Consider the following 144,179-nt stretch of genomic DNA (forward strand, 5'->3'; position numbering starts at 1 on the left):
ATCTGCCTGACTACCATTTGGAAACAGGATGCAGGATGGGTGTGATCTTGCATTGATTCAGTATGACAATTATAATGTTTTTAGGTGTTCAATACAGACTTTGTATGTATGTATTGTATGAAATATGTAAAATAACAAAGCAAGTATTAGACTTCACCCCAGAATTGGCCCTACTAAACATCTTCCAAGACAACAATGCCCATTTACACCACAAAGAACTCATAACCCACCTACTTTCAGCAGCCAGAAACACCATAACCAGACACTGGAGAGACCTGTCAGGAGTAAGCATGGACCAATGGTACCAAATAGTATGGGAAACAGCCCTACTAGAAAAATTAACTAATAAACTGAAACTGACATGGGGACAAACAGAAGAAGACACCTTCACCCCAATATGGCTCCCCTTTATCATATACACAGCCCAACAGGACAATGACAATAATCCACCAACAGCATACAAATCAATATGGCTAACTTGATCCAAAACACCCACCCACCTCACTCACACACGAAAACAAAGATCACCACAGCCAATCACAAACAAACAATCACATCCTAGGCCAACCCCAACCTCTCTCACCACCAAAGGAACACAAGTGAACAACACAAGCACGCTGACACCAAACTACATACATTAAGCATAATAGAAACACCGCTACCCGACCCCACCCCCACCCATCTCCCCTCCCTCCACCCTCCTTTCTTTTTTTTTCTTTTCTTTTTTCTTCTCCCCCTAATGCCTCAACAAATGAAATGGATTTGTAAAAATGTTACACGGGGGGGGGGGAGAGAAATATGAGGCATTACACTTACACTGTAAAATAAGAAAACCCTTAATAAAATATATTTATATATAAAAAAAAAAATTCCAGACTTTGAGGCTTCTCTCCTAAACCCACTGACTAGGCAGTAATCCCCAGTGAACTTAATGAAACTTACTTCTGAGTAAACATGTGTATGATTGTGCTGTTAATATTTATATTGTTCAGAAGGACTGAAAGCATAGGCCTCAGTGTAGAACTTAGATCTTGAATTGAAATATCTTTCATAAAATGGCAAAACAGAGCAAATGCATCCTTAAGTCTGAGGGCTCCTCAGTTTATTCAGCATTCATCCTGATTTGCACAAAGCTTACATGGCAATTATACAGTGTCTGCTCTTTACTGAGCATTTGTTCTGATTTGTTTGCAGAAAGGCTCTATGATGATGAGCATTCAACTAAGCTGTTCTGGTGCAAGAAACCCACTGTTTAAAATGATGTATTTTTGCGGTAAGGAAAGTGATGGGCAAATGCATTTATCATACATTTTGGTGCATTATCCCATCACTTTCTTAACTGCAAAAAGTACATTTTTAAAAAGCGGATTTGTTGTACCAGAGCCAAAATTTCATGCCTAAATTTCTAGTATGTCCCACAAAATACTGACTGTTCAGAGCTGACCAGAACCAAATCAGATAGCTGCATTGAAGAAAAGGGGATTGCGAGACTTCCGGGTTAGCGTCTCCGGCAATGGCGGAATTCCTCTGATCGGGAGGAATTTGCTCCGTGGAATTCAGGGTCTGGCCGCCACGGCGAAGGCGGAGACCCACTAAAAATCGCAGGCGGGAGAAGCCTGTGAACGTGGGATTTGGCTGGCACCTTTTGCGCCTCCCCTACTCGCGGGGAGACCCGGTTTCGGGGATCCGGAGCGATGTGGGGTGAGCGGCGCGGTGCTTCGAATTGACTGCTTCTTTCACGGAGTGAAGCCGCATTGCTGTTGCCGGAGAGCGCTGGCTTTTTCCTGTGGACAATTTGACTCTAAACAACTACCCGTGAGTAGAACGGAAAATTGGATTTTTAAACGTCTTAATTTGGCACCGAAACGGGGAGGTTTCAAACAGGAAGTCCGCCTTCCCCTTTTGTAAATAGATTGAAGCAAAGAATTTGCAAGCTAAAGTCTTGGAAAGTCCTATGTAAAGGAATAAACTTTCATCGGCTAAAATCATTAAACCCCCCCTTGGAGGCAGGAGAAGAGGGGGAAAATTTTGGATCGTATAAGCCTGCAGGAGAGAGTGAAGAAAGTTGGATCACCACCGATCTGAACCTGGAAACGGTCTGCTAGTAAGACTGACGTTTTTGGGAAAGTTCATTGACTGTGACAGTTAGTTAAATAAGAGAAATACATTGTTTCCATTGTCTCCTTCAGCGTTTAAAAATGAGTAAAAGTAGTTGAAAATTGAAACTAATCTTACTGCTTGAACTGTGCTTAAAAGGATTGATACAAACAGAAATTGTTTCCTCTAGAGGGAGCCTTTGAAATTGTTACAAGAGTTGGGCTGGTGGAATCTCCAGCTGCAAGAGAAAACCGTAAGATTGACCTTGGATCGCTTGAGAATGTTGACAGAAGAAGCCTTAGTGATTGCACTATGCAAGATAAGTGAGTCATTGTAACAGCTCCACAAGAAGACGGATGTGATGAATATTAAAACTGATATTTTGGGACAAAAAGCGACTAATTTGGGACAAAAAGTGAACATCTATACAGAAACTATTCAGGAACCGATACAGGAATCTACTTTGACATGCCAAATGGTGGAGAAAGCGAGGGAGAAAGTTGTGATTGTTGAACCTAAAGTAATACAAGTGGAGAGGGAGAGAGCCCCAGCCTTACAGAGGCAATTTGATGACTACAAGTTGTTGCCCTCTATGATTGAATTCAGAGAAAGTCAGCTTGGAACCCTGCTTGGACTGGAAAAGGAAAGTTGGATAGATCATCTCATGCAGGGATTTACTGACCTTTGGGATCTGGACTTGGGTCAGGAGGAAATTGGAGTTGTGGGGTCCTTCAGATTTGGAGGGATTTTGAAACACGTCCTGAAATATCTTTTGAATTTTAGTTTTAATCATGGAGATGTGGATGACATGTCGAGAAGGAATAAAAATATTGCTAGGTTGGAGCTCCCCCGAGACCTACTCTTCAGCATCAAAGGAAGGAAATTAAGAACAAGATCAGCAGAAGACAAAGTATACGAAGAAGACTTGCAGAAGGGACCTGGAAAAGAGTTAAGAGCCTTGGACAGAAGATCACCAGGTTGATGGACTATATGGAATTGACGGAAATGACTGGCAGAATCCGAGACCAGGGAGAAGAGACGGTGGAAGAAGATTGGAAAAAGTTTAAAGTTTATTTATAGAAATATGGTAAAATTAATGAGTGTTAGAAAAATGTTGGAATGAAATTATATGGCTTTAGTAGAAGTGTTATAAGGAGTTAAGTATAAATAAGTACTGTAGTATTAATGGAAAATAAGGTTAAAATGAGTTAAGATATTTACATGACAGAAAATAGTGAAAGATGGAAAGGAATTGCTGAAACAATTAATAGAAGTGGAATACAAAAAGGGAGGTGAGAGGAAGTCGATGAAACAAGGGAATAAAAGATAAGGCATTGAAATGGTATGATGTATGTTTTCAAATTGTTTTTGTTCTGTTTTGTTTAGTTTAATGCGTTAATGTTGTGTGGTGTATTGTTTATATATTGTATGGTATTGTTTTTTCTTTCTTTTGTTTTTTCTTCTTTTTTCTCTGTGTCTTTTTCTTCTTGTTTGTAAGGTTTAAAAGCAATAAATATTATTTAAAAAGAAGAAGAAGAAAAGGGGATTGCTAAATAGTTTGTGAATTGTGGAAGTGGTTGAATGAAAAATTAAGACTTGATAAGAACCTTCTCCTTTAAAATTTGCATGTTTTAAAAGACTGACATCTGAACATTACTTTTCCTTTTAAGAAATGTATGGAGATTTTAAAAAGGTATTAGGAGTAGTTACACTTTTTTTTTAACAGCAGATTTATAAAAGAAGCACCATCTCTCTAGCCTGCGCAGTCAAATCTAAAGCAACTGGTAGCACCACATGCCTGAATGGACATTAGCCTTAGGGTGAATCAGACCTTTGGTTTATCTTCGTTGGTACTGTGTATTTTGATGAGCAATGTCGCTCCAAGTCTTAAGCAGGTTATGGTCTTTCCCAACTCTTTCCACCTGATTAATGTTTATTTACTAGAGACAACGGGTATTAAACTTTTTATCATCTGCTTGCAAAACATATGCTGTGCTACTGAGCTGTGACTCTCCACCCCCCTGGGACATTTCCTTTGTCCTAGAAGGCTGTGCCCCTAACCCCAGATGGGTAGGGGATAATTGTAGAAATTAAGTGGCAAGGAAAATACACTGGGCATTCTCAGAGGCTGTAATTTCATTACTGTAATTTGTATGAAATACTGATTGGATTGGGCTGTTTCTCCTTTAACCTGTCAAGAGATGAACAATGTTACTGACATAAGCCACAATGAACTTCCATTTTTGCAAGCCCCTGTACTGTGTGGTACTTTTAGATGAATTGTGTCCTAGCCTTCAAGGAAAAATGCTTCTCACCTTCCATGGCACTGATGGCCACACATCCATAAGGCCAAAAAGGACCCCTGGACAGTTAATTCCAGTCAAAGGAGACTATGGGGTTGCAGTGCTCATCTCACTTTCAGGCTGAGGGAGCTGGCGTTTGTTCACAGACAGCTTTCCAGGTCATGTGGCCAGCATGACTAAACTGCTTCTGGCACAAAGGAACACCGTGATGAACCCAGAGCACACGGAAACGTCATTTACCTTCCTGCAACAGTGGCCCCTATTTATCTACGTGCACTGGTGTGCTTTCGAACTACTAGGTAGGCAGAAGCTGGGACAGAGCAACAGGAGCTTACCCCGTTGTGCAGATTCAAACCGCCAACCTTCTGATTGGCAAGCCAAAGAGGCTCAGTGGTTTAGACCACAGCACCACCCACATCCCTTATAAGGCCAGTAAGGTAAATGGAAATTATGAAACAATCCTGTGTGTTTTCTTGGAACTGTGTTTATTTCCATGTATATAGAATTGTAGCCCTAGTCACTAGATTGATACATCCTGTGGAATTTGATATCCCAGGGTTATGTGAGAATATACCTTAAGAGAGTGAGTACTACGGAATGGAGAGGATGATTATATATTTTACTTGGCCAGCAGCATTTGCTGAAGACAGTTTTCAATAGAGATGAAATTGTCTTTGAGGCAATAGTCATATTATAGAGGGAAAGGCCAGGAGCTCTTAATGAAATCCTTGAAGTCATTAACTCAAATTAAAGCCAAATCATGCCTACCCAAGAAGACTTCCAAAAACAACATTCAGATTTGCATCTAATCATCAGACCATCACAAAATAGCTCAGAAGGTAGAGCATGAAACTCTTAATCTCAGGGTCATAGGTTTGAGCTGCATATTGGGTGAAAGGTTCTTGCATTGCAGGGCGCTAGTCTAGATGATCCTTGTGGTCCCTTCCAACACTATGATTTTCTGTTGTTGTGGACTTGGTGCTGGTGAGTGTATGTCTGTGTGGTCTATATGTACGTCTGTGCACTATATATCTGTAGTGTGCATACATATGTATGTACGCATACATTGCCTATGCCCAGTTCTGACATGTGACCCATTCAAGGGTGGCTGACAGTCAATACGGTCCACTGGCCAAAAAAATGTTTTTTTTAAAAAAATCTTTTTGTCTTGCCCCTTCCCCCAAAGGAGCCCGGGGTTGCAAAAGGTTTGCTACCCTGTCGTTGAGCCTCATCTATTTAATTTTGCTGTCTCCTCTCAAACTCCATTTTGAGATTGGAACTAAATTCAAACTTCAACATCAAGCTAGCGTCCTATCCTCCAGCTTTGTTTAGTGTACAACTTGATAAAGGATTCTGGATTGTGTATTCTCCCTTAAACAAGGGAATGAAGTGAATAGACCTGAAAAACTTGCTCACAATTTTGTGGTTTTGCTTGGTATTAATAGAGGCTTGGCTTTCTGTGAATTTTTGTTCCATTGCCCCCAGTCCAACAATCTTTTAACCACTTCAGCAACTTGCAGGCAGCAAGTGATCCTATGGAAATTTCCCAGTCATTAACTGGTGGACCTTCCTCCTACCCAGCACGGGATGTACACAATGCATGCAAATTGCTTAAAATGTTTACAACGCTTCAAAAAGTGGATTGTTTTACTTGCATAGTTATCACTGCTATTATGTAGTAAAGGTAAAGGGTAAAGGGACCCCTGACCGTCAGGTCCAGTCGCGCACGACTCTGGAGTTGCGACGCTCATCTCGCTTTATTGGTTGAGGGAGCCAACGTACAGCTTCCAGGTCATGTGGCCAGCATGACTAAGCCGCTTCTGGTGAACCAGGGCAGTGCATGGAAAGGCTGTTTACCTTCCTGCCGGAGTGGTACCTATTTATCTACTTGCACTTTGATGTGCTTTCAAACTCCTAGGTTGGCAGGAGCAGGGACCGAACAACGGGAGCTCATCCCGTCACAGGGATTCGAACCCCCAACCTTCTGATTGTCAAGCCCTAGGCTCAGTGGATTAGACCATAGTGCCACCCGTGTCCCCCCCTTTTTTTTTGCAGAAAATGATGCTGCTGCTTTCTGGAAAAGGGTATCTTGAACCCAGTTGCTATTTGATCTGCACTACTAACCTATTTATTTTCAGGTTATGGCATCGGTTCTTGTTTTAATATCCCCAGCTGGTTTGAGACATAGGTACTTAAAGGACCACCTCTCCTTATATTTTCTTCTCCAAGCATTTTGTTCAACTTCCAAGCCTCTGATTTGGATTCATTTGAAAGTTGATGTAAGGATATGCGGTAGGCAGGCCCACCAAGCCACAACACTACATATGCTTTTTGATTCTACTTTAAAACCAGAATGAGCATAATACATTTTGTTTCCTGGGCAGAGCAGCTAATGGGATTCCCCATCCCATGTTGAGAAGCACAACATGGTCAAATTATTTTGGCACCTGAGGCAGAAAATCCCACAACTATAACTACTTCTCCTGCTCCCTAGTAATCCAGTAATAATAAATTAAATAACTAACAATTGTTGCCTTTTCATCCAAAACTAGCTGCCTCAGGTACCCACCTCACTCTCTCTAATGGAAGGGTACAAGGAGTAGCGGGGTATCAGAGTTGTCTTTGGCATGAGTCCTCATCTTTTTGGATCTTCTGTTTTGTTTGTTTTTATGCTATGATTATGTTGGTGCTTTTATGTTGCCGTTTGTTTATTTATTTAACAAAAATATATACTACTTGATTATGCTAACAAACCTTTAAGCAGTTTACAATATATTAAAATTCTCAGTAAAAACAGGTATCTAAAAGCATTCAAAAGATGATGAAAACCAACAAACTGATGCTAGCTACTAAAAAGAGATAAAACACTTGTAACTTCCTTACTGTTCTTATTTGTTGTAATCATGTTTTTATTGTTCAAGCATAATTTTTATTTTGTAAGCTGCTCTGGTTGCTTCTGAATAAGAGAGATTGGACACACACAAAATAAGCAATTACTATGAGGTATAAATGTGCTCTTAAAATACTGTTTTCTTGTAATTTAATCTTGATTGTATCAAAGTGTCGGCCTTTACACTTCACTGAGAATCTTTCCCCATTTCAGAGAAAACTCTTCTACCCACCCACCCAAATTTGAAATGGTATTCCAGTTCCTTCATCATCGATAGTCAATGTGATCATTTTGACATCTGAAATGTGCCTTGTGATCTTAGCTGTGCAGAGCAATTGAGATATCCATCAGTGGCAGTTCCTGCTGAAGCAATCCCGCAGGGTATGCATATGCCAGAGATCAATGCAAGCACTTGATAAAAGGCTATTACAAATATGACTGAATATGCATATATATATGAAAAGCAGAAAAATATGTTCATCTCATCCTAGTACTTTCGGAAAGATGAAAATGTAAAGGGTTGTGTAAAAAATGGTCCCTAAAAGTTTAGAAAATTGTCACTTGTTGCCTTAGCTGAGTTGAAAGGCAGTTTTCAATCAGCAAAAAAACTTTTTTCTGCCTTGAGATAGTGAGAGCCTGAGGCAAGTAGGGAAAATTGAAGCTACATGAGCTTCCTCTGTCAGAGATGCAGCTGAAAGAGATACACTAAGAATATGCTAAAACTGTAAGATGATAGATTTGATTGGATCAGCTTGTCCTGGTACAGAGGAGTATACTAGCTTTCAAATTACATGCTCAGACCAATCATGTGGAAAGTCTCTTGTTTACCTCTCTTGAACCATTTGTAGTGGATGCATGAATGAAAGCTAAAGCTCCAGAGGCTATCTCTGACCTCCTAACAAGAACAGTTAGTTACATCTTTAGCAGAATTACTGAAGTCCTTCCAGCTCTTTCACTCATATTTTATGCATGGCTATTTTCTTGAATTTCTAATTTCTGTTTCAGAATGCATCGATGATTTAGTTCGCTCATAGGATATAGATTAGAATGCCTTTTAAAAAGCAACAGTATTCATCTCAATATTGAGATGTTTATGTATCCTTGATGATATTCCAGAAGATGGGGCAGATTTTCAAGATCCCCTCTATTTAGTGAGGGACCTTGATGCCATGTGTCCTACTTTACAGAGGACAGCCCTTCAGAAGTACTCCCAAGCTGCGTGCTCCTTCAGGTGGAGTGTGCTCCTTCAGGGCATTGTAAACCTGCGAGATGTAAAACTACAGTGCCTAGAATTCTTTGAAGGGAAAGCACTATAAGCTAGTAACACTCGATCCAGTGAGCAAGTGCTGTGGGTAGGATTTCCAGCACTCAAACATGCGAATAAATGTCTAGTGCACACACCATACTGTCATGCCTGGCTATAAATAAAAACCAGGCAACCAGAAATGTAACGAGGCTGAACAAAGTAAACTAAAATAAGCTAAAGGATACCATTCAACTGCCCAGTTTTTCAAAAGAGGACAAGGACTTTTCTTTTTCATGATTTAGCAAGGGAAAAAGCCAGAAACGCTAAGCCTTACTGTTAATTGGTCTATTTATATAATGTTTGCAGCCACGTTGGACCATTATAATAATAAAAAAATAAAAGCAAACATTTATTGGGATTAAGCAAAATGTTAAAAAACAGTCAACAATCATTTTAGGTGTCTCTTTCAGGCTGTATGTTATATTAAACAAAAATAGCCAAGTGAGCATAATGACTTATATAACAATCATGCACTGTTTGAGAAGGCACCAAATTAAACAATGTGTGGGCTTATACATGGTGATCGTGTTAAGATATTAGGGCATGTGAGCATGCACAGGCAACTGAGCATGGTATAATATGCACAGTGACTCATATACTGTAACAATCTTATGCTTTTTTTAGCAGAGCCCCAAATTTACATTAAATGTAGACTAATATGTAGTGACCATTTGCAGATATCAGGGCATATGGTACTGCACATCTTTGTGCATGTGATGGAGCAAAGTATAATGCATTGTCTGAAGACCATTGTGTATGAGTCACTTTGTGTTATGCTATGCTTTGTCAACTGCACATGCACACACACCCTGCAATATCTGCAAAGGATCACCATATTTGGTGTGATTTTGGTGCTTTTGTGAAAAAGTACACGATTATTATATGACACACCAAGTATTATATTATGCTCAAATATTAAAATGGCCTTGCGTGCACACACGTGTGCAATAGCACATGCCTCAAATAGCATACCTCCACATGATCGCTACATATTATTCCACATTTGATGTAAACTTGGTGCCTTTGTTGCTTGTCTGCAAAAACTACATAATCTTTGTGAAAAGTTGTACTGTGCTACCACAGTTATACAGTGGTACCTTGGTTTACAACTATAATCCGTTCCGGAGGTCCATTCGTAAACCAAAACAGGTCGTAACCCAAGGCGCGCTTTTGCCAATGGGGCCTCCCCCCAAAAAAAAGGGTTGTAATCCCCCCCAAAATTGTTCGTGAACCAAAAAAAATTGTTCATAATAAAAAAGGGGGTTGTAATAAAAAAAAAAAGTTCGCAAACCGGGACACGCACTTCAAGGTTTGAATTGGTCGTAATCCAAAATGGTTGTAAACTCCCGTAGGCTGTTCGCAAACCAAGGTAAAAAAGGTAAAGGTAAAGGTACCCCTGCCCGTACGGGCCAGTCTTGACAGACTCTGGGGTTGTGCGCCCATCTCACTCAAGAGGCCGGGGGCCAGCGCTGTCCGGAGACACTTCCGGGTCACGTGGCCAGCGTGACAAGCTGCATCTGGCGAGCCAGAGCCGCACACGGAAACGCCGTTTACCTTCCCACCAGTAAGTGGTCCCTATTTATCTACTTGCACCCGGAGGTGCTTTCGAACTGCTAGGTTGGCAGGCGCTGGGACTGAGCAGCGGGAGCGCACCCCGCCGCAGGGATTCGAACCGCCGACCTTTCGATCGGCAAGCCCTAGGCGCTGAGGCTTTTACCCACAGCGCCACCCGCGTCCCTTAATGTTGGAAATGCTGCTGTAACGTATCTCCATATTATTTCCTTAGAATCATATAATCTTAGATTTGGAAGGAACCCCAAGGGCCATCTGGTCCAACCGCCTGCAATGCAGGAACCTCAGCTAAAGCATCCATGACAGGTGGCCATCCAACCTCTGTTTAAAAACCTCCAAGGGAGGAGAGTCCTTCAGAAAAGATAGATTATCTAGTAAAGGAAATGTTCCTTTAAAAAACCCCTCAAAATACTTTCCAGATTGTAGCATAATCTTTGCACCAACTTAATTAATAAAGCATTTTCTGAAATTTGCCTGTAGTCTAAGAATGCTGAAATACCACAAAGGGAGTCAGGTCTCTTCATCTCCAGTGCACAGATGCAGGTGCGAGGAATCTTTGAGTTTTGTTGCTGAACTGCAATTTCCATCAGCCCCAGCAAGGTTGCCAAAAACATCTGGAGGGCCAAAGGCCCCCTCCCATGGCATTGTTGGTTGGTTGACATCTGCTTGTCTCAGGAGACAATGGAGGGGTGTGCCTTTGGGGGTGAAAAACTGTCGGAGAGTTACAGCATCTGCTGTGGCTGTAGAGACCAATATGGGAGAGACATGTTTTGTTACAGCTGGGGCAGATGAAGGCACCTGGTTGTGCTGCTGCAGATGCACCATGGTGTTTTTTTCTTTCTGTGCTCCTCCCCCCATGTTGTGTCCCAGACCAGAGATACTGCCCCTCCTGATAACATGACATAGTCAATCCCAATAGTAGATCCCAAAGGGCATTTTTCACCTGTGTGTAATTTTAATAATTATTATTGTAATTTTTTATTCAATTTCTTCATCACCCTTCACCACAACATCCTAGGGCAGTTCACAATATTAAAACCAATTTAAAATAAATACAGTTAAAAGGATAGGGCAGTTATGGGGTATGTATGTATTGTGAATATACATGCAAATATATTGTACAGTGCCTGGCTATAAATACAAATCAAGCTGTCAGAAATGAAGCAGGGGGAGCTTAAAACAATGGGATTTAAATAAGCAATAGGCCACCAACCAGCCATCCAAGTGTTTTAAAATAGACAAGGCCTTTTGGTAGTGGGGAATTATGCCTGGGCTCTGGCTCGTTGCTTGATAAAAATAATCATCAGAACACAGACCTGGACTCCACTGAGTTTCTGACCTCTATGAATCTCTTTCTCATCTAGCACTTTAGACTGCAACCCTGTGCAGTGAGGGCCCCTAGAAGAGGGATCAGTCATGATTAATCTGACACTTTATTAATAGATGTTTTAATCATGTCCTTGAAGTGTTTTCCCCAAAAAGAAAAAAAGATACATAGCCAAAGAACAAAACAGATTACTCAAATATTTCATACATTTACACTCACAGTTGCGGTGTTTACTCAAAAGGAAGCATGCTGTGTCCAGCGAGGTTTGCATTTACCTGGGACTGCAGTTTCAGAGATTTTCATGCTGGCCGGAGGAACTGTTAAAAAAACAAACAAACAAACATTTAAGCTAACAAAAATGTAACTGCTTTCCTATTTTCCCAAAAATATTTTTTGTTACTTTGAATCCAGTTTTGGGGTTAGACTAAATGTGATGCTGTAAAGGGCAGAACAAACATTTAAGCTAGCAAAAATGTACCGGTAACTGCTTTCCTATTTTCCAAAAATATTTTTTGTTACTTCGAATCCAGTTTTGGGGTTAGCCTAAATGTGACGCTGTAAAAGGCAGCTCAGTTTCCGTATTTATTTACCGTATTTAAATATACTAATCTGCTTCCATCAGTTTTGTTTCTTACATTTAGTCAGCAGCTGTGGGGCTATGTGCTCTTCTGGGCACATTGCACAATAGACAGCGGAACCTCAGAGCATATGAAAATTTCATTATGTGCAATCCTTCAGAGCAGATATTTAAAGGAAGGTCTTGCAAAGTTGTCTTCTGCTTTCATGTCTATGCTTCCCTCTTAGCAATACTCCCTTAAGGAAATGTGCTATTATTGACGGAAAGCCGAGTGGCTGACAAGACAAAAAACAAAAGCTGAACAGTGTTCATGCAGGAATTGCAAATTCACGCAAGAACACATGCAAAGCAGGGTTTTTTCTTCTTTTTTCTTTTCACAAGACGACCTGCGATGGTGTGCAAATCTGTGTCTCTAAATCCCAATGTTCACATTAGTACTGTCGGAGTTTGCATTTTCCCCTCCCCTCAAGTTAGCCACAAAGCATATTGTTGGAACCAAGGTTGGAGGTTCCTTTGGGAAGGAGGGGAGAGCCACATATGCCATGATTTCAACGACCTTGGGAGGAAGGTGGGGTATCATGTATAATAAAGAATACACCAAACAATGGATGATCTGCCCATCTGTTGCACCCTGCTTGTGGTTAACGCTTAGCTGGAATGAAATATTCAACGCAGCAATAGAGAAATTAAAATAGTAATTTATTTGTCAGACAAATAAATATGAGGCACAGTGGTATATGGTTACCAAGCTCTGGCCTGGCCTCTTGCCATTCTGGCCAGCACTTATATTTCCTTAATCCAGCCCCCTTGCTCCTCCTGTGGCTGCCTCTGTCCAATCAGCCTGGTTAAAATTCCTATTGGCTGTTTGCTAGAACCAATCACAAAAGATACACCCATTTCCTCTTGCCTTTTATGGAAATCAAAAAGCTATATATTCTTCTATCTATAAATGACAAATAAGTAGTAATATATCTTACATGTGTCTCAACAAGGAATCTTAATTACCAGCTCACCTCTTGCCCTCCTTGCCCTATTGCCTTCCAAAACAGATAATTAATCTTGAATTTTTATTTTATGCATATGTCAAGGATTGAGTTCACATCAACATTGAGAGATCTCCTTCATTTGAAGGTTTCTAAACAAAAGGCCTGACAACCATATATCAGGAGTGCTCGATTGGCGTCTTCTGTCTGGCAAGGGGCTTGGCTGGTGGCTGACTTAATTTCAGGATAGTTACAACTCTTACAACTGTATGAAATAAGAATCTAGCATTTCTTAAATCCTTTGCATAATTATATTTAAGCTAATATATTTAATACATAAATAACCTTTTAAAAGGAAAAGAAATCTTAAAAGGATCTTAGTTTAAGAAAGAAACAGCTTTAGAAAAGTCTTCCCAAAAATGTTCTCTTTCTGCCAGCTAGATGCTTTTTCACTGCTCTTGACCTTCTTAACCTTAGGAAGAAGATATGGCTCATTTTACTATTTATCCACCCTTAATTTGTAGGGTCAGTGTAACCTTGGCTGTCAGCCTGTAATTCCCTTTTTACGACTTTGAGAATTGTTTTCTGCTATAAATCAGGGGGCCCCCTTGTCTAGGAGTAAAAACATTTTGCCACCAAGATTCTTAGGCAGCTGGTCTTCTGCCTGGCATGAAACAGAACATTTTTAAGCTCATTCTTAAAATACAAGCCCTGATTAAACATATAAGCTTTAATAAAAATGCAAGCTTATGATTAGATGCCTCACATCAACACCCACTCAAATTGGGACCTCAGTTGGTTAGGGCATGGTATGCTGATAATGCCAAAGTTTGACGCCCATGTGGGACAAATGCGCATTCCTGCATTGCAGGAGCTTGGACTAGAATATGATTCCAACTCTACAATTCTGTGAGGATTCAGAATGGAGTACCAGGCTCGAGAGTGTGGTTTTTTGTGTTTTTCTCTCAGGCGCTTGCCTTAGGCCTGAAGTGACTTATGGGGCTGCTGAGGCAGAATGAGGGCCAGGCTGAAGGGACTCTCCCCCTTTCTCCAACAAGGACTGACTGCTCCGAATAATGACAATTTTGAGGCGAGGTTCCCCAGTGACAAAGATTCTTCTCACCTGCCAGGCCCACCCAGCGCCATCATTTAATATCCTTTCGGCACCAGGTGAGGTAGAGGGGAAGTATTTCTTTCCCCCATTTGATGGGTGGCGATATTTTTGCTATGTTGGTGTTTTCTTTTATTGGGGTGTGTGTGTCTGTTTGGTGGGGTTACCGCACGGCTTTTATTGTGAGGTATTTTGTTTCTCATTTTCTCCGTTATGTTTCCCTGGATGGTTCTTTGCTCTTAAAACGAGTCGTTCGCAGGTCCCTTGCACTGGACGGATAATTTTATTTACTAAATTTCCACAGCATATTGTTCTCGCCAGGAGAGAGAATCCTTTTCCCGCGCTTTAAAATAACGGCATTTTCTGAGAGAGAGAGAGAGAGAGAGAGCGAGCGCGGTTGGGCAAACGAGGGTGACGCGCTAAACGAATTTTTAATTTTTTTTGGGGGGGGGGGTTGTTGGAGGGAAAAGATCCGCCAACCACGTGACGGGCGCTGGCGGGAGAAAACCGTTGGCGTCGAACGCGGCCTCGTGACGCCACAAGAGCCCCGCGTGCCTCCTAGGCGTTCGCCCGGCGCCGCACATGCGCGCGCGCATCCTCCTTCTCCTTTCGGGTCCCCCTCGCGCGTGGCGCGTGCCCCGCCCGCTGGCCTCCTCCTCGTTTGCCTCCGCCCTGTCCCCCCTCCCCTCCCCCAATTCCTTTTTTAACATTCACTTTCTCCCCACCTACCCCCCCACCCCGCTCCCCTTCGTCTGCGTGGACGGAGGGAAGGGGAGCGTCACTTTGGGGGGGCGCGGGGTGGGGTGGGGGCGTTTGCCTGGCGCCCCTCGGACCCCTGGCTGGCCCAGGGGCGGGGGGCGAAAACTATGCCGCGCCAGGAGCTGCTGGAAGCACCCGAGCAAGCCAGGAGCGAGGGCAACAGGCCATGAGGAGCGACCACCATGGAAGCCAGATATCCTTCCTCGGCTGTTTTCATTCCCCAGCACCACCGGGGGAGAGTTAACGACGTTGTATATGCATACACACACAGTCCTTGTGTTTGCACATACATATATACATGCACATATATATATATATATATATATATATATATATATATATATATATATATATATTGTTGTTTAGTCGTTTAGTCGTGTCCGACTCTTCGTGACCCCATGGACCAGAGAACGCCAGGCACTCCTGTCCTCCACTGCCCCCCGCAGCTTGGTCAGACTCATGCTGGTAACCTCGAAAACACTATCCAACCATCTCGTCCTCTGTCGCCCCCTTCTCCTTGTGCCCTCCATCTTTCCCAACATCAGGGTCTTCTCCAGGGAGTCTTCTCTTCTCATGAGGTGGCCAAAGTACTGGAGCCTCAGCTTCAGGATCTGTCCTTCCAGTGAGCACTCAGGGCTGATTTCCTTCAGAATGGAGAGGTTTGATCTTCTTGCAGTCCATGGGACTCTCAAGAGTCTCCTCCAGCACCATAATTCAAAAGCATCAATTCTTCGGCGATCAGCCTTCTTTATGGTCCAGCTCTCACTTCCCTACATCACTACTGGGAAAACCATAGCTTTAACTATACGGACCTTTGTTGGCAAGGTGATGTCTCTACTTCTCAAGATGCTGTCTAGTATATATGTATATGTATATGTATATGTATATGTATACACACACCCACACCCAATTGCAGAATTGCACACGGCAGGGGGCAGTCTCACCCACTGCTAAAAAGTGCATCAGTAACTCAATAATAATAATAATACAGTGGTACCTCGGGTTACATAACGCTTCAGGTTACATACGCTTCAGGTTACAGAGTCCACTAACCCAGAAATAGTACCTCAGGTTAAGAACTTTGCTTCAGGATGAGAACAGAAATCGTGCTCCGGCGGTGCAGCAGGAGGCCCCATTAGCTAAAGTGGTGCTTCAGGTTAAGAACAGACCTCCAGAACGAATTAACTACTTAACCCGAGGTACCACTGTAATAATAATTTTTTTATTTATACCCCGCCCTTCCCGGTTCAGAAAACCGGGCTCAGGGTGGCTAAGAGCAAATTTAAACCACTTAATTGAAGAAACAAAAAACAAAATAAAATACAGTATAAAACGTGAATAACAATAAATTTAGAATTCAAAAATCAGTTTAGGGGAGAAATCCATCCAATAAACATTAGATGACCACCAGGGCTAGCTGGCTAAATTAGTCCTATTTGGGACAGTGAGGAGACCAAGGGAGAATTAGCTGTGGGATCCCAGAGCTGCTAATGTTCATGAAAAGGGGAGGGGGGGGGGAAGGAAGGGGAATAAAAGATCAGGCTAAGTTCAAACTCAAGGCAAACCATTCCTGGGGAAATGGGATAGAGCTTTTCCCAAGTAAGGAGCATTGCACCTTGTTCAACATACCGGAAAACCCAGTGAACTGTTTTGTGCCCCCCCCCCAAATGAGACCACTCGTGCTCCCTGTTGGAGCAATGCTTCATTCACGGAAATACTGTTTTAAGTGGGTATCCACATATGCAGCCTGGAGCTGCTTTCCAAGGAAGCATGGGATACCTGTGTGGTGAAATTGTTAGGAAATTATGTGCTGTTGACATGTAGAATTTGCAAGCACCTTTCAGGATTTCCCTGCACCAAGAAGTTTGCAATATAAAGTCTGGAAGTGGATAGATCAATCGGGGAGTCCTTATACACTATAGTGCTAAAGTTCTCCAGAAGGAAATGCACCACCAATACAACCCCCAAAATGAATATCTGGGCACTTTGGAGGCAGTTTATCACTGTAGTACTATATGGCAGAAATCCCTCTTGAATGCAGTGGGTCGTACTTTCGGAAATGTTTCTGTAGGATTGCAGCCTATACAAATCTTTGTGTGTTGAGGTTTGGAAGTATATTGGACCCTTAATATAGTCCCAGTGGAAAAAAATTACATATATCACAGGAACCTTTTAATCTTTGCTTTTACTATTATTGCACCCTATCTTGTGTGTTACTATTAGCTCTCCATTTATTTAAATTGTATAGTTTTGCCCTACAGTTGCAGCAATTTTCACAGTGCCTTGGATTATTCATAGATAACAAAAATAGCAGAAAAATACATCTAAAACGGTGGTTTAAATAACAAAACAATATTCTTCAATGCTCCCACTGTTCACTTTTATAATCTAAGCGACTTGGTGCAGGAACCTGTGGGTTGTATCTAAGGTGTATTTAGTGTAGACTACTGAAGTTTTACCTTTTTTTTACTGAAGTTGATGATTGTGTGTTAGTCATGTCTATTAACCTCAATGGGTCTGCTATGAGTAGGACTAGCATTGGATAAAACTGTGTGTAATGGGAAGGATGGCATTAGGGATCCAGCACAATCTGGCTAAGGGAGAAAAATGATAAATGCTTAATAAAGATCGCTGATTTCCTTAACTAGCTTTCCATTTACGTGGTTTTTAAACGTTATCCATGACAAGTTTAGAAAAGGAAAGATTAATTTTGAAAGTACTTTGGAATTGCTTACTAAATTTGACATCCCCTTTGATTATGTTCATGTGAAATACATTTTTAAGGTGAGAAAACCTGTATAACTGAATAGGATTGGAAGTACTATTAATCTGCAAACTGTTACTTTAAAATAAGGTTTTAACGATGAATTTACTATATGTGAAATACCGAGCAGATTAGTTTGTCACTGAGTTCAATGATATTTGGATACATTATTCTTTGTTCAGTATTGTAAAGTCTCTGTCGGGGATTGTGCCATTACTGTGTTCTGTACAGTGCTTTCTAGCACATTGTTGGAGTTACGTCATTACATATTAAACAGTACTAGCAGCAGCAGAGCGGAGTAGAAAAACGCTTGTTGCAGAATCGACTTTTCCTCAAGCTAGCAATATTTGGTCATCAGCTTCTGGCACATTGTGGTCATGTTTTGCATTGGCCTTATACATTCAACATCTCAAAAGTCTAGCCTCTTTCATTCATATGGCATGTTATAAATGCCATAGCTTCCCTCCCCATCCCCTGCTGTGTCCTCAATTCTGAAGTTTGTAATACTGTATGGAGTTTCAATGGAACTTAAAGTTTGGCCCTCATATACAGCATTTCCCACACAATGCTTCTCTAGGACTTCCTGCTGGCCTGACATAGATCATTCTCACAACAAGGAACAATATATTTTCATCCTCATTTTATGTAAGATGTCAAGGAAATAAACAACTATTTGATTTTTTAGAAGACATCTGAAGGCAGCCCTGTTCAGGGAAGTTGATGTTTTATTGTGTTTTTAATATCCTGTTGGAAGCCCCCCAGATGGGTGGGGTATAAGTAATAAAGTATTATTATTATTATTATTATTATTATTATTATTATTATTATTATTTAAAGTCTCTGTCGGAGGTTCCCTTTTTCTCCTTTACGTTTTAAATTATAAGTTACTTTTGACACACTTATCTAATGTTACACAATTCCATATTTATCCTGTTTCAGTATCCAACAGACTGTTACAAAAGTAACTGGTGGGTTAGCTAAATATATAAATATATGTAACAATTATATGGCCATAATCAGTTATTTAAATACTGCTTTTAAAATATAAATATGTTTATATATATCATCTGCCTATTTTGTCACTTAAATGAAACAGTTAAAATAAACTGCATATAAAAGGAAAAACTATTAACCTTAATGTTCTCAAATGTATTTCCTCTTCTTAAACCAAAACTTTTTTAAAAAAAAAAAATTAAACATTTCCTCTCCAATAGTAAGGACTCTTTATTTGTTGTATGAAAAGTAACATTTCCTGTGTGAAAAATCAAAATAAGTTTGTATTCATTTTCTCTTGAGAGTTGGAAAGTTAAGATGCTTTTCAGCTGGATACATTTGTTGAAGAATTTAGTTATCTGATTTTAATTTTATGAGTGTTTAGCTTTTGTACAGAATGAAGATTCTGCTGCTGCTTAATGCAGTGGCAATGCAAACCTAATTTACTGTGCAAAACAAGCTTTTTAAGTTCTCATGCAGATGTCAAAAAAGCCATTAATTACATAGGAGAGAAACATGTTTTACAAATTTGAGGCACAATCAAGCCAATATTAGGTTGATAACAATAAATATTTAAGTATATTTTTATCGGTCCCCATTGACACATATGGAATTTTCATTTAAAATGCTCAATTTTTGCTGGATCATGCCCTTACATTTTTGCTCCATATGTTATTCCCTGAAAATATTTGTGTGTTTTTTCTGTTGCATTCCCCCAGCCAATATCCAGCCATCACTTATGCAGCCTTTACCACCACCTTCATAGTCCCTTCTGCTGCTTTTCTCTTCCAGGTGCTTTTTCTTTATACCTTCTTCAGTTACAGTGTTCACCTATTGGCACGGTCCAGTCAAAGTTAAGCACCCTTAAAACACATGTGCATGTCCATAAAACAAGCTCACTGTAATAACAACTTGAAAGTGCCTAACTATAAAATCAGAAATCACTTAAAGTGCCTGCTGAAATAAAAAGATATTTATTTGGCACTGAATCTCAGCAGGTAGGGAGTTCCAGAAAATTGACCCACAATATTGAATTAATATGAGCTGTGCATCCAAGCCCTGGGGATTGCTAACAGTTACTCCCCCAAAGACCTCAGTGACCGGGCAGGGCTATAAGGAAGCAAGCAGTCTGTAACTACCCCTCTGGAAGTTGTTCTAAATTAGATTTGGAAGGAGCAATCAGATAGCAAGTGTGCTACAAGCAATATGAAACAACAATGGCAATTAGGAGTAAATTAAACCTAATGCATACCATCTAAAAACGAAAACAGACAGCAGCCTTTCATGCCTTGGGCAATCAAATAGAAGGGAAAGGATAGGAGCACATGGGCCTAAGATATGCCTTAAGGTGCTTAGGAGAAAAAGTGTGTAGGAAGCAAATTAAACGAAATAAAATATGGGTCATTGCCCTCCAATGCTATTGTCAAATAGGAAACACTGCCTCTTAATTTATACAGGTTTTATGGGGCTACTCTCCTCTTGGTGTGATCAAAGCACGTCATGGGAAGTGAGGGCAGATCTCACTAAGAACTGTCTGAAAGGCTACTACTTCAAACTTCAATATAATATCTCTGACTTTAGTGGAAGTAGTCAAAAATATGTTGCTTAAAAACTATGACTGAAGTTTTATTTGTCAGAACCTTTATGAATTATGAGTAAGATCCAGACTTAGGCCATTTCGCTTAATTCCCATTGAAATCAGTGGAAGTTAGTTAATGACTTTCCCTCCCCATTTTAATATGAGAGGGACATAAGTGAAATTCAGTAGGGCTTGCACCCAAGTAAAGAGAATTAGGATTACAACCTGACAGGCCATTTTAAATACAGAAAGCTGGTGGAACCTACCTTTATTTGAAACTCTGTTCAATTGTTGGGCTATGGTTGGCTGTGTTGGCCTAAGCCTTGCAAGAAGGAAAGCAAGCATTCAAAATAGAATTTGATTTACACCACCCTTTTTGCTGACGCATATTCCGCTAGGTTGCCAGGTCATGTGGTTGAGCTGAACAGAGTTGGGACCCACCGTTAGTCCCCACCCACCACTGCCCCACCCCCAGAATGCCCATTTTATACAGGGCTTATACCAGCATACTATCTATTGGTTTCATTTTAGTTAGCTGAGCAAAGCTCTGACAGCATGAGAATGTTACACTGGGGTATCTCTGGCTGAGCAAGAGGATGTGGGGCTTATGCTGTGCTGGGCATCCCAGCAGATCTTGGCTTTAGATTGTCCCTTAAATCAGTTTCACTCATGTTAACCGACCTATATCTGAGTACTGTTGTTCAGAGGAATTATATTATCAATTAAACATGGCAAGATTGCAATTTTTGTAATAGTGTGTAGAATTAATGGTGTGTCTGTGCAAGAGCATGTAATATTCCCTGTGCTTAACTGCAAATGATAATTTTGCACAACAGTATGCAGATATGTTCATTGGCTGTATCCACAAGTTGTAAGAGGAACATTAATAATGCAGAACACCTGACGGAGCTTTAAAATTTATGAAACAGCTAATGGATAAAAGGGAGGCCTTTACTGCAACTTCACAAATGAAATTTACTAGCTCACAAGCATTTTTATTAGTCTACTTGTTATAGCTATATTAGTAATATGTGGCTCAGAAAAGAAACCATAGTCAAGGTGTTATGCCTGGGGTTCTTATATGCAACTTACAAATATGCTTTACTATGACCCAGAGCTGTGACAACCGCCACACTCAACCTTGCATTTGATTATATCAGAGAAAAGCCTTTCCATACAGAGAAATGCAAAGCATCCCTTTCCCTACACAGCCCTTTTCTCTGTCTGATCCTGGTGTCCCCAAAGTCCCATTCCACTGGTTCATAAGATTTGAAGAGCTCAACATGCAGGTTTTTTACGTGGACTGTGTACGTTTTGAAGACATCTCTCATCCTCAGTTGCTTTTATGTCCTCCTGCAAACGTTTTGGAGATACCTGGCTGGCCACTGTTGGAAACAGAATGCTATACTAGGTTGGCCTTTTGTCTAATACAGCAGTACTTTTTATGTTCATCTTTAACATTATTGCCATAAAAGAAATATATAGATAGTTTTTTAAAAAAACTAATTTTCTGTCTAAGAAGTACTGTATCTGATGGTTGCATGGAAGTGCCTGTCCTTATCTTTTTGCATTAATGATGTCATGCTGTGCATTTTGTTATGCATTATTCTTAACTTACCCCCTCCCCTTTAAACAGGCAAGTGATTCATTGAAGTCTGGAACTATTACTTTAGAAGATTTTAGAGGAATTTATCGTACTATAGCACACAGATGTGAAATCCACGATCTTTTCAAAACTCAGTCTCCGAACCACAAATTGCTCCCACTTTCAAATCTAGTCCAGTTTCTTAGAAATGAACAGTTTCAGCCTGAAGTTGATGAAATGGTTGCTGCTCAACTCATTGCAAAGTTTGAGCCCATCGAAGAAGGTACACTGGATTTTTAAATATCTAATTTCATAATTGTTCTTACAATATTTTCACTAGCATTAATCACTGGTAGCTATTTTTTATCTTTAAGTATGGTGCAATCTTATACATCTTTATTAGAAAATGAACAACTTAGTTCAGTGCCTCAGAATGCAACATTATGCTAAAGCTTGAAGTTGGACAGTGTCTGTTCTTGGGTACAATTACTGAAAGGTTCACAGAGTACCTTTGGAAAGTGGTGCCCAACACCCCCCCCTCCAGTCTTGTCCTGTGAGAAGAGACAAGGGTAAGAGAACTGTGTGCTACTGGGCTCTGTTACCAAAAGGTACATGTGGTGTCTTTGAGCAGTGATCCCCCATTGATTTCCCTCACCCTTTGATTTTTCCTGAGGAAAAGCCTGGGCCCAGTTTGAGGAGGAAATCTCTCATATACATAGGCTGGACCAAGTTTAATAAATCAAAACCAGCATATTGAATTATCTCAGGAGAGCAACAGGAAGCTAATGAAAGTGCTGGAACACTTGTATAATGTGATGTTAGCAACTCACCTATTGTAAGATGGGCTGCTATATTTAGTGCCAGTTGAAACTTCCAAATGGTTATTAAAGGGGGCCTGATGTAGTCCAGTCCTGACTACAAAGGAGCAAATGATGGTCACTGGATCAGATGAAAAGATAGTGGCCATCTCAAATATGCAGATAACGAGTGGCACGCCGGATGGGCCTGTATTACTATGGAAAGTTGGACTCCCTCAATGAGGGGAGTTAGTGCCCTCTTTTGAATATAACATTAATAGTCCTTTGATATTTCAATCTTGCCTTGATTCAACCTAACCAAGATCAATTGACAAGTCTAGTTTCTCAGCCTGTCAAAATACTGATAGGACAGGTTGAATGAAAAATAAATATGTATGGTCAGAAACCTGGTAACCTTCCAGATCCTATAGACCCACCAGCAGAAATTCATAAATGGCATAATAGGCCAGAGGCATATCTATTTAAATCACTGAAGTATAACTCTCCTTATCAGTCTCTGTGCAAAGATTTAGATCAACATCACAAGCTATGTAGCTTGGAGAAAAATAGCAACTAGATGTGCTTGAAGCTGTAGGCTTTAGAGAGTTAAGAGAATGCTTCAAGCAGGTAGGCAATGAAATAGTAGGTGTAATCCAACGCTGGTAAATCTGAAATGATGTAAACTAAAAAAAAGTATCAACAATTATGCTTACAAGGATTAGCAATCAAGAGAGTTGTTGGAAACAATGCATAAAATAGAATGCATGCATGTAAAATAATGGTGTGTTCACAGTTTGAGTACTCTACAAAACGTTGGTTGCTTGTGAAATAGTATTTAAAAGATAAATATTTTGTCTTCCTATTCCTGGAATGTACAAGGTACATTATAATAAACTTATAAAATAAAAAACAACAACAGTAAAGTAGTACACAATCTCAAATGACTATACAAATGCAAATATAAAACAGCAAAAAATAAACCCAACCCCCCAAAAATGGTATTACAAGGTGAGTTAAACATTTGGGAAGGTAGAACAGTCTTCCCTAGAAGAGGTATCCCAACCCTCGCTAACACACAGTACATTAGGAAGAGATACAGAAGGAAACAACAAATATGTTCATTTTTCCAATGAGAAAAGGCTAAAGGGATGTGACCCTTGCAGCAGCAGAAAAGCGCAGAGCCAGGCAAATATATCTTTGAAACAGGGTGCATATATTTACTTTCAGATACTGTGAGAACAAGAAGACAATTTGTGATTGTAATCTGAGAAGTAAGGAACAAAGTGATTTCAGAAAGGATTGTCTGGTTCACTGAGCCTATCCATCTTGAAACGTGGGTTCTTTGTAATAGCTTGAACAGCTAGAGGTAGAATGGGAAAGTATGGAAGTTATTGAAATATCAACCCTGTACTTTCCCATTCTTCCTCTTCCCATACTTTCCCATTCTACCTCTAGCTGTTCAAGCTATTACAGAGAGCCCACATTCTTCTGTTCAAACATTTTGTGTGAGAAGCACAGGAAAATTGGCCCAACCCTCTCAAAATATTATTTGTCAGTAATGTCAGTGACTTCATTAACCAAAGAAGAATTTTGGTCTTTTTATGTAGTTTTTTTTTGTTAGTTTCAGAGCTAGTTTACTATGCATTATGTGACAGTTGTGGACAGTGTATTTTAAAAACTCCAATTTGGATAAAGTTCAGAAGTGATCAAAAAAGGTTTTTTTTTAAGAAAAGAAGAAGATAGAAGGAACATGTTACGGAAACAGGTCAAATTAGCCCAAGGAAAAGACAGCAGGGGGAAAATGACTAGCAATATATTTTTGGATATTACATGGAAATATTGCAAAAATGACAGAAATGAATTATTCACACTAGTCAGGATGGAAAGAGAAATAATGGTTGTGGCCTCATTTCTTCGGCTGATGTAAAACATGAGAGAAGTGGAGTGGTGCACTTAAAGCAAAAAGCTTCTAAAGGGAGTGAGATTGTGCCATCTCAGTTGGCTGCTGTCTACACAAAAATTGTAACAGCGCAACCTCAAAACCTTAATCCCAGAACTGCACCTTTATAATTTTCTGATTCTCTGCCATTTGACCCCCACCCCTCAGCTGTCTGTTGATATGAGCCACTAAGAATTCTCAGTCTCTGGGCTGCATCTTATATTACGATTTGTACTCTAGTGCACATGCCGAAGTACAATATGTGATCATTCAGACTTCTTTTTGAAGTTACACATCAAGCATTGGACACTACTTAAACTCAAATGGATTTAGAAGTTAACTCACATTCTTTACTGGAGATTCAGTTCTCAAGGGGCAGATTTTACATCTTTTTGGGAACAGTCCAGTTATAGCACATTTCCCAAAATCATTAATAAGTATCAAATCAATAGGTTCTTATGTTGTACTTCAGGAACTGTTGGTGACTCTTCCGGTTATCAAGCCTTAAAAATTGCAGAATGAGATGCAGAGCCGATCATTTGCCTTTTAACTGCAGTCAGAATCGCAATTGCAAATTACTCAGAAGAAAACAGCAACGCAGCACCAACAATGTGGGAAGAAAGGGGAGGCTATTGTAAAGTGATAGTTTCATAGTGGATATCAACAGACAGCTGAGGGGTGGGGGTCAAATGGCAGAGAATCAGAAAATCAACCAGTGAAACTGTTTTATTTTATCAATTTGAGACGAGACTGTAGGCCTACCTACACTTACCTGTGAGTAAGGGCTTATCCAAACTTAACTTTCCTCCATGCTTTCCAGGCATGATTGACACTTTAAAGCTCTGTGTCTGAACACTTTCCCCCACCCCATAGCTTTCCGCACGAAAGCCTGTTCTTTACTGCTGAATTGGAGCAAACAGCGATCCGTGGAAAACCCGAATTGACATTCATTGAGCTCCAGCTTTAAAGAGAGTTTCTTTGTGGGGAAAGCTCAGACGAAAATAAGCTCACTCGGATTTGGAGTTTAAAAGCACGGACCTGTGCCTTGAAAGCTTGAGTCAAAAGATAAGTATGGCAGTGTGGATAAGCCCTAAGTCACATTGAACTCAGTGGGACTTACATCTGAGTAGACACGGCTACTATACTGCAGTGTAAGTAAATCAAGGCAATGGGATGATAACTTTGTACAAAAATGACGTTATATCCTGTAGTACAAAATGCTGGCCACATGACCCGGAAAAAACTGTCTGCGGAAGCGGACAAACACCGGCTCCCTTGGCCTTTAAAGCGAGATGAGCGTCGCAATCCCAGAGTCGTTTGTGATTGGACTTAATTGTCAGGGGTCCCTTTACCCTTTACTTTACAAAATGTATGGATAAAGTAGTTTGCTTTGTACATGTCAGGCAGCTGTGTGTGCTACTTTTACCGGACACCTTCATTGGCCCTACCTCCAATAAAACATGTCTCTCCCATAGAATCATAGAGTTGGAAGAGACCACAAGGGCCATCGAGTCCAACCCCCTGCCAAGCAGGAAACAATATCGGTGTCTAGAGCCACAGCCAGCACTGTAACTCTCCAATGGTTTGACTTTACCCCCCGTGGCGCTCTCTTCCATTGTCTCTCAAGACAGACACGCAGATTCTTACTAGGAAGGCTGTCCACAAGGAGGGGAGACATACCTCTTCATACCCCCACATTGTGACGTACGCCCCCCGTCCCCGGGCAAATAGGAGTCTTAGGAAAATAACCCCCTATTGGCACTGGTTGGGATTTCCCCCCCTCCCCATGTTTCAAGTTGTGTTAGGCAATAACCTCTGTCCCCAGTAAGACTTGGTCTTGCACTCATAATTATGCTAGGAAAAACAAGATACGTAGCTACATATTTGGTGAATATTAAATTTGCATCTGTCTTACTGGCCCCTGTGACCAGCAGTGCTGGAAAACAATACCGGGTTCCTAAAACACAGTGGTGCTGGGAAGGACATGTTCCTGAAAGTTTGGAACAGTTTAGATGCATGTTTTGCTTTCAGCACTGGCGCAAGGGGATGGCTTGCCTTCTTACACGGCTTCTAAGAGCCTAACAGCCCGATCCTATCCTCTCCCACTTTGTAGTAAAGCAAAGAATTTGGTTGTTATTTAATTAGCTACAGCCTGCCTCTCCCAGGGGCTCAGATGCAGAACAGTCTTTCTCCTTGAAAAATATGGTTTCTCTCTTCCCAAAGGGCTTGCAGTCTAAGAAAGAGAGGCTTGGAAGTAATTGGGATCAAAGGGAAGAACAGAAGTAAAGATAAAATGTACTTTATGTAGAAATAAAGATGGCTAAGCACTTCACAACTCTGTGAACACCAAGCTGTCTCCTCCCTTTTGCACCTCTTAAAAGGTTCAAACTCTCTCTCTCTCTCTCTCCCCCCCCCATTACAAACACCCCCCAGCCTCAAATGCAAATTTGAATACCAAACACAATAATGACAAAACTTTTTGCAACCCACAAAAAGTAGCTCAAATGTCCTTCTATGATCCATGAGAATGGAACTTTTTGTATGGTTTAAAAGTATGGTCATGAATTTTATTATTTATTTATTAAATTTGTATACTGCCCTTCACCTGAAGATCTCAGGGCAGTTTGCAACACAAAACATTTTTTCTCAATTTTATTGTTTTATCTTTTTGTTAGCCACTTTGAGGTCCCGTCCCCCCCACAATCAAGCTAATGCTATTCTAGGCTGCATCAACAGAAGTATTGTATCTAGATCAAGGGAAGTAATAGTACTACAGTACTCTATTCTGCCTTGGTCAGGCTACACTTGGAATACTGGTGTCTTTTTTTTGCTGCTGCATCACACTGAGTTGAGTCAATGAGTCAAATATAAGATAGAGGATGCCTACTTACTAGCAGTGCATATGAAAAGGATCCTGGGATCCTAGGGGACCATGAGCTTAACGTGAGTTAACAGATGTTGCTGTGGGATCCTGCTGAGACTTATATAGAGATTAAAATTTCCGCATGGTACCATCTCGATGTATAACTAACTTTTAGAGTATTATATTTTATAGAAAAACAAGATAGAAATAGGATTAAGCACTTAAAAGCCTCAGGATGCCACAGAGAGTTTCCAGGCATGTTTTGCCCCACCTTGAAATCACAGTGGTCTTCCACAATATTCCAGTATATACCTTTGCACTTTTAACAGAGCCACACTGACACCTTGGGTTGATTGCAAAGATCATGCGCCATGTTTATTTGTTACACATGCGCGCAGTGTATATGCATGGATTAATGGCATATGCAGGTGGCGCTGTGGGTTAAACCACAGAGCCTAGGACTTGCCGATCAAAAGGTTGGCGGTTCAAATCCCTGCGACGGGGTGAGCTCCTGTTGCTCGGTCCCTGCTCCTGCCAACCTAGCAGTTTGAAAGCACGTCAAAGTGCAAGTAGATAAATAGGTACCACTCTGGCAGGAAGGTAAACAGCCTTTCCATGCACTGCTCTGGTTCGCCAGAAGCAGCTTAGTCATGCTGGCCACATGACCCGGAAGCTGTACGCCGGCTCCCTCGGCCAATAAAGTGAGATGAGCGCTGCAACCCCAGAGTCGGCCACGGCTGGACCTAATGGTCAGGGTCCCTTTACCTTTACATTCTCTCAGTCAACCCTAAAACTGGCTTCTGCAATGTGTTCCAATTGGATTTACCAAGTGCTCTTCAAAAGCAACCACATTACAGTGGTTATCCCGGATAACAATGAGCAAAATCATATCTCTCCAATATTCTTTTGAGATAACTTGGGTGGACCCTTCATATGCTGGACTACTTTTCGTCAGCCCCAGCCAGCAAGTCTAGTAGTCTAGGATGGTGCAAGTTGGGAGTTCAACAACATCTGGTGGGCCACAGAGTCTTCATCCCTGAAATAAGAGCAAAAGCCTCTATATGTGATTTGACACCCACATGCTCCATGTTGCATTAGCATATTTAATCTGAAATGGTTTGAAATTTTGCTTAATTCTGTAAGGAATCATAGTAGAGATGTACAGTAATTATTTTCCCTGTAATATTCTGGCTTTCAGCAAAGAAAAATTCACAGATGACATTTGAAGGATTTCTAAGATACATGACATCTGAGGAATGCATGGTATTTAAATCTGAGCACAAAACTGTTTACCAGGATATGACCCGTCCACTGTGTGAATACTTTATTTCATCCTCGCACAACACCTACCTCATATCTGACCAGCTAATAGGGCCAAGTCACCTGTGGGGTTATGCAAGGTATTTGTGCCCATTTTAAAATAGTAGTTTATCAGGTAGAATAAGTAATTCAGAGAAGCAGTGCCTCATGTTTTCCCACCAGATTGCTGGTTGAGGATGTTTTTAAACTTTTATTTTTAAAGAATGTTTTAAAATAGCCTTTAGTTTTTTGGTTTGTTTTTTTTAAATCATTGCTGTGTTTGCTGCCCTGGGCTCTTTCAGGAAGAAAGGCATGATGGAAATCAGATCATACATACATACATACATAACATGTTCTTCCAACTAGACCTCTATGTGGGTATTGCCAGGAGGGCATGTTAGTTGTAGGAGATTAGGATCCCAGCCAGCTCCTTATGGAATGAATATCAGAAAATGGATTTAGGGGTGGGTAAATCTGCCAATTTTAGTTTCTCGATTTCTTATTTTGCCAATCTTAATATCAATTCTCCACATTTCCACATCAGTTTGTGTGTGTGTTTAAAAAGTCCTCATGAAAAATCACCAGCATTTTAGTGCATATCTCTCCTAAGACACACATTTTTATATGCAGTTTTGCCTAATAAACATTTTTTGCAGGCAATTTCCTCTTATACAACACATTTTAGTATGTTGCATTCACTAATATACTCACTATTGCCCACTTTCCCCTGGTATATGCATTTTTGCTTTCCATTTGATTGGAGAACTGCACCACAAGGGTTGGAGTGTGAATTTGGTAGATTCGACTTTAAATGCAAAGCGGTATAGAAATTTCTCCCTCATTCTTAACTGGATGCAAAGATGCCCAGAGCAGCAAACCAGGGATGTAGTTTCCACCATTGCCTGGCCCCACTTGTGAGCTTTCATAGTTGGGCAGCCTAACGGTTGCCTCTAGCTCTGCTTTCTCTGAAAAGCTGCTGTGAGTTAAATGGATCCATGTCTTATCCTTCAGGTGATGGTTCCTGTGGGGCTCTCCACTAGATGCCGAGCGGGAGTGGGAGTTGTGGGGTAGCTTTATTCATGGTGTAAGGTTCTTAGGAGGAGTCAAAGTCAGAGGAAGACAAAGAAGATACCAGCAATGTTGCGAAATATAGATGCTGTGAAAAAATTGCATGCATGAGGAGCGCCCATCGCCCATTTAGCAACTGTATGGAAGCACCCTTTGTCAGAGAGAAGGGTGTTAGCCAGATCATCTACCTGGGGTGCTATTTTGCATTTGCAGAGATTTGTTCCTTTATTTATTACATATATTCCACCTTTCCTCCAAGGAGCCCAGGATGAGGTACCTGGATCTCCCACTCTACATATTATCCTCACAGCAACCCTCTTTCTTTCTTTCTTTCTTTCTTTCTTTCTTTCTTTCTTTCTAGTGCTCTAATGAAAGGATGCCGCTGCTTAGAAATTGACTGCTGGGATGGACCAAACAATGATCCTGTTGTTTATCATGGACATACATTAACAAGCAAAATTAGCTTTAAGACCGTCATCCAGGTGATCAGCAAGTATGCCTTTTTGGTAGGTACATGTGTGACAAATTGGGGGTCGGTTAACAGAGCACAATGACCAAGGTGTGTTCAGAGTTTTGGCCATAGATAGTGTATGTGATGGTGTCCCTACTCATGGAACTTTCCCAAGAATGTTTGCCCGGCACTGACTGTGCAGAGCTATAGGTGAAAAGATTCATATTTGCCCAAGCTCTTTCTTATGGATATAGCTGGAAATTCCTTTATTCCGAAAAGAAAAGGGAAAAGTTGACAGCCATGCTTATGGATGGTAATTATTTATTGCTGCTTCTGATTGTTTTCTGAGTTTTATTTTATCTTTATGTTGTTCTCTTACTATTGTTAAAATTTTTTGTTTTGTTTTTTTAAAATTAAGCTGATAATTGCATCCACCACAGTTGGGGAACTAGATGCTGTTGAATTCCAGTTCCCATCATTCCTGACCATGGGCCATGCTGGCTAGGGCTAATGGGAGACAAGAGTCCAACAACATCTGGAGAGCTACTGGTTCCCCATCTCTGCAACACACTTTTGCATATGATTGAAGTCTCCCTGAGCTCAGTGGGACTTCCTTGTGAGTAGGCATCCATAGCATTGCACTGTAAATATGCTAATGATATTTGCTTTTTGAATCTTAGCTTCGGGCAAATGAAAAGTGGTGTAGAAATGTCTTAAAATTAATAATGTTAAGAAATAGTGCATTTCAGGTTTTGATGTTTTGACCATGTTAGCTATGGGTGGGTAGGTGAATGAAAATGAATTAGAGAATTCTAAGCATTGGAAAGGACCTAAAGGTAATTTGGCCCATTCCTTAACCATTCCCACAAGATGAAACAAGTTGCAACACTTAGAAAGCAGGGATGCAGTGCAGAGGTCACCAGAGGGCAAAAAGCCAGTACGTCAGCAGCCTTCTGGCATTTGTTGAACATGTGTGGACATAAACTGTGCAGAAGGTGTGGGGGGTGGGTTGTGTGTTTTTTGGCCAGATCTGCCCCCATCATCTGCACCACCTTTGCCACTCTTGACTTTCCCACTTAATGTAGTAAGGTCAGAAGAGGGATTTCCCACATGCTTAGCTGAGACAAGGTGGATAGAGAAAGGGCACTCTCTAATAAACACTAAAACTCAGGAATGTCCAATGAAGCTGAATGCTGAAAGACTCAGTACAGGAAGAATGAGGTACTTCTTAACTCTCATTGCTCATAATTAACCTATGAAATTCACTCCCACAACTAATAGTGCCAGTCAGTCAAATGTATTTGTGAAAAACTATTGGTCATTCAATAATAATAATAATAATAATAATAATAATAATAATATTCACTTTAATAGCACATGGGGCCCCATGTTGTACAATGAAATTTTGCTTGATCAGCTGGGCTTCTAATGTAAAAGTAGAAACCCTATTATGTCATGAATTTATCCTCATCCATCAACAAATGACAGGTTTTCTCCGTATTATCCAAAAAAGGAAACTGGAGAATTCTTTTAAAAAAAACTAACCCTAGGAGAATTTAACAGGGAGAAATACAGTACATAATGAACAATATTTCCAACTCTCCTTGGCCACAGTATACAAACATTAGATTTGCAGGTATCCTGGTATATCTCCCAACCAGATATGTTGTGGGTATAGTTTGAAATCTCAGAACTGTGCATACCTTCCTCAACGCATCAACCTGTAATTAAAAACAAAACAAAACTGGAAGACCATGATTGGATTTCCCTGAATAAATTGGTGAGAATTACATATTTGGATATGAGATTTACAGTAGCTAACAGAAGGCCCCACCCTTTAACTTCATTTATAATACTTTGCAAATATAGGGGTTGCAATCTTGCACACCATCAACAATCAGTCTATAATTGATTATATGGATTTCACATTGGCTGGCCCAGCTTTGCGCAGACCTATTAGAAATTTGCTTCAAATAATGGTCTTTTGGGGCAACCTTGAATCTGGCATATGCTGTAATTTCAACCAATATAGAAGCAAGGCAGTCTGAACTCTGGATAATATGGCCAGAAGAAAACCTAACCATGGGATTGTCATCTGGGGAAGTTAGGAGGTGCAGCCAGTGTGAGTGGCACTAATAATTCTGCAATCTTTCCATGGTTTATACCTGCACAGTCTTTTGAAGATGGCTTTGCTCTGCCAGGAAGCTTACTTTGTGGCCACAGGCAAGTTCTATTTCTCATCCGAGCTTACTTCACAGAATTCTCGTGAAGAGAAAATGGGATAATCCGGAGTATTTTCCCTTCAACAAAGGATAAGACGAAATGTGGCAGATAAACTATTTCCATCTGGTGCCAAGGACAAAAATGAAAGAGGCTTTCACCTGTCAGTCTTAAATCTTCAGCATTTTAAATCAAAAGGCAATCTGGTTCAGTTGGTTTTGAAGGAGATTGCACAGCCCCCCCCCCAAAGTAATTCTTGCACATATCTGGCATTTATTTATAAAGGGAAATCTTGTATATACTTAACATACTCTTTTAGAATCATAGAGTTGGAAGAGACCACAAGGGCCATCGAGTCCAACCCCCTGCCAAGCAGGAAACACCATCAGAGCACTCCTGACATATGGTTGTCAAGCCTCTGCTTAAAGACCTCCAAAGAAGAAGACTCCACCACACTCCTTGGCAGCAAATTCCACTGTCAAACAGCTCTTACTGTCAGGAAGTTCTTCCTAATGTTTAGGTGGAATCTTCTTTCTTGTAGTTTGGAACCATTGCTCCGTGTCCGCTTCTCTGGAGCAGCAGAAAACAACCTTTCTCCCTCCTCTATGTGACTTCCTTTTATATATTTGAACATGGCTATCATATCACCCCTTAACCTCCTCTTCTCCAGGCTAAACATGCCCAGCTCCCTTAGCTGTTCCTCATAAGGCATCGTTTCCAGGCCTTTGATCATTTTGGTTGCCCTCCTCTGGACACGTTCCAGTTTGTCAGTGTCCTTCTTGAACTGTGGTGCCCAGAACTGGACACAGTACTCCAGGTGAGGTCTGACCAGAGCAGAATACAGTGGCACTATTACTTCCCTTGATCTAGATGCTTTGATCTAGATGCTTTTCTCTTTGTATATGTCTGGATGGCACCATAAACTAAAGCAACACAGTGGTGGTTGGTACCCGTTGCGATTGGTAGGGCAGAAGGTAAAGAGACTAACAGAAGGTGGAACCAGAGCCAAAGTTTTGTGCCAATCCTGCTATGGCAAAGCTGGTTTAATTGCAAATGAGAGCCAGACAGGTGGGGATTTTCTGACAGCAGAGTAAGGTTGGTGGGGAAGTGACTCATTCACCCTAATGGACCAGCCTCCACTGCAGCAACAATGAAACTTCAGGATAGTAATCTGAACATGACTCACCATATATCCAAATCCTTTACAAGCTGTGGTTTGTAGCTGTAGGGCTGTTTCATGGCCAGTTTTGTTTCCATGTAATTCTCACACACATTTCCCCATGGAATGTCTCTTGGGCTTTCCCACGGGTATAGCTGCCAGCATCGCATAAATCAGTAGCTGTATCCAGGATGATCCTAGTTCATATGAGAAATCGCCACATTAATACAGTCCTGAGAATGCTTGAAGGAATATTGTGGGGTGAGGGAAAATGCCTATAGCCAAGGTCCAGAGAACCATGCTGCTAGTTCCCAAGGGACTTAGGGTGTCTGCTTCTCTTAAGAGCATCTCCCCCCATGCCATACAACAAACTGCTTTTAGAAAAAGAGTGTGTCCCCTCACCTCACTTCCCAGCCCCCACAAATCTGTTCATAATATGGCATTGGCCTTACTTGCGTAAAGGGGAATAGCCAGAAAATCCCTTTGGGGATAACCGAGTTCTTGGGTATGCCTGAAGTAGCTCTTCAAAGTTTAACCTATCACTGATGCACACACATTACAATACCACCACTGGTTCTGTAAGGTAAAATGTATACCCAAATCCCAGAACAGCACCTGTGTGTGGTCTGTAGCACAAAAGAGAACTGTCGTTTCTTTGAGAGTGGTTGCTTCTGCCTAGACAAATCAGATGTCGCAGTATTGTTTTGTATCTTTATTGCAGATAACAGTGCATGCTTCTCATAGTATTCTTTTCTCTTGTTTTATATTTTCATATTTGTGTAACTGGGAATTACAGTATTCATTGAATTGTACTTCCAGGTCTCCGATTATCCTCTGATACTGTCTTTGGAGAATCACTGTAGCCCTAAACAGCAGGAAGTAATGGCAGATTATCTGACAAATATCCTGGGTGACATGTTGGTTATATCTGCGATTGATGATATAATGCCAACTGAGCTCCCTTCCCCTGAGGTAACAAAACTGAGTTGCTCTTTCATAAAAGATAACAAGGAGGAAATCACTGCAGTTGGCATGGTTATTTCCTAAGAAGTTTATCATGTTCCTCCCATTAAAATATGCAGAATTAACTACACCTGGAATGCAGTCTGTTTGGTATAGAGTTATTGTACAAATAGAAAACACCAGTACGCCACCCCCCAGATTAAGAAGAAAATATGCGTGTCAAAAAATTCAAGTGTAGACCAAAACATTGGAAATACAATGCATTGTAGATTCCCTTGAACCTTCCAATGCATGTATTCATGATTTATTATTACCCTAAGGATGATAACACACCTTATATTTGTTATGCGATTTTAGTTATGCGATTCTAAAACAAAACAAAAGCCTGCAACATGTCAGAAAGGTACTTGTGTGGGATGCATTAAAAGTCTCACAATCTGAGCTCCATATCCCTCATTTGCTTTTCAAAGCAGACTTTAAAATATGCATTCTGGGAGTTTGCACATGTTTTTCCCCCATCCTACATCTCCATTCCAGAGTTCTTGAATGAAAACACCAGATAGGCAACTGTACTTACTTGAGGTTGACAAACATGGCTTGCCATGAAAGCTACTTGGCTGCAAGCTGTTGTCTGTGTCTCCACAGCTATGAATCAGGACAAAAGAAGGGGGCCAATGACTTCATGCACTATCCTAGCAACTTTTCCCCATGGCAGCTTCAAGGGATGGCATTTGGAAAAGCTGGGATGGAGCACAACAATTGAGTGATAAAGATCAACACTTTTGTCCCAGCCTTTGTAGTTTAAAGGGCTTGTCTGCACCAGAGTTTAATGTGGATTTGAAGCTGTGTCTCTAAACTATTTGTGGCATCCACTCAACATCCCCCTTATCCAAGTGACAGCCCATGAACCACATGAGTTGCAGTGTGCACGAAAGCCCACCCTGTTCTGCCCCTTTCTGGCGCTGAAAACGGTGGTCACTTTGGTGATCGCACATGTGCTGAAGTCACACAAATGGTGAGTAGCAATAATGTGCGAAAAGGATCCCAGGCCATGTGAGTTTGAAAGGTACCTATTTGAATAGTTTTATTTGCACAGTCCCAGTTTTTTATTTGGAGATTTGTCCACTGTTAGCAAATACGTTCTAATTTTAAACCAGGAGTGAGCAACTGCAGGCCCAGGTGCTGAATGCTGTTGCCCTCCAGACCTCTCTCTTTGGCCCCTAGGGTTCTCATTGGGCTACATCCCTCACTTCCCCACTCTGTGCTCTCTTCAACTTCTTCAAGAGCCAGTGTGATGTAGTGGTTAAGAGCAGTAGTCTCGTAATCTGGGGAACCGGGTTCGCGTCTCCGCTCCTCCACATACAGCTGCTGGGTGACCTTGGGCTAGTCACACTTCTCTGAAGTCTCTCAGCCCCACTCACCTCACAGAGTGTTTGTTGTGGGGGAGGAAGGGAAAGGAGAATGTTAGCCGCTTTGAGACTCCTTAAAGGGAGTGAAAGGCGGGATATCAAATCTAAACTCTTCTTCTTCTTTTGCTGGAATGTGTCCTTGGACTGTAATAGAGGCAACTCCCCATTTGTGTGTGTCCAGGATGCGCATGACCACGTGCCTTTTTTTTGCACCAAAAGAGGGCGGAGCAGTGGGAGGGCAGACTTGACGGGCGTCTCACGGTCGCACATGGTGCCTTGGAATGCAACCGCCGCATAAATGGGGAGTTGCCTGTAATGCTATTTGCTTGCCTAGATAAACAGTTGAGTGTGGGGAGGTGTGTGGGCTGACAGCTCTGAATTTTGCATGGCTGGAACATAGGCTATTGTAGAAAAGCGAGAGTCACGTCTGTTGCTCCACGCTTTTGCCTTTGACCCCAATCACCACGGTGAGCATGTCCCCCCACCCGAAGATTGACCGCAAGGAAATGTGGTGCTCAGGCTGCCATTGCATGTTTACAGCAACCTGATCAGCACAAGAGTTTAAACATGCAACTTTGGCAATTGGATGGGTTTTTTTATTAAAAAAAAAAAGGAGAAGAAATGGGTTAAAGCCATCTCTTTCAGCTATGGTGCACCATTAAAACCTACACGGGAGTACAGTGTAATACTTTTTATGAGGAGAATTTAATCATACAGATGCTCAGCAGTACTGTTCTTAATTGCAAAAAAGGAACAAATGGATCAGGAGAGAATTACAGATATAAAGCAGAACTCATGGGAAATAATGCCATCTTGCAAGTACTGTTCACGTTTCTTGATTTCAGGTGGAAAGGGATATAAATAACTTTAAATGCACTGCAGAACTCAAAAGATTTGCTGTAAATTGATTCAGGAGGTATGAGGACTTTGGAGGGGGCTGGAATTCCAGTTATTGTAAAATCAGAGTACCTGCCCTTTCTTTTCTCCTGTGCTATGGAAACTCGAAATGTGCTCTTTTGTCTGTGTGTCTTTTCTTCCTATTTCATACCTCATTCAAGCCAAATTTTCACTAGAAATGTGAAAAATACCATCAGGATTCATTTGATCAAGATGATAATGCTTGGTTGGTATCTCCTGGATCAAACTCAGGCAACCTCTGAGTTTAACATGTGAGGAAACGCAACAAACAAAGCAAACAGCTCAATAGCACAGCAAGCAGTGGCAGTGAACAGCTAGTCATGTGTTAGGCACAGCTTTGGGCTAACAGCAAAATAGGAACCCATGAGTCTCCAGAGGTTCTTGGATGTTGTCTCCCATTGCTCCGACCGTTAGCCATGCTGGCTGGGACTGATGAGACTTGGAGCAACATTTTCTGGAGGCCCACACGTTCTGGATCACTGTCTTCCATTTTTATTACTTTTTCTTCTTCTTGTGTTATTTATGATTCTTAATACCTATTGCTTTCTTATCACAGTCACTGAAATTCAAAATAATGATTAAAAATAAGAAAATTGGGACACTTGAAGAAACGCTTGCAAGGAAGGGCACGGATAGCCATGGTCAGACAGGGGAATTTGAAGAGGAAGAAACAAGTGATGAGGAGCTGGACGACAACCCTTCGCACCCAAAGGAACCGCTGCTGAAAAAGAGAAGGGCACGCTGGAAGGGCTCAGCTCCACCTCGGAAAAAACAAAAGGTATGACCTGAAGTCATGTCTACTTCGATCCCGGGTTTAAAACCTACCAGAAAGAAAATACACCAGCCCTCCCTCCTCTTTATGACATCTTTTTCACTGCTCTAAAATTTCTGCAATGTGCTCTGTGTAGGGCTGCCCTTTGATCCCGAGGCTGCAGCTAGTGTAACACCATCACAAAACACCTTCTTGTTGGATTTGCTCTGGCTGCCAATTTGCTACTGAGCCAAGTTCAAAGCTTTGGTGCTAATATATAAGGTCTTTGCAGCACATGCAAAGGTTACTTGAGAGACTGCCTTCTCCTATTTCCAGTAGGTCAGTGTGTTCTGCAGGGGAGCTTCTCCTTAAGTTAAGGGGTGATATGATAGCCATGTTCAAATATATAAAAGGATGTCACATAGAGGAGGGAGAAAGGTTGTTTTCTGCTGCTCCAGAGAAGCGGACACGGAGCAATGGTTCTAAACTACAAGAAAAAAGATTCCACCTGAACATTAGGAAGAACTTCCTGACAGTAAGAGCTGTTCGACAGTGGAATTTGCTGCCAAGGAGTGTGGTGGAGTCTCCTTCTTTGGAGGTCTTTAAGCAGAGGCTTGACAACCATATGTCAGGAGTGCTCTGATGGTGTTTGCTGCTTGGCAGGGGGTTGGACTTGATGGCCCTTGTGGTCTCTTCCAACTCTATGATTCTATGATTCTAAGTTCTGAAGCTAGTGGATGCCTGCTCTACAGTAACTCGGAGCAGGGCTTTCAGTGTGGCTGCCCCTGTTTTTTGAAACAGTATCCCCTGTCAAGATACGACAGGTGCCAACTACCTGCACTTCCTGCAAACAACTGTCTGCAGCCTTAATCAGTATGTTCCATATTGTATAGTTTAACCATTAAGTGTTACACAGAAAGGATGCAAATCTTGGTTTACAGATCTTCGATGTGGTATAGTAGTTAGACACCGTATATTCAAAGAACATCCCCCCCACCCCTAAGAATCCTGAGAATAGTAGTTTACCTCTAGCAGAACTGCAGTACTCAGCACCCTTAGCAGATGATAGTCCCTAGGATTCTTTTCGAGGGGAAATGTCCTTTAAAAGGTATAGTGTGTATCAGGAATGCCAACTTGGTTCTGCGGCTATGGGTGCCTGTGGCGGTGGGTGCCATGCAGTGTGCATGGCCCTGGTACCGAAATTCATGGGTGCCCGGCCCCTTCATGAGGAACTTTGTGGGTGCTTGGACACCCAGGGTCCCAGGAAGTTGGCACCCATGGTGTGTATGCAGCTTCAGAATGGGATTGGGAAAACATGTTCATATCCCTACTCATGAAGCTGCCTAGGCTAAGTCACTATCTTTCAGTCTAGACTACTTCTTAGGGTTGTTGTGAAGATAAAGAGAAGAGAATCCATGTATGCTGCATTGAGCAATGAAGGTAGAAAACATATATGAATAGTGATTTGACTATGAGTTGCAGCCAACTGAATTCTACTCAGAGTAGACCTATCGAAATTAATGGACCTAGTTTTGTTTTGTTATTTAATTTTAATGAGTTTAACTCAGAGTGTGATTGACATTGAATAGAACCCCTTTCCTGGTGTGCTTTCAGCAGAAATTGACATCTCAGTTGAAACTGAGATAGTATCTTTAAAAAAATATATTAACAAACCTTCAGTCATCTCCCATATTATTTATAGATGAAGAAAATAAAGATTGCCTTGGCACTGTCAGAACTTGTGATTTATACCAAATCTCGGAAGTTTGTAAGCTTTGAAGACTCCAGAGAAAAGCAGTTTTTTTATGAAAACAATTCAATTGGTGAGCTAAAAGCCCGAAAGCTGGCAAAACTCGCAGGTAATGTTGCTGTTTTCTCTTGCTTAAGCCTTCTGAACTGTCAATAAACTTTATGAGGCAGCTTGTCACCAGCTGGCAGGCAGTGAGATGTTTTGAGCGTTGATTCAGCATGAGTTGAGTGGCTAAAGGTTTGTGTTGATTGGCTGTTAGCTACATTTCATCCAAGCCAAAAATATACGAAAAGAGAAAAATATCAGTAAGTGGAAGCTTGCAGGGTTTTCTTTTGTTTTTTAAAAAATAAAAATAAAAGAAATCTCGGATAAGTGACTGCAGTTTTCTTCCGCTGTCCGGTGTTGTTTGGATCCAGTCCAGGCAGAGTTGAGCCTGGCCTGGAATGCAGGACTGTATCTTCCTTTCTGCCTCGCTCTGCAGAAAATACGTCAGTTGGGTTTTCCGTGGATTGACATTTGATCAGACTGAGTGGTAAACAGTGGGTTTTCCTGAGGGAAGTGGTGGGACAAAAAAACCCCAAACAAATGAACAAAAACGCCCACTCACTCTCTAAACTGGTTTGGCATAATTTATCTTTTGCTAACCCTGATTAAAATAAGCCTGAATACTCTTCTCGGTTGATACAGAGAGTACTGTTTTTATCAGGGTTTCCAAAGTAAGTTCATGACCAGACTCAACCAGGTACATTTTAATCAGGACTAGGAATGATCAAATGTAACACCACACCAGAAAAAGGGGGTGGGAAGTGATTTGTGCCTAAGTAGGATGCAGTAAGCTTTGAGTCTGTGACTGTCTCTTGATCCATAAGACCTGCTTCTACTGTGTTGGACGTAATGTCCCCAGAAACAGAAATTTATCAGGTACAGGCCAAACTGCATGTTATTTTATTGATGCGTTTTGGGGCAATGGGTGCTTGAATTTTACTTGGGGTGGGGGTCAGCAGCTGTGAGCTCCCTGTTCAGAGCTTGCTCTTCATCTGGATCAGGGCCTCACACTCATTCCCTATTGAAAATTACCCCCCTCTGGCTGCTGTTTGCTGCTGAGTGCCTTCTTTTGCAGTAAACAGCCATTTCAGGGGCAAGTAGCAGGTATAGAGAGGGAGGGTCAGCAGGAAATGGTTGCGAGCCCCTAATCTGCATCAGGAAGATGTTCCAGATTGGGCTTTATGGCTGCTTTTATTCTTCAAAATGGTGGCTAGTTTAAGAACACTGTCAAATAAGTGAATAACAAATAATTGGGCCACAGTATTATCATTATCATAATTATTATTACATATTGAATTTGTTCTTTGCTCTGTCTTGCCCAGGGCAACCCAGAGTGCCTTACAAACAAACAAACAAACAAACAAACAACACCCACCCCATAGATGCATCAAAATCAAGAGGAAAAAGAAATATATAAAAAACATTCCACCCATTTCTAAAAGACAGACAGATAGTTCAAGGCCAAAGGCCTGGTTATAGAGGAAAGTTTTTGCCTGGTGCCTAAAGGCCCTGATAAATAAAATATGGGACTAATATCCATCCAATTTCATGTGACATGTGCTCCACTACCAGAAATTACTGTCTTCTGTATATACCTGAGACCATCAGAATTTCTTCACTTTTAGTGATCACACCATTTGATTTATATAAAGAATGTTTTTATAGCTAACATAGCTAATAAATATATGGATTTTTGATAATAACTTTGTACTCCCCCATCCCTCCAGGGCATTAACAATTAAGGTAAAGGAACAGATTATGATAAAATGAACAGTCACATCAATATACATCAGAAAATTTTAAATGTGCACGTGTACTCAGATTTTTTTTTAAAAAACCATTGCTTTCAATCGGTTGGGCTGTTGTGTACCAATAACATGAATTTAAAAATGTCTTGTAGCTAATGAATTTGTTCAGCACACCGTCAGATTTCTTACAAGAATATACCCAAAAGGAACCCGGGCCAACTCTTCCAATTATAACCCTCAAGAATTCTGGAACGTTGGGTGTCAGATAGGTAGGTGATTTCAAGTTGTTGTCATTGTTATTGTCGTTCAGAACATGTCTTCTTGCTTATGTATGGCACAAGGCTTGACATTTCATTACAAGAATTTTTCGCTCCTGTGAAAGATTGTCAGCATGGATTCCTTTTCAGCCTTTTGCTCTTGCACAACTTGGATACAACGCAAAGAAAGAGTGCTTAATTCCCATTCAAATCAGTGGTGAAGTGACTGAACTAGTCTATGTATCTAGCTTCAGAAGCCTTGCCCAGACATCCCCAGCCTCTTCCTGCTACACTCAGATCCCTGGAGACACCTGAGTTCCAGTAAAAGAGTGCAAGTGTTTTGGCTTTCCCCATGTAGACGTTTGCTCTTCTTTGCTTGCTGTCCGTGGAGTAGGTGAGAGAACCTGTTTCTGCTGTTGCCTCTTTTACATACTATCCTGACTCCAGGTCCCACCTGCTTCTCCACCCATTATAGCCGCTCCTGTCTTGCTGCATCCTTCGCAGTACAGAGCTAAGAGTGAGTCATGTATTGAGCTGTCTGTCTAAATCTACGCCCCTCCTTTGTTGTAGCAAACATTTGTTGTAGCTGAAGATTTGCTGATATTGAGACAGATCACAGACAGATATCTCACACGCAGTATTTAGCTATCTCATCCATAAATGTTAAAACAGGAACATGGCGTGCAGTGAGGAAATTGGCACGGGTAAATTGTAGAATCAAATCACACTTTTGGGAATAGCAAGGCCCCTGAAAGACAAGCCTTCTAATGTAGCAAAACATATACAATAGAACCTTACACTCAGCAAAAATTAGTATGCCTCCCACACGCAACTGCAGTGTAGGTTGGAAACACCTGGGTTAGTACAGCTATACAATTATTTTCTTTTATTTATGAAGTAAAATGAAAAGCAGTGATATATGCACTAGAGGAAAATGCACGGTGATTATTTAAATAAAGTGTTATTGTCTGCATTGCATTTATCTGACACAGTAAGAAATAACAAAAAAAAAAAGGTTGTAGAATTCAAAATGCTTTTTGAGGTATTGCCTTAGGATTAATAAAATGGGAACTTTTCACACAAATGCAGTGCAATCCTGTGCATGTCTAGAAGTAGAAGTAAGCCTGGGTTCAATGGGATTTACTCACAGGTGTGTGTGTGTGTGTGGTTGCATCCGTAGTGCAACTGTAGCAATGCTAAATAGTCATTTAATGCCAACAAGTATTTATCATGTTATCAAAATCAAGTTAGATATATTAATCCATGCAACAGCGCAATGCATCCCAACTGTTTATAGATGAACAGTTAACAGCCCAGTCCATAAGCTATTGCCAGACATGGAAGATCAGACTTTCACATGGAACTCTTATAGCAACAAGATCTTCCCCAATATTACCTATTTCCAGTGTTCAGGCTGTGAGTTCTAAGACAGCACATGCACACACAAGAGGGAGGTATCGGCAGGATGGGAAAAATTCCAGTCTTTGCAGAATTACAGCCAATTTTTAGAGGAAAGAAGCCCTAAGAGGGAAAACCTTCATTTTAGCTGTGGGTCTGAGGGCATAACTAGATGCATCATGAGAGATCTCCCACAACATTTCTTTTCTTTCTTCTTTTTAAAATGGCAGATATGGGGTGAGTTAAATCAGATTGGGATTGCAATATTGAAGGGAGTGGGGTTAACCCTTTTCTTCTTCACCTTTTTCCCCCCCTCCAAGTTATTATTGGCCTGATGGAAAAACTTAAAGATACCCACATTATACCAATAAGTTGTGCGGCTCCAGGAGGGGAAATTTTGATCAGGGAAATTGTGTGAGGGGAAAGGCTTGACCTACCCTCCCACAGTCCAAAACCCCTACAACTTCACTGTGTCTACTTAAAAACAACCACCACCACCACCCAACATGAGATCCTAATTGTGGACCTGAGAGTCGTGTCTTATTTGGCCCTGACTCGGAGAAGTTATACTAGGTATAAGGTCAGCTTGAAATATGCCTTGTGAAATCCAGCAGGACATTTAGAAGGATGTCCAGTATACCAGGTCCTACCTCTGCTGTCTGGGTTTCCTTTTAAGCAAAGAGAATCATGAATCAGTATTATTGTTTTGAAATGACCAACTCATGCTTCACAGTTTCTATAAGTACATGTTTACTCCCTGTGCAGGGGTGGGGATAATAAATAAATCTGAGGATTCCCAAGGAATATGAGTCTGGGAAAGCAAAAAGTTCACGACCCTTTTTTCCCAAGACTAAATCTTGAAACTATGCATGTGAATGGATTAAAGTGTTTCTTTATTTTGTATATGATGTTTTTTGCTGCTGCTTTCCCTCCTAAAACAAAGCCTGAGGAAGCAGAGCCATTTTCAACGTGGTTCCGGTTTGGTTCTTTTTTGAATGAAGTCTTAAAATAATATAATGACCATTGTGTTGTGTTTTTGTTTTTTAAAATAACATTGGAGTAAAAGTGTTACATTGGAGTTACATGCAGCGACCATTTTAAGCATGACCGATATGTGGCATGACTGTTTTAGGCATGACCCATGCAAATTGGGCGCTGCCTGCATTATGAGCTTAGATATTATCTTTTGCAGCATACGTGTAACATTTGGCGTACATATTCTTTTTATTTAACTGTTAAAAGAGTCAGTCTGAACATTCACACCCCACAGTCAGGAGGCAACATTTCAAAATGAGAGCGTGAGACTCTACCTCCCCCTGATCATTACTACCTATATACTTACCCATTAAAAATATTATAAGTCTAGGTGCTGAGCTCATGAGAATGTAGATGCCCCAGACTAGTCCTGGGGTCTTCTTGGATAGAATGTGTGAAATGGAAGCTCTCAGAATGTTTTCCAAATAAATCCAAGACCCCAACTCTGTGGAGCTGGAGCTAGAGTTGGACTAGTTGCCAAAATTGTCCCCAGCCTTGGAATTTTATTGCATCCACAATCATCTTTGCAGCTGCTTAGTAAAGCTGCAGAAGAGAACCTGGTCCACTGTCTCCTGTTAGAGCAGGTGTGGGGAACCATTGACTCTGTAGATGTTGCTGGCCATCTTCCTTCCATTCTGCCTGGGATTGAGGGAACTTGTAGTTCAGCAACAGGAAGGGCTGTGGTTCAGTGGTAGAGCATCTGCTTTGCATGCAGAAGGTCTCGGGTTCAATCCCAGCATCTTCCGGTAGAGTTGGGATTATCCCCTTCTTGAAACCATGGAGAGCTGATAGTGGTCAGCATAGTCAATACTGAACCAGATGGACCAGTGGTCTGACTCTGTATAAGACAGCTTCCTATGTCCTTAATATCTTGAAGGCTGAAGGTTCCCCTGTAATCCCAGCTTGTTACAGTACCTGTACAAAAGACACCCGTCTACAGAAGCAATCAATCCAGCAGATTCCAAACTAGCCACCATGACCAAGACCAAAGAGCTGTCCAAGGATGTCAGGGACCAGATTGTAGACCTGCACAAGGCTGGACTGGGCTAAAGACTATTGCCAAGCAGCTTGGTGAGAAGGTGGCAACAGTTGGTGCAATAATTCGCAAATGCAAGAAACACAAAATATCTGTCAACCTCCCTTGGTCTGGGGCTCCATGCAAGATCTCATCTTGTGGAGTTGCAATGATCATGAGAACGGTGATGAAGCAGCCCAGAATTACACAGGGGGAACTTGACAATGATCTCAGGGCAGCTGGGACCATAGTCACCATGAAAACAGTTGGTAACACACTATTCCGTGAAGGACTGAGATCTTGCAGAGCCTACAAGGTCCCCTTGCTCAAGACAGCACATGTACAGGCCCATCTGCAGTTTGCCAATGCACATCTGAATGACTCAGAGGAGAAGTGGGTGAAAGTGTTGTGGTCAGATGAGACCAAAATTGAGCTCTTTGGCATCAACTCAGCTTGCCATGTTTGGAGGAGGAGGAATGCTGCCTACGACCCCAAGAACACCATCCCCACTGTCAAACACGGAAGGGAACATATTATGCTTTGGGGGTGTTTTTCTGCTAAGGGGACAGGACACCTTCACCACATTGAAGGGACGTTGAACAGGACCATGTATCGTCAAATCTTGGGTGAGCACCTCCTTCCCGCAGCCAGGGCATTGAAAATGGGTTGAGGATGGGTATTCCAGCATGACAATGACCCAAAACACACGGCCAAGGCAACAAAGGAGTGGCTCACGAAGAAGGACATTAAGATCCTGGAGTGGCCTTGCCAGTCTCCAGACCTTAATCCCATCGAAAATCTGTGGAGGGAGCTGAAGGTTTGAGTAGCTACACATCAGCCTCAAAATCTTACTGACTTGGAGAGGATCTGCAAAGAGGAGTGGGACAAAATACCTCCTGAGATATGTGCAAACCTGGTGGCCACCTACAAGAAATCTCTGACCTCTGTAATTGCCAACAAGGGTTTTGCCACCAAGTACTAAGTCATCTTTTGCAAAGGGATCAAATACTTATTTCACTCATTATAATGCACATCTATCTCTGACTTTTGTCTTCTGGGTTTCTGGGGGTTTTCCTGTTGTTATTCTGTCTCTCACAGCTATAGTAAACCTACCATTAAAATTATGGACTGGTCATTTCTTCATCAGAGAGCAAACAGGCAAATTTGGCAGGGGATCAAATACTCCCCCCCTCACTCGTGTGTGTGTGTGTGTGTGTGTGTGTATGCTACAGACTTTTTAGAGGACACAGTGATCTTGAAATCCAGTCTAGGTAATTATTAAGGAGCCAAAATGATTTCAGGTATTAAACTTCCCCTTGAGTCTTCCTGACAATCTTAAGGGTTTTGCTATCATATTTCCTTAATTAATGTATTAAAGGCCTACTTTGGCAACAGGGAATAATGAAGCTGACTAAAGGCAGTGTGCTGTCAAAAACACAATGCATTTTAGATGATATTAAAAACATCTCCCCCGTCTCTTTCAGGAAGTTATTTTAGGCCAAAGTGTGAATATCAGATTGATTTTCCCATTTCAGTGAAACCCCAGCTTAGATTTCTTTTAATGAGCAGTCCCCCCCACCCCACAGATATTCCTCTCCTACCCCCATATACAAAGGATCCTGGTGGAAATGCGTTTTCAGGTGTAATTGGGAAATGGCAATGAATGATTTATAATAACTTTAAAAATGCTTTTGCAGCGGAGGCACCAACATTTGCAGTTAAACGGGAAAAATGAATGTAATTAAAAACATTAAAGTAACCGAGACCTTTAACTTTGCAGATGAAAATGACTTTATAGCTATAAAATGTAATTAGTCCAAACTTTTCTTGACACTGCGGCTGCTTACATAATTTCTGCCAAATCTCACAAAGCATATGCCCTTCCATATGCCTCATCTGAGATCTTCCCTCCCCGCACCCACCATCATTTTTACCCATAACAGTTACGTTGAAAGTTAATGATGACAATACATTCCCTATGCAGGTTTACTTGAAAGTGAGTCCCACTCTGTTCAATGGGGCTAAATTCCTTGCGTGTTTAGGGAAGGGCCATAGCTCAGTAGCAGAAACCTCTGATTTGCACCCAGAAGGCCCCTGATTCAAACCCCAGCATCTCCATGCAGTACTGGGAATGTTCCCATGTTGAACCCTGGAGAGCCTCTGCCACTCAGGGCAGGCTAGGTTTGTGTGTGGGGGACCTTTGGCCCTCCAGATGTTGCTGAACCACAGCTGGCCATACTTGCTTGTGCTGATGGGAAGCACAGCTTAGAAACATTTGGAGGGCCAAAGATTTCCCACACCTGGTGTGGACAATCCTGATCTAGATGGACCGAGTGCTTCCTGCACTCCTGATTTGATCATTAATATGCAGCGATGAAATTGGGCATTTTAAGTGCCTTCGTTAAATGCTGATGTGTATTACTTCATTTACTTCAGTATGTAGTTAGCCTGCCCTGCTGCACTTGGGGCTGCTACTGCTTATTCTGCTGAGTAGGGCCCCTGGACATCTGCCTCAAAGACCTGCCTTGACAGCACCACTGTTAGTATACATATTTGGAAATGCAGTAGATCAGCACAAACTGACCAGGGGCTTATCTACACCTCTTTTTGATTTCTCTCAGTTTCCTATCTTTCTAAAGTTCTAAATAATGCTGTTTTCACAAATATATGCATTTTCAATGCACACTTTCGCCTAATATTCACATGTTTGCACACAGGACAGCAAATTTTGTAGAAGTGCAAATTTTGAAAAATAGCTGCATTTTTGTTTGGATATTGTTTTGGGAATTCTGAATTTCCAGTGAGTCCGGAAATATCAGTGAGTCCGGAAAGATCAGCCTGTAAGGATGCCAGTTCAGAATCCAGAACTCAAAACAGTGACACCAAGAAGGATCCACACGCACACACCCCACACAGCATAACAAACCAAGGACTCTAAAATTCAGACATTTCTTCCTCAGATATAAAATGTGAAGTTGACAGCATGCAGTCAGTAGTTCTACATTTATCTCATAGGAAGAGAGAATAAGCCTCTTCTGAATTACTCTTAAACATGACTTGTGCCTCTTTGGGTCGGTATTTCTCTCTGGCAAACAACCAAGTTCCTTTGATTTTTTAAAAACCCAAAATCATTTATCTATTTTATGTGTGTCATGTTTGTGCTTTAGTAGCCTGACTAGTGAATTTTCAATATGAGGAGCACCACAGTCCTAGACAAGGGAAGATTTTACTTCATGCCAGTGATAACTGTGCTGTCTTTTCCCCATGAATTATAATATCCTGTTCCAGGCAGTGTGCTGTTTTATTTCCAAAACTGCAGCAGCAAAACAACGGAAAGTGTTTTGAGCTTCTGAGAAAAGGAAATTCTGACAGTTTTGTGTTCAAGATAAAGACCAGTGCTTTATGATTAAACTGCAAGGAGGGCTTGGGTAGCAATTCAAAATGTTTAGACAACAGAATGGTGCATTTTCACATAACTTACATAGATTGTCAAGCATATTTTCAGTACAGGTGTTGTTGTTTTTACTATAATTAGGTTTTACTACTTATCATTAAATTAGAAGAGCAGATCTTTTCTCTCTCTCTCTCTTTCATTAGACACTGAACAGCCGCTGAAGGGTGAGTGGGATCTGTCAGCTCTGCTTTGTAATTAATTCATAATTTAAATTTATTAGGGGTGCTGCAGAATAGTTAATTCAGAAACCAAGGCTGTCCAAATTAATTATAAACAGGCACTTTCATGTTTATTATGGCATTGGTGCAGTGCAAGTTTTCTAGAAAAAGAGATGCCAGAACTTACTATGAACACCTCCCTTGTTCTCTTACAATGGCAATGGCACCCACCTGAAAGGTGCTGGAACTGACTTCCAGTGAGTTCAGGCTGAGAAAAGCTCTGCATTGGTGCATACAATGACATAGAAGCACCTGAGCAGTTTCTCAGCCTGCAAGGTAAGGGTTCCACCAGCCCTGCTACCAGATTTGTCCCTGTGTGGTTGAATAAACATGCTAGAAGCATCTGAGAGAATGCAGTCTTTTCTGTGCAGCTCGTAGTTTTCTTACAGCTCCTTCAGACCTCATAGCACAAGGGATTTACATCTGAAAGGCACTCAAGAGTTCCAGGTAGGCTTTCCCCCGGTGTTTTGGCATGACTAGACCTCACAGAACATCCTATACGGAGACCATTGCTCCATCTAGCTCAGAATTGTCAACTCCCACCCTTCCCAGCTAGCATTGTCAATGGCCATGGAGGATGGGATTGTAGTCCTGCAAAATCTGGGGGGCCACGTGTTCCCCACCTCTAGTCTACACTTAATAGCTGTGACTACCTAGGGTTTCGGGACGCAGGTGGTGCTTTGGGCTAAACCACAGAGCCTAGGACTTGCCGATCAGAAGGTCGGTGGTTCGAATCCCCGCAGCGGGGTGAGCTCCCATTGCTCGGTCCCAGCTCCTGCCAACCTAGCAGTTTGAAAGCACGAAGTGCAAGTAGATAAATAGGTACCGCTCCAGCAGGAAGGTAAACAGCATTTCCGTGTGCTGCTCTGGTTCGCCAGAAGCGTCTTAGTCATGCTGGCCACATGACCCGGAAGCTGTACGCTGGCTCCCTTGGCCAATAAAGCGAGATTGAGTCGGCCCTTTACCTTTTTACCTAGGGTTTCAGTCTGGGTTGTTTCCCAGCCCTCTTTGATTGAGCTTGGGGCCTTCTGCATGCAAAGCAAGATGCTCTACCAGTGAGCTATGGCCGTTCTCTGCTATGGACTGTGGTTCCATTTCTGTGGGATCTCCACTCTGAATGGAACCCTAAAATCCATACAGAAAATTGGGAGCTGCAGAATTCATTGGTGTGCAGGTACCAAACTAACCCTTCAGTTTGATTGAAAAGTGCAAATTCGTAAAGTCCTGCTATATAGCACATGGAATATATTTATTTTTATGTACATGCACCTAGGTAAATGGATTTTTCAAAACTTACTTTTTTACTGTTTTAATTGAAGTATGAGGTGTTTTTTTTAAAATGAAATTTACCTCCAGACTAAGGAACTGTACCCTGTGAATAAATGTGTCTCAGCATGTTGGATCAGTACATTTTCCACGAAGCCATAAAGCAGTCAGCTGTTTGAGGCCAATGTTTGCAAGGTCCTCTTCCACATCAGAGCATCTGAGGCTGGCGACGTATTAGTGATGCCACTGGGCCCTTAGCCTGTGGCCACACAGCTAATGCCAAGTGTTACCTGTGCTGTTGGGATTGTGGCAGAGCAACACTTGCTGCTACCACAATTTAAGGAGAGAGGTGTAATAGGGGTGGGGTTGGTGATCCGTTAGAGGAAGGGGGCGTTGTCATGTTGTAAGGTTAGGGGATTGAGAGATTGGCAAGGTTTAAGAGGAGTGGGGTAGGCTGGATTTGCCAGTAAGATAAGCAGGGGCACAGCCCCTAGTGCATGTGTGTATAGGTGAATGTGTGTGTGTGCAGTTTATGGACCCTTTCTCTTAGTATAGTGTGCATTTTTGTACACACCATTGGCTAGAAAACTACATTCAATACGGGCCCAATTCAAAATGCTGGTTTTGACCTATAAAGCCTTAAATGGCTCAGGACCACAATACCTCAAGGACTGTCTCTTCCCATATGAACCTACCTGGACCCCGAGATCATCTCCTGAGGCCCTTCTTCGTGTGCCTCCTCCGTGAGAGGTCAGGAGGGTGGCAGCACGAGAACGGGCCTTATCTGCAGTGGCTCCCTGTCTGTGGAATGCTGTCCCCAGGGAAGTCCGCCTGTTGCCTTCACTATACACCTTTAGGAGCTAGGCAAAAATGTTCCTATTCAACTAGGCCTTTGCCTGACTTGATCTACATCCTTTTTAAAAAATGCTGCCTCTTTTTTTGGGGGGGGGGTCTGCTTGGGTTGTTGGTTTTGTTTTGATTTTATGTATTTGATATTTTATATGAACTGCCCTGAGACCTTCGGGTATAGGGTGGTATAGAAATCGAATAAATAATAATAAAATAATAATAATACATTGCAAAATTCAGGGAAATTTCAATGGACGGCTGTGTTTCAGTTTGTATATTGTTTCAGAAAGTGTTGATTAGGTACATTTGCCTTTACAGTGGTACCTCGGGTTAAGTACTTAATTCGTTCTGGAGGTCCGTTCTTAACCTGAAACTGTTCTTAACCTGAAGCACCGCTTTAGCTAATGGGGCCTCCTGCTGCTGCCACGCCGCCGGAGCACAATTTCTGTTCTCATCCTGAAGCAAAGTTCTTAACTTGAAGCACTATTTCTGGGTTAGCGGAGTCTGTAACCTGAAGCGTATGTAACGTGAAGCGTATGTAACCTGAGGTACCACTATACATGCGAACTGAATCTAATTTCCTCCCCATCGCTAATGTTATGTAGACCTCAAAGGTATTGGAAAACAGAAAGGTGGTCTAGCCATTCCCACCCAAATCCCCAAATCTTTTCATCATTAGAACAAAACTTCCACTAACTGAGGCACTGGACCACCCTTACCAGAGAAGTGGAACCAGTGTGGGCCAATGCCTGATAGCTGGAAACAACTTCTGTGGATAGGCAGGACAGGAGAGATTATGAGTGGATAGGTAAAAAGATTGTCATTGAGGACCTTGGCTGGAATAATTGCAGCTGGGCTGTTCTATAAATTATTTGGAAGCATCATGTTCCTGCTATGCATATGCAGCTAATTATCTTTGTAACCTGCCTTGGGAGGGTTTGCCTTGAATATTTCAAATCCTCTAAAACAAACAAACAAAGCTTACTCCTTAGTAAGTGTGTTTAGGATTGCAGCTGACATCGCTCTTGTTCATCTGTTGCAATTCCATACACTAGAGACATGCAGAGAATTTTAATAACTGGGAATCCCAGAGAGGTATGGCTGCCACTCTTCCATAATTTTGAAAGATTGGTCATATTTTTGGAGCACTGCTGCCTGCAATAAGCAGAAAAATTATTATAGATGGAGTTTGCACATACTGGCTTATGAAGGCAAAAATGAGTGTTTGAACAAACAAATCAGAGCAGCCTTCCATTTTATACATTTGGGGGAGGGGAGGACCTCTGGAGGCAGTAAAACCACAAAGCATTTTTTAAAAAGAAGCTAACAAATAAAAGCAATTTTGTAAAAATAGAAAAAGGAAAAAAAGAAGCAGCAGCAAAATGGGTATTAACTACCAAGCACATGGACTAAGGGTGAGGCTTTCACATCATACAGTAGATGAGCTAGGTGATGAATTGATCCTTACCATATGTGAAGCCAAACTGCTAAGGCACTGCTGCCAATAAAAGTTGCAGCCTTGTTACTGCACCGCAGTAAAATTTCACCCACAGCCTTGCAATATACCTGGGTTTGCAAAACAAAAAGCATTGGATGAATTTACATAACCATGAGCTATGATCCCTCTTTCAAAGTGCCGTCAACTAAGGCAGCCTGATCAGCTAATTCCAGCCTGATCCTCTTAATGTCCTACTGATTTGCTTTACTCAGTCTGAGATTGGTTAGCTTGTCCATAATATGCTTATTTTAAAAATGGAAAACCTTCTAAGAAGACACCATAATAGCTGTATGTACTCAAGTGCTTTGAATCCAGAGCTGGAGTTACTGTGGTGTGTATATTCAAGCAGCTTGCAGGGTGGATATTGTAAATATATATATTTAAATTGTAGCCTCCTGCTGCCTACCTTTCTGTAATTGAACATTCTGCTTTTTCATACAGTGGCCTTAAATTTCCAAACAGCAGGACTGCAAATGGATCTTCAAACTGGGAAATTTTTGGATAATGGTGGTTCTGGCTATTTACTAAAACCAGAATATCTAAGAAATAGAGACACACAATTTACTCCACATGCTATATCTGCAAACTGTCAACCAGTGCTTCTTACTATAAAGGTCAGTTCATTTTGTTGATAACATTCTTTTATCTAATTTGCCAGACCACTTGTGCTTTTTTTTTTGCAAATAAATACTAATACTATCTCTGTATTTTCCACCTCCGCTCATGATAAGCACTTCAAGTAACCTGTACCCGATAGCTGATTGGTGTCAATTGGAGGCATAATTGCTGCCGAGCTGAGTTTAAGATTTTGTTGTTGACATATAAGTCCTGCACAGCTTAGGACCTGGTTATCTGAGAAGGAGGACCCTTCTACCTAGACCAGCTTGTTCACTTAGGCTGTCAGATGAGGTCCTTCTAGGCATCTAGTAGAGACACATCTGGCAACTCGAAGGAGGGCCTTCTTTGTGTTAGCCCCCACATTGTATAATGAACTCCACTTAAATATATGATGGGCACCTATGGTGCAGGTGTTCTGCAGCTTGGTAGATATTGAACTATTTACATGGGCACTCCCAAGCTCAGATCCTTAATACTGACTTTACCAAACCCTTGATATTCTGCGTAATGTTTTATTGTTATTGTGTTGTACTGGTTTTATTTTGTAAACTACCTTGTTATTTTTCGCAGTAAAAGGCGGCCTATAGTTAATTTAAAATAAAAATGTGTACCAGCAGGACCCCTGTGCTATCGTTTGCATATGGTTCCTCTCTCTTTGCTTTCCGGTAGATTTGTGCAGATACATAATAGCTTCAAGGCACCTACTCAGCTATAAACATGATTCAAGTCACACTTATAGATCAGCCATTATGAAATGTGGAGGAATGATACACACACATATATATTGCTGCAGTCCCACTGATTCCGGTGACACTGCATAAGCAGTTTCTGAATTTTCCTCCTAGGAATGTGCAAAGGGAAGTCCTGGGGCTGATGCAAGTATGAAATGAGTTGATTGCAAGGGGATATGCCTACATTGTCATATTGTAGGTGCTAATTAAAAACTCCTGTTTGCTCAGGTGTCTGGTGCCACTTGATTGACTACCTGCTCTGTTTTATACTTACTGTATATTACCTGCTTCTTTTTTAATTTGTGTAATTATTTTTAATTGATTAATGAATTGTTTTAATCAGGTTGTTGAGACAGGTAGAATATAAATATTTTAAATGACTAATGAACAACCATCCAACCAAATAGCCTTGGCTGCAGCAAATACCACTTTAGCCTCCAAAAGTTTGTGCATTACATCAACAGGATACAGGTTTTAAAACATAGATAGCTCCAGAGCAGCCTTCCCCAACCTGGTGCCCTCCAGATGTTTTAGACTACAATTCCCATCAGCTCTAGCTGTGCTGGTGGGAACTGATTGGTGTTCAAAACAAATGGAGGGCACTAGCTTGGGGAAGCATTGTCTGTGGAAAGAGTTAGAGCCCTTAGCACACCCAGCGCACAACAGGGTTTTTATTCCAGTGTACGTTTGCTAGTCTCTACCTGGTTATTAACTAGGGATGCAGGTGACACTGTGGTCTAAACTACTGAGCCTCTTGAGTTTGCTGATCAGAAGGTTGGCAGTTAGAATCCCCGCGACGGGGTGAGCTCCCATTGCTCTGTCCCAGCTCCTGCCAACCTAGCAGTTTGAAAGCACGCCAGTGCAAGTAGATAAATAGGTACCGCTGTGGCGGGAAGGTAAATGGTGTTTCTGTGTGCTCTGGCACTCGTCAAGGTGTTCCTTTGTGCCAGAAGCGGTTTTGTCATGCTGGACGCATGACCCAGAAAGCTGTCTGCAGACAAACGCCGGCTCCCTTGGCCTGAAAGCGAGATGAACACTGCAACCCCATAGTCACCTTTGACTCACCATAACCATCCAGGGGCACTTTACCTTTTTTACCTTTACCTGCTCACAGAAGTCATCTCTATTTATTTATTTTTGTCTGACTTTATCCTTTGATTACTCCGAATCTGCTTGATCTGGCTCCCATACTGGTGGTTTGTTCTGCCTCGTGACTAAAAGAGCTCAAAAACAAGAGCTTACCCTTTTCCTGCCTGTTCTGTTTTGTTTGCCTTTGGCTTCATAGGGACCTTGCCCCCACAGCTGGTGCTGCTGATCACATGTCCATCCATCTTAGTGATGGATGCTGGAGAATCATGGTGGCTAGAGGGTCAGGTTTGGATATTGAAAACTCTGCTTCAGATCCCCTCTGGACTGCAAAGTTTAATGACTGGTTGTGGGGATCTTTTCGTGAACTGCCCCACAGGCATGTTGTGAGGCTAAATGGCACACTGACCTCCTTGGAGGAAGGTTTAGGGCACATTTGCAGCATGTTCCAAATTTCTTCAGACGTTGCTGTAAGTGGCCTCAACTTTGGGTTGCTTGAACCTGCAGGGCACCATCCAGTTAAATCAGGGCTTGCACTCAGTTTAGTAATGCAGTCTGAATCCATTCCTGTACCTTACTTCTTTCAGAAGGCAGGTTGGCTTTCCTCTTATCAGTTATTGTTTTTGTTATGCTGAGATTAACTAGCTTATTTTTCACATATAACCTATAAATATCATTTGTGTGCTAAAACTTTGTGAAACAGACCTTTTAGTTCAAGCTGTGAGGCTCATACGTAGCAGTGGTACTGAAAAATTGCCAGTCAGAACTAAAATAAATCACACCTGCTTGATTTATTATCTGCAATATTTCCTTGTGCTTTTCCTCTGCTTGCTGTTGGAAATAAATACCTTGAGTACCACAGATGCTGAGACTAGCTTCTTGCAAATGCTATTTAGTCATCAAAGGCATTTGGCACATTATTAAATACCACTGCTGTAGTTCATTGTCTTGTTACACAGTTGCCATTTTGCCCTGCGTTTGCAAACATGTGACAATGAGCCAGCTTTGTAACACCGATTCAGATTTTTAAAAAATGCACTCAAAAAGTTTGCCCCACTTAATTAATTGCAAAAAAAAAAAAGACTGAAAGATTTTGTTCATGCCAGTGTGTGCTTTTAATTAACAGAAATTCTTCACTTAAGTAAGGGCTGTCTCTCTGGTTTGATCCAATAAACACTTAACATGTTGCAATTTTACTGGGCTTTGAGCCTTTTGTTTAAGGGGCTCAAAGACTAAGGGAGCAATCCACAGTCCCAGCCAAGGAACAGTAGTGCTGGGCAGAGGGACAGGTCACTACGGCATTCAAAGTTCTGCTCTTGGCACTGGCCTGCGCAGAAGCCTATTTTACGTTTTGCTAGCTCTAGGCTTCTGCTGCAGAAAGGCCCAGTTGGGCCCCATCTGTGGCTGTCAGGAGGATCCATGGCTGGCTCAGCTCTGCCGCTCCCCCCATCCCCATAAATTTCAGAGGCTCCTGAAGGGAGCAAACACCCTGGGTAGGTTGTCAACAGCTTGTGCTTTTGGTGGGCACAGCAGAAGCAGCCCCCTGCCATCTGTGGAGCTGCTGGTGGTAGAGAAACCTCTGCCGCATCCGAACCTGCCACTCCCTCCCGCAGAGGAGTACAGAACCACGGTTTAGGATTGCTCTGCAAGGAAGTGAAGTGGGAAATCCCTGGTTCAAATGTCACCTCTGTCATGACCTCACTAGATTGCCTTGAGGAAGCCAGTGCTCTCTCTGCCTCAGTGCCACACCAGCAGTATGGGGATAATAATACTTAACCTGCTGTGCAAGGTTACTGTAAGCACCCTGAGATAATGTACCCCAAGCCCTATATCAATTTTGAAGTATTATGACTATGATACTCCAGGCATCCCTGCCTTTTCAATGAAGTTGCTTGATCGACTTCTCTTTGTTGCAGTCCCCGTCCCCCCTTTGCTGGCTTTTGCTCCATTCCTCTTAGCCCTCTGACATCCCATAACCCCTTTTTAAATGGGTTTTCTGTAAATGTGTAGTGCCTCTGCTTAAAACATGGTGCTAGGCTTTGGAATGGGCTTATTATGTTTAGGAGCCAGAACACAGCGCAGTGTATGCACAGACAGATATCAATAGTTCTACTGAGACTGAGTGAGTTTCTTTTTCTCTAATGAAAGGTTGGGAAAGACTATAAAATTTCTGTGGGGTTGTGAGGAGATCAGAATTGTTCAAGGTCAGAAAGAGAGAGAGAGAGAGAGAGAGAGAGAGAGAGAGAGAGAGAGAAAAGGGATTAAGTAGGTGGTGATTGAAGCAAGTGATTAGTGAATGGGTAGATATGTACTAAAAAACACCCCTCTAATAAGACAGTTTTGTGGTGGATCAGTTGCTAAGAGATGTGATAAAATGACATGCCCTTGCAATATAGAGAGTATTGCATTAATACAAGGGCCTTTTTATGAGAAACTAAGGGCACTTCCAGGGACGCAGGTGGCGCTGTGGGTTAAAGCCTCAGCGCCTAGGGCTTGCCGATCGAAAGGTCGGCGGTTCGAATCCCTGCGGCGGGGTGCGCTCCCGCTGCTCGGTCCCAGCACCTGCCAACCTAGCAGTTCGAAAGCACCTCCGGGTGCAAGTAGATAAATAGGGACCGCTTACCAGCGGGAAGGTAAACGGCGTTTCCGTGTGCGGCTCTGGCTCTGGCCAGAGCAGCGATGTCACGCTGGCCACGTGACCCGGAAGTGTCTCCGGACAGCGCTGGCCCCTGGCCTCTTAAGTGAGATGGGCGCACAACCCCAGAGTCTGTCAAGACTGGCCCGTACGGGCAGGGGTACCTTTACCTTTACCTTTTAAGGGCACTTCCAGTTGACCTATCGAGCATTCACCCTGATTTGTTTGCACAATGATTAGATGACATTGACTGTTTATTGAAAATTCATTCTTATTTGTTTGCATTGAGGTTAGATGAGGTTACGTCAAAGCATATGTTAACTCATATGTCACAGTGCCTTTTCCCATCGTTTTCTTTATTGCAAAAGTCCGATCTTTTGGAGAAGCTGGATTTTTGCACAAGACCTCCCAATCAACTATAAAACACACAATTTGAATTTGCCAAATATATGTTTAAATTCCACTTGAGAATAGCAACTGTCTGGCAGTGCCCTCAGTCTGAGAAATACAGGCATGGAAGCACCCTTTGGAGCAGGATGTAAGATGTGTTGCATAGCATTCTACTCAAACTTCACCTGATATACTCTGAGAGAAGACTTAAGGGCATTAGCTTTTGCAGGTTTGGTCTAACTATACGAAAGAGATTTATGCAAATAACAAGCAAAGCAAGAAGCACATCTAGTACCAAGGACTGAGTATATTTTGCCAGTGACAAACTGCTGCTGTTATCCATTGGGATTTTCAAAAGTGGTGTTGAAATCATAAGTCATCATTACTCGGTATAAAATATAGAACCGTTGGCACACACTGTGATTTGCAAAGTAGCATGAGCAAAAAGGAGAAGTATTTGTCCCAAGAAGCTTGCTGCAAGCAGCATTCTGACAGAACAGAGACAAAAAGAGGAACAGAAGATGGAGAGGAGGGGAAGTGCGGAAGAAGAACATGCTCAAGTTCACTTTACTTATTTTTTACTTTCAAGAGGGAACGAGGACCTCCTCTTACCTAGTTACAGATTCACTTGGGGGTCTTGGGTGCAAAAAATGCTAAAGATTGCATATAAATGAAGGAAAACAGAAGCTCATACTAGGCATTATATGTCAGATATGTGTGTTTTTTAAAAAAAATCTTTTTAAAATGAAAAGTGACCATGGGAATTGTAATCCCAAGTGGAGGAATAGCAGGTGAGGAGTTTCTTGATCCTTTCCCATGTAGTCATTTCCCCCCCCCCCATTCAAAATTGCCCTTCCTCTTGCTGCTTTTCCATCTGTGGTGATTCGATAACATGTATATGGGAGGAAAAGAAGCTTGGATTCCCCAGTATTACACAGAAAACTGAGTGGACATGATTAAGCAGCCCCTCCCTCCCACCACTCCTCTTGCCCCAATAGCAGCTCAAACACTTGTTTTTACAGCTGTTTCATACTTAAGGGTAAATAATGCTCAATTAGCTTTGTCCTGTGTGGTGGGCTTCCCTCTCTGTTTTTCAGTAAAACCATTGATGCCAGAATAATAATTGCATTTTACAGTGGTACCTCGGGTTAAGTACTTAATTGGTTCCAGAGGTCCGTTCTTAATCTGAAACTGTTCTTAACCTGAAGCACCACTTTAGCTAATGGGGCCTCCCGCTGCCACTGCGCCCCTGGAGCACGATTTCTGTTCTCATCCTGAAGCAAAGCTCTTAACCCGAGGTACTATTTCTGGGTTAACGGAGTCTGTAACCTGAAGCGTATGTAACCCAAAGCGTATGTAACCTGAGGTACCACTGTATATCCCAGTTGAAGCTTATGCACTGTTGTTGTTTTTCTGTGCAGCTTATCAGTGGTCATCAATTACCACCTAGCAGCCTCTCCAGGAGTAATAAAGCTGACCCCCTAGTTCTAGTAGAAATTTATGGTGTTCCGGAAGACCATGCAAAGCAACAGAGCTGTGTAGTTAAGGGCAATGGTAAGTGTAACAGTCTATTGGTTGCGTAATGTTTCAGTAATTTAGGGATTTAACTCATGGGCTTACATAGCTTATCAAAGTTTTGTCTTTGGCAACTGGGCCTATATACAGAAACAGCAGTGTATGAATTAGTAAGGAAAGCATGAATGGTACATACACACACAGAGAGAGTTCTTATATGGAAAATTAAAAATTCCACTATTTGAATGAATTAGAAAGGACAGGCTAAAATACATACATTTACATGTGTATGGGGGAAAGTAGAACAAAGGAAAGATCAAGCTTTGTTCTAATTGAATTCTGTGGAGGTGGACAGGTTTGTTTCCCACCTTCATTGTTTTCGACAGAGCTGTAAGTGGGCAGTGGAAGAAAACAGACAGAGAAAAATGCAGGAATTTGTATGTTTGTAGTACCAGTATACCTCTCTTTCTGTGTTTTTGCTTGTCCCTAGTTGTCCACTGTGGTTTTAGTGCTGCTTCTGGGGTGTGTACAAATGTATGTTGCTTGAACAGTTGAGCCACTGCGGAAGCATACAGGTCCCCACACTGTGTACAGACATACACCTTCGTTTGCGGAAACAAGCTCATAGAAAGCCAGTCCTGTAAGCTGGCAGCCCAAGCCAGCTGTGTGCAGCGCTGATTGCCTGGTGCCTGCAACACCACAAATTCCCCTTTCCTTTTGGTGATGGGCTGGGCCAGAGCCCAAAGTGGGTGGAGCATTAGATAAAGATTTTACTTGTATTTAGTAGGCTGCATTCTACATAACCTCACACATGCCTCTCTGTTCTCTATCTAGACAAGCAGGTGGCATTGTCAGAGTTAAAGGACATATTCCATCCAGGCAAAAGGACTTGGAGAATGAAGTGGGGCCACTGGGGGGGTATGTCTCTTTCTGGGGCAGATGGAGAGGTCTCTAGGCCACATTTGGTCCCTGAGCCACAGGTTTCCCATCCTTGTCATCTATAGAAACTGACCTGATAGCAGGTGAATCTTGCTTCAGCACTGGAGATGAGGCAGTGCCTAAGGACAGCAGACTACTTGTGGGGAAGCAGGGCAGACAGTGTGAAATGCATCAAGCTGTGTCCTCCTGCATCTCACTGCAACTCTATAGGATCTGCCTAGTGATAAGGCCATCCCTGCAGGAAAGTCTGTTTCATCCCGTCAGCTTCTGGATTTCAGTTGTTGGGAATCACAAGTGGCGAGAGCTCTTTGAGAGCCAGTGTGGTGTAGTGGTTAAGAGCGGTAGTCTCGTAATCTGGGGAACCGGGTTCGCGTCTCCGCTCCTCCACCTGCAGCTGCTGGGTGACCTTGGGCCAGCCACACTTCTTGGAAGTCTTTCAGCCCCACTCACCTCACAGAGTGTTTGTTGTGGAAAAAAAAAATCCTGGCAAATGTTTAAAGTTGTGTCTTTTATGCATCCTTGGTGTCTTTCCACTATCTATCTGCAAAAAAAGAAAGAAAAGAAGCATTACGACAAAATTAAGGGAGGAATCAAATCACTGTGTCACTCCAAATGGTTCACCTCATTATGCTTCACTGCTGGAAACTGTGCATAGTTGCGATTAAACTAAAAAGAAGAAGCCTGTCAGTGGATCATTTAAATTCCAAAGGGACAGCTCCACTGCAATGTAATGCCAGTTTTAACATCAGGCAAACAAGACTAGGTGTAGCTGAATTTTTCAGCTTTCAAATTCCCAAAAATGAGGCGTGCTGAAAAAGTTGGAACATGACTTGGGAATTCAAAAGATATTTTGGTTAAATTAATGTAATTTAATTTTGCTTGGTAAGCAAAACATGTGTAAAATTGCACAGAGATCACTAAAAATGATTGCCAAGTACGTGCAGTTATATATTACCATTATTATTTTATTATTATTTAGCATTACCTGACATTTTCAGAAGGTATAAATTAAAATTCTCTAGTTTTCCAAAAGCAGTTTATGTGCTTCTTCATCAAACAAACCAAGCTAAATGTTGTCCAATCATAAAAATAAAAATATATATTTAAGACGACATTGGATGGCCATCAGTGATGGATGCTTTAGTTGAGAGTCTTGCATTCCAGGGGGTTGGATTAGGTGACTTTTGGTGTCTCTTCCAATTTTGTAATTCTACGATATTCCCCCAGACTGGGACTCAAGGTGGTTTACAGATAAAAAATAGAAAAGCATAGATATAAAACAGAAAAAGCTAAAAACATAAGAAGAGTTTCTACTTAGCCAGCCTTTGTTTTGCATTTGTGGGAGCATTTCAGACATGTACTCCTGCAATCAGTGAGAATCGTCAATGAACAGAGAAAGAAATAGGAAACAAATGGAGGTTTTATTTTCAGTGGTCAGTGAAGAGAACACAATTAGCAATGTAGAGTTGCTTTAACAGATCATTGCTTGTCTTATATTGCTTTCTTTATTTCAGCTTTGAGTCCCAGGTGGAATGAAACATTCACTTTTAACATCCAAGTTCCAGAGCTTGCCTTAGTACGGTTTGTTGTAGAAGATCAGCTTTCTCTCACTTCCAATGACTTCCTTGGGCAATATACTTTACCACTTCTGAGCATGAATAAAGGTATTAGTCCCCGTCCCCCCCCCCCATGCACAAATCCCTAACAACAAATTTTTCTCTTCTTGATTATGATATGCAACATAGCCTTAAATTGAGTGCTTCCAAGGTACAGTGGTTGTGTTACTATCATTGCTGAAACCAGACCTGTTCAAAAAAATGCTGTGGTGTTACTATTTTTAACCATGTTAGTTGCCTAGCTTTAATTTGTGACATTGTGCAGAACTGAATGGGGTGTTAATTGCATTACTTGTTGAGTCTTCACTGTTCCTAAAAGTGTGAACTCTGCTTTCCCTTTTATACAGATCAACAATGTTGTCTTTTTGTGTACATCCTTTTGGAATTTCTGCAATCTTCATTTATTTCAGCTGCAGGAGCTGTCCTGCGCTCTACCACATGCTTACTGTGTTACTTACAATTGTAGCTGACCCTTCTAGGTGAATGTAGGGGGCGGTTAATACATTGGTTCACATACAGTTGTTTTAGGAGTGTGCAGGTCCATAATGGTGCTTACAACCTATTTGTGTGAACTGGTACCTCCATGTTGACTGTATTTCTGTATCCGTCCTGATTCCCAGGATGCCACTGGCCACATCTTCAAGGTTGCAAGCCCAGTGACTGCTCTGTGCGCTCATAGGTTCCTATAGGAAAATAGGAACTTGTCTTTTAGCAAGTCAAATATTGGGTTCTTGCTCTGCACTGTCTCCACTGATAGGCAGTGACTCTCCAGGGATTCAGGCAGAAGTCTTTACCAGCCCTACCTGAAGATGTGAAGAGGACTGAACATGGCTCCCTCCTAGGTTCCATTTCTTGGGACAGAACTAAGGTTTACATGTCTTTGTGAATCGCTTTGCCTGTAATCCACTCATTCATTGCTATTGCATTTACAGGTTATCGCCAGGTTCCACTTTTTTCCAAACTTGGTGTCAACCTGCGTCCTGCTTCACTCTTTGTGCATATTTGGTACTTTAACCAATAATGTTTGCTAACAGAGCTCCCTCAGCAGCCTGAATCCTCAATAAAGAAACCATGGTTTAATAGTACTACTTTGTTACTGTCATAACTTATTTTTACTTGTGTGAGCCAATGGTATTCAGTATGCATAAAGGCCATATGAAAGTTGCTTTGCTGAATCATTGTTCTGTGTCAGTCACAACAGCCAAGTCAGATCATAGCTGTCAAGCGTCCCTTATTTGAAGGGACAGTCCCTTATTCCAGTGCCATGTCCCGCTGCTGTCCCTTATTGATGGATGTCCCTTAAATGTCCCTTAAATGATGTCCCTTAAATTTCAAAGGAAGCAGCTCCTCTCCCTCCCTGCCGGCCAGGGAGGAGGGAGGCTCCAACTGTGTTGCTTGGCTCACCCAATAAGAAGTCTAAGAACAACTGGGGGGTGGAGCTTGCATGCCTTGTGCTGATCAAATCGGCTGCGTTGCCTGGGGACTCGCCTTTGCTCAGCACTTCCCAGCGGAAAGGTGACGGTGGTTTTCCTTGAGGCTTCGTTTGGCTGCTGGCTGGCTTTCTACCTATGGCTCAGAGGGGCTCAGAAGTTGAACATACCTGTGCTGAGTGCTTGGATCGGAATCGGATGGATACGTCATCGATGGCCCACTCACCCTTGCTGGTGAAAAGGTCTGTCTGGAGTGGGGGCACATGGTGGGGGAAAGGGAAAGGAGATCTCGTGGGAGGGGGAGCTTTTGAATTTGTTTTGGAGGCTCCTTCGATTGATTTATGGGGGAAAAGAAAGGAGCTGGTTGACTAAAATGGTGGGTGACTGGCAATCTCGTGGCGAGGGGGGGAGGCTGTGCGTGTGTGGCTAGTTAATGCAAGCTGAGGGGTTTTTTGAATGCTGGACGCCATTTTGTTGCACGTGCTGCTGCAAACTTTGCAGTGCAAAGCCAGGCCGGGGAGCCATCTTAAGTTGAGGCTGCGTAGGCCTTGTGGTGCATGTGATTCAGATTCTATTCAGTTGAACCTCTGGTTACAAAGTTGGTTGGACAGTGTTCTCGAAGCTACCAGCATGAGTTTGGCCAGACTGCAGGAGGACAGGAAGACTGGAGTGCCTGGAACAGGTGAGGCTGCAGGTCCCTTATTTTGGCTGCTGATCCCTTATTTTCAAGGCTGCTGGTCCCTTATTTTCAAATCTGTAAGTTGACAGCTATGAGTCAGATGCTTCTGAGAGCTCACAAGCAGGGAATGCAGGTGGCAATATTTTCCATTGTTTATCCCCAGCAATCTGGTACTCTGCAGCATGTTACTTCTGTACATGGAGGTCCCATTTAGCTCCCGTGATCACTACCTATCAATAGAATGTGATCCACTAGGACAGTGTTTCTCCACCAGTGGGACTTGGGCCACTTTCAGGTGGGCCTCAGTGCCATGACCTGTTCAGTAATTCCTCACTTGGCTGCTGCACACCCTAGTCATGCCAGAGCTATTTGACCTAACCAGGGCCAGCACCAGCAACTCCTTGTTTGCTCAGACAGAGAATCTCAGAGGAGGAAGAGGGAAGGATGGTCTCCCTCTGACAGTAAAGGCTAGAGGAGGCATTGGAAGAAAATTAGAAATAAAGGGTTAATATGCATTAATGATTATAATATTATAATAGGTACAGAAAGGGTAAGAGAGGAAAGCTGTTATAGCAGGGAGACATGAATATACAGAGACAAGGAAAGGGGGATGAAAGAAATTGTCAGGGGAACAAACAAGGTCCAAGTTGAGTGTGAAAACACAAATGGAGAAGAAATTGCAAGTGGTGGGTTAAAATGTTTTTGAGACTCATGTGGGGGTGAGAAGAGAAAACAGTGTTTAAACTAGGTGCCAGAACCCTCTAATTCCTGGATCCAGCAAGTGTTAGAATTTAATCAAGGCTTCTAATTATTGGAATAGCTAAGATAGCTTCTTGGTGAAGTGATAACCTGGGTGATGGGCTGTTAAGGGGCTTGGTTCAAGGTGGCAAATGGGTGGGGCCCCCTTCCTTGAGGATAAAGCAGTGAACTGAAAAGAGAGTCAGAGCAAAGTTTGAGAGCAATGTTTGATTTCTGTTTGAATCCAAGGCTGTGGATATGGGAGAAACAAGACCCTTTGGGGGTGTTAATGCTGTGAATGCCACCAACATAGGCTTAGGTTGTATATACTATAAATTATATATAGTAAAGACACTACAGTCTCCGCTGTGCCTTATTTTCAAAAGGAAACACAAACTTTGGATAAGTGCCTGGAACCCCTGGAAAATGCCATCTTCACCTACAGCCTTTGCGGAAACAAATTCTGGGTAAAATAGGAAGGTTGTCACAATACCTCCAGAGCAAATGTGTGTACTGAGCTTGAGGAACGCTGGCCTATGGAACTCCTTCCCACAAAATAAATGCTGCAGGAAAGAATTTAGGAATTTCTGAAGACTGATTAGATACCAGTAGAAAATGATGCTAGTAATTGCCAGCTGATTATGCCCAACTCTGATCCACCTACCATCATTTTGTGACTGACTTCACAGCCATTTTGTGACTGGTGGGCCTTAATAATTCTCAGCTGTCTCAAATGGTGATAGAAAGTTTGTGAACCCCTGCTGTAATTTACATTTCAAGCTGCTCAAGCTAGTGATGGCCATTATGTCCTGGGGCTGTGAATTCCATTTGTTAAGTGTACACTGTTACGATGCATGCAAGTTAAAGCATGCAATCTCCCAAACACCTCAGATCTTTCCCATTTTCTAAGATATCCCACACTGATTAGAGGTGCAGGGCATGCCAACCACGGAGATATGCAACAGGTTTAACATGAGAGCGATTGGTGTATTGCCCATTGGAATGAGATGAATGTAGTTTGAGAAGTTTGCGACGTGGATATTTTTTGTTCCTTGCATTCCTTATTTATCTGGCATGTTGAGTATCATTAATGCCATCTAAGAAAAACAATGGCCCGATTTTCTGTTTTATGAGCAGCTGTCTGTAGGAAGCCCTTGTGCTATACTTTTTGAATCCAGTAAAATAATTCATTAAGGAAACAGTTTGCAGCTCACTAGTGACTAAGGTCCAACATGGCTTGATTTAAGGTTTCATTTTGAAACCTCTGAGAACTAAAATGTATGTGATGCTCGGTCACATGTAGCTTGTTCCCATTTAGCAGGAAAATGCCGAGACTACAATAAACTGGGAAAACAGCACAGGGGGCAAGCCGTATGCCATGCCTCCATATGCCATGCAAGGCAAAAAACAGCTTGGGAGGGATTTTTAGAAGAATGGCAGGTGAGGAAAAGACAGTCATCCACCACAGAGCTTTCTGCCAGTTTTCTGCTTTAGTTTACAGATCCCATAGCTGTGTTTGGTCAAATGCAACAAATGTCAGATGCAAACTACATGTGACAATATGCACTGGACAGGGAAGGTGGTAGTGGCAATATCGTTGGGTCTAAGAGCACATCAGGAAGTTGCACAGCGTAGCAACAACACGGTACCACAACATGCAAGAACTGGGACAAAAATTGGAATTGGAATCAGAGACATTACACACACAAATGTGCAAATCCAGATTCTTCAGCCCCAAACCCTGTTCGGAACTCTAATTATGACCATATATTAAATAACAAAGTGGTGTTTTTTTTCTTTGTCACTTGTAACTTAGCCAGCTGTAGGTTTTCTTGGCTTCTAGGTTAACACATGCAAATCATTCCCCACTGAAATACCCACAGGTGCAACTGTGTACTAAATGAGCACAAGTGCGGAGGGTGGCTGTAAGAGAGGACCTTGTCATTAGAGGCCCCAGTTATATGGAACGCTCTCCCCAGAAATGTCTGCCTGGCACAGACATTATCTCCTCAGCACCATTCATAGACATTTGACTGTTAGCGTGTTGACTTGATTTTTATGTTGATTTTGTTGCAGTGAGGTTAGGAAGGATTTTATTGCAAGCTGTGTGGGTTTTGTTTATTGTGATATAGCCACAATTGTTTTGGTATTTTGCATGTTTTGTATTTCTGATTGTAAATCACCATGAACCCATTTTGGGTTTATGGTTATGTATGCATGTAGGTATGTAAGTCCTTTGGCACACAGACATTCTCGAAAACCAGGAAAATAGAAACAAATATGTAAATATCTTCTTTCTTTAACCTTTGGGATTCTTAACAAAGACAAGCTCAGCTTGCATATTTCATTAATAAATGAGTGAAGTTGTCATTTGTGCTATCTATCATCTATCTATCTATCATCTATCTATCTATTTATCTATCTACTCAGTTGCTGCTTTATCTTCTATGTCAATATTTTAGCATTCACACCAGACTTGACAAATTTGCAAACTATCTGCAACTAGAGAAAAGTGCTGTTCATGAAGTGTTTTACTGCTGCCTTGAAACATAAGTTCTCTCCATGAACTCTGAGTTGTGTTCCTGAGTTTTGTGGGTGGTTCATATTTCAGGATAGTCTATAGCCATAATTTTCAGAAAGCTTATGGATAAAGTTTTTCCACTTTGATGAAATGGATGGCTGAACTGTATAGTTTGCGAAGTTCAAAGTTTCAGCAAGTCTGTACCACTATGATTTTGATATCTCTATCCAGACGCATCAGCGTGCCCATGATATTTGCTGAGTCTTACAAACCAGGGCTACTATCCACCATAGTTAGGCAAAATGGGTTGGCTTATGCACACCTAACACTGTGTTGAATGGTAGGCTAATGCCATTCTGTAACCTGAAATGTACAGCAAAGAAAAGAATTCATTGAGTTAAAAAAAAACCACGGTTATTTTAGATAATATTTATTATTTATATATAAAAAGCTAAACATTCTTCAAAACTTTAGTGCATGAATTAACACACTTGTGCAGCTGTGACTACTTAATTTGCTAACTTTACAGATGTTAGATAAAATAAAGAGCAATGAGGGGACAAGTTAAGTGCTTTAGGCACAGATGAGAACAGAGGAAGAATTAGATCGCAGTGACATTTTGGGCACTTTTTAAAAATGGGATAGTACATCTAGTATGATTGATTATCATTTGCAATTGCTACGTTGTCTTTTTAATCTTTTTATTTAATGCCATTCTCACGAATAAAGCCATGTGTCTTCGTGGTTTGAAAGTCATTGCAGACATGGTGCCTTGGGAGTTTTCACAAAAACACAGCAACCCTGGGTGGGGGAAATGTCTCCATTTATTTGCGGCAGATGAAGCTAAAAAGAAACCCCCAAAGACAATAAACAGATGTCTGAAGTAAATATTGATTGAATTTCAAGGTTAGGAAATTGGTTAACAATGAAAAGATGGGTGCCAGGGGCCTAATGCATATATGCATCTGGATCCATTCTTTGATCATAGATTGCAAGATACTTTATTCAGGCCTTCTACTGGATTACGTTGTGATCCTGACCATGTCTACATAAAATGAAATCTTACTGATTTCAGTGGGTATTGCCACAGGTCGCTGGTGCCCGATGGGACTGGTAGAGGGGGGCCACTAGGTGGCACATCGGAAGATGACTGACAATAACATCTCTCCGACCCACACGAGGTAATTTGGAGGCTATGATGGGGGTAATTAGCCTCCTTAACCCCCCCCAGGATTATGGGGGGGACGGCCCTTGCCTGCTGTGCCCTATACCACCCCCGAATTTGTGGGGGTGGGGGCACTAGGCACAAAGCCCTCCTGTGGGATTTTCGGCACTCCTCGACGCCGGCCCCGATTCGCGCCGCTGGTTGCAATGATTTCTAAAAGAAACAATTCGGACGTGATTAATTGCACATACATCAAGGAAAATGGGGAGTAAATACTGCTGACAGAAGAGATCTCTGATAACAAGACACCAATAAAATACGAGAAGAACGTGAAGATACGGTATGATAAATGACTGAGGGGGGAGGGGGGGAAACCTGCCTCTACCTTTTTATGTGATTTAACAAGAATCCCCTCCCCTAATGAGTCAGAAATTAAGGACTTAAGGTGTGGATTTAAGGCTGTGTGGAGATAAACTTTCGATCCAAAGCAATGTTTCAAGATGAAGCTGGAAAGCTAAGAGTTTTGGAGTGTCGCACTTAGAAAAAAATACCATCGCCATTTTGTGAGGCATTGTGGGAGCTCTTGGGTCTGGGAGGAGAAAGAGAGAAATAGAGCTGTTTACATATCGTGAATCAACTCCTCGGTGGGACTTAAGAGCGACAAATGCCAAAATTTACGATGGAAAAAGTGATGTTATCTACAAAGGAGATATATGGAAACCATCTGGACTTAGTGGAGGAACGGGAAATCCACACAGGATTATTATACTTGCTATCGGCTTAAGGAGACTAACAGAAGAGATCGTAAAGGAAAAAGAGAAATTATACGAACAAGATATGATGTGGCAACACCAAGATAAGACTGGATAGAATTATGAACTTTGTTTGGACTGATTGGGACTGATTTGGACATTAACGCAGTAATAAGAAGATGATTTGAATTCCCCTTTGGATCTTGAAGTATGGGTTCCCCCAACAAAATTTAAAAATTTGGCTTTGTAATTCGGAATTTATATGATGTGATTTAATTTGATGTGATTGGCCAGTTAATAAAAATTATTTTTTTTAAAAAAAAGGTAGAGAGGCCAACATTCAGGAACACAAGTCCAATAGCATTTCCCCCTCTTGTGCTCCCCAACAACTGGAATTCTTACACATACTGCCTCCAACACAGACATAATGACTTGTAGCCAGCCCTACAATGAGGCAGCTGCCTCAGACGGCAAAAGGTCTTGGGCTGGCCCTGCTATTGACAGCCATACCCTGATCTATTGAAGCCATTACACAGGTTATGCATTGTGTGGAGAAGGTTGTTGGGAGAAGTGCCATTTGCACCAATGGACCAGCCTCCACTGGCACTCTCAGGCAAGTGGGGTTAGGACAGGCATAGGCAAAGTCAGCCCTCCAGATGTTTTGGGACTACAATTCCCATCATCCCTGACCACTGGTCCTGTTAGCTAGGGATGATGGGAGTTGTAATCCCAAAACATCTGAAGAGGCGACTTTGCCTATGCCTGGGCTAGGACTACAGCCTTAGCAGGCTAGAGGGCAATCTGGGAAAAGGAAGCAGCATATAAACACATGGATCCAATCCACCTATCTGGTGTGTTTAAAGCTTCAGATCTGGATGTCTGTTACTTTTGAAGGGTCCAGTGCATGAAGGCACAATGAGGTCCCCCTGCATTTGGAGAGACAAGGGTTATTCTTCAGCTCTGGCAGCCCCAAACCAAAATTGTGGCTCTGGCATCCCATTTATACTTCACATTTGCTTGCAGCGAGTTTCCATTTTGTATAGAAAACAGTTCACAGCTTTTTCAGCACTGCGGAGGCATCTTAATGTATTTGCTTGTGTAGCGTTTCTTTCTTCATCAGGGGATCATAGAATCATAGAATTGTGGAGTTGGAAGAGTTTGATTTCCCCAGGCAATATGGTGGCTCTGTTCCAAGAATGGCAGAAACCACCAGTCACTTTTGGCACTGTGAAGTATATTCTACTTTATCCAAATTCTGTTTCTTTTCCTACATTGCAATTATCCTTCGGCTCCAACAGCTTTCTAAGCTATAAGCTCCTTAAGTCTGATTTGCGTGCCTTAAAACTATTGTATTTTGGTGCGTGTGGTGGGGAGCGTTTGTGTGTGATGTGTCCACCCAGGTTCAGTCATCTGCAGACCAAAATGTCATCTGCTAGTCAAAATCCATTGTAATAATATTGTGCCACAGCCAGAATCCAAAGAGGCACCTGGCTTATTCCTTATGCTTGAGGGGATTTGGAGTTCTGTTTCTCAGCAGCTACTCCTGTGTCCCCATGGCAAATCACTTCTGGCACTGAGGAAGAATAAATAAATAAAAATCCCATTAGGAATGTACAAGACTGGGTGTGCTTAAAGGAGGACTCTGGGTGCTTTATTTGGTGATTAAAGCCTTAAATGACTTACACCTGAAGTATCTGAAACTCCCTCAACTTCCTTACAAAACTTTGCAGGGGTTAAGAGGAGGCCCTGTTGGCCACTCAGCCACACTGAGATGTCGGCGTAGTGACGCCCAGAAGAAGACTTTCTCTGTGGCAGACCTCAAGCTGTGAAATCCTTTCCTAAAGAGGTGTGTCTAGTTAGGAAAAGGAGAATCTGTCAACTTCAGTTTTTCTCTGAGAGCCAGTGTGGTGTAGTAGTTAAGAGTGGTAGATTTGTAATCTGGGGGACCGGGTTTGCGTCTCCGCTCCTCCACATGCAGCTGCTGGGTGACCTTGAGTAGTCACACTTCTCTGAAGTCTCTCAGCCCCACTCACCTCACAGAGTGTTTGTTATGGGTGAGGAAGGGAAAGGAGAATGTTAGCCGCTTTGAGACTCCTTCGGGTAGTGATAAAGCGGGATATCAAATCCAAACTCTTCTTCTTCTTCTTCTCAGTTTCTCATTTTTCCAATCTTGACTTCAGTTCTGCACATTTCCACATCAATTTGCAATTACAAAAAAGAACTTCGTGAACAGTCACCAGCATTTGAGTGCATTTTCCCCTTAATATACAAATTCTCACAAAGCAATTTCCTCTGATGCATTTTTTCATGGCGTTTTCAAAAATACAGGCAAGACACCATTTATGCGGGGGTTGTATTCTGAGGCACGGTGCGCATCATCGGGCTGCACATAAGGTCACCTCAGCCCATTCTGGTGCCGAAAACACACTGGCATCAGCAGTTGTGCACGTGCCAAATGCGCACAAATGGGGAGTTGCCTGTACATGCATTTTTAATGCACATATTACCTCAGTATATGCATCTTTTTACACCTCCTTCAGCTGGAGAACTGCACTGCAAAATATGGAGAAGTGCACATTCCGACAGATGGCTGTGTTTTGTTTGGTTCACAAATTTCAGAAAGTGCAAATTTGATATGTGTGCCTTTAATGGGAACGGAATAGGATTTCTCCACCATCACTACTCTAGATCCATCTGTATCCAGCTTTCAACTGTTGAAAAGTACCGTATTTTTCACCCTATAGGACGCACCGACCCATAGGACGCACCTAGTTTTTTTGGGGGGGAATAAAGGAAAAATTTTTTATTCACCCCCCAGCCGCAGATATCTGCCCGAAGCGCGGGGCGCTCTGCTTCAGCACGCCCCACGCTCCGTGCAGCAGGCTGCTATCCGCAGCCTAGGGAGCCCTGCGGGAACTCCTGCGAGCATCCCCAGGCTTGGTGATAGCTTCCTGAAGCCTGGAGAGTGAGAGGGGTCGGTGCGCACCGACCCCTCTCGCTCTCCACGCTTCAGCAAAAGCCTGCATTCGCCCCATAGGACGTACTCAGATTTCCCCTTCATTTTTGGAGGGAAAAAGTGTGTCCTATAGGGCGAAAAATACGGTATTTCTGAGACCTCGTACCTTATAATTGTTAATGTTTGACTTTCATTGCATATGTGTGGTTATTTATTTGTATTGCTTGTGTTGTAATCTGCCCTGGGATCACCTCAGGGTGAGAGGCGGGGAATAATCATAATGATGCTGGTCCACAGTTTCGGCTACTCAGAATTACTGTCTGTCACCAATTGCGAAACTAATATTTTCATTCATCTAGGATTTGGCTATGGAACACAAAGGCTCTATACTGGGTGGGTGGGGCGACTGGGGACCTCATATGTATGTTGTATCTCTTTATAGGGTTTGGAGGCTTGTGAGACCTTCCAAAGCAAATGTTGAGGATGTGCAGGGGAGGAGGAGAATTGTGTGAGCGGAATTCTGCTGGTGCAGCATGGATGCAACACTTTCTACTTTAGCCTGATCCACTGCCAAATACCTGGGAATGGAATTTGACCCGTGTCTAAATCTGCCTAGATGCATAATAATCCCATCCAGAAGATTGCCCATTGCACCAGAAAGGATTGCCACCTTTGAAATTGCATGCCAGGAAATAAATATGTATGTCTCTTAAATGTTCGTGCTAATGGGAACCGTTTGCAAAGAGAGGCTAGTAATTCCATGAAGATAACTAAATGACAATGGACCATGAAAAACTCATTATAATATCCTTGTGATTAGTGGCCTACTCTGTGCACTTAGTGACTTCCCTTATGCACATATTCTCCAAGGCAAACACTTCAGCAAATGTAGCAGAAGTGCCAGTGGGGAAAGGGGGGAAAGAAATCTTAATGAATAAATAATTCAATTGTCTAAGACAATGTTCATATTACACTGTTCTCCCTTTAGGTATCACTTTTCTTTGTCTAACTGGGCAGCGTTCAGCTGAGTGCTAATGGCTCTCAGAAATGTTCCTGAGCTTTTCATGATGGGCTGCAAAGCATGTCCTTAAAGCAACTTGATAACAGCCTAGTTCTCACTGTGGTGCCTGAATTACACCATAGAAGACTGAAAGTGGAACTGTGAATATTTCAGTCAATCAATCAATCAATCAATCAATCAGTCAGTCAGTCAGTCAATCAGTCCCTGTGCTTAGAAGGCTAGCATATCAGGGATATCAGCTTTTTTGTTATGATAGAAGTTTATAAAATTATGCATGACACAGAGAAAGGTATTTCTTCCTCTCACAGCACTAGAACCCACGAACACACTTGGAGGCAGTAATGATTCTGAATACCAGCTGCTGAAAACCACAGGAGGGGAGAGTGGTCTTGTTCTCAAATGCTGCTTGTGGGTTTCCCACAGGCATCTAATTGGCCACTGAGTGGTCAGGATCCTGGACCAGATGGCCCAATGGCCTGATCCAGCAGGTTTTTATGATTGCATCACCACCACCACCACCATCATCATCATTTATTTAGACCCCGCACATCTGATTGGGTTTTCCCAGCCACTCTGGGTTGCTCTCAACAGAAATTAAAGGTAAAGGTACCCCTGACCATTAGGTCCAGTCATGACCAACTCTGGGGTTGCGGGGCTCATCTCGCTTTATTGGGCGAGGGAGCCGGTGTGCAGCTTCCGGGTCATGTGGCCAGCATGACTAAGCCACTTCTGGCGAACCAGAGCAGTGCACGGAAACACTGTTTACCTTCCCGCTGGAGCGGTACCTATTTATCTACTTGCACTTTGACGTGCGTTTGAACTGCAAGGTTGGCAGGAGCAGGGACCGAGCAACGGAAGCTCACTCCATTGCGGGGATTCGAACCGCCGACCTTCTGATTGGTAAGTCCTAGGCTCTGTGGTTTAACCTACAGCGCCACCTGCGTCCCTCATCAGAAATTAAAAACACGATAAAACGTCAAACATTAAAAACTTCCCTAAACAGGGCTGCCTTCAGATGTCTTCTAAAAGTCAGATAGTTGTTTATTTCCTTGACATCTGATGGGAGGGCGTTCCACAGGGCAGGCGCCACTACTGAGAAGGCCCTCTGCCTGTTTCCCTGTAACTTTGCTTCTCGCAGGGAGAGAACCACCAGAAGGCCCTCGGAGCTGGAGCTCAGTGTCCGGGCAGCACGCTGGAGTGGAGACGTTCCTTCAGGCATACTGGGCCCAAGATTTATCTCTAGCACCCCTGCACTGGGTCAAAGTCCTCTCCAGAGCTGTCCTTATTTCTTAATCCATTCAATAAATGTAAATTATTTGGTACATAGAGATGAAATAATGCAAAACCCAGTCAGCTCAAGCAGGCCACTCTGCATCATATGGAAAAGGAGAAAGGGGAACGTTCTTAGGATGACCAACCATCCAAGTGTATTCAGAAATATGGGAGCAAGAAACGAATCTAGCTCCCTAGTTTTCTCCAAAGAACCTGCTGAGGCTCTTAAACGGTTGGTTGTTTAAAGAGAAATAATATTTTGTGATGTACATATGCAGTATAGGGCTTCCCTCTGTTTCGTCGTTCCACTCTTCATCTTCTTTTTCATATTAAAGGACAAAATCTTATTTTGCAACGGATGCTGGTATTTTGCCCAGCACATGAGGAATGAAATGAAATAACTCCTGGTGAGACACTACTGACCTGCGTACTATTCATTCTGCCAAAGGACTCTGCATTCCCATGAACTATCAGGCAATAAATCAAGGGAATCAATGTGAATGTACTCAGCGATTGTTGTTTTATTTGGCCAATATTTCATTCACACAAGACACTTCGGCAAGCATAATGGGACATCACTTCAGGATGCCTTCACCTCTCTCCTCTAACTAGTCAGCAGTTTATCCCAGTTGATGACAGTACGAGTGACTGGGAGCGGTCTGCGCAGTGCTCTCCATATTTTATCCGACAACTTCTGGAGCCTCTCCACCAAATCAGTCTGGAATTTGTTCTCTTCGGTTTCAACTAATTTCACAAACTCTATAGCAAACTGGACACGGCCAGTTATGTATATGGACTCTCTAACATCTTTACTTGCTGTCCAGTGGAGGTTAGCTTTTTTGAAATAGTGTGCCTGCAGATCAATTTTCCCTGCAACCTGTGCTGTTGGCGGTGCAAAAGCGATAGTCCACTCAGATTTCCAAATGGCATTACAGATATCGTCGTGCCGATGGCCTTCAAGGCAGACCACGAAGAAAGGGTTGCTCCCGATCATTTTTTTGTAGACACGGCAGTCACCTGAAAGGAAGTGTCTCCTCATGTAGGACTCCAAAATGATGTTGAGTGTTTCCCTCCATAACTCTGCACGATCTTTCCTGACGCTGTGATAAAGCAAAACTTTATCAACTCTTTTGGTCAGGTGATCAAACCTGAAGGAAAGTTTGATCTGTGGATCAAAGAAGCGGTTTCCTCCAAGATCGTTGTAGCGAGTCACGAGAGCATTCTCTCCCTTTACACGCACAGCTGTGAAGTTTTTCCTGGTGTGATTGGCACACACCTGAGCAGCCTCGTACCTCATGAGATGATCGTCATGAGCCAGAATGCGGAGGTCTTCAAAAACATTCCTGTATTCGCCCGGGGGAGCCTGTTGAAGCAAGCTGCAGATGACATTTGTTTTCTCCTCCTCAGATAATTCACATTCATTAGACATCACGGTTTGTCTTTGGAGTGATAAAGCTACCTATGCAATCGAAATGAGAGGAGAGGGAGGGGAGAATAAACACCAGCTCTTTTAAATGTCTAAAGAAAAATATTGTTTGCTCTTCGGAAAAAGAAAAAGAAATCAGCACTAAAATGTTGGCTTAATATCATTGGCAAAATAGTACCAAACATTTGTGCTCCTGAGCTTTTTCTAATCTTCATCTTCAAAGCTTTATCTAAACACAAACTAGAACCAGCTGAGGGCTTTGGTTTAATACAGAATTTTCAGCCTAAAATAGTCACTGTGAAAATCAGAGCAATTTGTTCTGAACACAACAAATATGATAATGAAAAGATCTAGAACAGGCATAGGCAAAGTCGGCCCTCCAGATGTTTTGGGACTACAATTCCCTTCATCCCTGATCCCTGGTCCTATTAGCTAGGGATGATGGGAGTTGTAGTCCCAAAACATCTGGAGGGCCGACTTTGCCTATGCCTGATCTAGAAGTCTGGAATCTACTGCTAAAGTATTAAAAAGTAATGAAATAACTAATAGATATACATACATAGATATACTATTAATAAAACATACAAACCATTGAATATATTAAACAGTCATTGCTTTCTACTCACATTGGAGAATATTTGGCTACAAGACTGAATAGGATTTTTTTTTTTTTTTTTTTTATAATAATTTTTATTAGTTTTCCACACATAAAATAAAGAACAGTGTAACACAATATAACTTCATACTCATCGGTTCATAGCCTTTTTTCTTTGACTTCCCCATACCTCCCCATCCCTGCATCCTTGTTTAAAAATTCTTTAGCAACCCTTAAGTCCATTGTCTTAGTTCCTTTTCGTAAATATTTCTTAAGTTTTTTTGTTTACTGCTGCAATTCTTTACTTCTTACCCCCTGACATCTTAACATTCCTCAATTTTACAGTTATTTTTAAGATATATTTTGAAATTCTTCCAGTCCTCTTCCACTGTCTCTTTCCCCTGGTCCCGGATTCTGCCCGTCATCTCAGCCAGTCCCATAAAGTCAATCACCTTTGTTTGCCATTCTTCCAGAGTCGGTAGTTCTTGCGTCTTCCAATACTTTGCCAGTAGAATTCTTGCTGCTGTAGTGGCATACATAAAGAAAGTCCTATCCTTCCTTGACACCACTTGGCCCACCATACCCAAGAGGAAAGCCTCTGGTTTCTTAGGAAAAGTCCACTTAAGGACCTTCTTAATTTCATTATAGATCATTTCCCAGAAAGCTTTAACCTTTGGGCAGGTCCACCAAAGGTGGTAGAAAGTGCCTTCAGTCTCATTACATTTCCAACACTTATTATTAGGCAAATGATAAATCTTTGCTAGCTTGACTGGGGTCATGTACCACCGGTAGATCATTTTCATAATATTTTCTTTTAAAGCATTACATGCAGTAAATTTAATACCGGTGGTCCATAACTGTTCCCAGTCAGCAAACATGATATCATGACCTATATCTTGTGCCCATTTGATCATAGCTGATTTCACCGTTTCATCCTGTGTATTCCATTTTAACAGCAAGTTATACATTCTTGATAAATTCTTAGTATTGGGTTCCAACAATTCTGTTTCTAATTTTGACTTCTCTTTCTGAAATCCTATTTTCCTGTCCTGTTTAAACGTCTCATTTATCTGATAGTAATGCAACCAATCTCGAACCTTAGGTTTTAGTTTCTCATAACTCTGAAGTTTCACCCTTTCACCATCGTATTCTATGATCTCATGATATTTTGGCCATTTAGAGGCCATATTAAGCTTTTTTACTTCCCTAGCTTCCATTGGTGACACCCACCTAGGGGTTTTACTTTCCAACAAATCTTTGTATCTAATCCAAACGTTGTACAATGCTTTCCTTACAATATGGTTTTTAAAACTTTTATACACCTTTACCTTGTCATACCATAAATATGCATGCCAACCAAAACTGTTGTCATACCCTTCCAGATCCAAAATGTCAGTATTCTCAAGAAGTAGCCAGTGTTTCAACCAGCAGAAAGCTGCTGATTCATAATAAAGTCTTAAGTCCGGCAGGGCAAACCCCCCTCTATCCTTTGCATCAGTTAAAATCTTAAATTTAATTCTGGGCTTTTTGCCCTGCCAGACAAATTTTGATATGTCTTTCTGCCACTTCTTGAAACAGTCCATCTTGTCCACAATCTGCAACGTCTGGAATAAAAACAGCATTCTAGGCAATACATTCATCTTAATAGTAGCGATTCGGCCTAACAAGGAAAGTTTCAGCCTTGACCATATTTCCAGATCCTTTTTAACTTCTGACCAACATTTTTCATAATTATCCTTAAATAAGTTCACATTCTTGGATGTTAAGTTTACCCCCAGGTATTTTACCCTTTTTGTAATTTCCAAACCTGTTTCATTCTGAAAACTCTCTCTTTCTTCCATTGTTAAATTTTTTTCCAACACTTTCGTTTTTTGTCTATTCAATTTAAAACCTGCTACTCGACCAAATGTTTCAATTAGTTCTAATACTCTTTTAGTACTAATGTCTGGCTGTTGCAAAGTCAATACTAGGTCATCTGCAAATGCTCTTAATTTATAATGTCTAACTCCGACCTGAACTCCTTTAACCAACTGGTCCTTTCTAATCATGTTTAACAAAACCTCCAGGACCGATATAAAAAGCAAAGGGGATATTGGGCAACCCTGTCGTGTACCTTTTTCTATAGGTATTTCTTCTGTTACCACGTTATTTACAATTAATTTGGCCTTTTGTTGAGAGTATATTGCACCTATACCGTTTTCAAAACCTTGTCCTACCCCCATCCCTTGGAGATTCTTTTTCATAAAAGTCCAACAAATGTTGTCAAAGGCTTTCTCCGCGTCCACAAAAATCAAAACTGCTTTCCTATTAATGTCAACATCCAGCAGCTCCAAAATGTCTATAATGTTCCTCACATTGTCTGACATATGTCTACCTGGGAGAAAGCCTGTTTGGTCCTTATGAATCTCTTCTGCCAACACTCTTTTCAATCTTTTTGCCAAAATGTCTGCAAAAATTTTGTAATCCACATTGAGTAAAGATATAGGGCGGTAGTTTTTAACTTGGTTCTTCTCAGTCTCTGTTTTCGGTATAAGTGAAATGAAAGCCTCTTTCCACGATTCAGGTGCCTTTTTCCCCTTCAAAATTTCATTGCAAACTTCCTTCAATGGTTGTATCAGCCATTCTTTCAGCATTTTGTAGTATTTGGCCGTCAGGCCATCTGGTCCTGGTGATTTTCCCAATTTCATATTTTGAATGGCACCCTCTATTTCTTGTTCTGTTATTTCCTCGTTTAAGATCCTTTTACTTTGTTCTGAGATTTTTGGTAAACCGTATTTTCTGATGAATTCTTCTATTTCTTGCTCGTTGATTGGCCCTTGTGCATACAATTTCTTAAAAAAGCTTTGAAAACAATTGTTGATCTCGTTGGGTTTGTGGATAATCTTTCCATCCATTTCTAAACTTGTTACCGTGTTCATTTTCTGCCTTTTTTTCAATTGCCATGACAGAAGTTTCCCACATTTATCCGCTGATTCAAAAGTTTTTTGTCTCATTTGCTTTATCTTCCATTCTATTTGTTGGTTCATGAGTTCCATGTATTGCATCTGATGAAACTTTATTTCTCTCAAAATCTCATGAGACTTTGGTTTGGACCTCAACTTCTTCTCTCCTTCTTTTATTTTTTCTAAAAATTTTTCCTTCTTTTCATTTTGTTGCTTCCTCTTAATAGAATTTTGTTGAATTAGGAAACCTCGCATCACGGCTTTGCTTGCGTCCCAAATTATTCTTTTTTCCACATCTGTTTTCCTGTTGATCTCAAAGTAATCTTTTAATGTTTTAAGGGCCTTCTTATGGATCTCTTCGTCCTTGAATAGGGTGTCATTCATTCTCCATCTAAAGGAACCAGTTGTTGTTAGTTTCATCTCCATCTTGACCGCATTGTGGTCGGAGCACGTTTTTGGGCAGATTTCTACTTTTTTTGTTCTTGACGCCAGACTACTAGAAATCCAAATTTGGTCTATTCTTGTCCATGTCATTTTTGCTTCTGAGAAGAAAGTTCCCTCTCTCTCTAAAGGATTCTTTGTTCTCCAAATGTCAATCAAGTCCATTGTTTCAGTCATTTCAAAAAAGATCCTTGGTAGTCTCCCTTCTTTCGAGATCACTTGTCTCTGTGCTTTGTCCATGTTTGTTGAGACAACTCCATTCATATCTCCCATCATTAGGATTTTATAATCTAAAAAGTCAACTAATGTCTCATGCAACTTCCTAAAAAATTCAGCCTTCCCTTCATTTGGGGCATAAACTCCCACAATTAATATCTTTTCTCCTTGAATTTGTATTTCAATTGCCAGGTATCTTCCTTGTTCATCTTTAAATATTAATTTTGGAGCCAACTTTTCCTTTGCATAGATCACCACACCTCTTTTCTTTACTTTGTCTGATGAGATGAATTCTTGACCGAGTCTCTTATTTATTAATAATTTCCTGTGTATCCTGGCAATATGGGTTTCTTGCAAACATATTATGTCTAATTGTTCTTTCTTCAAAATATGAAAAACCTGTCTTCTTTTCCGAGGAAGGTTCAAACCATTACAGTTCCAACTAAGGAGTTGCAGAGACATTTTGTATTTAGGTAGCTGTTCCTCCAACTGCTCCAAGCTTCTGCTCTTCCTCCGATGGTGGTAGTGAAAGTCCAAATGACAAATTTGCTATATCGGGTGGTTCCCTCTCCTCCACGGTTCCTTTCTGCAGATCCTCCAGATATTTCTCTAGAAATAGTTCTTTGTCCTGAATTGTTTTTATTTTAATCTTCCTTCCATTGAAGTTAAAGGACAATCCTTGTGGAAATTCCCATCTGAATGGTATAGTGTTTTTCTTCAGCAGGTCTACTAAACTCTTGTAATATGTTCTCACCTCTAAAATGTATTTAGGAATGTCCTTAAAAATCTGTATCTGACAATTTTGGATCACCAATGCCTTTTGATAATGCAAATTCAATATTCTATCTCTTTCTTCTTTTGATCTCAATGTAATTAGGCAGTCCCTTGGTTTTTTGTCCTGCCTTCTACCCAGTCGAAAGGCTGATATTATCTCAAGTTCCTCATCTTCCTCCCATTCCTCTCGCCAAAAAGTTATGATGTTCTCTGTGAGAAATTTCACAAGGTTGTCCCCTTCCCCTTCAGGCACCAATCTAAATTTTAAATTCTTCTCTTTACGTTGAAGTTCCAGTAAGGAGAGGGCTGCATCATGCTCATTCACTTTTTTAATAATAGGCCCAAATTTTTCCCTTGTCTCTTCCGCCGTTATTTTTGCACTTTCTGCAATCTTTCGTGTTTCTGAACTTTCCTGAATTAATCTATTTATAGAATCTGTGTTCGATGCAACACTAGCCGTATTCACATCCAACCTTGTTGTCAACTCTGTTAATTTTTTAGAATTCTCTGTCGAAAGTTTTGTCAATGCTTCCAGGGATTGATTTATTTTAAGTAGAGCCTGAGTCATAGGATCCATAGAAGCTGGTGTTTTTTCCTGCACAGCTGCAGTTCCTGATATAGAGGCCCTTTTCTTGTGAGATTGTTTTGCTTTCTGCCTTGTTACTATCTCTTCTGTAGGGGCACTCATATCCTCAAGGTCGTTTTCACAGAGTTGATTCCCAAGTGGAAAATCCCACTGTTACTTTTTCAGGTGCAACAGTTTCAGATAGAGCCCTCTAGAGGGAGCATTCAATTGTATCCAAATGGCAGAGATAGAAGAAAACAAAGAAGCAAGGGAGTATAACAGTAGCCAAAAGTTTCCAATGTCCAAATTGTAATGTCTCTATTTTTCTATGTGGCCAAAATGCAGCAAAGTACGTCTAAGGTCCGATAACTTTTTTGCAAACAAGTCCCCACTTCTCAAAATTTGACAGTCCACGTCCCGGTGTCTTGTTTGGGCAGCCCGACCCCAGGGGATTTGGCAATGGAAGGTCTTAATTTTCCATTAATTTTCCAGCAGATTAACAACGTTCCAATCCCTTCCCCCCTTCTCCTGCCAATCTGGGGGGAGGTTTTAAGTCCGATGTCAGTTTGACAGCTTAAAAAAATTAGAAAGGTTCCCTTTAAATGCAGCTTGATTTTCGTTGCTTTATTCCTTCTGCAGTTCCGGGGAGGCAGACTTCCTTAATTTTTGCCTTTCCCGTTTTCAGCCATTTTTTTTTTTTTTTTAAAGTCCCGTTACTTTTCCAATCTTACTCACGGGTGTTGTGGTCAAATTCCAATTGCAGGAAGGAATCGGCGCTCTCCGCTCATGGCGACGCGGCTTCACTCCGCTAGCTGGGTGACGACTCTCAGCACCGCGCTTACCCCGATGCCGCTCAGAAGCCTTTAAAAAGGCTCCCTCACAGTACCGGGGGGCGCAAAGGGTGCCCACCGAATCTCCTTTGTTCACAGGCTCCGCGCCTGTGATTTTAGGGGTCCCCCGCTTGCCGTAGCGGGTAAGACCCGAACTAACGGAGCAGTCCTGCCTCGGAGCTCGAGGCTCGGACCGCCATTAAGCGCTGGCGCCGACCGGAAGTCTGAAGACTGAATAGGATTTTTGAACTTGCCACCCTGTTCCTAAGGATATCTTACTCAAGTAAGGTGAGGCAGTTCCAGGCTACTATGTCTGATGTCAATTGCAATCACATCCCAACAGTCTACTAACTACAAGTTACAGTGGTGCCTCGCAAGACGAAAATAATCCATTCCGCGAGTCTCTTCGTCTAGCAGTTTTTTCGTCTTGCGAAGCATCCCTATTAGCGGCTTAGCGGATTAGAAAAAGGGGGGGAAACTCGCAAGACTCACAAGACGTTTTCATCTTGCGAAGCAAGCCCATAGGGAAATTTGTCTTGCGAAGCGCCTCGAAAAACGGAAAACCCTTTCTTCTAGCGGGTTTTTCATCTTGCGAGGCATTCGTCTTGCGGGGCACCACTGTACTGGGCCCAATGCTGCTGTCTCTTTGGTGCTTCAGTGGCATTAATGTTCTGTCTTAAGTGAGCCATTTCATTCTACTCCATCTCATCTTTGGCCTGTCATATATATATGGGCTTATCAGCAATTACACTCTGGGGACTTGCCCACACCAGAGATTTTATGCTTTCCCTTTGAAAAATTGGGTTTACTGCATACGGGTATAATCCAATAATTTGGGGGGAATTAGGTTCCAAGATGCTCCACTCATGGTTGCAGATTATTTGTTTTAGGTGTTTTGGGGTGTGTGGATCAATGATCACTTTCTGCTAATCCCTTTTCCATGTCTGCTACTTCCTTAGTGCTCTCTTTTCTTTTCAGCCTGTGCTCATAATGGTTTCCAGTGTGCTTCTGAATATATTTGTTTTGATCCCTCACATTTGCACAAAACTAGAAAACTACACAAGCAAACCACATAACAAATTTCTGCAGTAGATATTGCACAGCTATCTGGAAAGTGCATGCTGAGAATTGACAGTGGCTTTCAATTCTTATACAGTTGGGCTCAGTGCACTCCCTAGTAAAGCTTGAATAGATTTTTAAAATTATCTCATATTTGCACAAAACCAGAAAACTGCAAAAGTGAGTGGTGGAAATTTACAATTGTATGACTGTGTGCTTTTGTACACTTCCTGAGAGGGTTGTTCCCTCTCCCAAGGTGTGTGTGCGCAATTATTTGTGGGCATGTCCCATCAGGGACCAACACAAAAGGAAATGCCTACTGGTATGAACAGGAAAAACCAAAGTTGCTCCTAGGGCCGGAATTGGGTTTGGTGGGGCCCTAAGCTACTGAAGGTAATGGGGCTCTTTATAGGTCCAGTTGTCCATTGTCAACAACAAATTGTCACTGTTAGAAATGAGCAAACCAGTGATATTTTAGGGAGCCGGGTAGCAGGCGGGGCCCATTTCTTACATCATAGGAGCCTACACAACACAAAACACTGTTGCTGTATGTAGGCTTTATCTTATATTTTGGAAATGTATATCCATTTTTTTCATTTTTTGGGGGACCCCCAAGAGAGTGGGGCCCTAAGCTATAGCTTGTTTAGCTTATACATAAATCCAGCACTGGTTGCTCCTCATATGCAAATTCAAATGCATGTGATTTTGGACTACTCCTGTCTAATTCAAATGGAAGGGAAGTGGATCAACCGCTAAATAAAGCTCTCCTGTGGACAAGCCCTGGATTTTCCCAGTTCTGGGTTGTGTTAGGGTTCAGGAAAGAGATGCATGCAACCACAATATAGTGACGCCATCCTCTTTGATAGCAGTAGTGTTGCTGCTATGCCATTGCTATTATCGGCTATTGTGCTAGATCCTTAAAACATTTTAGGCTGTTCTACTGTAACATGTTGCTTATGGAGTTTTCACTGTTGTACAGTGTCGTGAAGCATAATTTGACAGATCATTCAACTTGACAGTGAAATTGTAACTACAATGGCTGAATGTAGGTTATCCAGATCTTCTGACCATCTGAATTCAGAGTGGACACTATAGATCACAATGCTATGTCCACTTAACATTGACCTCAGTGGAACTTCTTTTCCTGCATAAACATGTATAGGTGGAACCTGTGGCCTTCAAATGTTTTTGGATTCCAACTCCATCAGTCCAAGCCAACATAGACATTTGTCAGGGATGATGGGAGTTGCAGTCCAGTAGCACCTGAAGGGCCACAGGTTTCACACTCCTGGAGCATAGGATTGGGCCGGAAACTGGTCAAAGTTTGTTACCTCTTACAAAAGTACTCCCATTTATATAGAAATTGGATTAACAAACCGTTCAGAGGCATCTGCCCCAGGCTGTTCCTATAATAGTGCTCTGCAGCACTCAAGTTCAAAAGAAGTTTGCTCAGCGAACAACTATTAAACAAGCGTTCCCCGATGTGTTTTAAATTTACCTACATGCTCAGGATCATTTAACAGAGATTATACCTTAATTGTTAAGATGCCCAGAGTATGTACTTTTGTTGTGAAGTACATCTAAACCATGTACACCACCCTGAGCCCCTTGGAGGAAAAGGTGGTATACAGTGGTACCTCGGGTTACATACACTTCAGGTTACATACGCTTCAGGTTACAGACTTCACTAACCCAGTAATAGTACCTCGGGTTAAGAACTTTGCTTCAGGATGAGAACAGAAATTGCGCTCCGGCGGCACAGCAGCAGCGGGAGGCCCCATTAGCTAAAGTGGTGCTTCAGGTTTAGAACAGTTTCAGGTTAAGAACGGACCTCCGGAATGAATTAAGTACTTAACCCGAGGTACCACTGTATAAATGTAATAAATAATAATAATAAATAATGAACAGCAAACTTGGGTGCTTACTTATGACAGGTATGTAACTAAAAAGAGGTTACTGAAAAACAACAGGGAGGTATCAGCATCTTTAGGGGAATCCCAAGTTTTTCAGATGTGGGGAAAATATATATTTAGGGGGAAATATCCTAAGGAGGCAACTCCCTAAAACTTCAACAGCAAAACAAACAAAAAGGATCGACTATATTCAGTCGCCACAGAAGGCTGACTCTTGGTTGAAAAAGAGAAATGGAAACTGCAGCAGGGAGGGAAGGAAATGGAATACCCCAAAAGAAGTCATGGCTGGCTGGAATACTGAACAGGAGCACTGCACTTCGCAACTTTACATTGCATGTCTCACTTGGCTCTGCTTAACCCAACATTTCTCAAAAGAATCCAAGCAGTTCAGCAAATGGAAAAACCAGCCCTGGAAACTGACCAGTGGTTGACTTTTGGACCATAGTCTTATTTTCCACCTGCCCCCTGTATCCAAAGATTGGGAGTAATATTAGTACCATACTGACAATTGTGGTCAGGTAACAGACTAAATTCTGGGAGAAGGTGGAGTTCACAAGTATTACGTTTTTGTCCTGGTCTGGGTCTTCCATGCAAGTATCACCTGATGCTGCCCCGAAAGTCAAAATCTGGCCACCTCTATTGTGATGTCAGCAACATAGAGGTCACAGGGGGAAGCAGCTAGTTTATATAGTCTACAGCACTGTGTTTTATATCACTTTAACCAGGCATAGGCAAACTTGGCCCTCCAGATGTTTTGGGACTACAACTCCCATCATCCCTGACCACTGGTTCTGTTAGCTAGGGATGATGGGAGTTGTAGTCCAAAAACATCTGGAGGGCCAAGTTTGCCTATGCCTGACTTTAACAGCCATGGAGAATCCTTGGGAACTGTAGTTTGTTATGGGTCTCTGGAATTCTGTGTCTCTGAGGCAGGAGGGCAACAAAGTTTGCACAGCAAAGTAGATGGAGTATTTTTCTTAGCGCCGAGTTTAAATCCTGTTCCTCCATGGACACCTTAGTGTCTTGAGCAAACCACTTCTTTATAGTCTGATCTGTAAAATGCTTGGGCTGTTGTGCAGACAAATGCAATAAGGGTAGCAAAGCAACTGGTGTATTCGAATAATAATGATGCTTATTATTATCAAGAGCTTTTAATCCTGGCTAAAACCATTTAATTTGCGTCTGGTGAATACAGTCTTCTTACAGTTCATCTGGTAGGATTAGCAATTCATGTGACTTGCTGCCTATTTCACAGGTATCGAAGTGCTTACGGAAATCCTGCTTTTGCAAACTACGTTAGAAGGGTGGCCAAAATCGTAAAGGAATCGGGGCATCTCTCTCTCTTTCAAAATGAATACTCTGTATTTCCATGGTAAATCAGAATCATACTAGTTTATAAATGTCACAACAAATTAAACAACTAGGCAAATAAATAGCCGCATTAAAAAAAAGAACGCCAGAAAAACATTACCTGCAGACAGCGTACCAAAAAATGATATTGTCATAGAATTTTTCATAGAGGAAAAATCTAACAAACATGGAACTTTTCAGCTTGAAGGGGGAAAAAAAAAAGACTTGTGGTGGGACATAGTACAGATTTATGAAATTATGCCCTACACGGAGAAGGGACTGAGAGAAGACTGACTTGTAGGCATAAATATTTGAGAGCCAGTGTGGTTTATGTAAGTGGTCTATGTTAACACTTGTTGGAGGGAAACCTGGTTTCAAATCCTCCACTCAGCTGCAACGCTTGCTAGGTGACCCTGCACAAGAGGCCACTTCTCAGCCTAACATGCATTGAAGGTTTCTTGTGATGATAAAATGGGGTGAAGGGAAGAAGAGAAGTGGAATCTTTTCAAAACGTGCTAAAAATATGAGATCATATTTAGGTTAGCTCACATCACATCCTGTGCTTTGGGACTGCAAGCTGGTCTCCTGTGCCCAAGCCTGTGGGCATCACCAGGTTGTATGCAGGAATTGGTTATGATTAATATTTATTTCCATACCTTTTTTGCTGCCTGCCCCCTCAAAAAAGCAACAACAACAACAACAACAACAACAACAACACACACACACACACACACACACACACAAGATATGGCAACAAAGGGCTACTGAAAGGAGAGAGAAGGGAAACGGGTACTGGAGACAAAATATCAAAATGCAACAAAGATGCAAAAGTCAAAGCATCTGGAGGAAAGGCACTCTGCATGTGCTCAGACACCCCCCTCCATGCAATGTATTGTAAGCTCCAGCTTGGCAAAGCGCGAATGGTATACGAGAAAACTGTATACAACGTGTTTGTCTGTTTTCTGGCTTGCTTTTCAGCTGCTCCCTGAGGAGGAGACTGACACCTTTGTTTGCATGTGCGCTACGGGGGGGGGGGGGCAGTGGCGTAGCGTGGGTTATCAGCACCCGGGGCAAGGCAAGTAATTTGCGCCCCCTAACCCGTGGATTTGCGCCCCCTAACCGTGGATTTCCCTAACCCCCAGATGTTGCCCCCGGTGCGGCCGGCCCCCCCTGCACCCCCCACGCTACGCCACTGGGGGGGGGGGGGCGGAAAGGGCCAAACGGGGGAGAGAAAGAAAATGCAAGCCGCGGCGTTTCGTTGGCAACGGCCTGCGCTATTATGACATCGGTGACGTCGGGAGCCGAGCGTGACGCGGCCCATTGTGTGACGTCAGGGAGCTCCCCAGCTGCGCGCCCGTGGGGAGGCACCGCGCCCGCCCCCCGCGCCTCCATCGCCTCGCGGACACCGGCGAGGGCGGTCGCGCCTCCGGGCAGGAGCCTGGAAGACCTGCGGGCGGGCGGGTAGGCGGGCTATGCCGCGCTGGGAGCTGCTGAGACCATCGCAGTAAGGAACAGGCGCGAAGAGTAGGCGGAGGAGGCAGGACCACCAGCAGCAGCACCATGGAGAATAAATATCCTTCCTTCAGGGGCGCGGGAAGGGAGCCACTTCGCCCACTCCCTCGTGGAATCAGGGGGCGAGAAGCCCCCATGGAGAGATGAGGGAAGAGGTTCTCCTTGGGGTCCTCAGCAGACGCCCCCCAGCATAGGAACCAACTCCTAGGGTCTGAGGTTCCTTTGACAGCCCCCCCCCCAAATCTTTGACGGAGCATTATTCAAATAGTGTGCATCTGCTGCTTCATGTGGTCAACTATGCAGGCTAGGGTTTACCCTCCCCCCCCAATATTTTACTCAAGTTGGCACCCTGCTCCCCAGACATAAACAGAGAATAAATTCAGTAAGCCAGCAACTTTATGCACATTCAATTTGGGTGCGTTCAGCTTTAGGCGCCGAGTAGAATTTTTAATTTTTTTTTTTAAGACTTGGGTGATGCCACCCGCCATTGCACCCAGCATGTCTTTGACGAGACACGATTTTGGCTTTTGGCGCGATCCCTGGGGGTAAGTTGCAGGCTTACTGTAGATCATCATGAGCTTTGCACCCTGCTTCCCAGCTAACCTCTCTTGGAGCACCTGGGAAACATGTCAATCACTCTGTGCATTTTTTTTCCTTTAAAAAAGAACAAGCATAAATGAACAATTTATGGGAGAACACAAGTAGGATTAGCTGTCCATACACCCTTGCCATGAGACCTTGAGGCAAGCACCCCCAAATTCGGCCCTCCAGATGTTTTGGGACTACAACTCCCATCATCCCTAGCTAACAGGACCAGTGGTCAGGGAGGATGGGAATTGTAGTCCCAAAACATCAGGAGGGCCAAGTTTGGGGGTGCCTGCCTGAGGGATGCTGCTCCCTGCTTCCTCAGTAAAGCCCACTCCCTGCTTCCTTCAAACAGATAATGTGCCCCTTCCCCAGAACTTAACCTGTCACAAGCTACCTGGTCAGCAGAATGATAATATAGTATATTAATGTTGAAGACTATGACGGGTACCCAAAGGAGAACATCTCCAGTGGAATCCTAGTAGCAGTTCCCTTTAACCTGGTAAATTTTTAGGATCCACGTTTTTTCTGTGATTGTAAAATGTACCGTATTTTTTGCTCTATAAGACTCACTTTTCCCCTCCTAAAAAGTAAGGGGAAATGTGTGTGCATCTTATGGAGCGAATGCAGGCTGCGCAGCTATCCCAGAAGCCAGAACAGCAAGAGGGATTGCTGCTTTCGCTGCGCAGCGATCCCTCTTGCTGTTCTGGCTTCTGAGATTCAGAATATTTTTTTTCTTGTTTTCCTCCTCCAAAAACTAGGTGCGTCTTGTGGTCTGGTGCATCTTATAGAGCGAAAAATATGGTAAATTGTTTTATACCATTTTTTAACTTGGCATTTGAATTAAGCCACCTTGAGTCCTAGAATGGGAATAAGGTGGAGTAATAACAAGAAGAAGAAGAAGAAGAAGAAGAAGAAGAAGAAGAAGAAGAAGAAGAAGAAGAAGCCACCTATGACTTTAGGGTGAAGGGTAGGTAAATAACCCAATCTCTTTATAAATTTCCAATCACATGCAGGTAAGTGACTCACAAACATCTTCCTCCCACGTTTTCTTTAAACAAAGGGAGAACCAAAGCTGAGAGTTCCTTATCCACAGTTACATTACTAAGACGTCCAGATGCAAGTACACAGTAAGCACTTGAGCCCAGTTCCCTTTCGGGGGACAATGCCAGCGACAAAGCGAAGTGACTCTGCAAAATGACCTCCCCTCCTTCACCAGCTTTCCCTTATTACCAGCTTTCTGTTGTAGAGTTCTCTTCTTTCATACACTGAAGTCTCATCTACTTGTACAGAAATGTGTTGTTTCCAGTCTACGGAAAGGTTCCCTGTTTCAACGCACATGCCACACTATGTTTATAGAAGGGGAGAATTTGTCACCTCTCCCATGAAAGGAACAATTTCCTCTTGCAGGGATCCTTTGCCTGGAATGCTGCTATTCCACAGACATCTTTAGAACCTGATCCACAACAATGTTTAAATAAAATACTTGGATCTAATTAATTCTGCCCCCAGCTCCTGCTTCACAAGTGGGAAATGGACTGGACCATTTGCAAAAAAAAAAGAAAGGGAAAAAAGTGTATAGTGGCTCCTTGCCAACATGTCACTTTTTTTGAACTGGAAAAAAAGAGAGAATGCCAAAATTAGCTGGAAAATTCCTTAATTTGCTTTTCTCTACATGGTTCATGGACCTCATCTTTGATGAATTTAGAGATGGCAAGATCAATCTAGATAAGACCTTGAAACTGCTAAATAAGTTTGACGTCAGTTACGACTACGTTCATGTGAAAAAGGTGTTTAAGGTGAGAAAATCATGTTTGTATTAAGAATATATAGTAGTATTGGTGGTCAGTGGGCCATAGCTGTCTAAGTAAACTTACTACATGCCAACAGGACTTCCAGACTAAAGTTCTTTAAGAGCAGAAAATGTATTGCTTCTAGGCAAGATGCATTATTACTGTAATTAAGGACCTATCTTTTCACCCATGAGCAAGCGCCCTTGGTTTTTCTTTCTTTCTTGGGTAGTGTTTCCTTTTCAGAAACCAATTATTGATCATTTGGGATGGGTTGGTAACATCTGTCTCACCTGTTGAACCTCGTATAGTTACATGAGAGGTTTGATTCTTCTGTACACTTGCCTTCTAGTGCCCTTAATGTTCTTAGAAACAGAGATGTTTGGAAGCTTAAAAAACACACTCAATACTGTTTCCCTTCTGATTATGGCTGTTCTTATATTCCAGTGGAGTCTTATATTCCAATGGCTGTGACAGGAGGGTGGAGAGCTGAGAGGAGAGAGGCTTGATCGGATGATGAGCCCTATAACATGAGTTTGAAGTGGATGAATTGGCTGGGCTCCTCTCTCCCCCTTTTAATTATTCTGATTAAGCCAGTAATTGGCATATAGGATGGGAGATGAAGAGGTCAAACTGAAGACATGCTTCTAGATCTGCTTTTCAGCTATGTGAACGTAACTAAATTAGGTCCCAGATTTTAATTTAAGGTGCAGCATGTAACCTACGGGTACCTACGGGACCGCCTCTCCTGGTATGCCCCGCAAGGGACCTTAAGGTCCACAAATGACAACACTTTAGAGGTCCCAAGTCACAAGGTGGTTAGATTGGTCTCAGCTAGGGCCCAGGGCCTTTTCAGTACTGGCCCCAATTTGGTGGAACGCTCTGTCACAAGAGACTAGGGCCCTGCGGGACTTGACATCTTTCTGCAGGACAGAGCTGCAAGACAGAACTGTTCCACCTGGCCTTTGGTTTGGACTCAGTCTGACCCTTATGTTTCCCTCCCCTTATGGTTTTGATCTATGGGCTACTATTAAAACGAGGCTGCGTTTTAAATTGTATTTTAACCCATAATTTAAATTGGGTTTTTTTCTTTCTTTTCTCCCCCCCCCCCACCCCATTATGTTTTTATTGTAATTTTACTGGTGTTAGCTGCCCTGAGCCCGGCTCTGGCCAGGGAGGGCAGGGTATAAATAAGTTATTATTATTATTATTATTATTATTATTATTATTATTATTACCTAACAATGCCCGTTCCCTTTTCACTTCACTCCCCTACTGGCTTGCCCTCACAATCACGAAGGCTCACAGACTGACTCTAGTGAATTAATTTTATAATGAAATGATTTTAGAATGTTGTACTATTTTATTGTTAGCCGCCCTGAGCCCGGCTTCGGCTGGGGAGGGTGGGATATAAATAAAATTTATTATTATTATTATTATTAGTGAGTGTTTCTTATAAAAGCTTCAAACTTTGTCAAAGTGCTCATCGTTTTGGTGTGAATACTGCCACATAGTGCTTTATTTATATTTATTGCCAACTCTTCTTTTTTTTAACATAGAAAAATGACAAACAGAAGTCTGGACTTATTACCATGGAAGATTTTAGGGCAATTTATCGAACGCTTCTGCACCGACCGGAACTTCACGAACTCTTCAGCAGCTACTCGCCAAACAAAAAAGTTCTAACAGTATCAAATCTGTGTGACTTTCTTAGAAAGGAACAGTTTGAACTTGATGTTAATGAAGCAAGAGCTGTGTCACTCATTAATAAGTTTGAACCCATTGACGAAGGTACACTAAAGTTTTAATGTTACAGTTTAATTAGTTTGGAATCATAGCTTTTAGTGTGTTGATAATGATATTGAACATATGAGTAATAATGAGTATGTAGACAGTCGCAATGTAGCCTTTATTTTCCCAAGAGAAAATGTTGTTTTTATGCAGAAAGCTCGTCAGTTTTCTAAATTTATTGTCTGCCTTGGACATTCAGCCAGCTCCAATGATAGCTGGCCTGAGATTGTGAGTCATGCACCGTTATGAGCACATCTAATGAAGACCAGGGCTGACATGTATTTCTGCAGCCACTATCTTTTGGTGGAGAAAGAGGGAGCAGTGGTGGAGGAGGCTTGTCCTCCATATCCAATCATAAGTGCTACCCATGCTTATTGCATCATTCAGGATTCCACGAGAACGGAGTTTCCCAGGCCCTTAGCCAGCCTAAAAGTTTTGGTGAGGACATCAGAAAAGTAGAGGTTGGGCAGTTTATCTGGTCTGCAGGCCTTTTCACAATCAAACTAAAAACTCTTTTTATTTAACCCTGATTTTTGCAACTTACTTACATTACTTACATTGCAACTTACTTACATTAAAAAAAATTCCTAAGCAAACAATTGTTGCTTTTCTTGCCACCACTTCGCAAAAAAAGGTAAAAAATAATAATAATTCAAGAACAACAACCCATTACTATTAGGAATAAGCTACAATGGGAGTGTTCTTATAGTATATAACAAAAGTTTTCTTGTCTTCGAAGCTGCAAAGGTAGAACAGGTTCACCCAAAAGCAATGCTTTAGTAATGTCCATGTTATAACCCTAAAGAACAAGATCGGCTTTATGTTCACTGTAACATTAACAATTGCTGCCGACCTAAAAACTGATGTTAATGAGATGCATTGCAGTTCTGCTTGAAATGATTGGTGCTGCTTCATCCAAAAGGCCAGCTCTGGGAAATGCAGGCCCATAATTTTTGAGCCCATCTGCAAACTGTGCTAATGATGGTCATTCTTTAATAAGGAATTTTGCCGACTCAGGTTCCAATTTTAAGTTTTCTAGCTTTTTACAGTTGTCCAAGTGATGTTTTAATATTTTACATAGTGGATTCAAATTGTCCTCATTTCCAGGCTGGGACAAACTCTTGTAAGCTAAAGCTATAATTAACCAGTGTACTGTAGCTGTTAGAGTGTTGGGCTAAGACTCAAGAGACCATGGTTCAAATGCTTACGTGGGCATGAAGCTCACTGTGTGTAGCCTTTGGCCAGTTCTTGCCTCTCAGCATAACCTACCTCACAGGGTTGTTGTGCGATGAAATGAGGCAGGTGAAAACTATGCTTACCACCTTGAGCTCCTTGGAGAAAATCTGGGATATAAATGTAATAGCTAACTAGCCTCTCTCCTTGAATATACTTTCTAATTCACGAGTGCTATGGCAAAGGTGCCACCATGTTACCTGTAACAGGAGTTGCTGTTTCAGATTTATTTCCAGCAAAGCAGCTTACAAATGCTTGCTTTGAGGTCACGATGAGAATAGGTAAAGGACCCCTGGACGATTAAGTCCAGTCAAAGTTGACTATGGGGTTGCAGCGTTCATCTCGCTTTCAGGCCAAGGGAGCCAACATTTGTCCACAGACAGTTTTCCAGGTCATGTGGCTGGCATGCTTCTGGCGCAATGGAACACCATGACAGAAACCAGAGTGTACAGAAACACTGTTTACCTTCCTGCCGCAGTGGTACCTATTTATCTACTTGCACTGGTGTCCTTTCAAACTGCTAGGTTAGCAGAAGCTGGGACAGAGCAACAGGAGCTCACCCTGTCACAGGGATTCAAACCGCCAACCTTCTGATTGGCAAGCCCAAGAGGCTCAGTGGTTTAGACCAGGGGATTTGTATTTTCCTCAATCAAGGGAAAGCATAACTTAATTTCACCACACCTCTCAGCAGAGCACGTAAACCAACCAACCAACCAAGAGACCATTTGCTTAGCATGCAACCCCTTTAATCCTGCCACTTCCATTAATTGACTCCTTTTTGGCCTAGCAAGCAGAGACAGCTGAATCCCACCTCCCTGCTTTAGCCTTTGCTCTTGATTGGATATACTAGCCAGAGAGCGGGGAGAGAACAGCAACTCCTATTTAGAGGCAATGTGGTGGCACCTTTAACCTCATTTGTCAGATTGGAAAATTCCGCCTACCTTCTGAGTTTGCGGTTGGTGAATTTAGATACCTCAGAACAAATTGACCTGTCAAGCTTCTTTTCCTCCTTTTAAAAAGTCTCCCTCCTGGATCTCGTAACATGATTTTTTGTGGTAAGCGGATTTCACTGCAGCATCACCCCCAAAATAATAGCACCTGTAGCTGTAAGAAAAAAAGCAGAAATGTTCCTGTATAAATAGATAGATAGATAGATAGATAGATAGATAGATAGATAGATAGATAAATAGGGAGGGCTGAGGAATTTTAGGGAAATCCAGCTCCCCGCCCCCCACCTGGCTAACAGGCATGGAGTCTTCTGCTGTGGTGTTGTTTCTCTGAGTGTGGCAATTAAGTGTAAAGCCTTCAAAACTGCACCTACTGTATTTTCTTATGCATGTTTGTATGAACGCAGATGGTGTTAATTCATCAGATTATGGTGGCAATTTATCACATTCTTCATTGATGCTTTCTGGAAGAAAGAAAAGCGCAACCTAAAAAAACAAGGAAAAAATGTACATTTATATTTCTTTATTGAAACATAAGCAAAATATTATTGCCGTTTGTATAACATGAGATCAATTTGTACAACAGTCTAAGCATTCTCCTATTTTCTTAGACTATGTGAATAATTGTTTGTATTGCTTCTGCTTTATTATTGTTTGTAGTTCATTTTGCATTATTCTTATATTCTTCGGATAGTCTTAAAATAGATAAGTTGTTTATAATTTGAATAAACCAGGACTAATTTGTATGCATCATGTGAGTAAATGTTCCGTTCAGATACTAAGTGAGATCATGCATGTGTTGTTTCAGTTAATGATAAATGATGAAGATAACCTTATTTGGACTCTTCTTCCTACATTAGCCTGCTGACTGATAATTTTACCCTTTAGAATCTGTTTAGATTGTAACAAATGCAACTTGATAAAACACTGGAAACAAAAGCAGAAAACAGCTAAATGTTGGTTGATGGGATTTAGCTAAATAGTCTACTAATCTTGTATGAAATACATTTGATGTCTTGCCTTGTATAATGAGTGCATTAAACAATTTCTCTGTTACAATTCTCAGCTTTTAAAATATTAGTTTATAGTGTTCTAGTTACAGCATAACTTTATCGTGTGATTTTCAAAAAGCAACACTGCCCACAAATAAACACATTTTTAACGCTCTGAATTTCTTACCTCTTCATTGTTGAAGACCTCATTAATTGGGATGGCATTTGTGCATTTACAGCACTTTGAGGAATAGTGGGCGAGTTTGTTTTTGCAAAACAGCACAAACAGATATTGCACTGAATATTGCTTACCTGAGTTGCTAAACTGGTAACAGTTATATTAGAGGAGATTTCTTCTGTTCTTCAACTCATTTTAAAGACAGGAAATGCATTTTTCTAGGTTTCTCTTTTTTATATCAACACCAGTAACATTCTATAAATCCTTTGTGGTGTAACATACGCACAACTCCACAGTCATCTAGTAATGTCCCCACTTGAAACTATTCAGTACTACTAGCAGCATGATCATGGCGGGATATTTGAAGCCTCTGCACACATTCCAACTAGTCAATATCCTTCTTAAACTGTGGTACCCAGAACTGGACCCATTAGTGTAGGTCTTATTTAATGGAACTTTCTCCTGGATGAGTGTACATAGGTTTGCTGCCTAAGAGATTCGTTCTCTGTAGCAGGCGTGGGGAACTTGTGTCCCTCCAAATCTTGCTGAGCTGTAGCTCCTATCGTTCTTGGCTGTGCTGGTTGGGGGGTTGATGGAAGCTGAATTCCAACAACATCTGAAGGGCCAGAGGTTTCTTTCCCCTACTCTATAATAATATCTAATTGGCTTGCAGCATTCCTACGCACATTGACTTAGAAGGAAGACCCACTGAACACACTGTGACTTAATTCAGACTACACATACCTAGGATTGGACTGTAGGGCAGCTAATTTGCATGGGATTGCAGCCCCAGGCCTTAAAACCTTGTTTTGATGTTTGCTTGAAACATTTTAAGTAGAAAAGATCATTTCAGAACTACATAGTATCCCAGGTGCCAAATTCCCTATTCATGTGATATTAGTACACTGCGCAGAACTTGAAAATCATCTTTTTTGGTTTTCTGGGGCAGTTTTTGTTTTGTTTTGTTTTTTGCATGAATGCTACTCCAGGTTCAGAGATTAGAATCATAATTACCTTGGGGATTAGGAAGTAGCTACTTTCCGCCTTGTGCTGAGAAGACACATATTTTTCCTTCTGTCTCAAAAGCAGTTTTGATAACAGCAGCACACCAAAGGCTAGAACGGTCTCTACCGTGAGAAAGAGCCCTGTGGAATACATAGGTTGCTGACCTCCGATGTTCAAAAACTCTAATGAGTTTAACTTGAAGTGTCTTTTCCCCACCCTTTAACAGGATGACTTGAGGGATCTAAATTGTTATTGTTCGGTACCCTTTGGTACGCTGCAGTTGTGCTTTCAAGCTTTGTCAGTGAGAAAGGTGATAAAATATCAAAGTGCTCTAAAATGTATTTTTATTCATTTCCCCCCATCTAGTTTGATCAGTGTGCTGACAATGAGACAGCCTTACCTAACCTGGCTGGTGCTCTCTAGGTGTTTTGGATTTCAGATCCCATCAGCTTCAGGCCCCATGCTGGCTGCGACTGGTAGGCATCCCAGTCCAAAACATCTGGGAGGCACACTGCTTTAAGAGGACAGGTCCTCATCCTGATGAGCTTCCAGTCTAAAATTCAGCAAAGAGGAAGAAGGGGAGGAAGAGGCAAGGATGCTCAGCCTTGGTTATAGGCTTAATAATAATAATAATAATAATAATAATAATAATAATAATTTATTTATTTATACACCACCCATCTGGCTGGGTTTCCCCAGCCACACTGGGTGGCTTCCAACAAAACACTAAAATACCACAACCTATTACACGTTAAAAGCTTCCCTAAACAGGGCTGCCTTCAGATGTCTTCTAAAAGTTTGGTAGTTATTTTTCTATTTGACATCTAGTGGGAGGGCATCCCACAGGGTGGGTACCACTACCGAGAAGGCCCTCTGTCTGGTTCCCTGTAACTTTGCTTCTTGCAGCGAGGGAACCACCAGAAGGCCCTTGGCGCTGGACTTCAGTGTCCGGGCAGAACGATGGAGGTGGAGACGCTCCTTCAGGTATACTGGCCTGAGGCCGTTTAGGGTTTTAAAGGTTAGCACCAACACTTTGAATTGTGCTCGGAAATGTACTGGGAGCCAGTGTAGTTGCTAGATACAATTGAAATCTATTATCATCCCCCAGGAAATGATCATTCAAGCCCAATGATCATGTGGCCCCTTCACAGTGCTCTCTGGCCCTTGCGACTCTCTTCAGACTATGTCTCCACCCCAGGCCACACCTCTGACTGGTCCTGCTCTCCACCTTTCTCAAGTATTTTTACCTAGTTGACTGTTTCTACGAGCTGTGATAATGCCTCTTGCTTGCTTGGATTAAGTGTATGTTTGTGTGTGTATGCATAGTAACCTCTAGTATTTGCATGGGTGGAATATAGCCTACTGTACAAGGTAAGAGTCACATCTATTTGCTCTGCCGACTGGTTACACCCGACAATGTCATGTGCCCCCCCCCCAAAGGTTGCAAATGAAGTAACATGGCATTCAGGCTGAAAAAAGATTCCCCATCTCCTGATACAGAAAAGAAGTTTCTTGAGCAGGCACTAGGACAACATCCTTCTGTTGCTTGAAGGAAGGAAAACACCACTCCATTGAATCTCTGACTCCACCTTGGAGTGCTGTCGAAGAAAGGACCATTGTCCTCAGCTGAAAGGTGTTTCTGTCCCAGCCCCTAGTTGCTGAAGAACAAAAATTTGAAGGAGGATTCTTTCTAAACATAGCTGTCAAGCATCCCTTGTTTGGCGGGACAGTCCCTTATCCCAGCGCCATGTCCCGCTGCTGTCCCTTATTGATGAGGCTTCATTTGGCTGCTGGCTGGGCTTTCTGCCTTTGGCTCGGAGGGGCTCAGAAGTTGAACATACCTGTGCCCGGAAAATCCCTTATTTTGGCTGCTGATCCCTTATTTTCGAGGCTGCTAGTCCCCTATTTTCAAATCTGTAAGTTGACAGCTATGTTTCTAAAGGCTTTGATGTTTAGATTATGTGCGCATTGCTAGTTTAAGGCACCTCAGGAAATACACAAAGTCAATCCAAAACAGAGCTACAAAAAGGCAAGTGCTCTAACTCCCAAAGCTATAAATGTTGACCCGACACTGATCCTTGTTATCCTATATGTAGGAATGGGGCACAACTTAGTTCAGTAAGTGTTCCCGCAGTCTCTCACTAGTCCTAGTTGGTGGAACTCTCTGTTCCCTTCTTATTTGGCACCTCCTAGATCTGGGTGACAGGGGAGGTGTCTATGCTGTCTGAAAGGTGGCAGGGACCGGCAAAACATTCCCACCTGGAAAGGCAGAGCTGCTCCCAGTGTCTGGTGGTGCTGGGGTGGGTGGTGTGCCCAGCACTATGAAAGTGTCAGTCAGAGGCTCCAACAGCTGTGGAGAGGCAGGTGGGGGACACAGAGGGAGATGGGGCTTGCAGCTCTTGTTGCCGAGATGGATGAGATGAGATCATAGGTTGATGGAACCCCACACCAGATCCTCACTATCAGGCTGCCCCACACCTGGGAGAGACTCCTACTTCCCATGGGAGCCCTCCCGTGGGTCCTCCACTGGCCTGATTTGGCCAGCCCACGGCAGTTTCTGAGGGAACACTTCGACCACACCAAGGTCCACCCACTGCTGACTGACATATATGCAATAACCAGACACCTAAGTTTCTAGAGTGTATCCAGCATTGATATGTGTCTGCTCCCCCCTCTCCCATTATTGGATTTGTACGGACATTGTGTTTGTTACATATAATTATTTGAGCATTAGGTTTTCTCCTGTGCTTACGGTGAACAGTGATTCTGAGGAGGTCTACAGCCCAGTGCCCTCTCAGAAACACCTTTATATGATCACAATGGCTGTTTCTTGAATGTTGTTGTTGTTTAGTTGTTTAGTCGTGTCCGACTCTTCGTGACCCCATGGACCAGAGCACGCCAGGCACTCCTCTCTTTCGCTGCCTCCCGCAGTTTGGTCAAACTCATGCTGGTAGCTTCGAGAACACTGTCCAACCATCTCGTCCTCTGTTGTCCCCTTCTCCTTGTGCCCTCCATCTTTCCCAACATCAGGGTCTTTTCCAGGGAGTCTTCTCTTCTCATGAGGTGGCCAAAGTATTGGAGCCTCAGCTTCAGGATCTGTCCTTCCAGTGAGCACTCAGGGCTGATTTCCTTCAGAATGGATAGGTTTGATCTTCTTGCAGTCCATGGGACTCTTGAGTCTCCTCCAGCACCATAATTCAAAAGCATCAATTCTTTGGCATCCATGGACAAAGAAAACAGGCTTCGTGAATAGAACACCCCCCTCATGTCTCTTTGTTGCTTGATATATAGTAAGAGTAAGTAGGTTTGTCCTTCAAAGAAAAAAAAATCCCACAGAATGCCCCCCAAATTCTAGTATACCTGTATACTAACTGTTTGGATCCTGAGCTGATTGTGACTCCCAGACTCTAGTTAATTGCTTTCTATTTGTCTAATAGTGTTAGAAGCAATTCCCTTTCCTCTGTGTTTGAGTGATATTTATCGTTTAAATAAATCATTGCAATTGGTGTAGTGGGCGGAACCCTGGATAATAGCCTTGAACACTCATAGCTCCATATGACATGTGCTATTATTATTGCTTACTTTTATAGCACCAAAAATATACTAAGCTCTTTACAAAAGGGTCGGATAAACAGGTCCCTGCCTAAAGCAGCTTCAGTAGACATGAATCATAAAAGAATTTGTGTGGGGCACAGGGGTGGAAAGGAGGGAGCGGGAATCATAAAAATAATAGCACATTTAATACAGTGAAAAGCACAGTTTGGGTTACAAAAATGTAGTTTTATCATTAAGCTTTGCAATATAGGGAGTCAACAAAGAGGAAAGGACACACACACCAGTGAACTGTCTGATCCTAATCATAGTTACATGGAAGAATGGCCCACTGATTTCAATGGGGTTTCTTTCCAAGCAAGTATGTTTAATATTGATGTTTTAGGTACCTTGGGTTAAGAACTTAATTCGTTCTGGAGGTCTGTTCTTAACCTGAAACTGTTCCTAACCTGAAGCACCACTTTAGCTAATGGGGCCTCCTGCTGCCGCCTTGCCACCAGATAACGATTTCTGTTCTCATCCTGAAGCAAAGTTCTTAACCTGAGGTACTATTTCTGGGTTAGCGGAGTCTGTAACCTGAAGCGTATGTAACCTGAGGTACCACTGTATTCCTGATTTTTAGTAGAGTGTGATGCAACACTGTCATAACCACCTTCACATGCGAGTTATGCGGCAAAAGGATACAATTTGAAGCATCTACGATATATTTCAAAAAGTTGTTTGTATGTTTGCTAGGCATTTGTACACCTCTTAAGATATCAGTACCAAATTACTGTTCCCGAGGTCAAGGAGGAGGTTTTCATCTGTGCCTGGATACAGTTGGGTGCCATTTTGGATCCTGAAGGCAGACTGAACCTTTCAAAACTGCACTGATTTTAACCAAAGTTTGCATGGTGGTTCTTGAGATGAAGATGCAGGGTTTTGACCATAGCTGGACACAATTTTGTGTCCTGCTATTGTGCCCTGAGCCTTTCAAAACTGCACAGATTGTAACCACTGATTTCAAAACTGCAATGATTTTTCTGGTTTCTTAGAATTCCTGAGCAACGCCGTGCACAAGACTGCTAGTTTCTTTCTAAAGAAAGTGATGGAGGTGCCAAATCGGCTCAGGGGAGTAAAGCGGGGGTGGGGAACCTGTTGGATGCCAGCTCCCATCAGCCCCTGCAAGGATGGTCAATGATCAGGGATGATGGGAGTTGTAGTCTGGCTATATCTGGAAGCCACAGGTTCCCCATCCCTAAGTATAGAGTAAAAAGCTGGAGATCTTTGACAAAAGAAGAGTTCTTATGCATACCAAAGAGAAGAGAGGAAGATAAATAAAATGCCCAGACTGGAATGTCACAAGAAATCACCAAGAAAAGGTAAGATCCAAAAGTATCGAGAGACTTAATGGTAAGTATGAAAACTGGTAGCGTATATAAAGAAACTGAGCTGAAATGGAAGTTTAGGAAAAGAGTCACGGGGAGGAGAAGTTTCAGCTGTGAGTATTCTGAAGATTTGTAATGGATAGATAGAAAATAATAGTTTATTAAGAGTGGATAGATAATAATAGCTTATTAAGAGTGTATGCATAACAAATGATTAAATAATATTGCTTTTGCGCATTAGCAAAGAAGTTGGGTTTCTGCGAAAGTTTTAAGATGAGAAGGAGAAAGACCAGAAAACACAGCATTAATACAATTTAGTTATAAGAAATCCAATTGAAAAGGCTTTTATTTTTGTAATGGAAATAGGACAAAAATTGTGTCATTGGTTTCTAAACAGCGATATGACAAATAAATGGTAGCAGTATTAACCTGGTGTAGATTCAAGGATTGCATTAATACAGCAGTGACTTTCATATGTTCTGTTTTACAACAATCCTCTATATGTTCAGTGGTTTGCCAAGGAACTATTTCATGTATTAGAAACAGAATTGGCTAATCCTTGTTTGTGGAGAATTCTGGGGCATATTCAAGCATGTTTATCAATTCATTCTTGGTGCTAAGGTCAGACCAGTAGAGTCACATCTAGAGATGTGGTATAAATTTGATTCAGTTTGCATTTAAATATACCTAATAACAAACTTTCCAAAACAACACACAAACCAGAACATCCTTCAAAATTCACACTTTATGATTTTTGCAGTGGACTTCTCCAGCCATGGAATGTGTAAAAAAATAATAATACATACACTTGGGTAACACGTGAAAGATTAGCGAAATATAACATACAAATAATTATTACATTAGGGGAAATGGCTTTGCAAAAATGTGTATGTTAGGCAATATTGCAAACGTGTATGTTAGGAAAAAATGTGCAGTAAAACGCTGGTGAATTTTCCTTTTTTTTTAAAAAAAAAAAAAAGATAAAATTGCAAACTGATTTGGAAATGTGGAGAATTGAGCTTAAGACTGATAGAATGAGAAACTGAAAGAAACTGAACTTGACATATAGGTCTATCTCTAAGCACATGGTCAGTCTGTGTGGAAGCACCCTGGAACAGGAATGAACAGACTTTTGTTGGGGAATCTGCTCTGGTTTTGACTTGAACCTACCTGAGCCACATGCAAAATAGCAGCTCAAGGGGTGGAGCTAACTGCCATTACACTGGGTGGCTGGGTGGGCTTAACTTCCCATAATGTTAAGTGTACAGTGTGTAAATTCATCTGCATTTAGTATTATTTTAACACTCTGTGCTAGGAGGGGAGGGGGAGATTTTAATTAAGACTGCAGAGTGGAGAGAGAGGGTAGGCTTAATCCTTGCCTTCCCAGCTGCGATGCTCTCAGAAATGGACCCTAATCTTGCCCCAGAGGTTAGAAAAAGCTCCCATTGGGACAACTGGACTAATCGGCAGGCCAAAGATTTTCATCGGGTGGGAAGGGCTAAACTTCTGTTTCCTGCATTCTGTGTTCCTGATCAGAGACCTCCCCATGCTTAGTATTAAAAGGTAAAGGTAAAGGTACCCCTGCCCGTACAGGCCAGTCGTGTCTGACTCTGGGGTTGCGCGCTCATCTTGCTTAAGAGGCCGGGGGCCAGCGCTGTCCGGAGAGACTTCCGGGTCACGTGGCCAGCGTGACGAAGCTGCTCTGGCGAGCCTGCACCAGCGCAGCACACGGAAACGCTGTTTACCTTCCCGCTATAAAGCAGTACCTATTTATCTACTTGCACTTAAGAGTGCTTTCGAACTGCTAGGTGGGCAGGAGCTGGGACCGAAAGATGGGAGCTCACCCCGCCATGGGGATTTAATTTAGGAAAAACTCTCTGCTGCACATCTAAATGCGGCGTGTTGAAATTAGGCTCTCCGTTGACCTGCATGTACTGATACAAATCTTAAACATGAGTCAAATCGAGGATTCTTTTTGCTGCTGGTATTGATAAGCAACTGGGAACCACTACACTCAAATGTACCAAGTGCTTCCCTGTGGCTTAGCAGTGCAGGATTAGTCAAGGTGATCAAAACATTTTTCAAGTGGGGCAGAGCCGCTGATCTGCCATGACTGATCTCATCTTCTGATGTGCTTCTGGACGAACCACCGGGTTCCCCCAGAATGAACGCCACGATAGCAGAGCGTATTATGACTAAGCACAAGAACTAACATGGCTAAGGTCTGGTTCCTGGCTTGTGCACATTACGCTAGCTTCTGGTGATTGTTGTGTCATTAAAGAAAGGCATGAATAAGCATTCAGCTTATTATTATGCATGTTCAGCTTCAGATCATAGCCAAGCACCAGGTGAAATTCAGGGGCACACATTCGTAGTGTGAGTATTTCCAACATCTGTTTAATTCCAGCATTAAAAAAACAACACGGTGGAGGTATCTGAGCAATTTTAATTTTACTCCTCCCCCTTAATGTTCCCACTTTAGCAAGAAGCCAAAGGGAGATGACCTTCGAAGGCTTTATACGGTACATGCTTTCGGAAGAGTGCAGCATCTTTAAACAAAAGCACAGGACGGTTTACCAAGATATGAACTTCCCATTGTGTGACTACTTTATATCATCGTCACACAATACCTACCTGATACAAGACCAGCTTGTAGGCCCAAGTCACCTGTGGGGCTACGCCAAGTATGTACATTTATTTGTGGGGTAGGGCAGGGGAGAGGTGAGGTCAGTAGGGTGTAGAGTAACAAAACTGTGCAGAAGTGTGTTGTGTTTCCTAATGGTGTTCTTTCTCCATATTTAAAATAAACACAAATGTTTGCAGCCGTTGAAGAAAAAATAACATGGAAAAATACCTATGGGTTGTATTATTGCGCTCATTGAATGATTTCCGCTCAGGCAATGGAACGTCTGTTACTCCCCCCCAACAAATCTGCCCTGGAGAGTTGTGGGATTGAGGGGGTACAAAGGAGGAAAGTTCCATTGCATGCATGGACATCATCCTGCTGGTGCAATAATGACTTCATTGGAAGCAAGCCTGTGGCTGAGCTAGAACTGAAATAGGGGTAGAATATAGATGCATATAACAACTGCTTCAAAAATGCTTTTTTTAAAATAAAAAAAGGAATTTAAAAATACATTGCATTTTCCATAAGGCTGGCCATCGCCATCTAATGTCACATTGTATGCTGCTTTTAAAACACACGTAAGTTTTATTTGCAGCTGTATAGGACAATGGCAGAATTATTCTTTTGTTCTGATTTAGTGCTTTCTGAACTTTGGGACTCTTCTGAACCCCTTTTGGCGTCCCACCCAGTGCTTACAGTGTGCCCTATGGGTCCAATTTAGAACTGTAAATAAGACTGTGGCTCTCTAATATTTTCATATCTCTATGGGAGTGCAAACTGCTTCGGAGAAGATCTGTTTTCTTAAAAACTGCGGATCATCAAAATGTGTGCTACCCTATCTGAGCTTCTAGCAGAGTGCAACTCCATAGCTAAACAAGCATTATTTGGAAAGCAGAAAGCAATATGAGTGCTGATGAATGGGACACAGATCTTTTTATTGTCTTCTTCTTCTTCTTCTTCTTCTTCTTCTTCTTCTTCTTCTTCTTCTTCTTCTTCTTCTCTTCCTCCTCCTCCTCCTCCTCCTCCTCCTTCTCCTTCTCCTTCTTCTTCAATTTAAAGTTCCCTGAAGAAGGGATGCCGCTGTGTTGAAATTGATTGTTGGGATGGTCCAAATAATGAGCCTGTGGTTTATCATGGACATACCTTGACGAGCAAAATTACCTTCAAGAATGTCATCGATGTGGTCCACAAGCATGCTTTTGAGGTAGGTGCATGTAGTTGGTCAAAAGCTCTGAAAAATGTCCACAGGGCACCGTGGGGTACCTATTTGTCTCACAGCAGTATCAAATGACTCTGAGGGTGGGTGGTCTGCCGACCTATGAGAGCCTTATACGATGTTGTCAGCTGACCTACAGAAAGCATAAAACAGATCTTAGATGTGACACATCGCAGGCTGGATAACAGAAACAAAAATACAGTGGTACCTTGGTTTACGAACTTAATCCATCCGGAGGTCCGTTCTTAAACCAAAGCATTCTTAAACCAAGGCGTGCTTTCCCATAGTAGTGGGGGACTCAGTTTGCAAATGGAACACACTCAACAGGAAGCGGAACATGTTCTGCTTCCAAGGCAAAGTTCACAAACCCAAACACCTACCTCTGGGTTTGCAGCGTTCTTAATCCAAGTTGTATATAAACTAAGCTGTTCTTAAACCAAGGTTCCACTGTAATTCCTTTGTGAAAATTACTGTGGGCAGAACAGCACAGTTGCTGTGCAGTGAGGAAAACCTTGATATGTTTCGCGAACGGCTGCTCCTCGTAACAATTTGGGCCGCATTTGTGTGACTGCTGTTTATTTATTTGCTTATCTGAAGATTTCTCAGTTGTGAAAGAGAACTAAGTTGTTCACCAACATTTATTAAAGCAATATTACATCAAGCACCCAGTTCAAACACAGCCAGTTCCCACTTTCATAGTGTCAAAGTCACCAGAGATCAAATTCACATTCCAAAACTGGGGAGCGTCTCTCCAAGAAACCATCCTTGAAATTCAGGGGCAAAGCAGCCCAGCATTCCACTGTTATGTTCTGTCCGCTATCAGCAATCCCCATTCTTTGTAAAAGCCACTTCCTAATACGTGGGTGGTGCTGTGGGTTAAACCACAGAGCCTAGGACTTGCCGATCAGAAGGTCGGCAGTTCGAATCCCCACGACGGGGTGAGCTCCCGTTGCTCGGTCCCTGCTCCTGCCAACCTAGCAGTTCGAAAGCACCTCAAAGTGCAAGTAGATAAATAGGTACCACTTCGGCGGGAAGGTAAACGGCATTTCTGTGCACTGCTCTGGTTCACCAGAAGCGGTTTAGTCATGCTGGCCACATGATCTGGAAGCTGTACACTGACTCCCTCGGCCAATAAAACGAGATGAGCGCCACAACCCCAGAGTTGGCCACGACTGGACCTAATGGTCAGGGGTCCCTTTACCTTTAATATGTGGCAGCTGCAGGCATTTAAAAAGAAAACAGAGTCACAAATCCCAGATGGGCATGGACGAGCTCTTGGTCATGCCTAACGTGGCCCTTGGAATCCTCCTAAGAACATAAGAAGATAAGAAGAACCTGCTGAACCATCGAGTCCAGCATCTTGTTCTCACAGTGGCCAACCAGATGCCTGTGGGAAAACTCATAAGCAGGATTCAAGCACATAAGCACTCTCCCTTCCAGTGGTTTCCAGTAACTGGTTTTCAGAAGCATTGCTATCATGACTACTAGCCATTGATAGACCTCTCCTCCATGAATTGGTCTAACCTTCTTCTGAAGCCTTCTAGGTTGGTGGCCATCACTACCTCCTGTGGGAGCACATTCTATAGTTCAACTTTGCTCCTGGTCATTATCTGCAACTAAGCATGTATTTTTCCCTAAAAAAAGTGATTCAGGAAGCAATCCTTACCCCTAGTGAGCAGCGGTGGGACAGTGCAGCTGTATTCCTGATGCTTGCACCACTAGTGGCAACGGCAGTGTTGAAGAAAGGCTGAAGTAGCAACAAGTTGCCGATGGCTTAGTATCTAGAGCAGCGATTCTCAACCTGTGGGTCACCAGATGTTGTTGGACTACAACTCCCATCATCCCTGAGCTCTGGCCTTGCTAGCTAGGGGTGATGGGAGTTGTAGTTCAACAACATCTGGGGACCCACAGGTTGAGAAAGACTGATCTAGAGGATCCTTGGCTAGCTCAAATCTGCTCCTAAATTACCCCTGAAACACCTCGTTTGGGGTTTAAACTGACCATTGCCTGCAGTAGCTTCCTTCCACCCACACTTTTCCTATGACAGTTGTGGATTCTCCCCACTGGTAAAGGCCAAAACAGCCAGGCAGTTCTGGGTGGTGGGATGCCCATGACACATTCAACTACCCTCGAGCTTACGTGGGTTGAGGTTTGGATTCTTCTGTTAATGGACTTCCTCAGTTTCAAAATACTAACAGTCTTTATGTTAAATTTCCAGGCATCAGATTATCCCCTTACACTATCTTTGGAGAATCACTGCAGCGCTCCGCAACAGGAGAAGATGGCTGGCCATTTGCTAGACATTCTCAGGGATACCCTCTGTATTTCAACACTGGATGATAGCATGCCATCTGAACTACCCTCTCCAGAGGTAACATCCACTCCCCCAACCCAACATTATTATAATTATTGTAAAAGATGGTGTGTTTTGGTGTGTGTCAGTTTGTGTGTGTTTGTGTGCAAGCTCTGCAACTGTTGTGCACATTTGCAGCATAATGATTATTTGAAGTTTGGAATATCTTAGTCATAAAAAATGAGATTGGGCAGAGGGAAATGAGATGGTGCTCATAGGGCTTGTGATCAATATCACTCTTGTTCCAGCCCATTCTTCCACTTCCACCCCTCCTCTCCCCATAGCTCATTCCAGAGCCTTTAAAACTGTGAATGAAATGAAGTAGTGTGGTACAGTGGTTAGACAAGAGATTGGGAAGCCATGGCCCTCCAGATGTTGGAAGACTGCAGCTCCCATCAGTCCCAGCCAGCATGTCTAGTGGTTGGGGTTTATCAACATCTGGGGTGTCGCAGGTTAGCCACCATGGATTAGACTGAGGAGACCCAGGATCAGATCCTCACCTGGCCATGAAGATGAGGGATGGCCTTGTGATGGTCACAATTTCCCAGCCTAGCCTAATTCACAGGGTAGTTGTGAGGATAAAAATGGGGAAGAACCACTTATGCCATCTTTAGCTTCTTGGAAGGAAATAAATATTGCAAGCATGAGAGGGCAGAGGAGCCTGTGTTGCATGGATTGATAGACTGCTTCCTGTATAGGCTACACATTGCCCACCCCCCTTCTTCAAACAAATTCAAATATGATGTTGCATGGATTGATAGACTGCTTCCTGTATAGGCTACACATTGCCCACCCCCCTTCTTCAAACAAATTCAAATATGATTGTTTTCCAGGTAAAACAAATAGCCAGATGTGAGACATTCCAAGCTATAGACAAGCCATGCTGATATCTCAGGAACGACACATTGTCCTTGAGATGACAACATGAGGCTATATGCAGTGTTGGTGTGCAACACTTGAGTTGTGCTGCCTGAGTTTCTTCACACATGCATGTTGCTGCAGTCCTGAAGAAAGGACCACACTTGTGTAAACTGACTCATAACTATGGCTCCTTTGCTTGCTGAATTGTTCCTAGAACTATATGCTTCTCAAAATTGCACTCAGATTGTGGGTGGAGAAATGCCACCAGGCTTCTCTAGGAGAAGGATAATTTATCCAACAAGTTTCTTTTTTAAAAAATATAATTTTTATTAACAAACCAATCAAATCACATTAGTTCCAAATTACACAGCCAAATTTTTAAAAATTTTGTTGGGGGTACCCATGCTTCGAGCTCAGAAAGGGATCCAAACATCTCTCTTGCTGCTGCTTTAATGTTCACAGTTCTGTCCAGATAGTATTCACAGTTCCATTCAATCTTCTTTATTATTTTCCTCATCTTCTTGTTGTTGTCATATATTCCTTTCTTTGTGACCTCTGATAGTCTCCACAAGCGGGTTGAAAACAAACGTTATTATATCCTGTGTGGATTTTTCATTCCTGCAAGAGCCATATTCAAACAGACAGACCCATTTCTGCACTTCCGTACAAAACATTCTTGAAGTCTGCCCGTTAATCTTTGCAGGTCTGTCAGTCTCTCCTCAATCTTCTAAGGGGGTACTGCCAGGTCAAACTCACAGTCCGATATAATAACAAACCATGGTCTCCTCCCCCTCGATCATAAATCCTGTAGCCAGGCCTGCCCTAACAAGTATCTTTTTATAACTGCGTCACAAAGGCCTTTCATTCCTTTCCAGATATTCCACAAGCCATGCCTTTGATTAGTAATTTATTTCCACACAGTTCTTAATCATCCTGCTTGTAATCAGTAATTGCAATGATTCTTCTTGGGGGGGAGGATTGTTAGGTACTCACATAAGATAAAAAAAGAAAAGCCCCCCTCCTTTCAGTCCCGTTCCGACAAACCGACCCTTTGATGTATCTTCTTCTTAATATATTGTTGAATCCAGCCCGTCGCTCCACTTCACAGAGGTCACTTTAATTAGCAGTCTTAACTCCCGATCTTCACTCGAAATATGTGCATTTGCTTCTCTCTAATTGTTTATTTTGAGCTCCTGCAACCAGGCCGCGCAATTAGAGACAGCGTCAGGGAGAACCGTCCCACGTGAGGGCTGTGCGCCTAGTGCCCTCACCCCCTTCTTTCAAATCCGGGGGTGATTTATGGCAACCGCAGGTGAGGCAGTGTTCCCCATTCCCTTGGGGGTAACAAGGGAGGCTGCATACTCCCATAACAGCCTCTTAATTACCTCGTGTGAGCCGGAGAGATGGTATTGTCGGCCATCTTCCAATGCGCCCCTAGCGGCCCCCCATCCAACAAGTCTCAAGGGTGGGGCTCACCACAAGCAGTGGTCACAGCATAGCTTCTTTCTTTTCTCTAATTTGCAGGAAGGGGTGGAATGGATAACCATGGTTTCCTTTTCGTTAGCCCAAAAGCTAATCCCTACATGCAAGTCGAATCTCCATGACATAATGTTGGTCGATGACTTGGATGTGAACAAATGAATGGCTTCTGGGGTTTGAAAGAGGGGTGGAGGGGATAGCCATGGTTTCCTTTTCATGGCGTCTGCTGGTCTGGTTTGCATAAAGTTTTTCCAGAGTGGATACCTGAACAAAAATGGGTTTTGTTCCTGTATGGTTGTGTGGTTTTACTGTGCTGAATGCCCTCAAATTTCTCCCCGCAGCAACTGAAATTCAAAATCTTGATAAAAAATAAGAAAGTCGGAACTCTGGAAGAAACCCTGCAACGCAGGGGCCAGAGATGCCTGGGCCAAATAGCAGAGCTCGAGGAGGCCATGGAGTCAGAGGATGACCTTGTTGATGAAGACCCTAAAGCACAGTTAATCAAGAAGCCGCTTGCTCGATTGGCATCAGCACCCAAAAAGGATAAGAAGGACAAGAAGGTAAATATACCTTCAGTTAGAGGTGGGGAAGGAATTAGATTTTGTTTGCATTTCAGTGAGAAAGTAGCTAATTCACACTTCTTGAACCAAAACATGAACAGAAACCCAGCTATCCTTTGAAATGCACACTTCTCTGATTTCTAATCAAACATTGTGTACTAAAATGCATATATTGAGGGTAATGTGCATTAAAGATGTGTGCAGCAGTGAAAACAACATAAAAATGCATTGCATTAGTGCAAATTGTTTGTAAAAATGTGTATACTAGTCAAAGATATACACAAAATGTGTTCATCAGCACTAATTAATCAGAGGTGGTTTTTAAATCACAAATTGCTTGTAAAAATGCAGAGAACAAAATTTAAGACTGGGAAAATGGGAAAATGAGAAAGGAAGAGAACTGAAATTGATAGATTCCTCTATCCTTAACCTCCAGCACACCAGATTTTTGCAAAAGCAGCAGCCATGTTGCCTGTCTCAGTGACTATTAACTGATGGTTGGTGTTCAATGAACAGGGCATCTTAGCTATTCAGTTATACAAAAGCCCCAGGAGAGAATCACCTCATATTTCTCACTTTGCAAGGCTCTAATGCTTTTTAACTTTTTATTCACAGACTCATAAGGTTAAAGTCGCCATGTTGCTGTCAGAACTTGTGATATACACAGCTTCCCGGTCTTTTGTCAGCTTTGAAGATTCAAAGGAGAAGCAGAAGTTTTATCAAAATAATTCCATCGGGGAGGTGAAAGGACAAAAACTTATAAGCAAGAGAGGTAATTTACAAGATTCTAAAATCGACACTTGCTGCTATTTGCTTCTTTAAACTATTGGAAGAACTAAACTTTATGCATGGCACATTTCTGCTGTTACACAGAATGGTATTTAACTAAGTCCCACTTAGAGTAGACTTATTGAAATTAATGGCTCTTGAGTTAGTCATGTCCATTAACTTCAATGGGACTAGATGGATGCCCATTGAGTCCCAGTGGGGAAAAAGCAATAATAATAATAATAATAATAATAATAATAATAATAATAATAATACCCCAATGTGTTTCATAGTCAGTGCAGCTTCCAGAATACCTTTTGCAACCAGATTGTAAGCCTCTGTGCTTGGGAATAAGTCATACTGATTTTACTGGAACTTATTTCCAAGTAAGTAGACTTAAACTTGCAACATGCAAGAGAATCAGTCCTAAGGACCCTCTTGTAGATGTCATTTGAACATCATTCAGTGGGATTTACCTCCAGATAGGTGAGCATAAGATTGCATCTTTGTGGTATTACTGATCTTTGCCGTACTCTACTGCATCAAGGTGGGACGCAGGTGGCGCTGTGGGTTAAAGCCTCAGCGCCTAGGACTTGCCGATCGAAAGGTTGGCGGTTCGAATCCCTGCGGCGGGGTGCGCTCCCGCTGCTCGGTCCCAGCGCCTGCCAACCTAGCAGTTCAAAAGCACCTCCGGGTGCAAGTAGATAAATAGGGACCGCTTACCAGTGGGAAGGTAAACGGCGTTTCCGTGTGCGGCTCTGGCTGGCCACGTGACCCGGAAGTGTCTCCGGACAGCGCTGGCCCCTGGCCTCTTAAGTGAGATGGGCGCACAACCCCAGAGTCTGTCAAGACTGGCCCGTACGAGCAGGGGTACCTTTACCTTTACTGCATCAAGAGCCAAATCCAATAAAGAGATATTTATTTGTTTCAGCCACTGGCCTTTGCAATCTGCACAAAACATAAAATGCACACACATATGTGAACAACTAAGCAGGGAAAATTACCAAACTCAAGTGAGACACCAGTCATTTGCTTCCAGATCTAAGCATAATAGAAATATATACAAGAATAAACACTACTGAGTGGGTAAAATGACTAAAATCAATTAGAATTTTAAAATGATACAATTTAAAACTCTGGGCACTTTGGCAGCCCTTATTTTAATGGAGGTTGCTATGAATTTTGCAGGTTTTTTCTTCTTCTTGCTGTCAGCAGCTTATATTGATCTGCAAGGAGAAAAGTCATTGTAATAATTAGCTAGGTACCCCAGCTGAGACAGAAATAATGGAGTGATTAACTCTTTGTGTGGCTCTCTCTATAAAGAGCAAAATAACATGAACCATTATCTGGGTACTACTGTCTCCAGAAACTTAGGGCCAGGAGCTATCGGAGGAATTACCTTCTCCCACAGAAGCTTGACCATATTATAAGATCTGCTTCAGAGATCATTCTAAGGATGCCTCTCCCCACCTTCTGAGATTAGGCAGGAGGCGACAGGTCATTCATTCCCCATGGTGCGAACATCCTGAAACATCCTCAGAGGCTGCTAACCTTGCTGTCCTTCAGACATTGGGTTGATGTTGTTTGTTCATGTACTTGGAGGACGATCTGTTTCACTGCCAGGGACGGCGCTTGAGGATTTTGATCTTTGTGAATTCTGATATGACCTGACTTGTTCTGCACTTCCTGAACTAAAATGCAGATAAGAACCTTGCAGCTCACCCTCTTGATTGTACACTTCTCTGAAGCTTGGGGTGAACTTGTCAGCTCAAAAAAAGTTTTTTAGAAATGCTTATTTTTGTGAGAGAAAGCTTTCAGGAATATGCATTTAAAGTAGGGATTTTAAAAATCTGCATGAAGGTTGGCACCTAAATTTCCACCTGAATTGTGGAACTTCCCCTCTGCCGAAGTGTGTTGAGTATCTGTCTCCATTATACAGCTTTTGAGTTAAGCTGCACCTTTTACCTTGGCCTCTGGCCATCAAAGCATTTTTGTTTTCTGGTCAAATCCCTTTTTATTGAATGTATACTGTTCTTTTACATTTAGAATGTCCCCACCCCTGTTTTATAACTGTAAAGTTTTTAAACCTATTGTTATAATTCTATACTACTTTGTTATAACCTGCCCTGGGACATTTATGGTAAGGGGTGCGGGCAAGAATATCTCTATCTCTATCTCTATCTCTATCTCTATCTCTATCTCTATCTCTATCTCTATCTCTATCTCTATCTCTATCTCTATCTCTATCATCTCTATCTCTATCATCTCTATCTATCTCTATCTCTATCTCTATCTCTATCTCTATCTCTATCTCTATCCCTCTCTCTCTCTCTCTCTCTCTCTCTCTCTCTATCTATCTATCTATATCTCTCTCTCTCCCCCCCCTACACACACACACACACACACAAACAAAGAGTGTTTTTTCTGGTAGGACACAGGGGTACGCATACCCCTAAACATTTTGTGAATCTAAGTTTGGCCTCATTGAGGGGCAGTATTTCAATATGAGTAGGAAAATGAGAGTACCCCTAAACATTTTTTAAAGAAAAAAAGAACAGTATATGTTTATATATATATATTCTGGAATGTATATAAAGCTATGGTTTTCCCAGTAGTGATGTATGGAAGTGAAAGCTGGACCATAAAGAAGGCTCACTGCTGAAGAATTGATGCTTTTGAATTATGGTGCTGGAGGAGACTCTTGAGAGTCCCATGGACTGCAAGAAGATCAAACCTCTCCATTCTGAAGGAAATCAGCCCTGAAGGACTGGAAGGACAGATCCTGAAGCTGAGGCTCCAATTCTTTGCCCACCTCATGAGAAGAGAAGACCCTGATGTTGGGAAAGATTGAGGGCACAAGGAGAAGGGGATGACAGAGGACAAGATGGTTGGACAGTGTTCTCGAAGCTACCAGCATGAGTTTGACCAAACTGCGGGAGGCAGTGGAAGACAGGAGTGCCTGGCGTGCTCTGCTCCACGGGGTCATGAAGAGTCGGACATGACTAAACAACAACAACAACATCTATATTCTGGAATGCCTTTCCTAACAAAACTCCCACATTTCTAAGCACTCTTTGACTGAGGCCGAAACTGGATGGAAAAGACTTGCAAATAATGAATATACGTGAAATGGACTCATCTGCCCACCCCTGTTTCCTGCTTCATTTATTCTCATAACTTCTGCTGTTGCCATTTGACATAATTGTATCCTTTTCATTTTAATATTGTGCAGGATTTATTTAGTGGTTGTTGCAAGCCACCTTGGAGGCTTTTAATCAGAAGCGCAGCGTATAAATATTTCAAATGAGTACAAAAAATAGCACAGGCTCATATGTTGGTTGCTGCTGCATCGCATAGGGATTCCCATTTCATATCAAGAGTTCCTGGCTGAGACATAGCACAGCACTGGAAGCAGAGAGAGATGGATTGCCTAGAAATTGTAGCAAAATTTACGATTCTCGGGGCTTCTCAAATCACCCACTTAAACAACCCCTCCCCTGAACTGGAATAAATGATGCAAATTGGGCCTCCTGCAGTTTGCATAATCACAACATTTGTTTTGTGGAGTGGGAGCTATAATGGAATTCAGAATTTATCCTTAGTTCATTTCTCTAATAGTCTGGTGGTTGAAAGGTTTACATTATAGATCTTCAGCCAGTGGGTTGGGACCCACAGGTGGGTTGTGAGGCCATCCCAGGTGGTTCGCAGCCAAGCTGTTGCCGCCATGTTGGATTCCAGCTAAGGTTGACCAAATGGAAAGGGGACTTACAGGGGTGTCCGGGCTCTTGCACACATTGATCTGATGAGATACTCGCTGTATCCACTTCCATGCATGCTGCAAAGTGCAAAGAAGCAGGCGAAAGGCAAGAACCTTCTTCAGTAAGGAATATATTTCTGGCCAATTGTAGGCCTCACTTTCCTATAGGTATGGCTGTAGTGAAAGAGCTCTCTATGGGATACAGTTACAGGTAGGTAGCCGTGTTGGTCTACCATAGTTGAAACAAAATTTTAAAAATCCTTCCAGTAGCACCTTAAGGTAAAGGGACCCCTGACCATTAGGTCCAGTCGTGACCGACTCTGGGGTTGCGGCGCTCATCTTGCTTTATTGGCCGAGGGAGCCGGTGTACAGCTTCCTGGTCATGTGGCCAACATGACTAAACCACTTCTGGCAAACCAGAACAGCACACGGAAATGCCGTTTACTTTCCCGCCAGAGCGGTACCTATTTATCTACTTGCACTTTGACATGCTTTCAAAATGCTAGGTTGGCAGGAGCAGGGACTGAGCGACGGGAGCTCACCCCGTCACGGGGATTCGAACTGCCGACCTTCTGATCAGCAAGTCCTAGGCTCTGTGGTTTAACCCATAGCGCCACCAGTGTCCCAAGCACCTTAGAGACCAACTAAGTTAGTTCTTGGTATGAGCTTTCGTGTGCATGCACACTTCTTCAGATACACTGAAACAGAAGTCACCAGACCCTTATATATAGTGAGAGGGTGGGGAGGGATATTACTCAGAAGGGTGGTGGGAATGGGTGATTGGCTGATAGGTGTGGTAAACCTGTTGACGACTGTTAACGACTGCCAACTGGTCTTACAGGAAAAATCAAGGGGAGAGATGGCTAAAAATAGCTATATCATGTATAATGAGATAAGAATCCAATGTCTCAGCAACTTCTCTTTCCAGTCTATTTCTGAAATTCTTTTGTAATAAGACAGCTACTTTGAGATCTTGTATAGAATGTCCTGGGAGATTGAAGTGTTCTCGAACTAGTTTCTATGTCTTGCGCTTCCTGATATCAGATTTATGTCCATTTATGGGGTACAGAAACTCTGTTCACATTCTAGTCCATTTCTATGGCTCTCGAGACTTCTTCCAGAATAGAGCTATGCTGGGGACTAGAATGTAGAAGTGCCCACTTCTGCACAAGGGAGCAGCCTGCTGGGTAGCTTGGTTGCCATCATGGCAGCAGCTGGAGGGCCAGGAAGTTACATCATAAGTCGGGCTGCAGGAGATGAGAGCTGGAAGGAGCAGGAATGCCTCACCATCTTCTCACAGTATTGTTTTGAGGATAAAATGGTGAGGGGGATAACCTTGAGCTGCTTGGAGGAAAAGTGGGGTATAAATGCAGTGATAAATGAATAATATAAACAATAATAAATCACATCATTTCCAGTGGGAGAGAGTTTAGTGCATACTTACCCTCCCTTTTGAAATCAGAATAACTGAACATATGCTTTCGCTTGAACCTATGCTTTCTCTTTGTTTGTTTTGAACAACAAGCACATTTTTGCATGTTCTCCCTGTGACCATATGGACTACAGCCTTTTTTTTAAACCACAGTTGAGATTTCTTCCAGTGGACTCTATCCTTGATATCCCATCTATAACTGGTTCATGGTTATGTTGATTTCCAGGGTCCATGGCTAGGTTTATGTTTATGTTTATTTTTTTTAAAAGTGTTACTTTTGAATATGAGTTCATAGACGAGATGAAAGGAAATATTGCGTAGCATTGTGGGCATGAATATTGCATGGTGACTTTGCCACAAACACACATCAAATTATCTTACCTTTGAAATATTAAACTTTTGTACTTTTTAATAAAATATGTGCACCATCCCTCTTTGCAGCTCCTGACTTCATTGCGCACACTACAAACTTCATTACAAGAATCTACCCCAAAGGAACCAGGACAGACTCTTCAAATTATGATCCACAAGAATTCTGGAACGTTGGGTGCCAAATGGGTAGGCTTTTCCATCTAATTTTATGTGATGTGTTTGCATGCATGAAATACCAAAATAGGTTCAGACATATGGCTTAGATTTGATAATGTCTCACATGGATGAAAGTGGGTTGGGGGCTGACATATATTGGACTCTAGAGCGCTTTTGGGTTGCAGTCACAGGCCAGAGGGCTGAGGAGGGCAATGAGGTTAAGGTAGGTGTGTGGAACTTCTGTCCCTTCAGATATTGCTAAACTAGAACTCTGATCAGCTCCAGAAAGTGTAGCCAATGGCCAGAGTTGATGGGAATGATATTTCAGCAGCATTGGGAGAGCCAAAGATTCTACACACCTGGAGACAGTAAAGCAAAGAAGCATCAAACACATTGGCCAGTCTGAGATGTAACGGAGAACCATAGTGGAGAGTCGGGGCAGGGTGGATCATGTGGTCCTCCTCCTCTCTTTGTGCACCGGGGATGTGCAAAGTATCTTTTTGTAACAGACTAACCACAGTTCTCTGTGACATTTGAACTCAGGAAACCATGGTTTGTGTAAACTATGGTTCCAGCACAAGCCAGGTTCTGAAGCCATGATAGGAGCATTACTCATAAACAAAGGGCAGTTGCCTCAACTTGGATGTAATGGAAGGCTGTACACGGTTTAAAATCAGAAATGAAAGCATCCAATCTGCTTGAAAGAGGAGGCTGGAAAGAGGCGGAGATGTGGTGGACTGCAACTGCCATCATCATGCTGGCTGGGCCTGATGGGAGTTGTAGTCCAATAATTTATGGAGAGTGGAAGGTTCCCCAGCCCTGACCTGAATGCAGCCTTAATGATAGCGGACATATGGCTGAGTCAAAATTGCAATCCCTCATGCTCAAAAATATACCGTGCTGGCCTCCCAAACAGATGTCTAAGTCTTCTTCCTGTAGCACACTGCCTAATGTTTATGTCTTAACTTGTTTGTCATTGCAATGGGAAATGTAACAACAAATTCATTATATGAAGCCATGTACTTTGTTTCATCCTGCGGCAGTTGCGGGGAAGAACAAAAATACTAATTACATCTCTTCCTGCTCATTGCTTTCATTTTTCGCTCCTCTTTAATGGCATGTGTGTAATGCATAACAAAAGATAAAGTGATCTGTTTGGTGATATTAACTCCTTGCCTCTAAAAGCTTTGACTGGGTGCATTGTTGGCAGTGGACAGTTTCCTGGCGTGAAAGGATCATTTATTGAGTGCCACTCAGGACTCAGGCAGCCTGCATTGCAGGAAATTGGATGATTTGTAAATGTCACTGCAGCACCCAGAACTGAATGGGTGACATGTGGAAGGAGTGACTTTATTTCTATGAAATTAAAAAGGTTCTGAACCAAAGAGTTTTGCCCTTTGAGATATAACTATTTTGAGCTTGTCCACATGCTGCCAATCATCAGACTTGTATAAAGGGAGTAGCAATACAGTCTGAGAGAGAGAGGGGGGGTCAGTCCCTTGTGAATGTTGAAGCTATGCGTGTATGTTGAGTTGGAAATATTTTCCATCAAGCTCAATGAGACTTTGGCCGCATCTACACCTGCTGTCTAAAACACAGTTGAAGCACATGGCTGAAAAAACAACCCCATGGAAACTGTAGGTTTGTAGGATGTTTGGCAATAGTATCTCTGTGAGGGGATAAACAACTGTTCCTGGGATTACTGGAGGAAGCCATGTGTGTGTTAAGTGTTCTTTAAATGCATAGCATAGATGTGATCTTCCTCCCAAGCAAAACTGCAACAAGACTGCAGTCTTAAGGTCTACAGGCTTCCTTATCAAACTGTCACCTATATTTATTATAATCCCTGTTCCATTTAAATGCCTAAGAGATGAAAGTTTTACCCACCTGGTGCCCACCAGATGTTTTCAACTTGAACTCCCATCAGCTTCAGCCTGCATGGTCATGCTGGCTGAGGTTGAAATGAGTTGCAATCCAAAACAGCTAGAGAGTGCCAGGCTGATTTACAGGATAGATGAGTAGGTTGTGGTGGAAATATCTACCTTACCTATCTAGTTTTATTTAATTCACGACCTCGCTTTGAAGTATTCTCCAGCAACACAACACCCAATGAAACGAAACACAACCTAAACAGAACAATAAAACTACCAGAAAGAATGCCAAGCAGAGAGAAGCTAAACAGCAGTCAGTAAATCTAGATGAAATCAATTAGACAAATTAAAGATAAGAAGATTATCTAAACAGACAGAAAATCTTTAGGTTCCAACTTTGGCATCTCCAGCTAAAAGGTTCTTATAGCAGGCAATGGAAAATAGCTTTCTCTGCCTAAGATATTGGACTGCCGAGGGCAGAAAAAATGGACAGTACTAGGCTAGATGGACAAATGGTTTAACTTGGCACAAGGCTGCTTCTGTGCACCTTTTGAGCACAACAGGTCTTTAAATCCCATTTGAAAGGGTCAATCTTCCAACTTAAGCTGTTACCTAGTCCAGGTGGCACTACTAGGAATGCTCTTTCTGCAGTGGCTGCCAAACTAATGGACAGGGATGGGTAACCTCATGCCCAGGGACCAAATATGGTTCTCCATTATCTGGTCCTCAAAACCCTCCCCAGACCCCACCCCACACCAGCCCTGCTTCACACTCCAAGTGCCTAGCAGGAACAGGCCCTTGAACACTGATAATGACTCTTGGTTCTCTGGATGGAGGTTAGAGAGGAATCATAGGCTCATAGAATTGTAGGGTTCATCTGAGGCTAATCTAGTCCAACACCCTGCAATGCAGGGTGACAGACAGGGATCAAACCTGCAACTTTGGCATTATCAGCATCACGCTCTATCCAACTGAGCCATCCGCATGTGTAGAAACTGGGCTGCTGTACAAAGATGAAATTTAGAATTGTTGCTCCACCCCGTTCTGCCCTAGACACCCCCAGCCAAGGAAGGTACACATCTGATAGTTAATTCTTTATTGACAAAAACATGCACTTACAGCAACTCCCACAGTGCTCTGGATACACATGCAAACACCCTTCTAGCCTCTAGGAAGCTGTCCCTAGCTCTTGTGCCCCATGGAACAGTTGCATAGGATAGATTATGAAACCACCAAGAGTTTTTCTGAACTGCATTTTAAAGAGTGGGGAGGTATGTTATCCCACGATCCCCATGAGATGTGCACAGGAGCCAGAGTCCCACACCTCAGCTGGCAGGAGAAGAGGTTACAAGCACGTGCTGATATAGGTGCATAGAGCAAAATGTGCAAGTGTTGTGGTATGTGATCATTGCATGCACCAGAAATTAAGAGGCCCAGCCCTTGCAGTTTCATCACTCCCATTTGTTTTTTCAATGTCTCTGTATGTGTGTGTTTCATCAGAACCTGGTGTGTGTGTGTGTGTGTAGGGGGGGAAATATTTCTGAAAATTAGCCATTACTTCAGTTGCATTAAAAACAACAACAACTGCTCACACAATACATTGTATGCAACTAAAAATATCTCTTCCCCCACTTGCAGTGGCCTTAAACTTCCAGACACCAGGAGTACAGATGGATCTACTGAATGGAAAGTTTTTGGACAATGGTGGCTCTGGTTATATCTTAAAACCAGAATTCCTGAGAAAGAGAGACACAGACTACAACCCACATGACGTAAACATGAAATTCAGAGCACTTACACTTACAGTAAGGGTAAGAAGGTTTCATTCAACCTTTCACTTATTCATATATGATACTTATGTATTATAAACCACTGAGCCTCTTGGGCTTGCTGATTGGAAGGTCAGCAGTTCCAATTTATGCAATGGAGTGAGCTCCCATTGCTCTGTCCCAGCTTCTGCCAACCTGGCAGTTCGAAAGCATACCAGAGCGAAAATGACAACAGTGACTTTAAAAAGGAATGGGGATTTTTTACAAGATACTTGCAGAAACAACAAAAAGAAATGGACTCATTGTCAAGATTTGAATAATCTTTCACAACTTTATTGAATTTCAAAATGGAGGATGACAATGTAACAACATTTAATAGTATATATTTACATGTAGCATACAACAAACAATGTAACAAACCAGAAGGGGAAAATGAGGGATGCCAGTGGGAGGGTGGGGATTGTAAAGGTAGGATTGGATTATGGTACATGATATTTGTAATTATAAAAGTTTAATTAAAATATTATTATTAATAAAAAATAATAATAAAAGAAAGCATACCAGAGCAAGCAGATAAATGGGTACCGCTGCAGCGGGAAGGTAAATGGTGTTTCCGTGCACTCTGGTTTCCATCACAGTGTCCTGTTGTGCCAGAAGCGGTTTAGTCATGCTGGCCACATGACCTGGAAAGCTGTCTGTGGACAAACGCCGGCTCCCTTGGCCTAAAAGCGAGATGAGCACCGCAACCTCATAGTCGCCTTTGACTGGACTTAACCATACAGGGGTCCTTTACCTTTTATCTTTACCTTACTTCTCCTAAGCTCTAATTTTTTTTTTTTAAAAAAGAAAATATCCCAAATTCATTACTGGTTGAACATTTCAGTTGTACATCTCTGGTGACTCTTGGCCCATGTGCCCACAGGTAAAATCCCTACCCTGTCCTGCTGAGGGAATCTGCGTAAGTCCAGTCAAGCATGGTTAAGTCCTTTCAAATCCAACCAGCTAGGACAGTGCAATGCATCTCTTTCTAAGGAGTGATCAGCACCCTGGACAGCACACAGTGGACTTCCCCATTGGCTCAGTCCTGTTCAGTGGCAGGCAGTGGGCGGTTCAGTGGTGGCAAGGACAGGGCCATGCAACCACAGGGGTTTTTTTGTGGGTGCCCTGGCCCCCAGGACCCCCTGAAGTTGGTGCCTATGGCCCCAGTTCATCAAGGTTGATGGCAGTTGTAGGCCAGCAACATTTGGAAGGCCACAGGTTCCCCATGCAAGGTCTGCACTGATAGCATCCAGAGTTTCAGACAGGAGACTTTTCCAGCCCTACCTAAAGATGCAAACCTATTCCTCAAAATTTTCACTTATCTCAATTTGCAGTGTAGTTGTGCAATCAGACAATGTGTACAGAATTCATATATTTGGGGAAAATGTGCATGAAAATAAATACATTAGGGAGAATAACATGCAAAACGCACTATATTAGGGGAAATTGCTTGCAAAACTGAGTTTACGGGGAGAAAAAAGCAGATGAATTTTCCCAGATTGCTGTAGAAATGTGGAGCACTGAATGTAAGACTGGTACAGTGACAAATGGGGAAAACCAGAATTGACAGATCCTTCCATCCATGCTCAGAACAGACACACTGAAATTAATCAAAACAAAATTAAAAAATTCCTTCCAGTAGCACCTTAAAGACCAACTAAGTTAGTTCTTGGTATGAGCTTTCGTGTGCATGCACACTTCTTCATTCAAAAAATTCTGGCATTCTGCTTACAAGGCAGCCTCATTAAATACTGTTATTTACAAGGATCTCGTTCTCAGTACACCTAGGTCATTCTTCAGCTGCAATTTAGAACATTACCGTAGCATGTTGAAAATAGAGAGAGGCAAATTGAATTAAACCTTTCGGGGCAAGCTGTGATATTCATGTACAGAGATGGTTCTGGAAAATTGCCTGTTTGAACAAAAATAAATCAAACAGGTTTGATTTATTATCTGTAATATTTCCTGGTACTCTGCTATGCTTGTTGTTGAAAATACCTCAAATACTATAAATTCTGTGGCCAGCAAGCTGCAAATAGTTATCAAAGACATTTGACAGGTTATTAAATACCAGCGGTGTACAGTGTGTGGGGTTTTTTTTGTGTGTGTGTGTGGGGTGGTCTGGCTACAGAATAAGCATTCTCTTCCCATCTTGCCAACCTTTAACAAAGATTTTGTTCACCGTTATTTTTTTTTAAAATGCATGTTATGTTAAACAAGGCCAGATAGTTTTCTCCCTCCTTCATAAGGAATGGTTGAAGGAATTGGTATGTTTAGCCTGGGTAAAGAGAAGATGTGATAGCCATCTTCAAACATCTCAAGGACTGTCACATGGAGGATGAAGCAAGCCTGTTTTCTCCTGCTCCAGAGGCTAGGGCCCCAACCAATGAATTCAAGTTACAAGAAAGGAGATTCTGACTAAATAGCAGGAAGACCTTTCTGACAGTAAGAAGGATTCAGCAGTGGAACAGTCTTCCACGAGAGGTGGTGGACTTTCCTTCCTTGGAGATTTGTAAGAAGAGGTTGGACTAATTTGTGGAGAGTTGGTCGATTAAAGAGTATTGGTGAAAAAGAACCTCCATATTCAAAGGCAGGACAACCCTAATGCATTAAGAGGCATAATACACCTGACAAGTAGAAGTACAAGATAGACATCAATAGCCTTGCCCTCCATGAATTTGTCTAAGCCTCTTTTAAAGCCAGCCAATTTGGTGTCCTACAGTGCCTCCTGTGTGATTGAGTTTCACAGTTTAACTATACACTGTGTGAAAAAGCACTTCCTTTTATCTATTCTGAATTTTCCAACATTCAGGTTCATTGGATTAATGAATTATTGCATCATAGTTTTTAAAAAACAACAACAAAAAAACTTTGAGGTTTTGGTAATGAAAGCTTATCTGCCATTATGATTCATCTGATTAAGAAACCCCTGACAAGCTTCTGAGAAACTCCCAAAGTTCTCCAAAGTATAATTTGAAAGTTAGTGAATCATATGAAACAAGAAAGTGTTTGAGATATAGGTATCACCCAAGCACTCTGGGGGGTCTATGCCTATACATTTTGTGTTATACAATATTGGTCCTGGACGACTCTGTGTTCTGCTGATTTTATAACATCTTATTTTTATATTTATGGTAAAGTGAATCTTTTCTAAAGCATTTAAATCATATATACTTATGGATGTTTTTCCTTCTTCCGCAGCAGATAATGGATGACTCCTGTTGTTGACAGTGGGAGAAAGATTGAACACTATATAGGGATCCATGCTATAGCAATCTTCTTAGTAGGGCTAATGGTTGTAATTCTGAAAATCTCAAGAGACTTAAAGAGGATAACACCGTGGAGTGCTGTAGTATTTATTTATGTGGCATTTTCAAAGCTCTCATCCCAGGGTTGAATTGGACTGCGAAATTTCACCGTTTGTAGTCCAGAGTTTGCTGGACTACAACTCCCATCACTTCTGACCATTGGCCATGTTGGCTGGGGTTGTATCATGTGAAATTTGTAAATTCAGAAATTCAGAGTGCCCTCCATCATTTGATGCTGGGGCTGTCTACCCTCACACTAGCAATATTGTTGTTATAAAATATTGATGATGGGTTGTCTCCCATGCTCGTCCTACTTAGAGTAGACCTACTTAGAGTTATTCTGAGTAATTCGTACCTGGATACAATCCCATGTTTTTGTTGCAACAAGAGCAAAAACAGAAAAAGGTAGAGTGAATCAATTTCAGCGCAGTAAAAGATAAAGATAAAGGTACCACTGACTGTTAGGTCCAGTCGCAGATGACTCTGAGGTTGCACGCTCATCTCACTCTATAGGCCGAGGGAGCCGGCGTTTGTCCGCAGACAGCTTCCGGGTCATGTGGCCAGCATGACTAAGCCACTTCTGGAGAACCAGAGCAGTGCACAGAAATGCCGTTTACCTTCCCGCCGGAGCGGTACCTATTTATCTACTTGCACTTTGATGTGCTTTTGAACTGCTAGGTGGGCAGGAGCTGGGACCCATCAACAGGAGCTCACCCTGTCACGGGGATTCGAACTGCTGACCTTCTGATTGGCAATCCCTGGAGTCCCCACTCGCCCGTGGGTTTTTTTGGGGTGGGTGGGTGGGGACGCCTAGCCCTGGTGCTCACCCCCAAAGCCCTAGCAGCCTGGACCGTGTCATCTTTTATTCAGACGACACGGAGCGTACTGCCATTCCACACTAATTCTCTTTAAGTGTGTGGAGTGAACATGTGTAGACAGAAAAAGGGGAGTGGGTAGACAAGCAGGCACCTTGAATTCAGCATCTCCAGAGGCACCAGCGCCACTTCAGATCTTCCAACAGTGAAAGGAGAAGTCTCAAAGTGGATTCTTGTGGGAACGTATCTCTGTAATTTGAGCAATTCATTCATGCTGGTGGTTGATTTCCTTTATGCAGATTATCAGTGGTTGCCAGCTGCCACCAAGCAACCTATCCAAGAGTAACAAGGCTGATCCTGTAGTCAAGATAGAGATTCATGGAGTTCCTGGAGATATGAATAAACAGCAGACTTCTGTCATAAAGAACAATGGTAAGTCTAACACACCATGAACTTGGGTAAGATGTTCAGCGGAGCTCTGTTCAAAAACACATGTCCAACAACTAGATTTCCCCTCCTGTTTCTTGCAGCTTTGAATCCTAGATGGAATGAAACATTCACGTTTAACATCAATGTTCCCGATCTTGCCTTAATACGCTTTGTTTTAGAAGATCAGATGGCACTAACTGCAAATGACTTCCTTGGTCAATTTACTTTGCCAGTTATGAGCCTGAATAAAGGTAAGATTAAGCAGGGATGGGAGGAGTCAGCATGCACACACACAATATTTGTGCATGCATGGGTCTCCCCGTTCACTGTGGAGTTTGAGACAATTTTGCACTGCGCTGATACAGCTGCCCTGTTGCTGGAGTGGCTACAGAGCTCTAGATTGGGGTGAAATAATTTACAGTTTTGTACAGAGGAATTAAATTAGCCAAATCAGCCATAGACAAAGGCAGCCTTTAAATCAATATAGTCATTTTAGGAGAATTTAAAAGTTTGTGTGATAGAAATCCATCAAACGGGTTCATACTTGTTTTGTAGCTACAATATTTATTTAAAAAAACTCCCACATAAAATCAGTTTATAAAATATTTCTTTGTGTTTAATATTATATCCACAACCCAATGAAATATCCATAGAATTATTAAGCTGTATTTCAGGCTACATGAACCGTCTTGAAATATTTAGTCTCTAACAAGACAACAAAGTCTATGTGCTGTCAGACTAAATCTAGCAATGCTATTATGGAAGAGGAAGATGTCTATTTATCAGTATCAAGGCACAGGAAAACCACAAATAAAAATGCATTCAAATCTACCAGTATGAAGTTAGCAGTATAAAATAAAGAGAGATTATTACTTTAAATGGCATACAAGGATGATTTTCTGGGAAAGCTAAAGTAAATCTCTACTGTCAAGAGTGCCAAAAGAAACGAAGAAGCAAAATAGTTAGACAACTTTCTTTTTTATTTTGCAAGATCAAAAGAACTTTTCCTTCTATGACAGAAGCAGTGAACATTTTTCAGCTTGAGGGCCATATTCCTTCCTAGGCAACCTTCCAGGGGCCACATGGATGCAAATTTGACCTTATGTGGTCAGCTAGTTTCTACAATGGACCTTGTCCATTCAGACAAGCAAGAGGCATTGTGAGTATTTAAGAACACATTGCAGCCAGGCAAAAGCACCTGGGAGGCGAACAGGGCCAGTGAGGAGTGTGGATTGAGGAGAGTTCCAAGGACCAGACAGAGAGACCTGGAGGGTCAGCTTTGGCCCTTGTGATGACCCCCACCCCAGAACCATACACTCACCTCTCTCTCTCTCCTTCAGGCAAGCAGAAGGCACCTTCAGAAGATAGTTTCAAGCATTCAATGGGGTTACAAAACAGGGCCACTGGGAGCTGTGTCTGCAGAGCGTGTGTGGCCTGGGGAGAATTGGAGGGCCAGATCTCCATATTATCCAATACTCTGTGTGTTCTGCAGGGGACACATAGGTCTCTTAAGAAGCAATCATAGTTGCTGGGAGTGTGGCCAATAAGAATAAGAATAATTTATTATTTATACCCCTCCCATCTGACTGGGTCTCCCCAGCCACTCTGGGTGGCTTCCAACCAAATATCAAAAACAATATGGCGTCAGACATTATAAACTTTCCTACACAGGGCCACCTTCAGGTGTCTTTTAAAAGTAAAATAGTTGTTTACTGCCTTGACATCTGCTGGAAGGGCGTTCCACAGGGCGGGCGCCACTACCAAGAAGGCCCTCTGCCTGGTTCCCTGTAACCTCACTTCTCACAGTGAGGGAACTGCCAGAAGGCCCTTGGTGCTGGATCTCAGTGTCCGGGCAGAATGATGGGGGTGGAGACGCTCCTTCAGCTATACAGGACCGAGGCCATTTAGGGCCTTAAAGGTCAGTGCCAACACTTTGAATTGTGCTCGGAAACGTATTGGGAGCCAATGAAGATCTTTCAGGACTGGTGTTATATGGTCTTGGTGGCCACTCCCAGCCACCAGTCTAGCTGCCGCATTCTGAATTAATTGCAGTTTCCGAGTCACCTTCAAAGGTAGCCCCACGTAGAGCATAGGCCAAGGGGCTGTAGGATGCTGAGGGTCCACACCCCAGCCATGGGCAGAGCAGGAAGTCCATGGGTGGAGGCCTCTCTAGTGTGGCAGAGTAGGAAGCCCGTACATGGAGGCCTCTCAGAGCTCTTCACTGATATTTCTCATCTAGCAGTGATCCACAGGGCCAGAAAATGGGGTGTGCCATGGGGTGGCAGAGAGAACAAGCAAATTCTCCACTGGGCATACCCAATTTCTTTGACCAGGCTGCATTAACTCTCTGGAAGAACCTGGTCTCTTGCTTTTCCACATAGGTAGTTCCCCAAGGATTGTATGAACATGGCTGCACACACAACATGCATTTGAAACACATTGAAAGCGCATAACTGCCCCTTCCCCAAGAATCCTGGGAACTGTAGTTTACCCCTCTCAGGATTACGATTCCTTCCATCTTTAACAAACTACAGAACTGGGGATTTGGGGGCAAAGGAAGCTTTAAAAGCATGGTCTGTATGCATCACATGTGTGGATTTAAAATTGGCATGGTATTTTTTTTTTTAAGCTCCTTCTTTCATCATATATTATTGGATGTGCATTTTAGATTTAGGACATTGTTTGGGGAAAAAAATCTTCTTCTTGGTTTGTTTCTAGGATACCGCCATGTTCCATTGGTCTCCAAGCTCGGAGTGACCCTCAAGCCCGCCTCGCTCTTTGTATATATCTGGTACTGCTTTCATGTCCTGGGTTAATGTCATCACTACTCCTCCCAGCTGCGTGTTTAATAAAGCAACCATAATCAAAGCAGAAGGCACCCGATTTCTTCACACAGCACACACGTAGCTAAACTATGGAATTTGCTCCCACAAAATGAAGTGATGGCTTTAAAAGGAGATAAGTCATATCTGTGGAGGAATAATAGAACTGAAGAGTTGGAAGAGACCTCGAAGTCTGTCTTGCCCAACCACCTGCCATGCAGGAATCTCAACTAAAGCATCCATGACAGATGGCCATCCAACCTCAGCTTAAAAACCTCCAATGAAGGAGAGTCCACCGCCTTCTGAGGAAGTCTGTTCTGCTGTTGAACAGCTCTTACTGTCAGAAAGTTCTTTCTGATGGTTAGTTGGAATCTCCTTTCTTGTAACTTGAAGCCATTGGTTTGACCCCTACCCTCCGGAGCAGGAGAAAACAAGGTTGCTCCATCTTCTCATGTGGCAGCCCTTGAGCTATTTGAAGCTCCTTATGCCTCCTTCTTTTATTTCTTGTTGGAATTGGTGTCTTCAGTACTTCACCATTAAGAAACTCCCATCCATCTTGAGCTTCCTTCTCATTGAGTATGGGATCTCACCCAGTAGTTCCTCAAGCTTTTTGAAACCAGCCTTCTTAAAGTCCAGAGTGCATGTACAACTACAGTAAGCTTTCCCTTGCCTCTGAATCATGAAACCCAAGAGGACATGGTCACTTCCTCCTAAGGTTCCCAGTACTTTTGCTTCATTGACCAGCTTTTCCCTGTTGGTGAGGACTAGGTCCAAGGCAGATGATCCCCTTGTTGCTTCTTCCACCTTCTGGGAAATGAAATTGCCAGTGAGGATATGGCTACCAATGGCTCTTAGCTATGATGGCTAAGTTCTGCCTCCTCTGTTGGAGGCAGTATTCTTCTGACTGTCAGTTGCTGGGGATCACAAGTGCAGAGTTGTACCCAGGTCCTGCTTGCAGGCTTCCCACAGGCATCTTGATGTCCACTGTGAGAACAGGAAGCTGGACTAGATGGGCCATTGGTTTGATCCAGGAGGGATCTTCTTAAAGGTGCTAGGTAGAGGCTTGCACTAGCACACAGAAGTTAATGAGAAGACGTAATGGACTGGATTTGCATGATAGCAAATATTTGCACTTATCTATTTATTTTTTAAAAAACTTTTGTGCAAGAAGCAAATTCTTTGCAGTGCTTTGTGTCTCCCTCTAGCTGCTATTGCATTTGGAGCTCATTTCCAGTGTTTAATCCTCTGGCCTTCAAGGAAAATACCAACACCGTTTTTCAGAATGGTGCTGTGGCAGAGGTATGGTAAAGAATGTTAGCTTCTTAATACACAGTGCCTGCAACAGAACATTGCCACATATCCTCAGCTGCAAACAGGAATTCAGAGTTTTAGCCAAGCTTCCTTCACCTCATGTCTTAGTAGTTGACTAGAAGAGTTTTGCAGCAATTGGCGCACCTAAGTGATGATGATGATGATGATGATGATGATGATGATAATAATAATAATAATAATAATTTATACCCCACCCATCTAGCTGGGTTTCCCCAGCCACTCTGGGTGGCTTCCAACAAAATATTAAAATACAATAATCCTTCAGATATTAAATGCTTCCCTAAACAGAGCTGCCTTCAGATGTCTTCTAAAAGACTGGTAGTTGTTTTTTCCTTTGACATCTGGTGGCACGGCATTCCACAGGGCGGGCACCACTACTGAGAAGGCCCTCTGCCTGGTTCCCTGTAACTTCGCTTCTTGCAGTGAGGGAACCACCAGAAGGCCCTTGGCGCTGGACCTCAGTGTCTGGGCAGAACAATGGGGGTGGAGACACTCCTTCAGGTATACTGGACCGAGGTCGTTTAGGGCTTTAAAGGTCAGTACCAACACTTTGAATTGTGCCCAGAAACGTACTGAGAGCCAATGTAGGTCTTTCAAGACCGGTGTTATGTGGTATTGGCGGCCACTCCCAGTCACCAGTCTAGCTGTCGCATTCTGGATTAGTTGTAGTTTCCGGGTCACCTTCAAAGGTAGCCCCACGTAGAGCGCATTGCAGTAATCCAAGCAGGAGATAACTAGAGCTTAAGAATGAGCTGCAACGTAGCCATTGAAAAATATCAACACAAGCTTTGTAAATTATTGGTATTAATACCCAGTATTGTGTAATGAAATTGTTCATAGGGGAACAGATAGGGCCAAAGGCGAGGGTGATGGACAGCGGCGGGGGCGGGGGGGGATGTTGCTCAAGTGACATCACAAGGTCCTGATATCTCACAAATGCGCATTGTGCCTCCTTCCCTAACTTGGGCAGAAGCTTCCTAGGAGGAGCCAATGGAACATTTAGGGGACTAGCCTAGTCCCACTAGTCCACTCACCACACGCCACTGCTAGCTACTAGCCACATTAGCTATGATCTACCTCCAGAACAGAGTTAAACTAAGGAATTAGCTCCCAGAAGATGTAGTGAAAGCTGCCAACTTGGATGGCTTTAAAGAGGATCAGGCAAATTCAAAGAGGACCAGGCTACCAGTGGCTACTCATTATGATTTGCATGAACTCCAGTGTTGGAGCCATTTTGCTTCTGAATGCCAGTTGCTGGCTATCACAAACCATGAGAGAACTGTTGAGCCCAGGTCGTTCTTATTAGCTTCCCATGGGCATCTTGGTTGGCCACTGTGGGAACAGGAGTTGGACTATAACTGAGCAGTCAGCTTGAAAGAGCAGGGCTCTTCTTAAGTTCTTAAATATTTACTGGTTAGTTACTGGAGTGTGTGGTGCCTTTGCTGGAAGATAATTGGTTAGCTTACCAAGATGACTGACACCTCAGCGTATCAGGTCAGGGATTTTTATTCTTTCAAGTTTCCAAGCTATGGCAGGTTTTCCTCATCACACAATAATAGACAAGTTAATTTAATTGGGGTGGGTGTACCTATCTATTCATTATGATGGATATGTGTTGTTATTCGGTTTCTAAACAGTAATTTTATATAGTTTGTGTAATAAAACAAAATCGATGGCAAAAGCATTAGGTAGGTAGAAATGAAATTTCAGTTAGCTTTCAAGGTATTAATCGCCTGGGTGGTAGCATGAGTGAGTTACCATTAGTGTACCATCACCTTTACAGGTGTGATGTATCTGATCCATTTACCACAAGCCTTGTATAAATATTACTGCATTTGTGTTTGTGTGGAATGCATGTGTTGAAATGACCAGCCTCAATAGAGTAATAACAAGACAAAAGCAGAGTCAAGACTACAGAACTGCTGGAAAGCAAATGTCTACATTTATCTACAGTAAACCTTAAGGGAACAAATTAAAAACCCAGTCTACTGAGAAGCCTCTGAAATCAATATTTATTGAGCTTTAAGGACAGGAAGTTTGAAAAACAGCCAGAGTGAGCTGCCAAATGCACTTTATTTTTAGAGGGGAAAGTAATTTGCCTTTTCAGCCTTCCAAAGCTGTAATCAGAATTTTGGCCCTGATAATTTTATATTGCTTGTGTGGGTGTGTTTTATAGCAATTTTTTTTTAAAAAAGCATTAAAATCACAAATTTTCAGAACTGTGAAGCATATGAAGGTCTTTGCTTGAATAGATTCGTATTACGCCTTTCATATATTGCACTCAGTGGAGTGGGAGGCTAATATCTCCATCCTTTATGGCATCTCTCTCCAAGAGTTGTCCAAAAGGGAAGATAATGCCGGTTGCTTTGTTAGTGCAAAGGGCTCTGAATTAACTCTGTTTCTTGTCCTGAATTCTTTTTCTTTCGCAATGTGTCCTGTTTTCTACTGGTCAACCTGGCTGAGTTTGTTGGTGGGTCTTAAGACATGGAAGACTGGCGATCCCTCTGCAATCCCTACCCTTCCTTTGAGGCCAGGTCTGGCTAAACTATTTTGGCCCAGGAGCCACATTCAACCTTTGCCAATCATCCAGGGGCCACATATCAGTTGTGGCTATTGTCACACCACCCTCTCACATGCACCCACCCACAACACATGCAGGCCCGCTAAGAAGGGGTGCTGTCTTTTTTTTGCTGCCGCAAGCAAATTCACTGGGACCCGGAAAAATTTCCTTGGAGGACCACATGAGCCCCCAAGGAGATGGCTAGTTCCCTGCTCAACAGCAAATGGGCATAAGAACATGAGAACCTGTTGGATCAGGCCAATGGCCCATCTAGTCCAACATCTTGCTACAACAGTGCCCAACCAGATGTCTCTGGGAAACCCCCAAACAGGACTTGAGCCCAACAGCATTCTCGCTTCTTGCAGTTTCCACTGTGGCAGCCCGGGCTAATGTTAGGGGGCCACCAAGAGACAAGGAAGGAATTCAGCATACTGAGCCTCTTGGACTTGCCGATCAGAAAGTTGTTGGTTCGAATCCCCATGATGGGGTGAGCTCCCATTATTCTGTCCCGGCTTCTGCCAACCTAGCAGTTGGAAAGCACGCCAGTGCAAGTAGATAAATAGGTACCGCTGCAGCAGGAAGGTAAATGCCATTTCCATGTGCTCTGGTTTCCATCATGGTGTTCCATTGTACCAGAAGCAGTTTAGTCATGCTGGCCACATGACCTGGAAAGCTGTCTCTGGACAAACTCTGGCTCTCTTGGCCTGGAAGCGAGATGAGCAACCCCTTAGTCGCCTTTGACCGGACGTAACCATCCAGGGGTCATTTACTTTTTTACCTACATATGCAGATAAATGTAGAGGTGAACACACACAACCTTTTTTGCAAGCACTGCTTGTATATAGTGACTGGTCCAACTTGCCTGACTGGGAGTCAGTGTCTAGTATGGTGTTTCCTTGGTGTTGTAGTAGCAAATATATACAGACATTCACCACTGCTGGGATCAAGGCATGCTTAGAGTCCAACAAGAGTAGGAGACTCTCTCTCTTGCTTGCACCTTGTGGTGAGAGAAGCAGAGAGAGAGTCCTCGTCTCTCGTTGGACTCTAAGCATGCCTTGATCACTGCAGTGGTGAATGTCTGTATATATTCGCTACCAATATGCTTTTATGCCTGTCAAGTAAAACTTCTACACTTGACTGAATCTTTATGGCGTCCATGAGTGTTTATTGCCTACTGTGTGTACCTTCAACCCCAAAGACGCTTCCAAGGAAGGAGCTGTGTTTAGATGTAACTGCTGAGTATGGATACTGGCACACATGAACAGTGAAAGTGATGCCGGACCCAACCCTCCTAAATAACCCATCAGAGGTTGTTGGATGGATCCAACAATTTGCCTATAAGAAACCAGATGATGTGCTTCATGTAGCACATGATGGATTGATGAACCTTGCTGCTGCACAAGATGCAGTGCTAGTCACAAGCTTAGATGGCTCCAGAAGGGCATCCGATGAATTCAAGGAAGATAGAGGTCTACAAGTGGCTACAAATCATGATCATTGTGGCATCTTTGGGTTTAGAGGCTGTAGAACACTGAGTACCATCTGCTGGGCTGCAGTAGTAGGGCTATGGCCTCCACCTCCTACTTCTGGTCTTCTGGGAGAAGATGCTGGGCTAGATAAACCATTACCAGTAGCAGTGTGTATGGTGTGGTGGAGCCACTCACTGCATTGACATCACTGCAAGTTACCCAGATGAACTGTGGGGAGGGAGCAGTAAGGTCAGGGCTGTATGAGCGCACTGGTTTGAGCAAACCTGTTCCATCTCCTTCCCCCCACCTAAAAAAGCTGCAGTGACACCAGTGTCTGAAGAATAGCTCCGCTCCACCAGATAGATACCTACCAGTCAGATATTGGTCTAATCCAGTGTGGTTCTTGGGTTCTGAGAGTTACCAAAGCAACACGCAGGCAATTCCATCCCCAGCCTTCAAAAATTCTGCCAGGCATTATGTGGGAAGCACATTAACCCTCCTCGTCGTCGCCTCCTCCTCCTCGAGATAATCCAGTCTGGGGCTAGATGAGTAGCTTCCTACATGGCTAGCCCACCGAGTCCTCTCAATTCATTTATGATTTGTAGTTACAGCCTGCCCTTCAGTGCATGCCCCTAGGATGGGTTACAAAAATATCGCAATAAAAAAGAGATGCGGATGAACGTGGAAACCATAAAGCAAAACCATAAAATAAACAAAGAGCAGTGCAGGCAGAGGGAAGGCACCCACTCAGACTGATGCCTGGGTCAAGAGGTGCATGCTTTGATCAGCCTGCGCATCTCAGAGTGGGGTCACTCCATAACCGGGGGGGGGGGGGGGAGGGGCACACAGAGAAGACATTCTCATGCACTACCACCCTTGATTATTTGCAACAATACTCACCTCATGCCATAGAGAGTTCCACAGTTTTATTCCGTATCAGGTGGCAAAAGTTCTTTCTTTTGCCTCTCCTTTTGACCCTGCTGCCAATTAACTTCGCTGAGTGACCTCCGAGATATAGTATTAGGAGAGCGGGGAGGGGAAATATTGATCTTTCTTCAGTTACTTCCAATTTAACATCCTTATTTAATTGGGCTGAGCAGAACTGCACATAGTTGTTTATGCCATGCTTTTCAGAGCAGGGAGGGATGAGTCTGTCACTTTTGGTTTCTCTCTATTTCTCTGAAGTTCAGCTTTCCACATTTCCACAGTACTTTGCAAATCCTTTTAAAAGAAGTCCTTGTGAAACCTCACCTGCATTTCAGTGTATTTTTCTCCAGTTATACACCACTTGGTATGAAGATTTGCCTAAAATGTACCACTTTGCAAACAATTTTCTCCTAATATGGAACATATTTTGTTTAGTATTTTCACTGTTATATGCATTTTTATCCACACTTTACTGTATGCAGCCTCTGCATTTTTGTACACATCACTTGGTTGGAAAACTGTATTGCATAAATTGGAGAAGTGCCAATTTCGAAAGATGGCCCCTTATTTCAATTTGTGCTTTGGAAACAGTGAATCCGATAGGTTCGCCGCTATGTGCAAACTGAATCAAACTTCGCCCACCTACTAGCATGGAGAAAAGCTTTATTAAACACGAGCCCTGAAATTTGGGATTCCTTCTCCAAACTGAAGCCAACGATTTGTAATTGTTTTGTGCCACTTTGTACCACATTTTTTACCACCACCTCCTACAAAGAAGTACAAAATGCTGGCATCGGTTTGGAGGGGATTCCAGATTTGGGGGTTCATATTTAGTAAAGCTGCTCTTACTTCCCAAGTAAATGGAGTAAATGTCCCAGGAGCAGAAATCTGAGGGTCATGATCCAAGATAGAGAGATAGATAAGGAGACTGACAGATATTCGGACCCACCCTCTTCTTGTGGCTGTAATTTGTTTTTAAGATTGTGTTTTTTAACTGATGCAATGCTCCCTGGGACCTTATGGTGAAACACAGGTAAGAAACCAAAATGATGGTGTAACTGCTTATGGTTTACTATAGTGCTCTGTTCTTTTTCAAAGCAGAGGAGGAATTTAGAGCAAAAAAGCAGCATCTGGAGATGTTCAGATCCATCTCCACTCATTGCCTTATCACTCCAAACCACTCCTCCCCCAAGCCACTTACCCCATTGGGTTCAAAATTCTGGTTTGTAGAGGGATACACGTTTTGAGCCCTGCAGAGAGAAAAGCTGCTAGTGGAATGATTTGGAGCAGGTGTGAAATGGTCAGGATCGGGTTAAACACACACGCTGCATCTCAGTACTAAATAACCTGCTCTTGAAGATGCTTTGATGTTTACAAAACAGCACTGGAGGAACACGATGAACCACATTAGTGTGTAGTAGGTAAGCCTTTGCTGAGATTGCATGCTGGAAAATATGCACACAGGCCTTTTATGCACCTGTGCTAATGGGGACGTTTTTTGTTTTGCAAATGGAGGGCAGTAATTCCATGAAGATAACGAAATGACAATGGACCATGAAAAAGCCATTATAATTTCCTCGTGATTAGCAGCTTGCTATGTGCACTTAGCAACCTCCTCTGTGCTCATGTTCTCCAAGGCAAACACTTCAGTTAATGTGGCAAGACAGTTCATGAGGGAAAGAGGGAGAGACGTCCACAGGAATGAGTAACTCAATTGCCTGCGACAGCCTTTGGCAGCCTGGTTCCCTCTGTCCTGTGCTGGCTGGGGCTGATGGGAGCTCTAGTCCCCCCCAAAATCTGGAAACTTAGCTAAGGCTGACTGGGGTTGATGGGAGTTGTGGTCCAAAACATCTGGAGGCTACTATGTTGGCGCATCCGGGCTGGGTCTGATAGGAGATGTAGTCCAGTTATCGTGTTGGAGAACATCAGCAATATCTAGGCAACATGATGGCCTTGTACATACGCAATAGACAATCTTTATAGAATTCCTTCAAACCATAATAAGTACAAAATGAAATCTTTAGTCTAAAAGTCTCTGAAAATCTTTAAATGAAGTGAGGTACCAGACTTTGTACAATGAAAGACAAGCTGTGAAGCATTTAGCAAATATGATGTCCAACACTGAACAGTGATTCTGGATATTGACTACTGTTTCGTAGAATTCTTCATCAGCGTGGTGGAAGGATATAGAATTGCTTCATAAACCCATCTTATTTTGAATGAATGTATATAAATGAAAATATCAAATGCTGTGGAACAGTGCTCATGTAATAATGTAGTCACTGCTCATGGGAGATGTAGTCCAGCTATCATGTTGGAGAAGGCTGGCCTATCACTGTTCAAACTGTAGTATCTTCCAATGCGCAGTGTTTTCCTGTAGTTAACTGAAAATTGTTAATGGAATGATAACAGCATCACTACCACCACCACACTGTGCAATCGAAGACAGAGCAGATCCTTGCAGCTTGTGGGGTGAAGCTGCCCTGGCTATGTTGGAGGCTGATGCATGAGCTGTCCCTGGCTTCAGTGTTGCTCCAGCCAAACTGGAATAATAGAATCATCAAATTGTAGAGTTGGAAGAGACCTCGAAGTCTGTCTTGTCCAACCCCCTGCAATGCAGGAATCTCAACTAAAGCATCCATGCCAGATGGCCTTCCAACCTCAGCTTAAAAACCTCCAAGGAAGGAGAGTCCACCGCCTTCTGAGGAAGTCTGTTCTGCTGTCGAACAACTCTTACTGTCAGAAAGTTCTTTCTGATGGTTAGTTGGAATCTCCTTTCTTGTAACTTGAAGCCATTGGTTTGGGTCCTATCCTCCGGAACAGGAGAAAACAAGCTTGCTCCATCTTCCAATGTGACAGCCCTTGAGATATTTGAAGATTTCTATCATTTCCCATTTCGATCTTCTCTTTTCCAGGCTAAACATAACCAGCTCTTTCAACTGTTCCTCATAAGGTTTGGCTTCTAGACTCTCGACCATCTTGGTTGGCCTCCTCTGCACATGTTCCAGCTTGTCAACATCCTTCCTAAATTGTGGTGCATAGAATTGGACGCAGTCTTCCAGGTGTGGTCTGACCAAGGCTGAATGACCTGGGAGTTTATGAATGCAAAAATAAGGCTGCATGACCTGCCTGTACCAAGGACTTTCTTAAATATATATTTATGTATTGCTTCAGAAAACATTGTAGATATTGACCTCACAAACAACAAGGCTGCTGTGGTAAACTGCCCCCCCCCTCCACCATTCCAATGTAGGACATTTTTAGCACACACTTTCAGTTCTACCACTTTCCCATTAAGCTGTGAGGAGGTTAAGATGGGATCGGCATATCTGTTTGATCCAGTCACACTTCTGGGTCAAGTCCGCCTGACCCAGCCTCGAGGCCAGGTCAGCCACACTTACCGATTGCATCTCCTGCTTCTTGTAGGTCAGCTCTGTGGCTCAGAAGGAAAACGGGAGGCCTGCTGCTGTGCATCTCAAATTCTGACATTCTGGTCCAGGAAAAGGAGCACAGCACTCTCGCTATCTCAGAAGGTCAACACAGGGTGAAGAAGAAGGGAATGCAGGAGACTCTGTGGATATCGGTGCATTTGTCGGTGGCTAGCATTTCTTGTAATTACTGACAGACAAGGAAAATAAAATACGCTTTGTCAAAGGAGTGGGGAAACAGATCTTGGTGGCAACCTAGATTATTATTATTATTATTTATTCAATTTATGTTCTGCCCTATATCAAAAGATCCCAGGTTGGTGTACAACATTAAAAACACATTACAGAACATCAATAATAAAAAACATAATAAAAGCATACAGGCAGACAGCCTAATAATAAAAGTCATTTCACAGGCCCTAGATTATTTAATAGCCATAAAAGGTAAAGGTAAAGGGACCCCTGACCATTAGGTCCAGTTGTGGCCGACTCTGGGGTTGCGGCACTCATCTCGCTTTATTGGCCGAGGGAGCCGGCGTACAGCTTCCGGGTCATGTGGCCAGCATGACTAAGCCGCTTCTGGAGAACCAGAGCAGCGCACGGAAACGCCGTTTACCTTCCCACCAGAGCGGTACCTATTTATCTACTTGCACTTTGACGTGCTTTCAAACTGCTAGGTTGGCAGGAGCAGGGACCGAGCAATGGGAGCTCACCCCGTCACGGGGATTCGAACCGCCAACCTTCTGATCGGCAAGTCCTTTTAAAATATATATATATATATATTTATTACTTTTAAAACTTACAAAAAAGAAAGAAAAGAAAAAAGACAAAAAGAAAAAGAAAACAAGAAAGGGAAAAAACAATACAATACAATACATAAACAATACAAAACACAACATTGACACATTGACCTAAACAAAACAAAAACAATTTAAAAACATACATCATACCATTTCAGTACTCTATCTTTCATACCCTTGTTTCATCGACCTCCTCTCACCTCTCTTTTTGTATTCCACTTCTATTAACTGTTTCAGCAATTCCTTTCCATCTTTCTCTATTTTCTGTCATATAAATATCTTAACTTATTTTTACCCTTATTTTCCATTAATACTATAATGCTTATTTATGCTTAACTCCTTATAACATTTCTACTAAAGCCATAGGATTTCATTCCAACATTTTTCTAACACTCAGTAATTTTACAATATTTCTATTTCTAAAAATAAACTTTAAACTTTTTCCCAGTCTTCTTCCACCATCTCTTCTCCCTGGTCTCGGATACTGTCAGTCATTCATCAGTTCCATATAGTCCATCAACCTGGTGATCTTCTGTCTGAGGCTCTTAACTCTTTTCCAAGTCCTTTCTGCAGGTCTTCTTCATATTTATACATGCACTTTACTTTGTCTTCTACTGATCTTGTTCTTATTTTCCTTCCTTTGATACTGAAGAGCAGATCTCGGGGAAGCTCCAACCTAGCAATGCTTTTATTCCTTCTCGACAGGTCAACCAAATCTCCATGGTTAAATCTAAAATCCATAAGGTATTTCAGGACATGTTTCAAAATTCCTCCAAATCTAAAGGCCCCCACAGCTCCAATCTCCTCACGACCCAAGTCCAAATCCCAAAAGTCAGTAAATCCCTACATGAAGGGATCTATCCAACTTTCCTTCTCTAGTCCAGGCAGGGCTCCGATACTCAAAATCTGACTCTTTCTATATTCAATCATAAAAGGCCTCAACTTATAGTCCTCAATTTGCCTCTGTAAGGCTGGGGCTCCCACTTGTATTACTTTAGGTTCAACAACAGCAACTTTCTCCTTCGCCTTCACGACAATTTGCCCTGTCAAAGTAGATTCCTGTATCAGATCCTGAATAATTTCTGTATTGATGTTCACTTTTTGTCCCAAATTAGTCACTTTTTGTCCCAAGTTAGTCACTTTTTGTCCCAAGTTACCAATTTTAGTAGTCATAACATCTGTCTTCTTGTGGAGTTGTTCCAACGAGTGACTTATAATGCAATCACTAAAGCTTCTTCTGTCGACTTTCTCAAATAGTCCAAAGTCAATCCCTGATTCACACAGTCTCTTATCTTGCAGCTGGTTCCCCCAGCTCAGCTCTTATAACAGTTTCAAAGGCTCCCTCTAGAGGGAAACAGTTTCTATTTGTGTCAATCCTTTTAAGCACAGTTCAAACAGTAAATATAGTTTCAATTTTCAGTTACTTTTCCTCCTTTTTAAACGCAGAAGAGGACAATGGAAACAATATATTTATCTTATTTAGCTAACTGTCAAGATACGTTCTATTCACAGCCAATGAACTTCAAAACGTCAGTATTACTGGCAGCCCCTTTCCAGGTTCAGAGCAGTGATGATTTAATTTTCATCACTCTCTCCTGCAGGTTTGCGCGATCCAAAATTTCCCCCCCTCTTCTCCTGCTTCCAAGGGGGGTTTAATAGTTTTAATCGATGGAAGTTTAATCCTTTGCGGAAGACTTTCCAAGACCTTAGCTTGCAGCATCTTTGCTTCAATCTATTTACAAAAGGGGAAGGCGGACTTCCTGTTTGAAACCTTCCCATTTCGGTGCCAAATTAAGACATTTATAGATCCAATTTTCTGTTCTACTCACGGGTAGTTGTTTAAAATCGAATTGTCCACAGGAAAAAGTCAGCGCTCTCCGGCAACAGCAATGCGGCTTCACTCCGTGAAAGAAGCAATCAATTCGAAGCACCGCGCCGCTCACCCCACGTCGCTCCAGATCCCCAAAACCGGGTCTCCCCACGAGTAGGGGAGGCGCAAAAGGTGCCAGCCGAATCCCAGGTTCACAGGCTTCTCCCGTCTGTGATTTTTAGTGGGTCTCCGCCTTCGCCGTGGCGGCCAGACCCTGTTTCCACGGAGTAAATTCCTCCCGATCAGAGGAATTCCGCCATTGCCAGAGGTGCTAACCCGGAAGTCCCTGATCGGCAAGTCCTAGGCTCTGTGGTTTAACCCACAGCGCCACCCGTGTCCCTCATTTAATAGCCATAGGCCTGGGTAAAGAGGAATGTTTTTCCTGGTGCCTAAAGACATGTAATGATGGTGCCAGGCGAGTGTCTCTGAGGAGCATTCCATAATCGGGAAGCTACCACAGAAAAGGCCTGTTGTCTTGTTGCAACCCTCTGTATTGTTACCTTTTCTATATTCTGCGGGCCAGGTTTGACAGGTGGGCAGAGATGTCCACCTGCCAGTCACCTGACTTCATGGAGAAATCAAACTGTGCAGGCAGAAGCACAGCACTTTGTAAGTGCTGGCAACCAGCTGATCACCAGTGTCTGCAAAACCCATTTTTGACTGAGCCCTGCCTTTACCTGCTCCACACCTGGCATCATATATGACATCAGTTGTATCACAGGTGGATGAGGCTTGGCCAGTACAACCCAAATGGGGAGTCCTGGGGAGCCTAATTGGGCTTGCGGCCTTATGGGGTTCAGAATACAGGACCAACATGCCCCCCAAACATTAATCTGGGTCTTGCAACAACCTCTGGACAGAGAAACAGAGAGCCAGTGTGGTGTGGTGGTTAAGAGCGGTGGACTCATAATCTGGTGAACCAGGTTCGCTTCCCCGCTCCTCCACATGCAGCTGCTGGGTGACCTTGGGCCAGTCACACTTCTTTGAAGTCTCTCAGCCCCACTCACTTCACAGAGTGTTTGTTGTGGGGGAGGAAGGGGAAGGAGATTGTTAGCCCCTTTGAGACTCCTTAGGGTAGTGATAAAGCGGGATATCAAATCCAAACTCTTTTCTTCTTCTGCAGGAAACTGAGCCCTTTTTAGCCAGTGTTTTTTATTTATTTCCATCAGGGCTGGGCTGTGAGGAGCATCAGTGAGCGCCAATGGGGTGGCATGAGCAGTATGGGGTTGCTTATATAGCTTACCAGTTACTGAAAGGAATTGGCTCTGCCACTGCACCAATCCAGGGCTGGGCTCCCAGCTGCTTGATCCCAACCCCTCTTGGTATCCAAGGTTTTGGAAGCCAAGTAAGTAACACAGCTCCGCCCATGCTGCCCTGCTGGCTGCTACTGGGCAGAAGTCTGCAGGGAGTGAGAAACCAGGAGCCGAGGGGCAAAGCCAGTAGTTAGGACTGAAGAACAAGTCAAGACTGAAGGAGAAACAAGGAAGCTGGCTTGAGGAGCATGTCAGAAGTGAAGACTGGAGGTCAACCAAAGGACACAGGAATATGGCAGATCTCAGGAAGACATTTATGTTCAGACCAGGTTCAACTGGGGCAGGAAGCCTGTTCATACTCCTTTCCATCCAAGAAGATCCAGCAGCCAACCTGGTTGGGTAGAGTTAATCCAGGGCCTACTCAAACTTTTCTTCTGCAGTTCAGTGTATCACCACACAAGGCAGCTGTCCACAGATCTCAGTAGTTCTTGACACTCTCAGCCCAGCTTCTCTCATTAGTTCATTGTTCCCTCATCACTGGTGCCATTTCCTATCCTTCCATGCTTGGGATTCTATAAAAATCCTACAAAATGTGGATACCAATTGTTTTGCCCCTCATATACCGAAATGATCACTGCACTGGGTATGATAAGACCTCTCCTCCTCCCAGAGGGGAATAGTTGTGTGCGGGAACCGGCTCCCACGTCAACAGGGGGACGTGTTCAGCTCCCTGTGTCAGCCTCCCCTCAGCTGCCGCGCCAGACCCAGCAGACAACCAATAGGGCTGGCTGGTGGGCGGAGCTTAGCCGCGCTTAAGTGGCTGTGGCAGTGCGGGGGACCAATTCAGCTTCCTGCTTCCTCTGGATCACCCACCCACCCACCCTTTAGGTCATATTTATGGTTTTGACCTTGCTATGGACCTTGGTTGGTTGCCCTGGTTGCCCAGGGGGCCTGGTAGGAATTTTTATCCATTTGGCAAATTGGCACCAGCCTCTTGGTTTTTCGCCTACCTTGTGGATCCTGTCCGATGCCCTGCTGGTGGCTAGGGCCATGCCACGACCTCCAGTGATGTCTGGGGAAGCTTTCAGTTGTATTTGCATCAACAAGCTCCTCTCTTTGGCTGTTAACCCTTGATTGACCCCTCCGCTGAGCAGCGTGGAGTCAAGTATAGTTTGTTTGATCCATTGCCTAAGCCAATGCCTCTCACATGCTGTAACCAATAAAGTTGTGGCCTTATTTAGCCCATTAACTCAAAATACTTGTGTCCTTGTGTCTTTCTTATCTCCATGCGGGGTGGCGGGTCCTCGACACACAAAGGAAGTGGATGCTCAACATAGTGGCAGCTCTTATCAGACAGGACCCATTTAAGACCATCCTTTTCTAACAAGCCTTTTCTATTATTATTATTATTTATTTATTTTAATTAAAGATTTATTAGTTTACAAAAGTATGTGCAATGTCTCTTTTTTCAAGTTACATTTTCTACAGATCAGTTTCATTTGTTGAGACATTAGTGTTACATTAGGAAGAAAAGGGGGAAAGAGGTGAAGGGGGGCATGGTGAGTGGGGTTGGGTGGCAATACGTCTATTTTATTTAATGTATGTGTAGAGTTTTGTGTCAGCATCACTTGTGTAGGTTCTCTTTACTATTCGCTTGTATTTTTTTTGGTGGTGAGAGAGGTTGGGGTTGGCCTAGGGCGTGGTTGGTTGGTTGTGATTGGCTGTGGTGAACTTTGTTTTCGTGTGTGAGTGGGGTGTGTGTGTGTTTTTAGATTAGGTTAGCCAGATTGATTCAAATGCTGTTGGCGGGTTCTTGTTGTTGTCTTGCTGGGCTGAGTATGTGAGAAAGGCCTTTTCAAACAGATTTTTTTAAATTCCCAATCTGCATCTGCATTGGATTTGAAATTGTTTTTACATATAAAAGCATTCTTAGTTGTTGTTTTGTAATTGTTATGCTTGCTTTCATATGTGAAATTGTGTAATTGTTTTTTGCTCTCAAAATAATGGTTTGTTTGTTTTTTAATTACAAGAAACAAAGAAACAGTGAGGAAGGGAAAGAACACCCTCCCCCAAATAAAAACGAGGAGAAACTCCAACAAAGGTTCCAAAATTCACAGCAGAAAAGCAGAACAGCTAAATCATCAAGACATCCACAAAAGCTCACATAGAAAGAAAATCATTCTGGTACTTTAAAATGCTGGTATACAGAGAATGGTAATTGATATGAAGAACTACAGTTAAAGATCTCAGGACGATAAAGGGAGGTGGACAACACACTGATAAATAAATATAAGGCATAATCTAAATATAAGGCACCTCTAAGGCATAATCTGGTATAAATTCTGTTTAACTGAAATATTGTATAAAGCATAACATCATAATCAATTCACAATTTCATATCCTAACATAGTGAGAAGCTGGAAGATCTGTTGTTTTCTTTCTTTTTGTTAACTTTGGTGTGTAATTGTGTTTTGTTTTTTTTTAAAAAATGCTGTATTTACTGTGAAATTGCTTCAATATATTTCTATGGGGAAGTGATTGATAAACGGAACCATAGAAATAAA

The 144,179-nt window shown here is 42.5% G+C and overlaps 3 protein-coding genes and 1 long non-coding RNA gene across 6 annotated transcripts; 2 read left to right on the forward strand and 2 right to left on the reverse strand.

Annotated features, from left to right (window-relative positions):
• Nucleotides 1-11,599: 11,599 nt before the first annotated feature.
• On the reverse strand, nt 11,600-14,534 carry LOC307225305. The gene is made up of 2 exons (XR_013842850.1): nt 14,179-14,534; nt 11,600-11,812 (listed from the first exon to the last, which is right to left on the reverse strand). It is a non-coding gene; the product is annotated as an uncharacterized lncRNA (long non-coding RNA).
• Nucleotides 14,535-14,756: 222 nt separating this feature from the next.
• On the forward strand, nt 14,757-62,831 carry PLCZ1 (phospholipase C zeta 1). Its single transcript, XM_079992566.1, has 13 exons — nt 14,757-15,118; nt 17,586-17,709; nt 21,898-22,129; nt 28,644-28,845; nt 30,174-30,318; nt 34,462-34,614; nt 37,489-37,710; nt 39,386-39,542; nt 41,379-41,495; nt 52,658-52,830; nt 59,098-59,230; nt 61,645-61,794; nt 62,679-62,831. Exons 1-13 carry the CDS (start codon nt 15,108-15,110, stop codon nt 62,765-62,767), a joined length of 1,908 nt encoding a protein of 635 aa, XP_079848692.1. The 5' UTR covers nt 14,757-15,107; the 3' UTR covers nt 62,768-62,831.
• An 11,946-nt stretch (nt 62,832-74,777) lies between these two features.
• On the reverse strand, nt 74,778-85,665 carry CAPZA3 (capping actin protein of muscle Z-line subunit alpha 3). Of its 3 annotated transcripts, none has more exons than XM_079993052.1 (2): nt 85,605-85,665; nt 74,778-75,739 (listed from the first exon to the last, which is right to left on the reverse strand). In XM_079993052.1, exons 1-2 carry the CDS (start codon nt 85,629-85,631, stop codon nt 74,885-74,887), a joined length of 882 nt encoding a protein of 293 aa, XP_079849178.1. In that variant the 5' UTR covers nt 85,632-85,665; the 3' UTR covers nt 74,778-74,884. The 3 variants fall into 3 exon arrangements, with proteins under 3 accessions (XP_079849178.1, XP_079849179.1, XP_079849180.1); XM_079993053.1 differs by having other exon boundaries at nt 85,539-85,623; XM_079993054.1 differs by lacking the exon at nt 85,605-85,665 and adding an exon at nt 85,463-85,598.
• Nucleotides 85,666-87,774: 2,109 nt separating this feature from the next.
• Nucleotides 87,775-128,022, forward strand: LOC307225005 (1-phosphatidylinositol 4,5-bisphosphate phosphodiesterase zeta-1-like). Its single transcript, XM_079992565.1, has 13 exons — nt 87,775-87,962; nt 90,164-90,287; nt 91,838-92,069; nt 103,826-104,027; nt 105,029-105,173; nt 107,404-107,556; nt 110,220-110,438; nt 111,054-111,210; nt 116,837-116,953; nt 120,433-120,605; nt 125,025-125,157; nt 125,256-125,405; nt 127,873-128,022. The coding sequence occupies exons 1-13, from the start codon at nt 87,952-87,954 to the stop codon at nt 127,968-127,970; spliced, it is 1,914 nt and encodes a 637-aa protein (XP_079848691.1). The 5' UTR covers nt 87,775-87,951; the 3' UTR covers nt 127,971-128,022.
• The last annotated feature ends 16,157 nt before the right edge of the window (nt 128,023-144,179 follow it).

This window comes from Podarcis cretensis, assembly GCF_951804945.1.
Source record: "Podarcis cretensis genome assembly, chromosome: 10".
Classification (NCBI taxonomy): Eukaryota; Metazoa; Chordata; class Lepidosauria; order Squamata; family Lacertidae; genus Podarcis; species Podarcis cretensis.

Coding starts and splice junctions, on each gene's coding strand:
- LOC307225005 (XM_079992565.1), top strand. Junction 116,954..120,432: donor GAACGTTGGGTGCCAAATGG/GTAGGCTTTTCC, acceptor CCCCACTTGCAG/TGGCCTTAAACTTCCAGACA. Junction 120,606..125,024: donor CACTTACACTTACAGTAAGG/GTAAGAAGGTTT, acceptor TCCTTTATGCAG/ATTATCAGTGGTTGCCAGCT.
- PLCZ1 (XM_079992566.1), top strand. Junction 39,543..41,378: donor AAAGCTGGCAAAACTCGCAG/GTAATGTTGCTG, acceptor AATGTCTTGTAG/CTAATGAATTTGTTCAGCAC. Junction 52,831..59,097: donor CAGTGCTTCTTACTATAAAG/GTCAGTTCATTT, acceptor TTTTCTGTGCAG/CTTATCAGTGGTCATCAATT.
- CAPZA3 (XM_079993052.1), bottom strand. CDS start 85,631: ATGGAAGACCCAGACCAGGACAAAAAC. Junction 75,740..85,604: donor ACCCAGACCAGGACAAAAAC/GTAATACTTGTG, acceptor TCGATTGCATAG/GTAGCTTTATCACTCCAAAG.